The 143,464-nt window shown below is 50.0% G+C and overlaps 1 protein-coding gene across 2 annotated transcripts; it reads left to right on the top strand.

The window, feature by feature from the left end:
- Positions 1–22,646: 22,646 nt before the first annotated feature.
- On the top strand, positions 22,647–100,836 carry phf8 (PHD finger protein 8). Of its 2 annotated transcripts, XM_072246211.1 has the most exons (21): positions 22,649–22,815; positions 30,476–30,561; positions 33,913–34,030; positions 49,658–49,818; positions 51,036–51,177; positions 51,930–52,116; positions 52,498–52,660; positions 57,734–57,821; positions 59,478–59,584; positions 60,409–60,500; positions 62,162–62,251; positions 67,458–67,655; positions 70,516–70,637; positions 72,515–72,693; positions 80,329–80,414; positions 82,933–83,087; positions 83,586–83,872; positions 97,551–97,646; positions 97,743–97,852; positions 99,419–99,677; positions 100,075–100,836. In XM_072246211.1, the coding sequence occupies exons 1-21, from the start codon at positions 22,718–22,720 to the stop codon at positions 100,161–100,163; spliced, it is 2,913 nt and encodes a 970-aa protein (XP_072102312.1). In that variant the 5' UTR covers positions 22,649–22,717; the 3' UTR covers positions 100,164–100,836. The 2 variants fall into 2 exon arrangements, with proteins under 2 accessions (XP_072102311.1, XP_072102312.1); XM_072246210.1 differs by lacking the exon at positions 97,551–97,646 and having other exon boundaries at positions 22,647–22,815.
- Positions 100,837–143,464: the final 42,628 nt, after the last annotated feature.

Here is a 143,464-nt window from a genome sequence, read left to right as displayed (position 1 = left end):
CACTCACACACACTCTCACACACACACACACACACACACACACACACACTCACACTCTGACAGAGTCTACAATTGGAAGCACGCATTTTTATTTTTAATTTTTTTTTCTCCCTGAAGAAAGAACTTATCGAATGGCCTTGTTAAGGGGCATGAATGTTGTGAAGAAGTAGCAGATTAATTTATTTTTGGTCTGCCTGAGACTGAGGACTTTTTTTGTGCACTGGTAGTGTACCTACAGCTATAAGTGAGATTTTATAAAGGGGGGGTGCCAGGTGACACATTCCCTTTGTATCAAACTTCCTCAAGATCAACACCTTTTCTTTTCCCATTTGGCCAAACCTTGGGAGCTCAGTCGGCTGGGAATGGGAGAGCGAGGAACGACGAGACTCCTGTTCCTGACGGCATTCCAGCTCTCAGGAATCTGCTGTTGCTGTTTCCTACCTACCAGGCCCTCTGGAATCAGCCGTTGTTGCCCATCTGGGTCTCAGTTCTCAGGAATCTGCCGTTATTCCCAACTGGATCTCTGGAACCTGCTGCCGTTTCCCAGTCTGGATCTAGGGAACTGGCTGCCATTTTTTTCCCCAACCAGGCCCTGAATCTTGGGAATCTCCCACCATTCCTGTATTGGGTCTCGGACCTCAGGACTCTGCTGCCGTTCCCAGTTTGGATCGAGAGAACTGCATGCTGGTTTTCCGGACCTTGGAAGTTGGCCACCATTCCTGACTGGACCTTGGGAATCTGCCGCCGTTCCCCTAACTGGGTTTTGGGAACTGTGAACCTGAGCTGGTCACTGTATCACAATGGAGTCAGCTCCCGACACCCGGATAATGCTGAGTCAAAGGAGGGGGAAGGGAGGGGGGCTTAAAGTTTTTAAATTGGGCACCATTGCGTGTGCCCATGGAGGACCTGACTCCCTGCAGGCTGATAGAATTCCCTCTGGGTGTGAAGTAGTCAGCTGTCAGGAGCCCTGCTTGCCCCTGCGCTCCACCTTCCTGCCCACTGTAATCAGCACCGCCCTCACAGATCTGACCAGTGAAACAAAAGCTAGCAGCCAGTCCCTGGGAAATGCACGAGGAAAGCAATGGAGAAACTCAGCGGACCAGGCAACACCTGTGAAGGGAACTGTGATGGTCGACCATTTCTGTTCCAGTTTCTCCAGCACTCTGTGCGTTGCTCCAGGTCCCAGCGTCTGTAGTCCCCTTGTGTTCCTTGCACTCTCCTACCCACCAGGCTGGGTGGGTGCGACTTGGCCCTTGTTTTAACAGAAAATGCAATATGGATTTTTTATTCTCTTGTTGCCACGGTTCGATCCCTGTGCTTCAGATTTGAGTGTTTTATTTTCCTTCTGAAAAGTTTAAAAAAAACACGACACACACAAAATGTTGGAGGAACTCAGCAAGCCACAGATAAGTGATCCACTCTCCCCTCCTCCGGGCCCGGAGGTGGTGGGGGGAAGGGGGGGTAGGCAAGAGAACCCCTGAAATATTGACTGTGCTCCCCACTTCACAGTACTCTGTGAAACTTGGGACAGATCTCTTGTCAGGCAAGGGGAAGCAGGGTTGGACTTTTCCGTCTAGTCCCACACCTGTTTAAAGTACCCTGGGATGTTTGGGGACTTGTTTTTTAAAAAATGCAGTTTTCATTCTCTGGTTACCACAGGTCCCTGCGTAACAAGTGCAAAATGCTGGAGGAACTCAGCAGGTCAGGCAGAGTCTACAGAGCAATAAACTGAGACTGTTCATCAGGACTGGACGGGATGGTCCTTTCTTCCCATGTCCTTTCCAGACCTGATAGATGGTCTCAGCCAAAATGTTGGCTCCATGGATGGTCTCCGACCTGCCGAGTTCTTGCAGCATTGGCTTCCAGCATCAAAGCATCTCTGCCAGGCCTTGGTTAAGACCCAGAACTGCGTGTTACAATCTCAACCAGACCCAATGACGACAGGAAGATTGATTTAATATCATCCCTAATGAAGAGGCATTACTGAGTTGCCACCTCAATGTGGGCAGGTAATTGCTTGCAACCACTCCCTTCCCTCCCCTCCAAAACACACCATTGGCCATCCTTCGCCCTCTCCTCTGAGGTGGTGCAGAAACAGAAGAGGTGGAAGAGCCCTGTTCTTTCTACCAGCCCTGTTCTCCACTCCGTCTCCTCACTCCCAGCAAGGCAGGAGCAGACTGCTTCACCTACCTTGTTGAGGCTGAGAATGATCATTTCCTTCCACAAGTCTTAGACGATACTGGAAGGTTGAGGAGTGGCAGAGATCTGCAACACCTCTTCTCTTCTCTCCCCCCCCCCCCACCACTTTAAAAATGAACCAAAAGTTCCATTTGTCACTCGTCTTATGACCCATCTTCCAATGTCCACAGGAGTGTGGAAGGGGATTGGGATTAGAGATAACTATTAGCTGTGATTTAATTATTGAGTCTGAATCCATTGTTGCTTTGCTCTGCCTCCACTATCTGGGACTTCTGGGGGAAGGGAGGGGGGGGCAGCAGTCAAACAGATTTGTTATAGTTTTAAATTGCAACCTCCAGCCCCATTCTGTGGGGAGAGGGGGGTGCCTGAGGCATCACCTCCTCTTATCTCCCCCCCCCCCATGGAAAGCACACCTTGGAATGGCATCCGGCATTGCCCAGAACCATCCCTGCTTGATGGCGCCAACTGGCAGTCTTATCCTGTGATTCCACACAGCAAACTCCCCCCTTCTCTTCACAATTAGTCTCGACCCTTGAGCAGAGGGGGATCCCATCACCTCTACTCTCCGACAGTGACAGACCAGTGCTCTGTGCAATGAACAGGACCTGTTGTCATATCAGGCAGATCTGTACCCAGCAACTTCCCTTGCATTATACAGTGACAAACGAGTCCCTTCCTCGCCAGTACCTCCTCCCAAGCTCCACGTGTGATACCACGGCCACCTTGCAGAGGGTGACAGAACTCTGCCCAGTGACCCTGTACCCTAGTGTTATACAGTGATCCCTGTCCCCCCACGTGTACAATGACAAACCTATCAATCCACTGACTCTGGTTGTATATTACCAAGACCCATACTCTACAGTCATAGACAGAATCCCACCAGAACTGTACCACGCATCAGTGACAAATTTGGGCAAGACTACATCCAATAAGGGGAAGGAGAGAGACAGAGAATGCCAAGACGTACTCCTTGACGAATTTTTACCAATTAATCGTCCTAAATGAGAGGGTCTCTGAGGTCCCCAACTGTTCTCTGCTTTCCCCACTGCATCATCTTTCCCCCTCACCCTCACCCTCACCCTCACCCTCACCCTCACCCTCACCTTCACCCTCCATTAGCTCACAGTCTGTTCCAAATAACTGAAACAGTTTAATTAACTTTCTGTGCAAATGAGCAAAATGAACCTGAATTGTATCGGGTCAGAAATGAGACAAGACCGAATGAAACAACAATTTCCTTTTCCGACATGTACTCGCGATCAGAGCACACTAATCATTTGTCTGGTTCCCTCCATGTCACTAATATATGCATGCTAGCACCCACTCTGCAGTGTGTGCTTGTGAGTGTGTGCGTGTGTTCATGTGTGCATCCAGTCTCTGAGCTTCTCATTTTTTTTCCATTGAAACGGGGAGCAAATCCTCAGCCCCGCCAGACAATCCGGCAGCTCCCTCCTTCAAGGGTGCAGGGCTTCCAACCACAGAACTTCCCTTCTGAACTTGCAAAGCCCTTGGGGGAAATGCCTTCGCAGCACTGGGGGTGGAGACAGCAGCTTCCTGTTGTAGAGGTCGGACATGTCCACATCTTGCATGAGCAAGCCCCTTTTCTGTCCTTTGACCCCCCCCCCACACACACACATACACAAAAAATCCGGCGATAATTCTTGTGCTTCTACATCAGAGCGAGTCTGGAACCCTGAATTTCCTTCCTGCTGGATTTATTTTAATATAAATTTTATTAACTAACAGCAGTGGAGTTCATGAGACATCGAATCACTTTCAGTAGCAATCGACTGAAATACACACTTGGATATTGACTATTAATTTACACAAGATACTAAAAACTTGAAGTCAGCGTAGATTTTTTTTCTAAAAATAAAATTTTAATGATATGTATGCTTAAAAACCGGCAAAAAACAAAATCGTTAATCCCTCTTGTATATCCTTTATGATTCTGTTTGTTCTTGTTAACCTTTAGTAATCAATTTGATATTGTCCTGTTCTCCACAGTGCATTGTCAACACAAGGTTTATAATTTTTTTTTGCTGTAATGAAAACATTAACTTGCGCCAATAAACCCTTCTCGTAAGCCACCCCTTCCATCCCAATCCGACGAGCAAACAGTGTTTTAGGTTTTCGGATTTACCCCCCTCTCCTCCCTGTCTTACCCTTCAACTAATTCCTAATTTGTTTTTTAATCTCCCACCCCCATGAAATTTGTACGCTTTCAAATAGTTGACGTAAGCAAAGACAAATGCTGTTCAATATCGAGCCCCTCCCCATTCACTCTTGTGTTTTATTTCTATCTGTGTACGCATTATACGCATTTTGTGAGGTGAAGTTGCCCCCATGGTTAATTAAGGATGATTTATTTTCTCCCAACCGCCCCCCCCCTCCAATGTTTGCTTCCCCAGATTATTGCCTCCTCTCCCTGCTCTTTATCATGTCATAGTGAATAATGTCCAGTGCAATCCTTTCTCCCACCCCACCCCCCAATCCACTGGCAAAATAAATCCCCCTTATCTCCCATTGCTACTTAGTAATTGTATCGATGTTATGTTGAGAATAAGTGATTTTTTTTTCTCTCTCTCTCTGAAGGGAAAACTATTGAGGGGAACTGAGTAGTTGTTGATGGTTCAAGCTGTGCTGTTTTAAGGGTGGAAGATACAGTGCTTAATTAATAAAAAGTCTATTCTTTTAGTATAAACCACTGTAGTGTGTTCCTTTTCGCCTCCTGGTGTCAAGACAGCCCTTCTCCCAAAAATTGGAATCACCCACCCTTCCTGAGGTAATCTTTTGGGATAGTCAAACCGGTGAAGGATGTACTATCAATGGTATGACATTGGGGAGTGCGTAAGACAGAGGAGCTATATTGGGCCACTCTTTGATCATGGCTGATTTATTATCCCTCTCAACGCTTTTCCCCTGCCTTCTCCCCATGTTTGATCCCTATCAACTTCTGCTTTAAACTCACACATTGACTTGACCTCCACTTCATCTGTGGCAATAAATTCCACAGATTCACCATCCTCTGGCTAAAGAAATACCTCCATCTCTTTTCTGAAGAGATGTCCTATTACGAGGCTGTGTCTTCTGATTCTGTACTCTCCCATGATTGAAAACCTCCTCTCCACATCTTAGTTTTTCAATATTTGATAGGTTTCAGTGAGATTCCCCACCCCCAATTATTCTTCTAAACTCCAGCGACCACAGGCCCAGAGCCATCAAACACGAGCTTTTCATTCCTGGGATCATTCTTGTAAACCTCTGGACCCTATTCAATAGGGCCCAAAACTGTTCACAGTATAAGTGCAGTCTGACCAAAGCCTTGTAAAGCCTCAGCATTACACTCACCAACACACATCAAAGTTGCTGTGTCCTGACGAAGGGTCTTGGCCTGAAACATCGACTGTACCTCTTCCTAGAGATGCTGCCTGGCCTGCTGCGTTCACCAGCAACTTTGATGTGTGTTGCTTGAACTTCCAGCATCTGCAGAATTCCTGTTGTCTCAGCATTACACTCTTACTTTTATATTCTAGACCCCTCAAAATGAATGCTGATGTTGCATTCATCTTGCTCACTACCAATGGGTCCTAGGAGCACAAGTGCAGAGTTTGTTGAAAGCAGTGGGGAAGGTGGTGTTTGGCACGCTAGACTTCCATCTGTTGGCATTGAGTATACAAGGTGGGATTCAGTTATGCAAGTTGTTGGTGAGGCTGTACTTGAAGTAACACCGACAGATATTGTCACCGTTACAGGAAAGAAAAAGTTAAACTGGAAAGAGTTGAGAAAAGATGTCGGAGGACGTCACTGGGACTTGTAGGCAGAGGTTGTCCAGGCTAGGGCTTTATTCCTTGGACTGTAAGTGAGGAGCGACCTTACAGATGTGTTTCAACTGATGAGGGGTGTAGATAAGGTAAACTGCAACAGTCTTTTATGCTGACGTAGGGGAGCCCAAAACGGGGGTTGGGGGCATAGATTTAGGGTGAGACAAGAAAGGTTGAAAAGGGACTTGAGGGGAAGTATTTTCATGCAGAGGGTAGCAAGTATGTAGAAGGAGCTGCCAGGAGGAAACGGTGGAGGCAGGTACAATACTGTCAGTTAAGAAGTACTGGGACAGGTATATGGGCCAAAAGCAGGATATTGGGACTTAGCTGGGAGGTCAGTATGGACTAGATGGGCCAAAGAGGCCTGAATCCACAGCTCTCTGACTGTGTGCCAGGCTACTGTGCCCGGCAGAGCTGCGTGATGGAGTCTCCTGGAGTGTTGCCAGGGTGGTGGCACCCTGCTTAGATGGAGAAAGGCAGCCTTCTCCGTTGCAGAAGGTTGCAGTGAAACTCCTGGACAGCTACAACCGATTCAGCTGTAGAATTATTCTTACTTTGAGATAATTGGAAATACTACATGTATTTTCCCTGTGTCACCCAATTACACCCATGTAACCAATTAACTTACTAATTGAATAAAGTAGATCTGGGTGCAGACTTGGAGATCGGCAGGTCTGACATTGTGAGCATCACCGAGCCATGGCTGAAAGATCTTAGTTCGGAGCTTAACATCCAAGGATAGACATTTTATCAGAAGGACAGGCAGGTAGGCAGAAGTGGTTTGGTAAAATATGGAATCAAATCCTTAAAAAGAGGTGACATAGGATTGAACGACATATAATCCTTTTTAGAATTAAAGTACAAAAATAATGGGAGTTATATACAGGCCTCTGAACAGTAGCTAGGATGTGGGATACAAATTACAACAGGAGATAGAAAAGGCATGCAAACATTAAGGAACCCATAGGAGACTGTGATCATACTATGATAGAATTCACTCCGCAGTTTGAGAGGGAGAAGCTAAAGTCAGATATATTAGTATTGCAGCGGAATAAAGAGAATTACGGAGGCACGAGAGAAGTACCGGCCAAAGATGATTGGAAGTGGACACTAGCAGGGTTGACTGCAGAGCAGCAATGGCTGAAATTTCTGGGAGCAATTCAGAAGGCGTAGATAGATGTATTCTAAAGGCAGGATGGCGCAACTGTGGCTGACAAGGGAAGTCAAAGCCAACATAAAAGCAAAAGAGATGGCATATAATGAAGCAAAACTTAGTGGGATTGGGAAACTTAAATCAACAGAAGGCCACAAAAAAGCCGTAAGGAGTGAAAAGATTAATATAAAAGAAAGCTAGCCAATAAAATAAAATAAGAGGAAACTGAAGGTTTTTTCAGATATATAAAGATTAAAAGAGGCAAGAGTGGATATTATGACGCTGGGGTGGTAGTAAGAAGAAATGGTGGATGAATTTAAGTATTTTGTGTAGGTCTTCACTCTGGAAGACTAGCAATATGCCAAAATATCTTGGGTGTCGGCAGAAGTGAGTATAGTGCTATAACTGAGGAGAAGGTGCTTGGGAAGCTGAAAGATCTGAAGGTAGGTAAGTCACTTGGACCAGATGGTCTGTAGCTGAAGAGATTGTGGAGGTATGAGTAATGATCTTTCAAGAATCACGAAGGGAGGGAGACAGAAGAAAGGCAATTAAAAGGCCAGGTAGCCTGGTGTCAGTGTTTGGTAAGATGTTAGAGTCCATATTTAAGGATAAGGCTTTGAGGTACTTGGAGGCACATGATTAAATAGGCCGAAGTCAGCATGATTTCCTTAAGGGAACAAATTTTGGAATTATTTGAGAATATAACTGGCAGTTAGACAAAGGAGAGTCAATGGATGTTGTCTATTTAGATTTTCTGAAGGGCTTTGATAAGGTGCCTCACAAGGCTGTTTAACAAGATCAGAGCCCATGGTATTATCGAAAAGATACTAGCATGGATAGAAGATTGGCTGACTGCAGAAGGCGAGTGGGAATAAAGAGGACCTTTTCTGGTTGGCTGGCAGAGGTTGGTGTTGGGACAGCCTGTATTCACATTAAATCTCAATGATTTGGATGACGGAATTGATGGCTTTGTGGCCTAGTTTGTGGATGATACAAAAGCAGGTATTGTGATGAAGCAGGGTGTCTGCAGAAGGACTTGGACAGATTAGGAGAATGGGCAAAGAAGTGGTAGGTGGAATATACCACTTCCTGGTATACCAAGTGGTATGGTCAAGCAATTTGGCAGAAGGACTATTTTCTAATCTGGGAGAAAATTCAGAAGTCAGAGATGCAAGGGGACTTGGGAGTCCTTGTGCAGGATCCCCCAAAGGTCAATTTTTAAGTTGAGTTGGTGGTAAGGAAAGCAACTACAATATTGAGGGGACTAATACGTGTGCAAGGATGTGATGCTGAGGCTTTATAAGGCATTGGTCAGACTTCACTTTGAGGATTGTGAGCAGTTTTCAGCCCATTATAAGACCACAAGATGGGGGCGAATTGAGCCATGCAGGCCATCGAGTCTGCTCTGTCATTCTATCGTGGCTGATTCATCATCCCTCTCAAGCCCATTCTTCTGCCTTTTCTCCATGACCTTTGATGCCCTGACTAATCAAGAACCTAGCAACCTCTGCTTTAAATATATTCAATGACTTGGCCTCCGCAGCCACCTCTGGCAATGACTTACCATCCCCTGGTTAAAGAAATCCTCCTCATCTGTTTTCAATGGATGTCCCTCTAGTGTGAGGTTGTGTCCTCTAGTCCTAGTCTCCCCCACTATAGGATACATCCTCTCTACAGAGGTTCATTTTATCATGAAAATATATATGCAGAATCCATCTCTGAGATTCGTCTTCTCCAGAGAGCTCTTGTTACGTGAATGAAGTCACCAGACAAAATTACTAGTAGATACAAAGCAGCTTCTTTATTCGACAAAACAAGGTATGGAGATGCATTCCATCGAAAGGTCTGCTGGCCCAACGTAGGGCTCGATATTTTATGTGCCAAACAGCAAGGGACAACGCATTTACAATGTATGGACAATGCTTTCTTTGAAACTATATATAACTTTCACGCCTCCTGATTGGCATCCACACTACACGCACCCAAATGAATTTTACTCAGCATTGTCTGGACTGGGAATCGCAGCTTTTAGGAACCATTGTTCAGAGCTGCACTCCAATTTAAATCTGTAATACATTTTCAGTTGTGAAGACTGGTAGCAGTGGTAGTCAAGTTAATTGCTATATGCACATGGCCTAAACCCAAACAAATCACTCTATTATAGCCATGAATTACAGACAAAACAAAGTTATTGGAAGAAAAGACATCAAACACCACCTGTTCTCCCCCCAGCCCGGATAAAAAAAATTGGCTCCACTACATTACCTATCTGCCATAACCCCACATCCTCACTGGACAAAACTGCAACCTTATCTCACCCAGCCCCACATATACATCCACCAGCCCTACACCCAAGCCTAATCCTAAGGTCCAAGGGGGCACAAACTTGATGACTTGTGTAAGGAGGAGCAAGATCCAACAAAGGCAAGTGTTGGACCCGGTTAATGAAGGCGTGGGCCAGATCAAAGTGGCAGGGTTGCGTGACCACTGAATCTCAAGTGACGAGAGCAAGAGGGATGATTTGCCCACTGCCCGCATACTCGCAAAAAAACAAAAACTCGCAAACCCCCAACCCCTCCTGCACGCAAAAACTAACATCACCCGCCTAGAAAACAGCAGCTAGATCAAACCCCAACACCACCCCCCCCCCCAAGTTGCACACAAAAAAACTAACAGGTCTCTTCCCCCACCCCCGTGTGGAAACACACAGAGAAAAACACCAACAAGAACGTCAGCCCCCATATCCCCACTGCACCCTCGCACGAAAACTAACGTTGCCCAAAAGAGCAATCGGCAACGAGAAAGAAAACAAGGAGACCGATAGAAATGCTCTGCACTAATCACACAAATCTCAGTATTTTGAAAAGATACTTCAGCATCGAGGGGAGCAACCGTTATCCCGAGCTCATCCTCATTTGCCTCATTGCTTCATTTGACCGGTGAGAAATGGAGTCCACTCTATCCAGACTTCTCAACATTCGATAGGTTTCTATAAAATTGCGCCCCCTCCCCAACTCACACTATTCTTCTAAACTCCAGCAAGTACAAGGCTAGAACCATCAGACGCTCCTCACAGGTTAACCCATATATTGCCCCTCCAATTGTCTGTGTATCATAGAAACATAGAAAACCTACAGCAAGATACAGGCCCTTAGGCCCACAAAGCTGTGGCAAACGTGTCCTTACCTTAGAACTACCCAGGCTTACCTATAACTCTCTATTTTTCTAAGCTCTATGTATCCATTCAGGAGTCTTCTTAAAAGACCCTACCGTTGCCACCTCCACCACAGCCAGCCCATTCCACACACTCACCACTCTGCGTAAAAAAAACTTACCCCTGACATCTCCTCTGTACCTACTTCCAAGCACCTTAAAACTGAGCCCTCTCGTGCTAGCCATTTCAGCCTTGGGAAGAAGCCTCTGACTATCCACACGATCAATGCCTCTCATTATCTTGGACACCTCTATCAGGACACGGCTCATCCTCCGTCACTCCAAGGAGAAAAGGCTACGTTCACTCAACCTATTCTGATAGGGCATGCTCCCCAATCCAGGCAGCATCCTTGCAAATCTCCTCTGCACCCTTTCTGTGGTTTCCACATCCTTCCTGTAGTGAGGTGACCAGAATTGAGCACAGTGCTCCAAGTGGGGTCTGACCAGGGTCCTATATAGCTGCAGCATTACCTCTCGGTTCTTAAACTCGATCCCACGATTGATGACGGCCAATGCATCATATGCTTTCTCAACCACAGAGTCAACCTGCACAGCAGCTTTGAGTGTCTGTGAACTCGGTCACAAAACCATCGATTCTGTTATCCAAATCATCCACATAGAACACAAAGAGAAGCAGTTCCAACTCAGACTGCTGCAGAACACCACTAGTTACTGGCAACCAATGAGAAAAGGCCCCCTTTATTTCCACACTTTGCCAGTCAGCCAATCTTCTATCCATGTTAGTTTGTTTCCTGTACTACCATGGGCTCTTATCTTGAGAAGCAGCTTCATGTGTGGTATCTTGTCAAAAGCCTTCTGAAAATCCAATAAACAGCATTCACTGACTCTCCTTTATCTATCCTGCCTGTTATCTCCTCAAGGAACTCCCAACAGACCTCTCAGGCAAGATTTCCCCTCAAGGAAACCATGCTGACTTTGGCCTATTTTATCATGTGCCTCCAAGTACTCTCAAAACCTCGTAGAAAAACATAGAAAATAGGTGCAGTAGTAGGCCATTCGGCCCTTCGAGCCTGCACCGCCATTCAGTATGATCATGGCTGATCATCCAACTCAGAACCCTGTACCTGCCTTCTCTCCATACCCCCTGATCCCTTTAGCCACAAGGGCCATATCTAACTCCCTCTTCAATATAGCCAGTGAACTGGCCTCAACTGTTTCCTGTGGCAGAGAATTCCACAGATTCACCACTCTCTGTGTGAAGAAGTTTTTCCTCATCTCAGTCCTAAAAGGCTTCCCCTCTATCCTCAAACTGTGACCCCCCCCCCCCCGTTCTGGACATCCCCAACATCAGGAACAATCTTCCTGCATCTAGCCTGTCCAATCCCTTTAGAATTTTATACATTTCAATAAGATCCCCCCTCAATCTTCTAAATTCCAGCAAGTATAAGCCTAATCAATCCAGTCTTTCATCATATGAAAGTCCTGCCATCCCAGGAATCAATCTGGTGAACCTTCTTTGTACTCCCTCTATGGCAAGGATGTCTTTCCTCAGATTAGGGGACCAAAACTGCACACAATACTCCAGGTGTGGTCTCACCAAGGCCTTGTACAACTGCAGTAGTACCTCCCTGCTCCTGTACTCCAATCCTCTCGCTATGAATGCCAGCATACCATTTGCCTTTTTCACCGCCTGCTGTACCTGCATGCCCACTTTCAATGACTGGTGTACAATGACACCCAGGTCGTGTTGCACCTCCCCTTTTCCTAATCGGCCACCATTCAGGTAATAATCTATTTTCCTGTTCTTGCCACCAAAGTGGATAACCTCACGTTTATCCACATTAAATTGCATCTGCCAATTCCATCTCTCATTCTTAATAATAGGTTCCATAATCTTGCCAACCACTAAATTCAGGCTGACAGGCCTATGATTTTCTTTCTCTGCCTCTCTTCCTCTTAAAGAGCGGAGTGACATTTGCAATTTTCTGTGTCTCTGGAACCATTCCAGGATCTAGTGATTCTTGAAAGATCATTACTAAAGCACACACAATCTCTTCATCTACCTCTTTCAGAACCCTCAAGTGTTGTCCATTTACCTTCAGACCTTTCGGCTTCCCGAGCACCTTCTTAGTAATAACGGCAACAGTCACTTCTGCTTCTAACACTCTCGAGTTTCTGTGATAGTGCTGTTACCAGTTTTCACTGCAGAAGGCACAAAATACCTCTGCTTTTTCTCTGTACTCCATTTCTACCTCTCCAGTGTACTTTGTCAGCATTCCAATATCCACTCTCTCCTCTCTTTTATTCTGCAGGAGAATGAGGATGTTATAGTTAAGAACTACAGGGAGGTAGTCTCCCCGAAGTTGCAGGAGGCAGGTACCCGGGTGACTGTCAGGAGGGGGAAGAGAAGGCAGTTAATGAATTTTATAATTTATTTAGATCTTGCATCCATCCCACAATGCGAGGGAGTAAAAATCTTTGCATTATGACTCTGTTGCAATGTACAGATGTGTGAATTTAAGAGTCTAGTAGCTTGTAGAAAGAAGCTGTTCCGTAGCCTGTTGGTCCTGGGTCTAATGCCACAGCAGCTTTTCCCAGATGGAAGCAGCTGAAACAGTTTACGGTTGGGGCGCGGAGTATTGTGGCCGTCGCCCTCGAGTGGTGGATACGGTTGAGTGGGGTGGGGTGGGAACCTACCTGGAAGAATGCACAGCGAGCAGGTCTCTGGCAGGGTCTGGCTCTGTGGCTCAGAAGGGAAGAAGAGGACTGCAGTCGTTATAGGGGATTCCACAGGAGACAGGATGTTACCAGATCTGCCAAATTCCTCTAGTGACGACTGGAGAGTCAGTGACAGCCGGAGAGACGGCAACCAGGGCAGAACGGGCTGGCAGCACAATCTGTGTCCTCCGAGAGTAGGACCCCCACAAAAGCCACAAAGAATCTAAGGAAAAGATAGCCCCAGGGGTGCCCGAGAGGGAGGGAGGAAGAGCACCCCAGTCGGATGGACATAATGGCATTCGACCCAGGCAATCAACAAACGACGATGAGGAAGCAGTGCGTATGTGGCAAAATCTGCAAGAACGATCGCGGCTTGAAGATCCACCAAGCGAGGATGAAGTGTTTGGCGGGAGCAGGAGCAGCACAATGCGCAGGTGTCCAACCTGGTGAGACGAAGGAGGGGCCAGACCCGGAGTCACCCCATAGTGCCCAGAACCCCCAGGTGTTGCAAACTAATCCCTCTAACATGAAGTCTAACAGGAGACGGATCAAGTGGCCTGCAGCTAACATGAATTCACTGTGGAAGCAGTTTGATGAAGCTGTTAACTAAATTCTGGAGGCAACGGCGAAGGGAGGGGTTGATAGGAAGCGCAAGCCATGACAACAATTATTGTCAGTATCGCAGCTGAACGGTTCGGAGAAGAGGAGAAGGGAGGCTCCAAAACATCTCACTCAGCAACTGTCAGCAGGCTGGATGGAGAGCGAGGTGTCTCCCAGTGGAGGTTGGTTGTAGGGGATTCATAGCCCGTTCTTTAGTTAGAGCCTTCAGCATTTTGGGCATCGAGGGAGAGAGGAAGAGGAGAGCCATCCGCAGTACCACCGATGCAGCAGAGAGGGCCTCAAGATGGCTGTGGCTCCAAAGAGGGGAGCCATGGAGTCATAAGTAGCTAGCCATCTGGGCACAAGCTGGGGTCTGATCAGCCCCGGCTGGGTCACCTGGAGGAGGTTGTATGATGCTGAAAGACCCGAAACACCCGATGATTCCAGGAACGTCACTGAAGGTGTGGCCAGAAGCATCAGTAGATGTATGTACACAGCATTGTGTGTGTGTGTGTGTTGCTCAAGATTTCCAGTATCTGCAAAAATCTCTAGCGCTTATGATTTCCCTTCAACCATTCGCTTCTTGAACCAGCCATTACGCCCTGCAGTTCAGCAACACTTTGACCTCTTGGCACCAAAATTGACTTTTTCTTTAGTTCTAATTGTGTCTTCTTGCAAAGACGTTGTGCGTGCTTTTTCTTGCCAGTGCCGCGCCTCTGATGCTGTGGCAAGGAAGTTTTTCATTGCAACACACACACACACACACACACACACACAAAAAACGCTGGAGGAACTCAGCAGGCCAGGCAGCATCCGTGGAGGGGATGATCCTTCATCGGGACTGGAAGGGAAGGGGGCAGAATGCAGGCCTGTTTTTACCTCCCACGGGAGGGAGGAGGATCCCGGGGAGCTGGCATGACAGCCCATTGCCACCTCCGGCGTGAGTCGGAGGACGTTCTGCCCCTGGCTCGCCTGCCACGATGATGTGAACGTGACTTTGCTCTCCAGTGTAACACCGCTTTGGGTTATTCACGTAGATGTGGCGTTCTGCACCCTTTGGGCTAAAATGAATGAGAAGGCCACTCGGCCCTTCGAGCCAGTGAGTTCTGGAACCTGTAAACCCGCCACCCCCACCACACAGTATTGATCTGCCATTCCATTCCATCCCATCCCATCCCACTGCTGCAAGAGTCATAGATCAACTGGACAGCCAGAGACTTTTTCCAGAATGGAGACGGCTAATACTGGGGGGGGGGGGGGGGTGCATCATTTTAAGGTGATTGGGGGAAAGTATAAGGGTGGGGTGGGGGGGATGTCAGAGGTATGTGTTTTTACACAGAGAGTGGTGGGTGTGTGGAACCCACACACAGAGGTAGATACACCCAGGGCATTTAAGAAACTCTTGCTGATTGGGTGATAATTGGGAAAATGGAGGGTTATGTGGGAGGGAAGGGTTAAAATTGATTTTGGAGTAGGTTAAAGAGCGGGCACAACATTGTGGGCCGAAGGGCCTGTATGTTCTACGAGTCTTTGATGAAGATCGTTGATTCCCCCTCCCAGAATCTTCGTCCTAAGTGCCCAACAGCTTGTCCACTCTCTACCTTTTCACGTGAGGCTGGGCCCCCAGACTCGGGGGGACCAAACCGGCACCTCATTCTGCCCCCCACCCCACTGGCTATCCCTGCGAAGTGAAGCGGCCACAATGTAGCTCGCTCAAGGCGAGGTCCCAGCAGGTCGGGTACGAATGGGAGCGAAGAGGGATCCATGTTGTGCGATGTCGTTTCCAGAACACGAGTGTAACAGAGAACAAAATAATCGTTACTCCAGATCCGATGCAGCACAAAACACAGTAAGATAAAGAGCACAATAATACAGAAAAAGACAATAAATATAAATATATTGCTTATACACAGACTGATTGTATGTCCATAAAGTGTTGCTAGGCACAGGAGTGTCTGTACATTAGCTGACTGACAGGAAATGATAAAGTAGTGGTGGTTGGGGTGTGGAGGGGTGGAGGTGTTGATCAGCCTCACTGCTTGGGGACAGTCGCCGTTTTTGAGTCTGGTGGTCCTGGCGTGCATGCTGCATAGCCTCCTCCCTGATGGGAGTGGGACAAACGGTCCATGAGCAGGGTGGGTGGGACCCTTTTCTGATGACTCTGCCATAGTTGGATGTATCAGCAAGGGAGATGAGGCTGAGTACAGGGCTACGGTAGGAAACTTTGTCACATGGTGTGAGCAGAATTATCTGCAGCTTAACGTTAAAAAGACTAAGGAGCTGGTGGTAGGCCTGAGGAGAGCTAAGGTACTGGTCACCCCTGTTTCCATCCAGGGGGTCAGGGTGGACATGGTGGAGGATTACAAATACCTGGGGATACGAATCAACAATAAACTGGACTGGTCAAAGAACACTGAGGCTGTCTACAAGAAGGGTCAGAGCCGTCTCTATTTCCTGAGGAGACTGAGGTCCTTTAACATCTGCCGGATGATGCTGAGGATGTTCTACGAGTCTGTGGTGGCCAGTGCAATCATGTTTGCTGTTGTGTGCTGGGGCAGCAGGCTGAGGGTAGCAGACACCAACAGAATCAACAAACTCATTCGTAAGGCCAGTGATGTTGTGGGGATGGAACTGGACTCTCTGACGGTGGTGTCTGAAAAGAGGATGCTGTCCAAGTTGCATGCCATCTTGGACAATGTCTCCCATCCACTACATAATGTACTGGTTGGGCACAGGAGTACATTCAGCCAGAGACTCATTCCACCGAGATGCAACACAGAGCGTCATAGGAAGTCATTCCTGCCTGTGGCCATCAAACTTTACAACTCCTCCCTTGGAGGGTCAGACACCCTGAGCCAATAGGCTGGTCCTGGACTTATTTCATGGCATAATTTACATATTATTATTTAATTATTTATGGTTTTATATTGCTATATTTATACTCTATTCTTGGTTGGTGCAACTGTAACGAAACTCAATTTCCCTCGGGATCAATAAAGTATGACTATGACTATGACTTCATGATGTTACTGGTCCTTTTCCAGAAACACTCTGCATATACAGTGCCGATGAAAAGTTCCCCCCACCCCCGGAAGTCTTCATGTTTTATTGTTGTACAACATTGAATCACAGTGGATTTAACTTGGCTTTTTTGACACTGATCAACAGAGAAGACTCTTTCACGTCGAAGTGAAAACAGATCTTGACAAAGTGATCTGTATAAGGTGAGTGTGTGTGTATGCATTCACATCTTTTGCTATCCAGCCCACAAAGGGATTTAAACTGCGCACAAAAGGTTGTCACCCTCTACCTTGCTGGCATGTTAAGTATATTTCACAATCGTACACAATCACATTTCCTTTTCCGGTTTCTGATGTGGACGGTGTTGGCAACGTGGAGTTTGCGATGATTTGTCTGCAGAGTTTAGAACTGGCTTATTTATACTGTTTTTATTGAAGACATAATTGATTCACTGTGTCGAATTCCAAAGAAGCAAAGGGCATGAAGCGCAAAAGAACTGTAGTTCACTTAAAGCAGAATGGCTTAATGAAACAGTGGAAACTGCTACACCGAAAGCTCATGAGGTCAGGAACATACAGCTACGAGAAATATTTGTGTACAATACAGAAACTGGTATTATCTGCGTGTGTCGTCGCGATGCAAAAGCTGCTGGAGAACTTACAAGTGGGAAGAAGTGGGGTGATATTTGGCAACGTAACTTTTTAAAACAACACATACAAAAAATGCTGGTGGAACGCAGCAGGCCAGGCAGCATCTATAGGAAGAGGTACAGTCGACGTTTCGGGCCGAGACCCTTCATCAGGACTAACTGAAAGAAGAGCTAGTAAGAGATTTGAAAGTGGGAGGGGGAGGGGGAGATCAGAAATGATAGGAGAAGACAGGAGGGGAGGGATGGAGCCAAGAGCTGGACAGGTGATTGGCAAAAGGGATAGAAGGCTGGAGAAGGGGGAGTATCATGGGACGGGAGGCCTAGGGAGAAAGAAAGAAGGGTGGAGGGGAGCCCAGAGGATGGACAAGGAGTATACTGAGAGGGATAGAGGGAGAAAAAGAGAAAAAAAAGGGGAAAAGAAAAATAAATAAATAAATAATCCATGGGGTACGGGGGGAGGTGGGGCATTAGCTGAAGTTTGAGAAGTCAATGTTCATGCCATCAGGTTGGAGGCTACCCAGATGGAATATAAGGTGTTGTTTCTCCAACCTGAGTGTGGCTTCATCTTTACAGTAGAGGAGGCCGTGGATAGACATATCAGAATGGGAATGGGACATGGAATTAAAATGTGTGGCCACTGGGGGATCCTGCTTTCTCTGGCGGGCAGAGCGTAGGTGTTCAGCGAAACGATCTCCCCGTCTGCGTTGGGTCTCACCAATATATAGAAGGCCACATCGGGAGCGCTGGATGCAGTACAGCACCCCAGCCGACTCACAGGGCAAGTGTCACCTCACCTGGAAGGACTGTCTGGGGCCCTGAATTTTCGCAAGCAAATCGCATATGGACAGGGTGCAGAAGCTGTGGTGGGAAAATCCTTCGTTACCCGACACAGGCCTGCTAGGAATGTTTTGTGAGAGTGCAGATGAACGAGAGTGAAAATAGTCAAACCCAGAGGAGATTGAAGTTCTGCTAGCCGTTAAAATGAATACCTCTCTGTATAAAATTCAGTGCGCACATGTCGTTGTCACTGGGCAAAAAAATGATTTTTGTGCACACTGGTCATTACAAGTTAGAGGGAAGTTCGGTTTTGGGCACTGTATGTTGGCGCCAAAATGTGTGGGGACATTCGCGGGTTATTTCCCCCGCCCCAAAGCCCCAGCTCATGCCCCAGGGATGTTTTGAAATTTTATTTATTTGTTTAGAGATTCAGCACAGAACAGGTCCTTCCGACCCGTCGAGCCTTGCCGCCCAGCGACCCACTGATCGAACCACTAACCGGTGCGTCTTTACCACTTCACTCTGGCAACCGCTGTGACAACGCTGGTCGTTAGCGCAAACGAAGCATTCCACTGGGTGTTTGGTCAATAAATCCAATTCCGAAAGGCGAAATGTCTGCGGGGGTGCCTCTTCGCTCAGAGGGCGGGACGAGCCGGCGGCAGATGTGGCGGACGCGGGTTGGATTTCAGCAGTTTGGATGAGCACAAGGACAGGATGGTGTTAGGTTCAGCATGAGCTTGATGGGCCGAAGAGCCTGCCTCTGTCCTGTAGCATTCCATGACCCTCAAAGTACACCTTAATCTGTTTGTTCGGGAAGGCGGGTCTCGTCAGCCTTGGATGGCAGCCCGCCTGGGAGAAAGAAAACTCTGATTTTAAACCTCCGCTGCCTCGCAGTCATACCCACCCATAGGAAAGGCTTCGGGAGTAAACCCCGAGGAAAAGATCTGGAGCCAGGGTCCCTAAGGCGGTTTGATGTTGTTTACAACTTCACCCTGGCGACCTCTGCGACGACACTGGTGCCAAGCTGTATCAGCGCTTGCCCTTCCCCTGGACCACATCAGTGACGTGGAGAGGGGGAACCCACTGCATGGGCAACTGCCGGTTCTTCAAATCCTCCCGCCCTGGAGAGGACACAGTCCACCAGAGACACAAAGCCACGATCCCCTGGGATCGACAGCTGCCTATTACTAGCCTGTTTGAAACTCTGTGCTCGTACGGGTGCTCTTCTCTAATAAGGCAGATAATATGCAGTGGGTGTTTTGACTATGGGACCAGGAACACTGGAGATAAGTGGCTGGTTTTTCCTCCAGGCCAGAGGGAGGCCAAGATGACACAAACTGCTCCAAGTCTCAGATTCGCTCTCCTTATCACTGACTTACCTGATATGAGATGTGCTTTGTGGCTGCTGTGCAGTGCAAAGACATTAAAAAAAAGCATTGCAAATTAATGCGTAGTGCTGAAGCAAGAGAAATAATGAGCTACAGAAAGGCAAGAGATTCTGCAGACACAGGAAACCTTGAGCATCACACACACACACACACAGCTGGAGGAAGTCGGCCGGTCAGGCAGCATCTGTGGAGGGGAATAAACAGTCGGCGTTTTGGGCCGAGACCTGTCATGGGTTTATAAACCTGATGGCAGTTGGGAGGAGGGAGTTCCTGAATCGATACATCCTCAGGCTCCTGTCCCTCCTTCCCGGAGGTAGTAACGAGTAGAGGGTGGTGAGGGGATGCTGCCTTTCCTGTTAAATTTGTCCTCGGTGGAGGAGAGGGTTGTGGCTCATGACTCTCCGCGGATATGGAGGTTCTGCATGACATCTCAAACCTTGACAAGCCTCGACAGTATAAACGGGCAGTGGAGAGTTTTCTGGTGAACGTTCACCAGCAACTTTGATGTGTGTTGCTTGAATTTCCAGCATCTGCAGAATTCCTGTTGTTTGTGGAGAGTTTTCTGATTAGTTGCGTCTCAGCAAGCTCCCAGCACGGAAAGCCCTCACAGGAAGTAGTGGATACGGCCCAGTCAGTCACCGTTCAGCACCTCCGAGTGGCGGGGTGCAAATGTGTCTCCCCCAAAGGCGGTGTAAGGCGCTCCTTCCCTCCGCTGGCCTGCAGGTCACCCTAGGGCAAGGTGCAGCACCTGAAGCCACAGGAGCAGGTGATGGATGGTCGTATGAGCTGCCGGTGCATATAACAACTCCTGGTTGTGTGACCACCGACGCCAGGCAGACAATCTCTGAAGCGTATTGATAATGGCTGGGGGGGGGCATCACCTGTCTCGTAAAGACACTGTCCAGAAGGCGGCAATGGCAAACCACTTTGCCAAGAACAATCATGGTTGTGGAAAGACCAAGATCCCCCAAATCAAATGAGGCAGCACATAAAGAAAGGAAAGAGAAGACAGCAGCAGCAACCAACAGCAAGAACGCCCACCACCCAGGCCATGCTCTCTTCTCGCTGCTGCCATCGGGAGGGAGGTACAGGAGCCTCAGGTCCCTCACCACCAGGTTCAGGAACAGTTATTACCCCTCGACCATCAGGCACCTGAACCAACGCGGATAATTTCACTCGCCTCAGCACTGAACTGAATCCACATGTTGACAGCATTATTTATTTATTATTATTCAATTTTTCTTCTATTTGCACAGTTTCTCTTCTCTTGCACATTGGTTGTTTGTGTGTAGTTTTTCACTGACTGTACTGAATTACCTTGTTCTACTGTGATGACAAGCTGGTAAAGCTGGCAGCAGCAAAGGATGCTGGGAATGGCGACCCTCTCCCTGTCCCCTTCCCACTCGCAGTCCACAATAGAGACCCACATCAGAATCAGGCTTATCATCACCCACGTGCGTCATGAAATTTCATTTTCATTCAAGCAGTAGTACAGTGCAATACTTAAAATTACTGCAGTACTGTGCAGAAGTCTTTGATATATATGTAAACACAGAGTGGGTCCTTCCAGCCACGGCACCCAGCACAACCTTCAGTTTAACCCTAACCTAATCACGGGACCATTTACAATGGCCAATTAACCTACCAGGCAGTGCATCTTTGGACTGTGGGAGAAAACTGGTGCACCCAGTGGAAACCCACGCGGTCACGGGGAGAACGTACACACTCCTTACAAACAGTGGTGGGAGCTGAACTCGGGTCGCCTGTACTCTGAAGTGTTGTACTCACCACTGGAGAAACTCAGCAGGTCAGGCAGCATCTGAAGACCGAAGTAGACCGTCAACATTATGGGTCGAGACACTTTTGTCTGGACTTGGGTTTGAAAAAAGAGGAGAGATGGTCACTCTCACGGGGTGGAGCCAAAGTTCCTGTATTGTTTTGGCTAGTTGGAAGATAGGTTTCTTTTACCCAATTTATTAGCGAAAATGCAAGTGTATATTGCGGGGGGGGGGAAGGTTTAAAATTAATTTCAACATCAGTATTTCGTGGAATTTATCTTTATTGGAAACGAGAACATCTGCAGCTTGTGTGTGTGTGGCGTATGTTTACCGGAGTGGCGTCGAGGGAAAGACTGCGTTGTGAATGGGACATCAAAGTTGTGTGGGAGGCGGCCAATTAAGAGTCGAAGTTATATTACTGAGGATTGAGAGAAGAAAAGTTTCTTTTATTTCAGGAGGAGTTAAAGCGTTATCGGAATTAGGAAAAGAACTAGAAGAGATGAGTGAGAAAAGTGCGAGAAGCTAGTCCGCCTGTAGCTTTGAAACACTAGAACTTTATTCTAATTTTAAAATTTACTGATGGACACCAAAGCGAATATTGTCAGCAGAGGTTCCGACCCTGTGTGGAAAGTGCGGCCGCGTATCCAACAAGGAACAGTCAATGTGCAAATGATTCATGGTTTGCTTTAAAACACCCAAATTAACCGATATAAATATTAAAGATATTTTACTAAAATTGCAGTGGGGTTCGTAGTTCCTGTAACGGAGGGGTTTGGGGTTCGGAGGGTGGCTGGAATGTACGGCTAGGAGAGGAGGGATAGCCGCGCCGTGACGAATATACAGTTGTGAATGAAATGATTTTAAGTTCGGTGTGGAATATTTTCCAGTTAATGGTTTTAATATTTGTTTTGCTATTTTATGAGTGCAAGGGAGTGAGTTGTTCGTCTAATCACGAGGGGAAAAGGTGCGGAGTTTGTTTGCGAAAAACACAGCTGGGAGAGGAGAGATAGCTGCACAGTGACGAATGTGCAGATAGGAATAAAATGATTTTTAGTTTCTTGCGTGAATATTTAACAGATTTTGGCTTTGATATTAGTAATAAGTTATTCTGAGTGTAGAGGACTGAGCTGCTCTTGTAAACAAGAGGCGCAAGGGGGCGGAGGTTGTGTATGGAAAGTACGGCCAGAAGAGGAGTGACAGCCGCACCTTGACGAATGTGCGGACGGGAATAAAACAATTTATAATTCGATGGGGAATATTTAAAAGTTGTCGAGTTTAATATTAGTTTCGATGTTTTCTGAGTGCGGAGGGACGAGATGTTGATGTTGGTTGAGGGGTGAGAGGAGCGGTGGCTGTGTGTGGAAAGTGCGGTCCCGGGGAAGGAGGAGCAGCAGCGGGGGGAGGCGGCGCTCGGCGCTGTCAGCGGCCCCGCGGCGATGGCGTCGGTGCCGGTTTACTGCCTGTGCCGCCTCCCGTACGACGTGACCCGCTTCATGATCGAGTGCGACGTGTGTCAGGACTGGTTTCATGGCAGGTGAGTGCTTCGGGCCGGGACGGGAGGGTCGGCGACGGGGGACATCGAGACTAGGCCGCTGCCCGAAGCCTCGGCGCCGTCCCGGCTGCTCCCCGGGGCCCGGGAGACCCGAGGAGAAAGAAGGGAGCCCGGCGGCGGGGCGAAGGGGCGGATAGTCCTGCGGAGAGAGGACCGGGAGTCCCGGGGAGGGGTGAGAAGCGGGCCGGACGGACCGACGAGGAAGGGAGATGTCGGTGGGGAGGGAGCCTGGCAGGACCGGGGTGAAGGGGCCGACAGTCACGGCAAGAGGGGTCTAGCAGCCCCGAGCGAGGGGAGTTGGGGACGATGTTTGCCGAGGTAGGAGAATGTCTGGTCAGAATCAGGGTTAACATATCGTGAAATTTGTTGTTTTTGTGGTACCAGTATAATGCAATGTCTAGTAATGTTATAAATTGCAATAAGTATATGTAAACGTTAAATAAGTAATGCAAAAAGAGAGAGGAAAATGCTGAGGTAGTGTTCATGGGTTCACTGTCTATTCAGAAATCTGATGGTAGAGGGGCAGAAGCTGTTCCTGAATCACTGAGTGTGTGTCTTCAGGCTCCTGTACCTCCTCCCTGTGGTAACAGTGAGAAAAGGGTGATGGGAGTCCTTAATGAAGGATGCTACCTTTTTGAGGCACTGCCTTTTGAGAAGATGCCCTGGACGCTGGGGAGGCAGGTGCCCGTGATGGAGCTGGCTGAGTTTACAACTTTCTGCAGCTCTTTCCGATCTTGTGCAGTGGCTCCTCCGTACCAAACTGCGATGCAGCCAGTTTGAATGCTCTCCACGGTACATTTGTAGAGATTTGCAAGTGTCTTTGGTGACAAACCAAATCTCCTCAAACTTCGAACTCTTTCAAACTTGAAATATAGCTGCTGTCATGCCTCCCTTGCAACTGCATTGGTGTGTTGGGTACAGGATAGGTCCTCAGAGATTTTGACACCCTGGAATTAGAAATTGCTCACTCTTTCCACTTCCGATCCCTCGATGAGGACTGGTGTGTGTTCCCTTGACTTCCCCTTTAATTAACAATTAACACTTTGCTCTTACTGACGTTGAATGCAAGGTTACTAACTGCAACACCGCTCAACCAGGCGCTGTATCGCGCTGCTGAGTCCCTGCGAGCAAAGGAGTGACAAGAGCAGCAGTGGTGGTGGTGAGGGTGCAGCTCATGGGAGCGGGGAGGAAGGTGTGGGAATTTGGATCTGTGAAGTGGGACAGAGCGCGTCCCCTGGAGAAGGAAGGGGAAAGGTGAGGTGTAGAGGGGATTGGAAGGCGAGGTGCGGGCCGTTGAGAAAAGGGAGACAAGGGAGATGTAGGTGAGGGGAGGAAGATGATAAAGTGGGACCGCAGCCTGTGGGAGAGAGGAGAACAAAATTTGGTTTCATGGAGAGGGATAGAGTGTCTCAGTAAGGAGAGGGGGAAGCAGGAGGTCTGGAGAAGAAGTGATGGAGGGTCTGTGAAGGAGTGCCAAGGTGGTCCAGCAGGGCAATGACAGTTTTGGGGAAGAGAGAGAACGAGTTACCCTCCATTTGCTGGGACCAGAATTTCCCACAGGGGATTCTGCAGGTGCTGGAAATCTTGAGTAACAGAAAGAACTCAGCAGGTCAGGCAGCATCTGTGCAGAGGAAAGAACACAGTCATTTATAGACAGAGTTCTGATGAGATGTTTCAGTTCAGAATGGATCTGTTGATTCCTCTCTGTGGATGCTGTCTAACCTGCTCAGTTTGCCCCACCCTACACCCCCAATTTGTGTGCTCTTGCTCAGGAGTTTGCAAAGGCCAGCACTGTCTGCATTGGGTCAACAGGAACACTTAGTGTTTACGTGATGTTTCCGCAAGTTTGTGTTGTGTGTCCCCTCTGACACCCTTGTATAACACATAATATATAAAACCCTGGTTAGACCACACTTCAAGCATTGTGTTCAGCTGTGGTCGCCTCAGTATAGGAAGTTCTGGAGAGGGTGCAGAGGAGATTTATCAGATGCTGCCTGGATTGGAGAGCATGACTTATGGGGACAAGCTGAGCGAGCTGGGCCTTTTCTCTTTGGAGCGGAGGTGGACGAGAAGTGACTTGCCACAGATGTACAAGGTAAGGGGCAGAGATCAAGTGGACAGCTGGAGGCTTCTTCCCCAGGGTGGGAATGGTTAATACGAGGGGGCAAAACTTTAAGGTGATTGGAGGAAAGTGTAGGGGGATGTCAGAGGTAGTTTTTTTTACACAGAGAGAGATGGGGAATGCATTGCCAGTGGTGATGCTAGAGGCAGATAATTAAAGCTTCTCGAAGCAAAGTGTGAGAGACTTTTTCCTAGGGAAATCGCTAATATAAGAGACCGTAACTTTAATGTTCGAAGAAAAGTATAGTGTGGTGGGAGAGTTTTTATTTTTTTACACAGAGCGTGGCGGGTGTGTAGAACACCCTGCCGGGGGGCGGTAGAGACACAGACATTTAGGAGACTGTTAGGCACCTGAATGACAGAAAAATGGAGGGCTGTGTGGGAGGGAAGGGTTGGATTGATCTTAGAGTTGGTTAGAAGGTTGGCGCAATTGTGGGCCGAAGGGACTGTACTGTTCTAATTTTGAGCTGTCGTTGGGGTTGGTGGGCCTCTGTGTTGAGCTGTTCAGGGTCAGTGTTGGTGTCATTCACCAGCTACCTGAAACCCTCACATGTTGAATAGGTCATCGTTGGCGACTTCCACCGGCTACAGTGACTTTCCATCACTATCACTCCTTCACTTCCCTTCTCAGCATTGCCAGGGGGGCTGTCACCTCCAGAACCGCCCGCCCCCCCCCACTTCGATCTGCTCTTCCACACGGCCAACTACGCCCTATGACCCAACTGCTCTCTCCAGGCATAAGACAAAGGAGCAGGCCATTCCACGCATCGAGTCTGCTCCGCCATTCCATAATGGCTGGTTTATTATCCCTCTCATCCCCATTCTCCTGCCTTGTCCCCATAACCTTTCACACCCTTCCCATTCATCAAGAACCTATCAACCTCCACATTGAATGTCCCCAATGATTTGGCATCCACAGCCATCTTGGCAAAGAATTCCACAGATTCAGTGCCCTCTGGCTCATCTCTGTTCTAAATGGACATCCCTCTATTCTGAGGTTTCAGTGAGGTCCCTCTTCATTCTTCTAAAGTCCAGCAAGTGCAGGTCCAGAGCCATCAAACGTTCCTCACGGCATTAACGCTCAGCTTGAAGTGCCTTATTGTTAAAGGCTAACTTACAGGTTGAGTCGGTGGTGAGGAAGGCAAATGCAATGTTAGCATTCATTTCGGGGGGACTGCAAGGATGTGATGCCGAGTTTGTTAAGGCACTGGTAGAGCCGTTTTGGGCCCATTATCTGAGAAGGGCGTGCTGACAATGGAGATGGCCGAGAGGAGGTTCCTGTGAATGAAAGGGATAACACATGAGGAGCACTTGAAGGCCCTGGGCCTGTACTCACCAGAGTTTAGGAGAATGGGGAGCATTTCATTGAAACATATCAAATATTGAAAAGCTTTAATAGAGTGGACGTGGAGAGGATGTTTTCTATTGTGGGGGAGTCTAGAACCAGTAGGTACAGCCTGAGAATAGAGGGACGTCCCTTTAGAACAGAGATGAGGAGGAATTTCTTGAGCCAGAGGGTGGTGAATCTGTGCAATTGACAGTGGAGTCCAAGTCATTTTTCCAAAGTTCAAAGTAAATTTATTAATTAAGTACATATATGTTACTATGTACAACCTTGAGATTCATTTTCTTGCAGGCATACTCAATAAATCTATAGAATAATAACCATAACGGTATTGATGGAACACTACACCGCCTTGGGCGTTCAACCACTGAGCAGACACGAAAAGAGAGAAATAATAGTAATTAATAAATAAGTAATAAACATCAAGAACATGAGATGAAGAGTCCTTGACAGTGAGTCCACAAGTTGTGGGGACATTTCAGCGATGGGGAAAGTGAAGTTAAATGAAGTTTTCTGCTTTGGTTCAGGAGCCTGATGGTTGAGGGATAATAACTGTTCCTGAACCTGGTGGTGTGGGACCAGAGGCTCCTGTACCTCCTTCCTGATGGCAGCAGTGAGAAGAGAGCATGGTCTGGGTGATGGGGGTCCCTGATGACGGATGCAGCTTTCCTGTGGCAGTGCTTCATGTAGATGTGCTCAGTGGTGGGGAGGGATTTGTCTGTGATGGGCTGGGCTGTATCCACGACTTCCTGTAGGATTTTCACTTCCTGGGCATTGGTGTTTGCATACCAGGCTGTGATGCAGCCCGTCAGTGTACATCTGTAGAAGTTTGTCAGAGTGGTAGATGTCATTGCAAATCTTTGCAAACTCTTAAGGAAGCAGTGGTGCTGCCATGCTTTCTTCATAAATGCACTGGGCCCAGGACAGATCCTTCGAAGTAATAACGCTGAGAAGTTTAAAGTTTCTAACCTTTTCCACCTCCGATCCTCCAAGGATCTTTCTCCTGAAGTCAATAATCAGCTCCTTAGTCTTGTTAACATTGGGTCAGAGGTGGTTGTTGTGGCAGCTCTCAGCCAGATTTTCAATCTCCCTCCTATCTGCTGGTTCAGCCTATGACAGTGGTGTCATCGGCAAACTTGAATATGGCGTTGGAGCTGTGCGAGGCCTCACAGTCGGAAGTGTAAATCCTCGTGCCGATGGATCTTGTGGAGAAGATGTTGTGACCGATCTGAACCAACTGTGTGCGTTTAACGTGGAGGCTGATAGTCTCTTGATCAGTAAGGATGCCAAAGGTTACGGGGAGAAGACAGGAGAATGGGGTTGAGAGGAATAATAAATCGGCCACGATGGAACGGCGGAGCGGACTTAATGGGACAAATAGACGAATTCTGTGTCTTGTGGTTCTGGCCCATACCGCTTTGGAATATAGGAGGAAAGCAGACTCGACTCACATGGTCACAGCGAGAGAGTGCAGTAAAACTCCTCACAGACAGCAGGAATTGAACCCAGGTTGCTGGTCTTCTGGTCTTGGCCTCCGCAGCATTGCTGTACAGGGAGATGCTGGTGTCCAGGTCCATAGCTGGGGCACCATTATCCCATTGTGATAGGTGCACATCAACCTTAACCGGTGGGTGATTGGAGATAAGTTATTATTGTCACGTGTACCGAGATGCTGTGATAATCTTGTTTGAGGCAGAACAAGGTAAAACAATATCAAATGCAGAATCGAGTGTAACAGCTCCAGAGAAAGTGCAGTGAAGTTAAATGATAAAGTGCAAGGTCAGGACAAGGTAGATTGCGAGGTGAAGAGTCCGACTTACTGCACAGAAGGTCCGTTCAGGAGTCTAGTAACACTGGGGGTAGAAACCTTGAGCCTGGTGGTGCGTTCTTTCAGTTTTTGTATCTTTTGCCCAATGGGAGGGGGAGAAGAGAGTTTGTCCAGGGGGTGGAGGTGGTTCTTTGATTCTGTAGGTTGCCTTATTGAGACAGAAGTGCAGACAGAATTCACGGACGGGTGGGCTGGTTTCTGTGATGTGCTGAGCAGTGTCCACAGCTCTCAGCGGTTTCCTGCGGTCTCGGGCAGAGCAGATGCCGTACCCAGCCGCAGGGCATCCGGATAGGATGCATCGATAAAGGGTGTGATATGGAATCAGGTTTGCAGGTCTGGCAAGTGAGACAGGAAATACCCTGACTTCCAATAGGTATATTAATTACAAACAGTAAAAATTCATGTTCCCAAAGTTACAGACACTACAAAGCTGAATACTCAACGAACGTGTGCATTCAACGATCAGACCTAGCAGGGAATTCCTTCCCGGTCGTCTTGCCTTAGGCAAAGGAAGAAGGGCTCTAAGGAACTCGGACACAGCACAGCATTGGGACTGGTTGGTGTGAACCCCAAGGTCCTGAGGGAGTGTGCTGAGCAGCTGTGTGGAGTTCTCCAGCACATTTTCAATCTGAGTCTCGGCCTCAGAGACTCCCGACTGTGTGGAAGGCATCATGTGTGATCCCAGTACCCAAGAAGGGCCAACTGAAAGTCTTGAATGACTACAGTCCAGTGGCCCTGACCTCACACATCATGAAGACCCGAGAGAGGCTGACCCCGGTCAGATCAGCCCTGGAGCCCCTGCGGTTTACCTACCAGGAGCACACTGGAGTTGACGATGCTGTCATCTACCTGCTGAACAGAGCCTGCTGCCATTTGCACGAGCAAGGCAGCACTGTGAGGATCACATTTTTTGATTTCTCAAATGTCTTTAATACCATACAGCCCTCATTGCTGGGGGAACGCTCCATTCAATGCAGACTGGCACCTCCATTGTATCCTGGATAATGGACTACCTGACTGGCAGAGCACGGTCTGTGTGGTTTTAGACCTGTGTGTGAGATGTGGCTGTAAGCAGCATTGGGGCCCCACAGGGGAATGTATTGGCTCCCTTCCTGTATACCTCAGACTTTAGATAGGCAGGAACGGGGTACTGATTGTGGATGATCGGCCATGATCACAGTGAATGGCGGTGTTGGCTCGAAGGGCCGAACGGCCTACTCCTGCACCTGTTCTCTATTGTTGAACACTGAGTCATGTCATCTGCAGAAATTCTCTGATGACCCTGCAGTAGCTGGGTGTATAAAGGGAGGACAGGAGAGCGAGTACAAGGCCCTGGTGGAGGACTTTGTCAAATGGTGTAAACTGAATTATCTGAAGCTCAACATCAGGAAGACAAAGGAAATGGTGATGGACCATCTAAGTCTGTACTTCTCCCTGTTGTTATTGATGTTGAGGACCTACAGGTACCTGGGGGTGCACCTTGATGACAGACTTGAGTGGAGCACCAACACAGAGGCTGTGTACAAGAGGGGCTGGAATCGCCCCTGCTTCCTGAGGAGACTGAGGTCCTTTGGAGTATGCAGGCCTCTCCTTCACATGTTGCCAGTACAATCTTCTATACATGGTGTGCTGGAGCAATGGCATCAACACAGGTGATATCAACAGGCTCAATAAACCGATTAGAAAGGTTGGCTCTGTTATAGGAGTCAAACTGCACACACTGGAGGTTGTGATAGAACAAAGAACCCTAAGGAAAACTCTGGCAATTCTAGACAAGGTTTCACATGTTCTTCATGCTACCTTGGCTGGACAGAGGAGCACTTTCAGTAATAGACTAAGAGAACTGTGCTGCTGCAAAGAGCACTGTATGGGATCATCCTTACCCTCGGCCATTGCGCTCTATAATCAGTCAACCTACAGCCGAGGACGTGATGACCCCTCCTGTTAGTCTGTTTGAAGTAACTTATTTTTTATTCTGTCCAACTTCTCTAATATTTTTATGTCTGTGCACTTGTAAGGCTACTGTGTGACAGTGTAATTTCTCTTGGGATCAATAAGGTATCCACCTGTGGGAAGACGAGAGCAAGCCCCTTCTACGTGCTATTTTATATACCCAGGATATTTGAAACTGGACAGCAGGCAGTTATCCAATGGGAAAAGCAGCTGCAGCTTCTGAACTAACCAATTACAATGGAAGCGACTTTGCCAATCAAGATAAGGCATGCCCCCACAGGACAGAGGGTCGCTGAGGACGTGCCAAATTTCTTTAACCTGTGGGTACTGTAAGGGAGGGTGGGTGGGGCATGGGTCTGTGACCGTGTCTGTAACCTCCCCTTTGTTTTTCCCAGCTGCGTTGGAGTGGAGGAGGACAAGGCAACGGAGATTGACCAGTACCACTGCCCAGACTGTGAGAAGTTGCACGGGCCCTCTGTTAGTAAGTACCTTCCGCCTACAGTATGGAGGGTAGCCTGCCTACTCAGGGTTGCCTCTCGGCTTGCTGTGTAGTCAAGGTGCTTTCACGTCATTTCCAGTACACAAGTGTAAGCAGGATAATTGTTAGTTCAGGTCCAGTGTTGGAGGAACACAGCAGGTCAGGCAGCATCTGTGGAGGGGAATAAAAAGTCGACGTTTTGGGCTGAAACCCTTCAACAGGACTGGAGAGGAAGGTGCAGAAGCTGGAGAGATCCTGCATATTAATATGGGATTGGTGTTGATGGTCGGCACTGTTTTGGTGGGCCAAAGGGCCTGTTTCCGTTCCATAATTCCCTGTGGCTGGCAGGGTGGGGATGCGTCTCCTTCCCTCAGCTAGACTGCAGGTCACCCTTGGGCAAAGTGTGGCACCGGCTTAGCCCCCGATCAGGGTCGCGTGAAGTTATTGGGAGCACGAGGTGGATGGTCGTATGAGCAGCCGGTGCATATCACAGGTCCTGCTTATGCGACCACTGACGCCAGGCAGGCAATCTCTGAAGAGTATTGATAATGGCTGGGGTGACCCGTCTTGTAAAGACACTGCCCAGAAGGCGGCAATGGCAAACCACTTCTGTAGAACAATCATGATCACCCACGACATACGACACGGATGAACTCCCTGTGACTGGGGTCGTTGGTAACTAGTTCACGTGTACTGAGATACAGAGCAGAACTTTTGTTCCAAGTCAAGTTTATTGTCGTGCACAAGTACGCGTGTGCACAGATGCAGTGAAAAGCTTAACAAACGCAGAATCACAGGCACTTGGCATTATATAAGCGGCATTCGCAGTCAAACAACAAAATTGTGCGCAATTTTTACTCGAAAGAACAACAAAAATGTCCTTTTTAGTGTACAGTGTTCATAGCAGTCAATATTATAAACACGATAAAGTCTTAAGATGCTGGAAATCCAAAACAACACACACAAAATGCTGGAGGATCCTCCAGCTTAATATTCGAGATTCATTAATGTCATTTCCTGTTTGCAAATCAGAATCAGCTTTAATATAACCAGCGTATGTTGTGAAATTTGTTGACTTTGCAGCAGCTGTACAATGCAATAGATAATAATAGAGAAAAAACTGTGAATTACTGTGTGTGTGTGTAAAATAGTTAAGTAAGTAGCAAGAATAGAAATTTTAAAAAAAGCAGTGAGGTAGTGCTCATGGGTTCAAGGTCCATTCAGAAATCTGATGGCAGAGGGGAAGAAGCTGTTCCTGAATCACTGAGTGTGTGCCTTCAGACTCCTGTACCTTCTTCCTGATGGTGGCAATGAGAAGAGGGTCCTGGGTGATGGGGGTCCTTAATGATGGATGCCACCTTTTTGAGACATCGCCCCTTGGAGATGTCCTGGATGGTGGGAAGGTTAGTGCCCAAGATGGAGCTGACTGAGTTTACAACTTTCTGCAGCTTATTTCAATCCTGTGCTGTTCCCCCAAACCCCCCATACCAGATGGCAATGCAGTCAGTTAGTGTAAAGGAGAATGAAATAATTGTTATTCCAGATCTGATGCAGCACAAAAAACACATAAGATAAAGAATGCACTTATGATACTAAAGAAAGGGCTTTACCCGTGTGGGCCCGGTTCATCACGTGTAAAGCCCTCTCCACCGTTGAGCAGATCTGCATAAAACAGTGTCACAGGAAAGCAGCATCCACCATCATCAACCCCACCACCCAGGACATGCTCTCTTTTCAGTACTTCCATCAGGAAGGAGGTACAGGTGCCGCAGGATTCACACCACCGGGTTCAGGAATGGTTATTACCCCTCAACCAAAGCAGATAACTTCACTCAACTCCATTGAAATGTCCCCACAACTTGTGGACTCACTTTCAAAGGCTCTTCATCTCATGTTCTCAGTATTATTTATTATTATTATTTTTTTTTTTTTACCTGTAACAGTTTGTTGTTTTCTGCACTCTAGTTGAATGTCCAGGCTGGGTGTGTCGAGCAGCAGTGAAGGTCCTCCATCTCTGTACAGAAGGATTCTTCATTGCTGTTTTCATGACAGTTTAGTTTTAGCAGTCAGGGTTGTTAGCCCGAAGCTGAACCCCCGAACCTGGAGGACTGGCGGTCTGTCCTTTACCCTTTGACCTGTTTAGTATGGGTGACCCTACCAAGAGTCAAAGCACGAGGCCCTGACTTCAGTCAACATAGCTCTCCAGGTCATTGAGGCAAGCAGCCCTCTAAACCTCATGAGAGGGTTGTGGTGGTCGTGAAGGTTATTGAGTACGGCCACAAGGAAATGAACCTCTGGGTCGTATATGGTGACATGTATGTACTTTGATAATAAATTTACTTTGAACTTTGAAATACAGATGCATAAGATAGCTGATATACATTGACTGTATGTGCATAAAGTGATGCTAGGCTATACATAAGGTGACTGACGGGAAATAGGATATATATTTTATATAGACAGGAAATTTGTTTTGCAGCAGCAGTAAGTGCAAGACATAAAAGAATACTCTAGAACATAAAATACACACACAGTACAGATCCTTCACCCAAAATGCTGTGCTGACTTTTTAACCCACTCTGAGGTCAGTCAGAAGCTTCCTTCTCCACTCCCCTTGGCAGTGCGTTCAACACACTCCTATTCTTTGTCTGGAAAAAAAAAATCGTACCTCTGACATCTCCCCTATACTTTCCTCCAATCACTTTAAAATTATGTTCCCTCGTATTAGCAATTTCCACCCTGGGGAAAAGTCTCTGGCTGTCCATATCAGTGCCTCTTACAATATTGTACACCTCTATTAAGTCACTTCTCATCCTCCTTCACTCCAAAGAGAAAAACCCTAGCTTGCTCATCTGTCTCATGAGACATGCTCTTTAACCCAGACAGCCTCTCCACCCTCTTTAAATCTTCCAGTCTTTCCTATCATTACAATATTGTATTATTAATAAGTAGAATATAAAAGCTTTGTAAGTCATCGGTCAGACCTCACCAGGAGTATCGTGAGCAGTGTGGCCTGAAGGCACACACTCAACAATCCAAAAACAGCTTCTTTCCCTCTGCCATCAAATATCTGAATGGACATTGAACCCATGAACACTACCTCATACTTAATTTTTCTCTTTTTGCACTACTGACTTAATTAACTTTTTAAATATATATCCTTGCTGTAATTCATAATTATTATGAATTCCATTGTACTGCTGCTGCATAGTGACAAATTTCCCAACATATGCCAAAGATATTAAACCCGATTCTGATTCTGGGGTGCTGTGCGAATCCTGACAGTGACCCAAAACTAGCTGCAATGTAATAACTTTGTGTTTTTTTTTCCCCCCACACCCTCTCTCCTCCAAGTGAAACGGAGAAAATGTATTGCAAAGCAGGAGAGCTTTGGCAGCATGGACAAAAGCCACCCAGTGCAAACCGGCAGTCAGACCTTCATCCAGGAGCTCCGCAGCAGGACCTTCCCAAGGTAAGAGGCTCTCCATCTCCACGGGTGCAGGGGGAGGGCAGACATCTGTAACATGGTCCACATCCCGTGTCTGTCAGCTGGTCATATGTCATGTTGAAGTTTATCGATTATGCACTCAGTGGCCACTTTATTACGTACACTTGCCCTACGCCTTCAGATTTCTCAATGGTTCACGAACCCATGACCGCCACCTTACTAATTTGTTCTTATTTTGCACTACTTGTTTATTTTTCTGATTGTAAATTATCACATTTTTTTAAATGTATTACTACGTACTGCTGCCACAAAACAGTTTCACGACACGCTGACTGTCCACTTTATTAGGCATACCTGCTCGTTAATGCAAGTATCTAATCAGTCAATCATAGGGAAGCAACTCAGTGCATAAAAGCGTACAGTTGTTGTTCAGACCAAATGTCAGGATGGGGAAGAAGTGTGATCGCAGTGTATTACTGAGATACAGTGTGGAATAGTTCCTTCTGGCCTTTCGAGCCACATTGCCCAGCAACCCCCAATTCAATCCAAACCTGATCGTGGGACAATTTGCAATTAACCTACAAATGGGTACGCCTTTGGACTGTGGGAGGAAACCAGAGCACCCGGAGGAAACCCGCGCGGTCACGAGGAGAACGTACAAACTCCTTGGAGGCTGCGGCAGGAAGTGAACCCGGGTCGCTGGTACGATAAAATGTTCGTTGTGCTAGCCGCTACTCTACTGTCCAGTAATTGTTGGTGCCAGACGGGGTGTTTTGATCTCTTGGGATTTTCATGCACAACAGTCTCTAGAATTTGCAGAGAATGGCGCAGAAAACAATAGAAAAATTCAGAGTCGGGTTTAATATCACTGGCATACATTGCAATACATAATGAAATCTGTGAGTTGTAGTATATAGAGACACATGTGCACACCATACCGCACGCACCCAGCGAGCTGCAGTTCTGAGGGTGAGAACGCCTCGTTAATGAGAGAGGTCAGAGGAGAATGGCCAGACTGGATCAAGCAGATGGAAAGATGACAGTAACTCAAATAACCACACGTTACCTCAGTGGTGTGCAGAAGAGCATCTCTGAACGTACAATATGTCGAACTTTGAAGTGGAGAGGCTACAGCGGCGGGAGACCGTAACCACTTTATGCACTCAGTGGCCACTTTATTAGGTACAGGGGGTGTATAATAAAGTGGCTACTGTATATAGACAGGTGCAATGTAAACCTTGCTTTCAGCAGCATCCCAGGCACTTAACATCTTCCACATACAGAAACATAACTAACGCACAAATGTTACAAGAAAGAACACAACGTGAGCAATAAAGTCCATCATGGTAGTGCAAAGTGATTATAGATTTATCATCACTGATGTATGTCATTAAAGTTATTTTGGGGCTGCAGTACAGTGCAATACATAAAAGATTACTCGACATAAAATGTATAAGATTTGTCCTGTAGAAGGGTCTCGGCCCAAAACATCCACTGTTTATTCATTTCCATCAGTGCTGCATCTTGGGTGTGTTGCCAGAAGTTACTAATACGAGAGTTTCCGCAAGAGGTGCGGAAATCTCCAAGCGTTGCCCACAAAATGCTGGGGGGGAGCTCGGCAGGTCGGGCAGAATCCACGGAGAGGAATAAAGTCAGCATTTCAGGCCGAGACTGCTCATCAGGGCCTCCATGAAAATTCATTTAAAAAGTCAGGACCCTTCATTTAAAGAATGACTACATTACAATGAGAAATGCAAAGTGCAAAGAGGATTAGTGAGGTGGTGTAGGCTCATGGACTGTTGAGAAATCTGAAGGTGGTGTGGATGAGGCTGATCATAAAACACTGAATGTGCATCTTCGCCCTGAAGGTAGTAATGAGAAGGGGCATGTTCTGGATGCTGAAGGTCCTTCACCTTCTTCAGGCATGACATCTTGAAGATGTCATCGATGGTGGGGAGGTTTGTGCCCTTGATGGAGCTGTCTAAAACCCACTGTGACCTCTTCCAGTCCAGTGCATTGGAGCCTCAACATCTGCTGCGACCATACCAGGTTGCTATAATGAAGTAACCAGTTGTGTTTTGCTGGCTGGTTCAAGAACTGAGTGGTTGAAGGGAAGCAGCTGTTTTTAAACCTTGTATCTCCTGAGCAGCAAACACAAGATGCTGGAGGAACTCAGGCAGCATCTATAGAGGGGAGTAAACAGTTGATATTTTGGGATGAAACCCTTCATCAGGACAAAATCTGTCCCCCTTTGTTCAGTCCCTTGCTACCTAGGACCATTAAAAAAAAAGCATAAAATTTCTTGCGATTGTGTCAAGTCTCCTGCTGATTTGGTGTGGATAAACTTCTCAGTGTGCTGTTTTCTGTGAGCATCCCATGGAGAGGTGTTTGAGTTATGAGGCCAGGTCTGCCTCCTCGTGTTGTGATGAATAAGCCTGAAAGGCTTATTGCTAACCAAGGCTCTGTAGTACAGTAGAATAACCTTTCCAATTGCCCCGAGTTACTTGTGATCAAGTTGCACTTCGAACAGCATTCCTGGCTCAGCTTGTCTTCAGTTCTTAATGTAACTTGCAAGCAGTAATCACTCTGAAGTTAGACAGGCAGTGTTGCAGAGTGCAGGCTGCTTTCCCATAGCGGGGAGGTTTGCAAGGTGAAGTGACTGTGAGGCGTTCTGATCTGCATCAGCTAAGCAGAAGATTTTGTCACATAAACCGTGGTCACAGGAATAGTTGAACTATCTACAGTGGGGATATTTGTGTACTTGGAGAGTCAGCCCTCACAGCATTAAATATGAGTGTCTGGGATCTCCGTCTCCAGAAGTTTTTAGACCATCTGTGTGAATTACTTTGTCCCAGCGAAGGTATGTGGAAAACATCACCTTCAAATATTGTCATCTGGTGTAAAAACAGTGTAAACATTAGAAGAACATAGAATAATACAGCACAGTACAGGCCCTTCAGCCCACAATGTTGTGCCGACCCTCAAACCCTGCCTCCTATATAAGCCCCCACCTTAAATTCCTCCATATACCTGTCTAGTAGTCTCTTAAACTTCACTAGTGTATCTGCCTCCACCACTGACTCAGGCAGTGCATTCCACGCACCAACCACTCTCTGAGTAAAAAACCTTCCTCTAATATCCCCCTTGAACTTCCCATCCCTTACCTTAAAGCCATGTCCTCTTGTATTGAACAGTGGTGCCCTGGGGAAGAGGCGCTGGCTATCCACTCTATCTATTCCTCTTATTATCTTGTACACCTCTATCATGTCTCCTCTCATCCTCCTCCTCTCCAAAGAGTAAAGCCCTAGCTCCCTTAATCTCTGATCATAATGCATACTTTCTAAACCAGGCAGCATCCTGGTAAATCTCTATATCCTTTCCAATGCTTCCACATCCTTCCTATAGAGAGGCAACCAGAACTGGACACAGTACTCCAAGTGTGGCCTAACCAGAGTTTTATAAAGCTGCATCATTACCTTGCGACTCTTAAACTCTATCCCTCGACGTATGAAAGCTAACACCCCATAAGCTTTCTTAACTACCCTATCCACCTATGAGGCAACTTTCAGGGATCTGTGGACATGTACCCCGAGATCCCTCTGCTCCTCCACACTACCAAGTATCCTGCCATTTACTTTGTACTCTGCCTTGGAGTTTGTCCTTCCAAACTGTACCACCTCACATGCCAGGTTGAACTCCATCTGCCACTTCTCAGCCCACTTCTGCATCCTATTAATGTCTCTCTGCAATCTTTGACAATCCTCTACACTATCTACAACACCACTAACCTTTGTGTCGTCTGCAAACTTGCCAACCCACCCTTCTAACACACCTATCTAACTTCAGACTGATTACTGTTTGCAAGTTACATTAAGAACTGAAGACAAGCTGAGCCAGGAATGCTGTTCGAAGTGCAACTTGATCACAAGTATCTCGGGGCAATTGGAAAGGTTATTCTACTGTACTAGAGAGCCTTGGTTAGAAATAAGCAGCAACTTTTGTGTGTGTTGCTTGAATTTCCAGCATCTGCAGAATTCCTGTTGTTTGCTTCTACCCTCACATCCAGGTGGTTAATAAAAATCATGAAAAGTAGAGGTCCCAGAACAGATCCTTGTGGGACACCACTAGTCACAATCCTCCAATCTGAATGTAGTCCCTCCACCACGACCCTCTGCCTTCTGCAGGCAAGCCAGTTCTGAATCCACCTGGCCAAACTTCCCTGGATTCCATGCCTTCTGACTTTCTGAATAAGCCTACCGTGTGGAACCTTGTCAAATGCCTTACTAAGATCCATATAGATCACATCCACTGCACTACCCTCATCTATATGCCTGGTCACCTCCTCAAAGAACTCTATCAGGCTTGTTAGACACGATCTGCCCTTCACAAAGCCATGCTGACTGTCCCTGATCAGACCATGATTCTCTAAATGCCCAATAGACCCTATCTCTAAGAATCTTTTCCAACAGCTTTCCCACCACAGACGTAAGACTCACTGGTCTATAATTTACCCAGACTATCCCTACTACCTTTTTTGAACAAGGGGACAACATTCGCCTCCCTCCAATCCTCTGGTACCATTCCCGTGGACAACGAGGACATATAGATCCTAGCCAGAGGCTCAGCAACCTCTTCCCTTGCCTCGTGGAGCAGCCTGGGGAATATTCTGTCGGGCCCCTGGGACTTATCTGTCCTAATGTATTTTAACAACTCCAACACTTAGAAAGCATTGGGGATTGTTAGGAATGACAGGAAGAAGAACTGAATTCATACCTGATCCTTCAATGTCTGCAACAGGTGACTCGATCATCTGCAATCTGTTGATATGTTTTTTATTATGATTATGAGAACACTGAGTCCTCTTTTATTGTCATTTAGAAATGCATACATGCATTAACAAATGATACAATGTTTCTCCAGAGTGATATCACAGAAAACAGGACAAACCAAAGACTAACACAGAACCACATAATTATAACATATAGTTACAGCAGTGCAAAGCAATACCGTAATTTGATGAAGAACAGCCCATGGGCACGGTAAAAAAAGTCTCAAGAGTCCCCAAGTTGCTCGACTCCTGAGTCCCTGATAGCGGGTGGCAAAAGGGAGAAACTCCTTGCCATAACCTCCAGGCACCGTCAACTTGCCGATACCTTGGAAGCAGTCGACCACAGCCGACATTGAGTCCATCCGTCCGAAAACTTCGAGCTTCCGACCAGCCTCCTGAGCGCCGTCCTCTGCTGAACGCCTTCGACCTAGCCCCAGCCACTGAAACAAGCAAAGCCGAGGATTTTGGGGCCTTCAGCTTCGGAGATTCTGGTTATCACACAGTAGCAGCGGCAGCAAAGCAGGCATTTCAGAAGCTTTCCAGATGTTCCTTCGTGCTCTCACGTCTGTCTCCATCAAATCAGAATTGTGCATGGTCCCCTACTTGACAGATAACAGATATCATTCACTGGAGAGGCCGCGCACACTGCTGTCGTGCCGCCATCTTCTCCCCCCTCCCGGGAGGTTTCTTTTTAGTTTGTAAGAATTGTACCTGTGTTTGAAATCCTTTGTAGTTTAAAAATCTATTGTAAATCAGAAATCTTTTGTCAGTGAAATGTGTATTAAGAGCTATTTCTCTAAATATAAATGTGTATCATTAAAATAAACTGTGTTTAAACTACTTTGTTAGCTGGAAGGATCTCTTCCTTGGCTGGGGGTGGGGAAGTGGTGCCCCCCCCCCCCTCCAAAGCAGTGCATATCGGCAGCTGGACCTTGCTGTGGGCTAGACAGGGAAGTGAGCCAGTCTGTGAGGAGTAGGTGGATGCAGTACAACTTCCCAACAGTGAGGGTACCTGTAGATATCTATATCAAATGGGGCTTAAAATCCCCTTTTGAGTTTGGGGCTTTGTGGACAGTGAACCAACTACCATCATAGGGTTGGTGGTTCAGCTATGGAGGATGACCAGTCATTTCTTCCTTCACAGTCCAGAGGAGGTTCCGGGGAATGATTCCAGCAATGAAAGGGTTAACGTATGAGTAGCGTTTGATGGCTTTGGGGACTCCAGTGTACTCACTGGAGTTTAGAAGAATAAGGGGAGGATCTATTGAATATCGACAGGTCTTGAGAAAGTGGATGGGGAGAAGGTATTTCCAATAGTGGGGGCATCTAGGACCGGAGGGCATAGCCTTGGAATAAAGATGAGGAGGTATTTCTGTAGCTAGAAGGTGGTGAATCAGTGGAATTCATCGCCACACTTGCCTGTGGAGGTTAAGTCAGTGAGTATATTTAATAGATTCTTGATTAGTCAGGCTGTCAAAAGTTGCGGGGAGAAGGCAGGATAATAAATCAGCAATAATGCAATGGGGGAGCAGACTTGATGGGCCGAGTGGCCTAATTCTGCCCCTGTACCTTGCACCGTAATAGTCCGTGTGTTTCTGTCCACCGGGCAGTGGGTACAGACGTCTGAAGTCCCACACTACCACATTCAAGGATGCTTCCTATCAGGTTCTGGAACCAACCTGCACAATCTGAACTCTACCTCAGCCATAGAACTGAAATTAGTTTATCATTGTGACAGACATCAAAATACAGTGAAAAGCTTGTCTTGCACACTGTTCATACAGATCAGATCATTGGGGTAGAACAAGGTAAAGCAATAACAATGCAGAATAAAGTGTAACAGTGCGGTACAGGTAAACAATGAAGTGCAGGATCATAATGAGGTAGATCGTGAGGTCAAGAGTCTGACTCTGATAACAGCAGGACAGAAGCTGGGCTTGAGCTTGGTGGAACATGCTTTCAGGATTTTGTATCTTTTGCCCGATGGGACAAAGGAGAAGAGAGATTGTCTGGAGTGGGTGGGGCCTTTGAATATGCTGTCTGCTTTACTGAGGCAGTGAGAAGAGTAGACAGTCTATGGAGGGCAGGCTTATTTCCATGATATGCTGAGCACGTCCCCAACACTCTGCAGTTCCTTGCGCTCATTGACAGAGCCGTTGTCTTGACAGAATACTGTGGACCTCCTCTCACACCACCATGGACTTGTATCTCATTATGGTTCAGTTTAATATCAGAGAGTGTCCTCGGTATATAAGCTGAAATCCTTACTCTTTGCAGACATCCATGAAACAGAAGAAAAACCCCGAAGAGTGAGTGGCAGAAAACATCAGAATCTCAAACCACTTCCTTTCCCCACCCATGCGTAAGGAGCAGCAAAAGCACTGACCCTCTCTCTCCACCAGCTCCATGCAATGCATGAACCCCCATCACCCACCATGCAAGCACTAACAAAGCCCCCGAGAGACCATGACTTTGAGTCCATTAGAAACTACTGTCCATCCCAACACAGGTGCACTCTCTCTCTCTTCCACTAGCGAGGGAGCGAAATAGATATCACTCCAGAGGAGAGGGAGTTTGCTGTTTTAGTGTTATAATCTACAGCATTGTTTACTCGAGGGCTAGGAGACACTCATTCACCATCGAGAGAGAGAGAGAGATCGCTTGAGTGCAGGGGCCTTTTCTCGACAGCAGTGTACGCCGCCTGCCTGCTGTCCTGATGTTTCAATCTCCTGCAACACTTCGGAGACACCAGAAGGCGCACACCTTCCAGGCTGCACCTTGAGATATCAGAAGCACTGGGCTGCTGTAGATCACAGACTTTGACAGGACCCCAGCCACCTTGAAAAGGAAAGAAGAGACATTAAAAGAGAAGAAATTAAACTGTGTTGTGGACAAACGGGAAGAAGTCACCCGGGTTCGTAACACCCTCCGGCGCCATCTTTAGATTATGGGTTTTTGTTTTGCAATAGTGTTTTGTGTTCCTTCTTTCTTCGAAGTCTTGTGTGATTTATGCTTCATGCGTTGTCTGCACTTGTGTATGTACCTTTGATGTAGCTGCCGTATTTTCGTTGTATTCACCTACACCTCAGGTGGAGGTTGGAGATGCATCTCTACCAAAGACTATAAGGTGCTCCTTCCCTCTGCTAACCTGCAGGTCACCCTTGGGCAAGGTGTAGCACCTGCTTAGCCCCCGATCAGGGTCACGTGAAGCCATGGGAGCAGGTGGTGGATGGTCATATGAGCAGCTGATGCATATCACAAGTCCTGGTTATTACTGACACCTGGCAGACGATCTCTGAAGAGTATTGATAATGGCTAGGGCCACCCATCTTACCCAGAAGGCAGCAATGGCAAACCAATTCTGTCGAAAATTTTGCCAACAACTATCATGGACATGGAAAGACCATGATCATCCATGTAATACAACATAGCACATCATGATGACGATGACTTCTCCGTCCCTATGCACATGAAGATGATGACCTCACTGTACCCGTGCATATGACAATAAATGGAAAATGATTGGACTGCTCACTCAGTATTCGACATGCACTAATTTTAAAATTAAAAGCTACCTCAAATTTGAGCTTATCATTGTATGCACACCTGCAGTGAAAGAATCATAGGCAGGTTGCATCACGTAAACAACATTGTTGAATTCTGATGTTCTTAATCAAAGTTCTTTCAAAAGTCAGGCACAAAACCGGTTAAAGACTGCACGAACACTCAAGTTGATGTGATCTTTCATTGATTACTGTTATAGTTATTATTCAATTTTGAATTTATTGAGTATGCCTAGTTGTATAAGGTGACATAGATGTACTTTGATAATAAATTTATTTTAAACTTTGAAGAAATCAGTCCTGTAAGTACCTTAAAGCCAGTCATTTTGGGGCAGATGGGGTTCATCAGCCATTGTTGGCCCTTCATCTAGAAGGAAAACTCTGATTTCAAACCTCTGCTGCCTTGCAGCTATACCCACTCATGGGGAAGGTCTTATGAGTAAACCCCAAGGAAGAGTCTGAAGCTGGAGACCTTTAAGGCAGTTCCTGCGACACCACTGGTGCCAAACTGTATCGTTTTCTACCGTTCCTTCGGATTCTTCAGCTGCTTGGAGAGGGGGGAGCAAGGGAGCCTTTTGCATGGGGAAGAGCTTTTTCTGCAGATCGTACTGTACTGGCTCACTTATCACGTAAGCATCCAGTATGCAACATTCATGGTTGACCCTGACCAATGGAGGGCCTCAGTACAATAGCAGAGGCGAGTAAGTGAAGGGAAAGAGAAGCAAACAGAAGGCAGAGCCTTATGCTTGATCCTTCATATCATCATCATTGTCAGATGCCGTGCCCAGTTTGAACTTTGACTGCTGTGGCCCACACACTCCTGTTTTGGGTCAAGTGGATCAATTCATTGGTATTCATTTCCAGTTCTCTGGCTGCTGTCTCCATCACCACTTGTCTTTGTCGTCCTCTTGCTTTCTTCCCCTCAACCTTTCCCATAATTACCGTGCATTCTAACTCCTCTTTCCTAATCACATGTCCAATGAAGTTACATTGCCTTTTCATGATCTCATACATTATTTCTCTTTTTGTGTTTGCTCTGTTCATGACATCCTCGTTAGATATTCGTTTTATCTATGATATTCTTTGCATCCTTCTCTAAAACCACATCTCTGCTGTTACAATTTGTTTCCTCATGTTACTAAATATTGTCCAACATTCTGAGCCACATAACATAACTGGATAAAAGTAACATTTCAGTACTCTGAGGTGGGTTCTCACGCCTAGTTTAGTATTGGTCAGTATACTCTTCATTCTCGTAAAGGTGTCTTTTGTCATCCCTATTCTTTTGACATCAAGTCATTTGACCAAGTCGCACCTGTCATCTGATGTCACCCAGCTTCCCAAGTAGCAAAAGTTCTGTACTTGTTTCATGTCTTCCCCATTTATTCTCAGCCTGCAGATAGGATTCTTATTCTTTTTGGATATCACCATACATTCTGTCGTTTTGCAATTGATAGATAGATCCATTTTTGCCCTTTCTTCAACAATTATATCAATTAAGTTTTGTTGTTCTTCCTCCATACTTGCAATTAACAGTGTCATCTGCATATCTGAAATTATTGATGTTTTCACCGCCAACTTTGATTCCCAAGATGTCTCTTATTTTTTGTAATATTGTTTCATTGTACACATTAAATAAATCAGGGGAGAAAACTCACCCTTGTCTAATACCTCTCGTGATTTTCGTAAACTGACTCACTTCTCCATGTATTCTTACAGTGGCAGTTTGTTCCCAGATTTCTGATTAGGCGGAGGTCTTTCGAATCTAGATCTAGAGTTTTCTGTAATATTTCAAATAACTTACTGTGCTTCACTTTATCAAATGCTTTTGTGTAGTCGATAAAACAAACAAATCTTTTTGCACTTGAATAGCTCATTCTGATAGTATCCTTAACATCAATATTGCGTTTCTTGTACCTTTGTCTTTCACAAAACCACATTGTTCTTTGCCTGTTTCAGCTTGTATCTTACTTTGTATATGATCCTTCATATATAACATATATAAGAAACATTGCAGTCAAATTTGTAGATAAAAGTCAACCGGGAGCACATAGATAAGAAACATTCCATGCAAATTTGTAGGTAAGAGTCAACCACTTTCATATAGGTAAGAAAAATTCATAGATAAGAGTCAGCGAATACCACATAGATAATAAACCTTGCATTCAAATTTGTAGACAAGAGTCAACCAATCAGATAGTCCCTATTCAAATAATGCAATATCAAGAGAAACTTCCAGAATAGTACAAGTGTAACCACTAGGGAACACAATGAACAATTGCATATAGGCACTAGGAAACACACTAAGCAGTTATATGTATATAAGTAGTTATTAAAAAAATTACTGGTAATTAAGCTGCAAAGAAAATAAGAATTAAACATTATAATCCAACAACACACATGCAAAAACAAATGATGCACAATTTTCAGAAGAAAGAACACAGTTTTTTTCCCTTTTTCTATTTGCACAGTTTGTTGTATTTTATACACTAGTTGTCCATACTGTTGGGTATGGTCTTCCATTGATTCTATCATAGTTAGAATATAGAAAACCTACAGCACAATACAGGTCCTTCGGCCCACAAAGCTGTGCCGAACATGTTCTTACCTTAAAAATTACCTAGGGTTACCCATAGCCCTCTATTTTTCTAAGCTCCATGTACCTATCCAGGAGTCTGTTAAAAGACCCTATCATACCTGCCTCCACCACCATCGCTGTCTTGGATTTACCGAGTGTGCCTGCAAGCAAACAAATCTGGATATGGTGACCTATATGTACTTTGATAATAAATCTACTTTGAACCTTGAATTCAAGTTAAAAAGGTCCATTGTGCTAAGTAGTTAGTGTTGTAACTGAGGTAAAATTGGTACATTGATTTGAACTGGTGCAGTGTTTGGCATGCCCTCATCTCATGGCTACCATCAGTGGGGAGGATTAGGTGCCTGAAGGCACACACTCAACGATTCAGAAACAACTCTCTTCTCCCTACCATAAGATTTCTGAACAGTCCATGAATGCTATCTCATAATCCTTTTCAGATTTTTATTTTGGTGATTTGTAGAAATGTCTTTGCAGTATACCAGTGCTGCAAAGCAACAAATTTCACATCGTAAGAAAGTGAGAATGATTCTAATTCTGGTTCACAAGTGTGACAAAGGAAAAGAGCAACAATGTAGAATAAAGTGTTAGAGTTTGAGTCGCCTGGCTCCTCAACTGGTCTCACCTATACTCTGCCTGGTCTTGCCTGTACCCAGCCTTCCCACTTACCCGGTCTCCCCTGTACTCCGCCTTCCCCCTCACCCGGTCTCACCTGTACTCCGCCTTCCCCCTCACCCGGTCTCCCCTGTACTCTGCCTTCCCCCTCACCCGGTCTCCCCTGTACTCCGCCTTCCCCCTCACCCGGTCTCCCCTGTACTCCGCCTTCCCACTTACCCGGTCTCCCCTGTACTCCGCCTTCCCCCTCACCCGGTCTCACCTGTACTCCGCCTTCCCCCTCACCCGGTCTCCCCTGTACTCCGCCTTCCCCCTCACCCGGTCTCCCCTGTACTCCGCCTTCCCCCTCACCCGGTCTCCCCTGTACTCCGCCTTCCCCCCCACCCGGTCTCCCCTGTACTCCGCCTTCCCCCTCACCCGGTCTCACCTGTACTCCGCCTTCCCCCTCACCCGGTCTCCCCTGTACTCCGCCTTCCCCCTCACCCGGTCTACCCTGTACTCCGCCTTCCCCCTCACCCGGTCTCCCCTGTACTCCGCCTTCCCCCTCACCCGGTCTCCCCTGTACTCCGCCTTCCCCCTCACCCGGTCTCCCCTGTACTCCGCCTTCCCCCTCACCCGGTCTCACCTGTACTCCGCCTTCCCCCTCACCCGGTCTCCCCTGTACTCCGCCTTCCCCCTCACCCGGTCTCCCCTGTACTCCGCCTTCCCCCTCACCCGGTCTCACCTGTACTACACCTCCTTCACCCGGTCTCACCTGTACTACACCTTCCCCCTCACCCGGTCTTGCCTGTACTACACCTTCCCCTTCACCCGGTCTCGCCTGTACTACACCTTCCCCTTCACCCGGTCTCGCTTGTACTCTGCCTTCCCCCTCACCCGGTCTCCCCTGTACTCCGCCTTCCCCCTCACCCGGTCTCCCCTGTACTCCGCCTTCCCCCTCACCCGGTCTCACCTGTACTCTGCCTTCCCCCTCACCCGGTCTCCCCTGTACTACACCTCCTTCACCCGGTCTCACCTGTACGACACCTTCCCCCTCACCCGGTCTCACCTGTACTACACCTTCCCCCTCACCCGGTCTCCCCTGTACTCCGCCTTCCCCCTCACCCAGTCTCACCTGTACTCCGCCTTCCCCCTCACCCGGTCTCCCCTGTACTCCGCCTTCCCCCTCACCCGGTCTCCCCTGTACTCCGCCTTCCCCCTCACCCGGTCTCAGCTGTACTCTGCCTTCCCCCTCACCCGGTCTCACCTGTACTCTGCCTTCCCCCTCACCCGGTCTCCCCTGTACTACACCTTCTCCTTCACCCGGTCTCGCCTGTACTCTGCCTTCCCCCTCACCCGGTCTCCCCTGTACTCCGCCTTCCCCCTCACCCGGTCTCACCTGTACTCTGCCTTCCCCCCCACCCGGTCTCACCTGTACTCCGCCTTCCCCCTCACCCGGTCTCACCTGTACTCTGCCTTCCCCCCCCACCCGGTCTCCCCTGCACTCCGCCTTCCCCCTCACCCGGTCTCCCCTGTACTCCGCCTTCCCCCTCACCCGGTCTCCCCTGTACTCCGCCTTCCCCCTCACCCGGTCTCCCCTGTACTCCGCCTTCCCCCTCACCCGGTCTCCCCTGTACTCCGCCTTCCCCCTCACCCGGTCTCACCTGTACTACACCTTCCCCCTCACCCGGTCTCCCCTGTACTCTTCCCCCTCACCCGGTCTCCCCTGTACTACACCTTCCCCCTCACCTGGTCTCACCTGTACTGCACCTTCCCCTTCACCCGGTCTCGCCTGTATTACACCTTCCCCCTCACCTGTTCTCACCGGTACTCCGCCTTCCCCCTCACCCGGTCTCACCTGTACTGCACCTTCCCCTTCACCCGGTCTCGCCTGTATTACACCTTCCCCCTCACCCGGTCTCACCTGTACTCCGCCTTCCCCCTCACCCGGTCTCCCCTGTGCTACACCTTCTGCTTCACCCGGTCTCACCTGTACTCCGCCTTCCCCCTCACCCGGTCTCACCTGTACTACACCTTACCCCTCAACCGGTCGTGTCTGTACTCGGTCTTACCCCTTACCTGGTCTCGCTGGTCTCACCTGTACTGCACCTTCCTTCTCACCCGGTCTTGCCTGGTCTCACCTATCACCTGCCAGATTGTATTGCTTCCCTCTCTCCTACCTTATTCCGGCCTCTGCTCCCATTCTTTCCGGTGCGGTGCAGGCAGACAATAAGGTGCAAAGGCCACAGTGAGGTAGATTGTGAGGTCAAGAGTCTGTCTTGTTGTACAATGATAGGCATTCTAGGAATAGTCTGATAACAGCAGGGTAGAAGGTTTCCTGGTGATAGAGGTGATAATTCGGTTAGTATAAGTTAGTTCAAGTACTTGACCTTGTTCGTCCGGCGGCTGCTTTGCATTAGCTGTTGGCCTCTCTGTGTGAACCCAGTGGCTTGTATGTCTTCCCTGTGCTTGTCTCCTGCCTGCCGTTAGTAATCCACCTCTCCACTCTCTGTTAGCCTTCACCTAATTTAATCGGTGCATCATGGTTTGGTAGGGCAACTGTTCTGCCCCTGACCACAAGAAACCGCAGAGAGCTGTGGACACAGCTCAGCGTGTCATGGAAGCCCAGCCTACGATACTGTCTGTTATGCTTCTTGCTGCCTTGGTGAAGCAGTCAGCCTAATCAAAGGCTCCACCCACCTCAGACATCAGGCTGAAGATACTGAAGTCTGGAATCACATATCAGGCATAACAGCAGGGTAGAAGCTGCCCTTATCAGACACTTGATACGATAAGAGAGACTCTTAACCTCACAATCTACCTCATTATGATCTTGACCTTTATCATTTACCTACACTGTGTTTTCTCTGTAGCTGTTTCTGTAATGTAATTATTTTAACTTGTTCTACCTCAATTCACTGTTTAATAATCTGAGGCAGCACACACAAAGTGCTGGAGGAACTCAGCAGGCCAGGCAGCATCTATGGAAATGGATAAACAGTCGATGTTTTGGGCCGAGACCCTTCATCAGGACTGGAAAGAAAGGGGGAAGGAATCAGGCCAAGAAGGTGGATTGGGGTGGGGGGGGGGGGAGTACGAGGTGGCAGGTGATAGGTGAAACTGGGAGAGGGAGAGGGGGTGAAGTAAAGAGCTGGGAAGTTGGCTGGTGGAAGAGATAAAGGGCTGGAGAAGGGGGACTCTGATAGGAGAGGACTGAAGACCATGGAGGAAAGGAAAGGGTGAGGATGTACAGGTAAAGAGATGAGGTGAGGAAGGGTAACAGGAATGGTGAAGGAGATGAGAGGGAGCAATAGCCGGAAGTTCAAGAAATCGATGTTCACATCATCAGGTTGGAGGCTACCCAGAGGGAATATAAGGTGTTGCTCCTCCAGCCTGAGTGGCCTCATCGTGGCAGTGGAGGAGGTCATGGACTGACATGTTGGAGTGGGAAGCAGAATTGAAGCGGTGCCCACCAGCAAGTCCAGATTTTTGTGGTGGACGGAGCAAAAGTGCTCGACAAAACGGTCTCCCAATCTACGTTGAGTCTCGTTGATATGCATCGGACACATAGCTGACCCCAACAGTCTCGGAAGTGAAGTGGCCTCACCCGGAAGGACTGATTAGGGCCTTTAATGGTAGTGAGGGAAGAGTTACAGGGGCAGGTGTAGCACTTGTTTCACTTGTTTCATCAGGAGTATCAGTGGGGAGGGACGAAGGGACAAGGGAGTCGTGTAGGGAGTGATCCCTGCAGAAAGCAGAAAATGGAGTCGGGGAGGGGGGAGGAGGAGAGATGTGCTTGGTGGTGGGATCCCAGTGGAGATAGCAGAAATTACAGAGAGTTATGTGCTGGATGCAGTGGCTGTAGGGTGGTAGGTGAGGACAAGAGGGATCCTATCCCTGGCAGGAGGATGGGGTGAGGGCAGTTGTGCACAGAATGGAAGAGATATGGATGGGGGGCAGTATTGGTGGTGGAGGAACAAGGTGGTACATGTGACAGTAATAAACCAATGCCAATTCTTTTTGGTGATATTGATCATGCCTCTCCCTCTTTCACTCCCCCGCTGCAGTGCAGACGAGGTCATTCTGAGGCCGACGGGCTACCAGCTGACGGTAGAGTACCTGGAGGAGAACAGCTTCAGTGTGCCCATCCTGGTGGCCAAGAAAGACGGACTGGGGATGACGGTGCCCCCGACCAGCTTCACGGTGAACGATGTGGAGCGATACGTGGGTGAGTGTCTGCAGTCCAGAGCTCAGGTCTCGCAGTCTTGCCCCTCTCATTCCTCTCCCACCCTTCCTGACCCCCCCATTCACCGCTTCTGTCTTCACACCCACACCGTCTGCACCCCCTAGAGATGTAGATGAGGCTGAAAGATCTAATCTAGAAGGGGTAAAGCCTTGGTCTTGCAATGTGAGCAGTTTTAGATTCTGTGCCTAAGGAAGGATGTGCTGGCATTAGAAAAGGTTCAGAGGAGGTCCACAGGAATGAAAGGGTTAACATATGAGAAGCATTTGGTACTCAAATTCAGAAGGATGAGGGGAGGGGATCTCATTGAAACCTGCCAGATACTGAAAGGCCTAGATAAAGTGGACGTGGAGAGGATGTTTCCTATAATTTAGGAACAGAAGAATGTCCCTTTAGAACAGAGATGAGGACATCAAGATCCCTCTATTCCTCCCCATTGTGAAGAATCCTGTCATCATCCCTATACTCTGCCCTTACGTTCAGCTTTGCAAAGCGAACAAACTCACACACACTTTTTCTGCATTGCTCTGCATCTGCCACTTCTCAGCCCAGCTCTGCATCCAGGTTGGACGTTCACAAGGAATACACCAGTATAATCTGAACGCACGGTCTTCAAAAAGGAACACAATTAAGTTGGGCAACGCACACAAAATATTGGATGGTGTGTGAGTGGGAAAGGTGGTGGTGGTGGGGGGGAGAAGTGAAAAGCTGGGAAATGACAGGCAGACGAGATAAAGAGCTGAAGAAGGAGGAATCTGAAAGGAGGAGACAGTGGACCAAGGGAGAAAGGGAAGGAGAAGGGGTAGAGAGAAGTGTTGGGCAGCTAAGGAGAGGAGAAGGGACAAGAAGGGGGTTGGAATGGAAAAAGTGTTGGGGGGTGAGAAATTACTGCAAGTTCTAGAAATTGATGTTCATGCTGTCAGGTTGGAAGCTACCCAGACAAGATGTGAGGTGTTGCTCCTCTAACCTGAAAGCGACCTCATCGTGGCAGCAGGGGGGGCCATGGAATGATCTGTCGGAATGGGAATTGAAATTAAGATGGGTGTTCACTGGGAGATCCAACCTTTTGTGGGGGACGGAGCACAGATGCTTGATGAAGCAGTTTCCCCCACCCCAATCTGCACTCGGGTCACCAATTACATTGTGATCTTCCGTCTGCCGCCTCACCGAGTCTCCCCTTCTCCCCCTCGCTCCTACCCCAGGGTCAGAGAAGATCATCGACGTGATTGACGTGGCGAGGCAGGCCGACTGTAAGATGAAACTGGGCGACTTCGTCAAGTACTACAACAGCGGCGACCGGGAGAAGGTCCTCAACGTCATCAGCCTCGAGTTCTCCGACACCAGGTGAGTGGGGTGGAGGGAGGGGGAGAGGGAGAGAGAGAATGACTGAGTGGGCTCTCACCCACATCCTGCCCTGTTGATCCATCGTGGGTGTTTACAGCAGTGGGAGAGTCACCACGAAGTAAAAGGCCGGTCACTAAATCCTGAGATCTATAGGAGTCTCTTCCCACTTCCCGTTCCCTGTTCACTTCATCCCCAGGTCGGTAGGAATCTCTTCTCACTCAAGCCCCAGTGACAGTGTGTGTGTGTATGCAAGGTCCAGTGAGGGTGTGTGTGTGTGTGGGTGTCTGTGAGTGAGCCTGTGTATGAGGGTACAGTCTGTTCAGGGGTAGTAGGATGTTGATGGAAGATTGGGGTCTGTATAAGCTGGTAAATAATAGGTTAACCGGGGGGTGGCGGTGTGGGGGAGGTGCTGTGGAAGGATAGGAAAGGGGAAAGAGAATCACCAGCACTGTGGAGTGGAGAAGAGAAGAGCGGGTGGCTGGCCATGGGAGGGGCGGTGACGTGGGGAGGACAAATGGTGCTGGGCAGCAGGGAGGAGAGAGGATCAGGTAGTGGAGTGGAGAGAGGCACAGGGGAAGAGAGTACTGGGCAGCGGGGAGGAGGGAGGGGCAATGTGAGGGAGGAGTGCCGCGGGGAGAGGAGGGAATGCTGGGCGGCGGGTGAGCGAGCTGGCGAACGCCCCTGCTGCTGGTAGAGGGCGACCGGAGCCTGCAGCGGCCCCTCTCAGACGGTTTGCCCTCGGCACCCGGCAGGCTGTCGAACCTGGTGGAGACGCCAAGGCTGGTCAGGAAGCTGTCGTGGGTGGAGAACCTGTGGCCGGAGTCGTCGCTGTTTGAGCGGCCCAGTGTACAGAAGTACTGCCTGATGGGAGTGAAGGACAGCTACACCGATTTCCACATCGACTTCGGAGGCACCTCCGTCTGGTACCACGTACTCAAGGTAGGGGGGACCCCTCCTGAACTTCCCATCCTTCTTCCTTCCTCCCGCCCTCCGCTCTCTCCTCCCTCCTCCAGTCCACCCCTCCAGTGCTCTCCTCCCTCCTTTTCCAGTCCTCTCCTCCTTCCTCCCTCCTCCTGCCCCTCTTACATCCTTCTCCACGCCCACATCCCACTTCAACCCTCCCTCTGCCACATATCTCCCCTGTCCTGAAAAGCAGGTACGGTTTGGTGGGGTGTTGAGTGGGTGGCTGTGATAGGGGAGATTCTCGGCGCCCTGTTCAGAAAGGGCGTTGAGGGGGACTTGCCCGAATGAGCTGTCAGCTTGACCTTACGAGCGCCCGTGGTCTTGAGCGGGATGTCACCTAATGCCTTCCTCGGGCAGGGAGAGAAGATTTTCTACCTGATCCGGCCGACCAGCGCCAACCTGGCCCTGTTCGAATGTTGGAGCTCATCTAGCAACCAGAACGAGATGTTCTACGGGGACCAGGTGGACAAGTGCTACAAGTGTTCGGTGAAGCAGGGACAGACGCTCTTCATTCCCACAGGTGAGTGCCCTGACCACTACCCCCTCCTCTATCACTCCCCACCCCCTCATCTATCACTGACCATTATCCCCACTGCCCCATCTATCACTCCCATCGACCCCACCAACAAAGAATCACTGACCGTAGTCTCCACCCCCTCATCTATCACTGAACATTGTCCCCACCCCCAATGAATCACTGAACATCGTCCCCACCCCTCATCTATCACTGAACATTGTCCCCACCCCTCATCTATCACTGAACATCGTCCCCACCCCTCATCTATCACTGAACATTGTCCCCACCCCCAATGAATCACTGAACATCGTCCCCACCCCTCATCTATCACTGAACATCGTCCCCACTCCCTCACCTATCACTGAACATCGTCCCCACCCCCTCATCTATCACTGAACATCATCCCCACCCCTCATCTATCACTGACCATCGTCTCCTCCCCCATCTATCACTGACCATCGTCCTCACCCCATCATTTCTCACTCCCGTCGTCCTCACCCCCTCATCTCTCACTGACCATCATCCCCACCCCCTCATCTCTCAATCCCATCGTCTCTACCCCCTCATCTATCACTGAGCATTGTCTCCACCCCTCATCTATCACTGCCCATTGTCTCCACCCCCTCATCTATCACTGACCATTGTCCCCACCCCTCATCTATCACTGACCATCATCCCCACCCTCATCTATCACTGACCATCATCTCCACCCCCTCATCTATTACTGACAGTCGTCCCCACCCCTCATCTATCATTCCCACCATCCACTATCATCTATTCTCAGCCTTTGCCACCCCTCCCCCACTCTCCAACAAGCTGGGCTTTCCCCCTCGCCTCCTTTTTTTAATTCCAGTTCCCATTCCCATTCCGACATGCCCGTCCATGGTCTCCTCTACTGCCACGGTGATGAGGCCACTCTCAGGTTGGAGGAGCATCAACTCGTATTCCGTCTCAGTCGCCTCCAACCTGACGGCATGAACATCGATTTCTCTAAACTGCAATAAGTTCCTCCCCTCTTCTACTTCTCTCTTTTTCCATTCCCCGTTCTTGCTCCCCTCTCACCCCTTCTCAGCCCATGACCTCCCTGTGGTGCCCCTCCTCCTTCCCTTTCTCGCACCTCTCCTATCAGTTTCCATCTTCAACCCATTACCTCGCATACCTATTCCCTCCTAGTTGCTCACTTCATCCTCCCTCCCCACCTGGTCTCACCTATCACCTGCCAACTTCTTCCCCCTCCCCCCTTCCCCCATCTTCTTCCCCTCCCCCCCCATCATCTTATTCCGGCTTTTGCCCCCCTTCCTTTCCAGTCCTGTTGAGGGATCTCAGCCCGAAATGTTGACTGTTTATTCCCCTCCGTAGGTGCTGCCTGGCCTACTGTGTTCCTCCAGCGTTTTGTGTGTGTCACTCAAGATTTCCAGCATCTGCAGACTTCCTTGTTTCTCATTTCTTGGAATTCATTTGGTTTCTTAATTTGTTGTTAGTGTTACGCGTACCGGCATACAGTGAAAAGCTTGTTTTGCAGACTGTTCATACAGATCAGATCGTTAGGTGCCATGTTGTATGACGTGGGCGATCATGATCTTTGCATGACCATGGTGGTTCTTGGCAAATTTTTCTACAGAGGTCACAAGACTGGTGACCCAGCCACTATCAATGCTTTTCAGAGATTGTCTGCCTGGCGTCAGTGGTCGCATTGTGATCGGCACCGGCTGCTCATACGACCACCCACCACCTCCTCCCATGTCTTCACGACCCTAATCGGGATGCTGAACAGGTGCTGCACCTTGCCCGAGGGTGACCTGCAGGATAGGGGAGGGCGGGAGCGCCTGACGCCTCCTTTGGCAGGGACGCATCCCCACCCCGCCACCCACAGGGAACTACAGAATGGAGACAGGCCCTTTGCCCACCAAAACAGTGCCGACCACCAACCACACGCTACACTAATTCCATATTAATATGCAGGATTTTTCTAGCTTCTGCACCTTCCTTTCGAGTCCCGATGAAGAGGCTCGGCCCGAAAGGCCGACTGTTCATTCCCCTCCACAGGTGCTGCCTGGCCTGCTGAGTTCCTCCAGCACCAGATCTGCTGATGTATCTCCACTCCACCATCCTAAACAGATCATAACAGAGTGCATGAGTTAGAACAAGGTAAAACAATAATGATGCAGAATAAAATGTAACAGCTACAGAGAAAGTACAGTGCAGGCCGACGGTGTGGTTTAAGATCATTAGGTAGACTGTGAGGTCAAGAGACCCACCTTTTACCATACTTGGGGACCACTGAAGAGCTGACAACAGTGGGGATAGAAGCTGTCCTTGAGTCTGGTGGGACATTCTTTCAGGCTTCTGTATCTTCTCCCCAGTGGGAGAGGGGAGAAGAGGGAATGTCCGAGGTGGGTGAAGTCTTCAGAAACCATAGAAAAACTACAGCACAGAAACAGGCCTTTTGGCCCTTCTTGGCTGTGCCGAACCATCTTCTGCCTAGTCCCACTGACCTGCACACAGACCATATCCCTCCATACACCTCCCATCCATGTATCTGTCCAATTTATTCTTAAATGTTAAAAAAGAACCCGCATTTACCACCTTGTCTGGCAGCTCATTCCATACTCCCACCACTCTCTGTGTGAAGGAGCGCCCCCTAATGTTCCCTTTAAACTTTCCCCCCCTCACCCTTAACCCATGTCCTCTAGTTTTTTTCTCCCCTTGCCTCAGTGGAAAAAGCCTGCTTGCATTCACTCTATCTATACCCATCATAATTTTATATACCTCTATCAAATCTCCCCTCATTCTTCTACGCTGCAGGGAATAAAGTCCTAACCTATTCAACCTTTCTCTGTAACTGAGTTTCTCAAGTCCTGGCAACATCCTTGTAAACCTTCTCTGCACTCTTTCAACCTTATTTATATCCCTCCTGTAATTTGGTGACCAAAACTGAACACAATACTCCAGATTCGGCCTCACCAATGCCTTATACAACCTCATCATAACATTCCAGCTCTTATACTCAATACTTTGATTAATAAAGGCCAATGTACCAAAAGCTCTCTTTACGACCCTATCTACCTGTGACGCCACTGTTAGAGAATTTTGTATCTGTATTCCCAGATCCCTCTGTTCTACTGCACTCCTCAGTGCCTTACCATTAACCCTTGATTACGCTGACTACTTTACTGAGGCAGCTAGAAGTGTAAACAGAGTCCAAGGGGCAGGGGGTGTGGGTGGGGGGAGGCTGGTTACTGTGATGTTTTGAGCTGCTGTGTGTGTGTGTGTGTGTGTGTGTGTGTGTGTGTGTGTGTGAGGGGTAGTCTGTGGTGGGGGGTGAGTTGTTGGAGAAAATAACGCGTGATCAGTGTAAGATTGGTGGTTGATGGTCAGATTTCAGATTTACTTATCACGTGTATATCGAAACACTTGGGTGGTGGGGTGAAGATACACCTCTCCCAAAGGAGGTGTAAGGCGCTGCTTCTGTCTGCTAGCCTGCAGGTCACCCTTGGGCAAGGTGTAGCACCTGTTTAGCCCCTCCTCCCCCACCCCCCCGATCAGGGTCATGTGAAGCCATGGGAGCAGGTGGTAGATGGTCGTATGAGTAGCCGGTGCAGATCACAAGCACAAAATAATCTGCAGACGCTGCGATTAAAGCAACGCTTTCAGTACGCTGGATGAACTCAGCAGGTCGGGCAGCATCAGTTAGAAATGATGAGTCGACGTTTTAGGCCGGAACCCTTTGTCAGGACTGAAGAATGAAAGATGGGAAGGATTTGAAGAATGCTTCAAATCTTCAAATCCTTCCCCATCTTTCACCCTTAAGTCCTGAGGAAGAGTTCTGGCTCGAAACGTTGACTCATCGTTTCTAACTGATGCTGCCCGACCTGCTGAGTTCATCCAGCTTACTGAAAGTGTTGCAGATCACAAGTCCTGGTAATGCAGCCACTGACGCCAGGCAGACAATCTCTGAAGAGTATTGATAATGGCTGGGGTCACCTGTCTTGTAAAGACACTGCCCAGACGAAGGCAATGGCAAACCACTTCTGGGGAAAACGTTGCCAGAACTAGCACTGGTCATGGGTAGACCGTGATCGCCCACGTCATAAGACACGGCACATGATGAACAAATGTATGAATTGACGTAGTACAAGGGAAAGGCAATCACCGAATGCAGAATAAAGGGTTACAGTTACAGAATGAGTGCAGTGCAGGCGGGGGACATGTTAGTGTAGCAGTTACCGAGACCCTTTACAGCAGTCAGCTGTACAATCGGGGTCCGATTTTCGCCGCTACCTGTAAGCAGTTTGTACGTTGTCCCGGTGACCACATGGGTTTCCTCTGAGTGCTCCAGTTCCTCCCACATTCCAGAGATGTATAGGTCACGGTCAGTAAGTTGTGGGTATACTTTGTAACGGCACAATCTTCACTGATTTGATGTACATTTCCCTGTATGCAGTACACGACGAATAGAGCCGATCTTTCTACCTCAATAAAGTCTGCCTCAGGCCATAACGAGGTAGATCGTGAGTCCCTGTCTGGTTTCCATGTTGTATGGCCCGGTAACACACGTCTGCTTTGTGCTACCTCTGAAATAGGACATTGTGAGCCTGCTTCTTCCACTTACCCTCCCCGAACCAGCGCAGGGGTGGTGGGGGGCATGACGAGGAGAGAGTGCCATGGCGATGGAGGGAGCAGTCACGCGGCGGGAGCGGTGACGAAGAGGAGGGAGCACCCTGGTGTGGGAGGGGTGGCGAAGAGGGAGCTTACCATGCTGTGCAGTGGGGGGGGGGGAGGGTGCGGTTGCGGGAGGAGCGGCGAGGAGAGAGCACCGTGCTGCAGAGAGGGAGTGAGGGAGCGCGAAGACAAAGGGCGAGTGCCATGATGCGGGACGGCCAGCGTCATGGTGAGGGGGAGCCCTGTGCAACAGGAGGGGCAGAAAGCACAGAGGAACAACGCGGAAAGGAGGGGCTGCTCGCCGGAGGAGCAGCAAGGTGGGAGCTCCTGCAGAGAGGGAGTGCCACACTCCAGTGCAGTCTTTCCTGTTGTCCTAGCCCCTGTTAAGCCCCATCCTCCCTCTCTCTCTCATAGGTTGGATCCACGCTGTGCTCACCCCCCTGGACTGTATCGCATTCGGCGGAAACTTCCTGCACAGTCTTAACATCGAAATGCAATTGAAGTAAGTCCTGAGGCGGCGTTTCATTGTCAAGTCCCTTTCTCAGCCACCTCCACGGATGCTGCTCGACCCTCTCAGTTCCTCCGACAGATGGCCTGTCCCAGTTAGCTCAGGCCTCTACCCAGTTTTTATCTTGTCTCCTGTGAAGCACGCCTTGTCTGAGTTTGCAGCAGGCGGAATTGTGCGGATCTTGGCACCAAGAAGCAGCCACTCAGCCCCTTGGTTCCGGCTGAAGTCCGTGGAGGCTCTGCCTTGTCTGTCTGGAGCTCGCACGTCCTCATGGTGACCCAGGTGTTCCCGTTTCCTCCCATTCCTGAGCAATGTGTAGTGTCAGCGGGTTAATTGTTCCCCAGTATCAGGATGAAACGTTTCCACTGACTCTTGTTAGTAACAGTACACAGTGGGCAACTTATAGTGCGCAAGCGACGAACCAGGCCCGCCAAGATAAAACGTATACACACGCAAAAGCTTGGGCGAAAAGGGAGCGCCCTCCAGGTGTAGGAGGCCCAGTCGATTCACTGCACGACCAACCGACTGCATGCGCACTCACCACGTTCTCACAGTTGAGCTGGTATGGTTCACCCCGCGGTGAAATCAGATTCGAAGATAGCAAGCAGAAGATGGAAAGTGCCAATGAGTGGTTGAGGGTCAGCATGGGTTCGGTGGGCCAAATGGCCCATATTGGTGTTCTGTCTCTATTCTCAAGCTCCCCTGGGAGGGTTCAGCTTACGAGCTGAGGTTTTGGAAAAGGTAATGTGGCAGTGGAGCGCGTGGACTAACTCCACCCAGACAAGTAAGGCAGTGGTCCCCAACCTCTGGGCCGTGGACCGATATGTTGACGCAAAGCATGCAGGGGTGCAGCGGTGGTCGGAACACACCCAGCACATCTTTAAGAAAAAAAACGAAATATACAAGCTAATTAATTAGGTGCTGCCCGGCATGTAAATGTTGGCCCAGACCAGAGGCGATTGCCGATTGCGTTGCCTCTGATCTGGGCCGACATCTTCATGCCAGGCGGCACCTTAATTAATTGGCTTGTTTATTTTGGATTTTTCTTAAAGATGTGCTGGGTGCGTCCCGGCTACCGCTGCACCCCTGCATGCTTCACGGCCCGGAGGTTGGGAACCACTGAAGCAGGGAGTATTCCATCACACTCCTGACTTGTAGCTGGGGAAAGCTAATGTGGCGGATGTGGATAGGACACTCCTGACTTGTAGACAGGGAGAGAGGTAATGTGGCAGATGTGGTGTACGTGGACTAACCCCACAGAGGCATGGGGAGGTCGTAGATTGCATCTCCTATCTGATTATACACCAGCCCCTCCAGGTGGCACTATTTAGAGACAGGTCCTGTCAAGTGTCTGGGTAACGCAGGTGTGTGGGGTAGTGGGGGGAAGGAGGCCTGGTAACAGTGATACACTTACCCCAGAGCAAGCCACCCCTGGCCTCAGGACCAACCATGTACGTGGTAGGGTTCCATCTTGAGGGTTCTTCCTCTACAGCGAACTGAGGGGCACAGCTCGTTATCACAGAGCTGGCACCCACACCAGAAGACAAGGGTGGGATAGGGTAGGGTGGAGAAATGCTTTGATCTGAAAATGCGCAATCTATTCACCCTCTGTTCCGAAACTCTTCGCCTGTGTATCTGTCCCTTTCCCAGGGCCTACGAGATAGAGAAGAGGCTGAACACGGCAGATCTCTTTAAGTTCCCGAACTTCGAGACCATCTGCTGGTACGTCGGGAAGCATCTCCTGGACACGTTCAGAGGTACAGAAATCAGGGTTTTCCAGCCAATCACAGAGAATGGCTCTGATTTGTGAGTTAATCTATGTCCCACACTATGGTCTGCGCAACATTCCCTGTCACTCACTCTGATCTGTGTGATATTCTCTGTCACTCACTCTGGTCTGTGTGATATTCTCTGTCACTCACACCGATCTGTGTGTTATTCCCTGTCACTCACTCCAATCTGTGTGTTATACCCTGTCACTCACTCTGATCTGTGTGTTATACCCTGTCACTCACTCTGATCTGTGTGATATTCTCTGTCACTCACTCTGATCTGTGTGTTAGTCTCTGTCACTCACTCTGATCTGTGTGTTATTCTCCGTCACTCACTCTGATCTGTGTGTTATTCTCCGTCACTCACTCTGATCTGTGTGATATTCTCCGTCACTCACTCTGATCTGTGTGTTATTCCCCGTCACTCACTCTGATCTGTGTGTTAGTCTCTGTCACTCACTCTGATCTGTGTGTTAGTCTCTGTCACTCACTCTGACCTGTGTGTTATTCTCTGTCACTCACTCTGATCTGTGTGTTAGTCTGTTACTCCCATTTGCACAGCATTTCCCGTGTCACTTACTACTGTCCCTGTGATATTCCGTGTGATATTCACCGTGGTTTGTGTGTTGCCCTGTATTACTCACTCTGGTCTGTGATGCTCTGGCGTTATTTGCTCTGATCTGCCACCATTCCCTGAGTCATTCACACCGGCCCACAGGTGCCGAGCCGGTGGTCGGTGCTCTTGAGGGGGAAGGTCGGGAGTGGTCTGTTTTCCCAGTGGCTGTACCGTTCTCGGTTCTTGCCCTCAGGTCTGCGAGAGAACGGCAGGCACCCAGCTCACTACCTCGTGCACGGCGCCAAGTCGCTCAACATGGCCTTCAGGTCCTGGATGAAGAAAGAGGTAACGCCCAATCTATTTCTTCCCACTCCCCCGTTAAGTCTTTGAGGATGGGAGGGTAGGGGGCCGGGTGGGAATGACGAGGAAAAGGGGAGGAGGGCCAGGGTTTGGGTATGAGGGGGACAATAGATCAGAGGTCCATAAGACCATCACAGCCCCTTGGGGGTACAGTGGTAGAGCAGGTAGAGCCCCAGCCTCGGTACCAGAGACCAGGGTTTGATGCCAAATCTGACATCACAAGGGGATTGTACTCTCTTCCCAGGACTTTGGTGGGTCAGTGGGTTAATTAGCTGCTGTAAATGGCCCCCGGTCAGTGAGAGCATAGGAAATAGCACGTTTGTAGATGACACTGAAACCGCTGGTGTCGTGGACAGTGAAACATCAACTATTGTGGCAGTGTCTTCTGGAGTTGGTTTATTGTTGTCACGTGTGCTGAGATGAAGTCTTGCATAATGTTCACACAGTGAGGTAGAACAAGGTAAGGGCAGTAACAATGTATGTGGCAGCAGCCTGATGCACGAAAGCATGCAGGCATGGTCAAGAGGTTCAGTGTTTCTGCAGAAGAAATGTGATCTAAGTGACTTTGACTGCAGAATGATTGTTGGTACCAGACAGGGTGGTTTGAGTATCTCAGAAACTGCTGATCTCCTACGATTTTCCTACATGACAGTGTCTAGAGTTTACAGAGAATGGTGTGAAAAACAAAAACAAAAAAAATCCAGTGAGCAGCAGTTCTGTGGGTGAACACCTTTTTAATGAGAGGTCAGAGGAGAATGGCCTGACTGGTTCAAGCTGACAGGAGGGCGACAGTAACTCAAATAACCACACGTTACAACAGTGGTGGGCAGAAGAGCATCTCTGAACGCATAACATGTCAAACCTTGAAGTGGATGTGCTACAGCAGCAGCAGACCATGAACATCCGCTCAGTGGCCATTTTATTAAGTATAGGAAGTGGTTACAGAGTGTACATCTTTTTCTGTGCTGTACACTCTCGTTGAGTGAGAGGTTGTTGTTGTGGCACTATTCAATCATATTTCCAGTCTCCCTCCAATATGCTGATTCGTCACCACCCTGGATTTGACCAACAATCACAGTATCGTTATTACACTTAAATATGGCACTGGAGCTGTAGTTTTACAGTCGTAAGAGTAATGTGAATAGGGCAGAGGGGCTGATGGAGATTGTGGAGGAGATGTTACCAATCCGAACTGACTGGGGTCTGCCAAGTAAGGAAATTGAGGATCCAGTTGCACAGGGAAGTATCGAGCCCTAGGTCTTGGAGATTATGATTAGTTTCGAGGGGTTGATACTGTTGAATGCAGGGCTGTAGTCAATGAAGTGTGCATCTCCACAGTTCAGATGTTCCAGAACTGAGTGGAAGAGACTCCACTCGAATTCCCCAAAATTCTGGGGTGATGGATTTAGGACGGAGATGAGGAAGAACTGCTTTTCCCTGGGAGTAGTAAATCTGTGGAATTCTCTGCCCAGGGAAGAAGTAAAGGCTACCTCACTAAATCAATTTAAGACCCAGATAAATTATTGAGTAATATGGGTGGGGCTGAGTCTACAGGCAGCTCAGCCGTGATCTTACTGAGTGGCAGTGAAAGGGGAAGAGGCTGAAGCATTTTGCTAGTGTTTAATCAGCTACTTTCTGTCCACAAGGCCCTTCCTGAGCACGAAGATGAAATTCCCGAGACGATCCGGACCGCTCAGCTCATCAAAGACCTGGCCAAGGAAATCCGCCTGGTGGACGTGAGTGTTGACCATTACCTCCTTCCCCATCCCTCCTGAGTGCTCTAGCGCATGCAAACCCTTTTCCTCACCTGGGCGACCATCTCCACATCCCTCAGCAAAGGGATTAGCTCAGTTGTAGTACCTACTGCCCAACACTAGGTGGCCACCTCTTAAAGTGGCACTACACTTTCAGAGTCAGAATCAGGTTTAATAATGTGAAATCTGTTTTGCAGCAGTGATACATAATAAAAATTATAAATTACATTAAAATATATAAAAGAATTTAAATAATTTAAATTAAATTGGTAGTGCAAAAAGGGAAAATATACTGAGATAGTGTACAGGGGTTCATCATCCATTCAGAAATCGGAGGGAAAGAAGCTATTTCTGAACTGCTGAGTGTGTGCCTTCAGGCTCCTGTACCACCTGCCTGATGGTAGCAATTTGAAGAGGGCATGCCCTGGGAGATGGGGGCCCGTAATGAAGGATGCCACCTTTCTGAGATGTCCTGGATGCTGGGGAGGGCGAGTGCCATGATGGAGCTGGCTGAATTTACAACTTTCTTCCGCTTTTTCTGATCCTGTGCAGTGACCCACCCTCTGTCCCAGACGGTGATACAGCCAGTTAGTATGCTCTCCACACTGTATCTGTAGAAATTTGCGATCATCTTTTGTGACCTACTAATTCTCCTCAAACTCTTAGTGAAATGCAGACACTGTCATACCTTCTATGTAATTGCATCAATATGTAGGGGCCAGGATAAAAGCTCAGAGTTGACACCCAGGAACCTGAAACTGCTCAGCCTTCCCACTTCTGTTCCCTCGATGAGGCTCAGTATGTATTACCTCGACTCCCCCTTCCTGAAGTCCGCAGTCTTACTGACATTGAGTGAATGGTTGTTGTTGCAACACCACTCAACCAGCTGATCGATCTCGCTCCTGTACGTCCGCTTGTCACCATCTGAAATTCTGCCAATAGTGTCGTCGGTAAATTTATAGACGACCTAGCCACATAATCGTGGATGTAGAGAGAGTAGAGCAGTGGGCTAAGCACGCACCCTTGAGGTGCGCCAGTGTTGATTGTCAGCGAGGAGGAGATATTGTTCGTGGACTGTGGTCTTACGGCGAGGAAGCTAAGAATCCAGTGGCAGAGGCAGGTACAGAGGCTCAGGTTTTGGAGCTTGTTGATTAGAACTGCGACAAAGATTGTCAATAAACAGCGGCCTGTCCAGGTAATCTATACTCTGTCTCAACAAATCACAGTGGGGGCTTTGGAGATTCAGTTCTGGCCTCTTTAATTTGGTAATGTATAGCTATTTTACGTCTTTGCACAGTACTACTGCTGCAGCACCACATCATCTGCGATACAGTCTCAGACCGGCCTTCTCCCTGAAGTCCGTAATGTACAGGTTGAGCCAGTGGTGAGGAAGGCAAATGCAGTGTTAGCACTTATTTCGAGAGGACTAGAATATAAAAACAAGGATGCAATGCTGATGCTTTATAAGGCGTTTGCCAGTCTGCACTTGGAGCGTTGCGAGCTGTTTTGGGCCTCTTATTTAAAAAATGATGTGCTGGCAATGGAGAGGGCACACATGACATTTACAGGAATTATCCCTGGAATGAAAGGGTTAACATTTGAGGAGCGTTTGATGGCTCTGGACCTGTACTCGCTGGGATTATGGGATGGGGATGCTATTGGAACCTGTTGATTATTGAAAAGCCTAGATAGAGTGGACGTGGGGAGTCTAGCACCAGAGGGCACGGCCTCAGAATACAGAAGTAGGCGTGGAGACAGCTCAAAATATAACAGTGTTCTTTCAGAAAAAAAGTCTGTGGTGAATTTCTTTAACCAGAAAGTGGTGAATCTGTGGAATTCATTGCCACAGATGGCTGTGGAGGTCAAATCATTTGGTATATTTAAAGTAGAGGTTGATTGGTTCTTGATTAAGGTTACAGGGAGAAGGCAGAAGAAAGGGGTTGAGAGAGATAATAAGTCAGCCATGATGGAATGTGTAGCAGACTTGATGGGCCGAGTGGCCTAATTCTGCTTTTTGTGCATTATAGTCTTACTTACCTCCACCACCAACCCTGGCAGTGTACTCCAGCCACACACTCTCTGCTTAACAAAAACTATGGCCCCAAATATCTCCTTGGAACCTACCCCTTTTCACATTAAATGTACACAGTCTAGAATTAGAGATTTGAATTCTGTCTAGCTCTCTCAGTGCTTCTCAGTTTTATAAAGCTCCATCAGGTTCCTCAGCCTCTGCCACTCCAAAGAAGACAACTCAGGCTTGTCCAAGCTCTCCCTGTAGCTCTGAAGCACTTGCTGTCTAGTGCAGGCAGCATCCTGGTGCCCCCTCTCCACATCCTCCCTGTAACAGGGCAACCAGAACTGAATGCAATACACCAGAAGCGCCCTGACCCTGACCAGAGTTTTGTGGAGCTGCGACCTGACGTCCTGACTCTTGAACACAATCGTTTTATTGATTGATTGATTGATTGGGGTGCGTCAGGGAACAGGACCTTCCAGCCCTGCGAGCCACCCCACCCAGCAACCCCCGATTTAACGGGGCCTAATCACAGGGCAGTTTGCAATGACCAGTCAACCTACCAACTGGTGCGTCTTTGGAATGTGGGAGGAAACCGGAGCATCCGGAGGAAACCCACGCGGAATGAACCTCAGATCGAACCTGGGTCACTGGCATTTTAATAGCGTTACCGCAGGGGTTCCCAGCCCGGGGTCCACAGACCCCTTGCTTAATGGCATTGGTCCACGGTTGGGAACCCCTGCGTTACACTAACTGCTGCACCACCATGTCATAGAAGGCGTTGGTGAGGCCACATTTGGAACATTGTGTTCAGTTTTGGTCGCCCTGCTGCAGGAAAAATGCCATTAAGCCAGAAAGAATGCCAAGGGGATTGCCAGACTTGAGGGGCTGAGTTATGCAGAAAGGTTGAACAGGATAGGACTTTGTTTAAAGGAGAATGAAGGGTGATCTTACAGAGCACAGGTAGGGTGAATGAGCGGTCTTTTTCCCAGGCTTGGGGAATCAAGTGTTGGGTCTTGATAGTGCTGTGATTCAAAAGCTTCTTTGGAAGTCAAGAAAAAGGCGCAAGACCTGTTGCTTACGGTCATTTTCATTAACCATTACAAGAGTGGAAAACGAACGAGAGGAGCCGAGAGAACAAAGAAAAGAGCAGTCATGGTACCTCACACCCAGACTAGAGATAACTGCATTTCAGTGATCACAATTAATAGGCAGATTCACTTGGCCACTGAAAACGCAGAAGCTTCTTGAAAAATACAGAAACAATTATACCATTGTAGTGGTTACTTAAAAATCGCTCAGAGACTAAGCATGGGTGGGGGGGGGGCCGGGGGCAGAGGGGAGGGTGGCAGTTAGAACAATGTTTTACAGTACAGGCGACCCAGGTTCAATTCCTGCCGCCGCCTATAAGGAGTTTGTTTGTTCTCCATGTGACCGCGCAGATTTCCTCCAGGTGCTCCGGTTTCCTCCCACAGTCCGCAGATGAACCGGTTGGTAGGTGAATCGGACATTGTAAATTGTCCCGTGATTAGGCTGGAGTTAACTCAGGAGTTGCTGGGCGACGCGGTCGAAAGGCCAGAGGGCTTATTCTGTACGGTCCACAATAACAAAGTTCGAAGTCGAAGAAAGTACTTATGATCCTTTATTGAGAAGCCAACAAAGACTAATGAACTTGTAACTGTAAAAAAAAAACTAATGGAACTAAAACTAGAGATATAATGAAATAACCAAGCGTTGGCAATCTCAACGTATTTAAGTATACTTAAGCGGTCAACAAAAAAATATCAACTGGAGGCATACCACCGGTTCTAAGTTGACTAAGCTAGCCCAACACGAAGTGTGAATACATAACTCTACTCTTCGCCTCTACCGTGCCCCAACCCACGTGACAAATTACTCATAATAAACCCACAACATAAAATACAATACAGTGTGAAGGCCTTAGTCAGTCAGAGTCCTAGCTGTCTAGATACGCAAGCCAGGGCAGTACGATACGAAGAGCAAGCTGTTGCCCATGTAGCAAGCTCCCCCTGTCCACGCAGCTGATGAACCCAAAGGAACGGCAGAGTTTGGCACCAGCATTGTCGCAGGAGTTGCCAGTCAGCACTGAACTCAACGTAGGACTGCCTCAGGGACTCCAGCTCCAGTTTCTTCCTGTCAGGGTTTACTCCTGAAGTCTTCCTCATAAGTGGGTACAGCCGCAAGGCAGCTGACGTTTGAGATCAGACTTTTGCTTGTCCTAGATGAGCTGTTGACCATGGCTGATGAGCCCCGTTTGCCCGAAGTGCCCCCAGTAACCAGCCTTTGCTCCTTCTCCTGTCAGTAGGAACGGTTCCGCTGGCCTTAGTAGCTAAGCCACACGTGAAGGCCAGGAGCTGGACTTAGTTGTCCATAAGATATAGGAGCAGAATTAGACCATTCAGCCCATGGAGTCTGCTTCGCCATTCCATTGTGGCTGATCCCGGATCCCACTCAACCCCGTACACCTGCCTTCTCGCCTTGTCAAAGGTCAATTGAGATGCACGCCATAAAGGTAGTGGGAGCTTATCCCCATTATATCCCCAGGTTATGACAATCTTAAGGAACCAAAATGCAATACAGTCAGATAGAAAATAGATTTGTGACTCCTACAACCATATTTACTGGAAAATTCTCATTTATCGGAGATTATATAAAAATACAATCAAGCATAGGAGAGTTCAACGACAAGAAAAGTAATAATTCTATACCCTAATCCAACACAAAAGTGAGAGGGGATAGGTTTTAGGTGAGAAGAGCGATGATAGGAACCTGGGTGGCGGGGGGTACATTTTTACACCAAGGGGGATCAGGAAATGGGATGAGGTGCCAGAGGAAGTGGTTGAGGCAGGTACTTATAATAATATTTAAAAGGCACTTAGAGGCATAAGGAAGGGCCAAACACGGGTGAATGGGACGAGCTCAGATGGGGATTGTGGTCAGAGTGGGCCAGCTGGGTAGAAGGGTCTGCTGCTTGACTCTGACACTACCCACTGTGCAAGCCTAGCTCTGGTTTCTAGAAAAGAAATCCCAGGTGAAGGGCTTACTGCCAGGCGAGCGGCAGCCCAGCAAGAGGGAGGCAATTAGAAGTGTCCTGGGAGAGGGTTGCACTGGGAGGGGTCTTCTCCCCTTTCTCAACAGCCTGCTTGCTGTCAGTCCTTAGGGAAGGTGATGGGGCCCTTCGCCCTCCAGAGGAACCCGCAGGCCGTCAGCGTCGTCGACAGGCCGCCTGGCAGGAAGAAGGGCAGGAAGGGGAGGGAGGCGCTGGGGGGGCTGCGGTCTCCCGACCTTGAGCTCCTGGAGATGCACACCAAGCAGACGCTGAAGAAGCTGGAGTCGCCCAAGAAGGAGAAGGTACGGTCCGACCCCACCCACCCCACTCCTCCACCCTGGCGTGCAAAGCCACGGTACCCTCCGATGACCTGCCCCTCGTCGCGCCCCACTCCTGCCTCGTCTTCTCCTTGACAACCACCACCCCACCCCCTCCCCTTCTACCGAGGCAGCGAGGTGAAGAAAGAGTCCCTGCAGGAGGGGCCGCTGTCCACATTGTGCTGAACTGTGTCCACAGCTCTGCAACCTCTTGCAGCCTTGGACAGAGCAGTTGACACATTTCTCCTGGTCTACTGCTGTCACTTGTACCAAGATAACAGTGAAAGGTTTCTCTTGCTTGCTGTTCATACGGAGCATTGAGGTGGTGCAAGGTAAAACAATAATAGAGTGCAGAATAAAGTGTAATGGCTGCAGGGAAAATGCCAGATAGGCAGACAATAAGGTGCAAGATCATAAAGAGGTAGATTGTAACAAGAAGAGTCCGTCTTATCATACAGGAGGGTAACTGGGGACGTGCCGACCTTGTATTTTATTCCCTCCGACCTTCCCCTCTCTGAGGCAGAACATTCTGTCCTCACCTTTGTCCCACTACACCTGCGCCCACCGCGACGCTGAGCTCTTCCACCGCCTCTGAATCGTGTCTACTTCGTTGGCAAGGACTCTCTAGCCCACACTGATGACTCCCTTCTCCTGTCTTCAACCCTTCTCCTCTTCCTGGACACCTCGCTCTGGTCCTCTACCTGCTCTGGGTCTTTCCATTGTTAACTGCCGACGGAACACCTACCATCTCGACTTTGACACTCCTCTCCCCAGTTCTAACCTCACTCCCTCCCAATGCACGACTCTCCACATTCTCTGCCCTAATCCCATCCTCGCCATCAAACCCTCAGGTAACGGGAGTGCAGACTGACCTGTACCTTGCTGAGGCCCAGTGACAATGTCTGATACATCTTCTTACTTACCCCTCAAACAGGATCCCACTAAGGAACACCAGGCCATTGTCTCCCACACCATCACCACCTTATTGACTCTGCGGATCTCCCATTGGATACTATAGGGTCTTTTAAGAGACTCTTAGATAGGTACATGGAGCTTAGAAAAATAGAGGGCTATGCAGCAGGGTAATTCTAGGCAGTTTCTAGAGTAGGTTACGTGGTCGGCACAACATTGTGGGCCGAAGGGCCTGTAATGTGCTGTAGATTTTCTATTTTCTATGTTCTATGTTCTATTCAGTGGCACCAACCTCATAGTTCCCTCACGCAACATCTCCCATTTCTGCCTCCTTCCCATAACCCTGCTTGTCTAGGTAGACCCATTGTTTCTGCCCACTGAACTGGTATCTGCATACCTCGACTCTGTTTTATCCCTCCCTGGTTCAGTCCCTTCCTACCTACATCTGTAATACTTCACATGCTCTTGATCTTTTCAACGATTTCAAGTTCTCTGGCCCTGGTCATCTCACTTTCACTATGGGTGCCCAGTCCCTATACACCTCCATCCCCATCAGGAAGGCCTTAAAGCTATCTATTTCTTTCTGGATAATAGACCCAACCAGACTCTACCACCACTCTCCTCCGTCTGGCAGAACTAGTCCTCACTCCCAATAATTTCTCCTTCGGCTCCTCACGCTTCCTTAAAACCAAAGGTGTAGCCATGGGCAGCCACATTGGTCCCAGCTATGCCTGCCTTTTTGTCAGCTATGTGGAACAGTCTGTGTTCCAAGCCTGCACCGGTATCACTCCCCAACTTTTCCTACACTACATCGACGACTGCATTGGTGGTGCTTCCTGCATCCATGCTGAACTCGTCAACTTCATCAACTTTACCTCCAACTTCCATCCTGCCCTTAAATTTACTTGGTCCATTTCCGACACCTCCCTCCCCTTTCTACAACTCTCTGTCTCTATCTCTGGAGACAGTTATCTCTGATATCTCTTATAAACTCACTGATTCTCATGGCTACCTGGACTATACCTCTCCCCATCCTGTCACTTGTATAAATGCTATTCCTTTCTTTCAGTTCCCTTGTCTCCACCACCCCTACTCTCAGGACCAAGCTTTTCATTCCAGAACTAATGAGATGTCCTCCTCATTCAAAGAAAGGGGCTTTCCCTTCTGCACCGTCAACACTGCCCTCACCTGCATCTCTTCTGTTTCGCACATGTCTGCCCTCGCCCCATCCTCCCGCCGCCACACCAGGGATGGGGTTCCTCTTGTCCTCATCTTCCACTCTACCAGCACATAATTCTTTGTGACTTCTGCCATCTCCAATGAGGTCCCACCATCGAGCACGTCTTTCTGCAGGGATCACTCCCTACATGACTCCCTTGTCCACTCGTCCCTACTCACTGATCTCCCTCCTCGCACTTATCCTTGTAAGCGGAAAAAGTGCTACACATGCCTCTATACCTCCTCCCTCAATACCATTCAGGGTCACAAACAGTTCTTCCAGGTGAGGTGACACTTCACCTGCGAGTCTGTTGGATTGATGTGCATTTGTTTAGTTTCAATATCCAGGTACGATTAGTTCTATTTTTCTCATTACTACTTCACTTTGCTTATGAGATGATCTACCTTGAAAGCAAGCCAACTTTATTGCTTATTTATTTGTCATTATTATTATTTTGTTTGTGTTTTTTGTTTCTTTTTATCTGTTGAGGATGCTCACAAGAAAGTGAATCTCAGGGTTGTATATGGTGGCATGTGTGTACTTAGATAATAATTTTACTTTGAACTTCTTGAGCTAAGCTTTTCACTGTATCTCAGAACGTGTGACAGTCCTAAAGCAGTTCCCTTGCTCCGTCCCCATTCTGCTGTGTGTTTTGCCCTGTCCGTGCCACCGCCTCTCCCTCCCTCACCTCCATCTCGTCCTGCCTCCCAACAGTATGACCTGTCCAGTGCCTCGCTGCCGATGGGGACCCTGGAGGGCGAGCTGGCGATGGATGCTTCCGTCAATCTGGATGACAGCAAGCTGCGGTTCGTGCTCTCCAACGGAAAGATAATGAGGTAAGTCCCTGGGCTCTGCTCCCATCTTTAACAGATAAACTTCACCAGCTACTTGGACCTTTTGCCAGGGTTGAAAGTTAGTTTAAAAAAATTTGCTCCACAGTACCACAGAGTAGCTGGCACTTGTAATTGCAACATGACTGTTGACATGGTAAAATATAATGGGACCTAACTCCCATTATATTTTACTATGTCAACAGGCACACCAATTATATTTTACTATGTCAACGGTCACACCGGTTATATTTTACTATGTCAACAGTCACACCGGTTATATTTTACTATGTTAGCAGTCACTCTGCACAGTTACAGATGGTGGCCATTATGTGGTGCCTTGGAGCTGAATTTACGAAATTGGGAATTGCAGGCCGACCTGTCCCCCACCAGACGTGCTTGACGGAAGGTCGTCAAAAGGATGCAACAGGTGTGGGCAGAGGAGTGGCAGATGGAGTTTAATTCGGGCAAGTGTTGGGTGGTGCACTTTGGGAGGTCAAATGCAGTGTGTGATAAACTTCTGAACCCTTCGGAGCGTTGGTGTACAACGGGGAAGAAAGTGGATGGCGCAGATGCCATCATCGGTCGCGGTGTTAAAGTATAAAAGTCTGGAAGTCATGTTCCAGCTCTGTAAAACTAACATTCAGGGTATTGTGTGTAGTTCTGGTCACTGCCACAGGAATGATGCGGAGGGTTTAGAGAGGGGGCAGAAGAGGCTCACGGATGCTTGGGAGTCCTCGTGCAGGATTCCCTAAAAATTAACGTAGGTTGAGCCGCTGGTAAGGATTCATTTGCAGAAGCCTAGAAAATAAATGCAAGGATGTAAAGCTGAGGCTTTATAAGGCATTGGTCAGACTGTATTTGGAGTGTTGTGAGCAGTTTTGGGCCCCTTATCTAAGAAATAATATGCTGGCATTGGAGAGGGTTCAGAGGAGGTTAGTGAGAATTATTCTGGGAAGGAAAGGGGGGATTACGAGGAGCATTTGACAGCTCGGAGCCTGTACTTGCTGGAGTTTAGAAAACTAAGTTGGGGGGGATGGATTTAAGTAAAACCTATCAAATAGAGGTAGAGTAGGTGTGGAGGGGATGTTTCCTGTAGTGGGGGAGTCCAGGGCCAGAAGGCATAGCCTCAGACTAGAGGGACATCCCTTTAGAACAAAGATAAGGAGGAATTTCTTTAGGCAGAGGATGGTAAATCTGTGGGATTTCTTGTCATAGATGTCTACAGATGCCAAACGTTATTGGGTATATTGAAGGTACAGGTTGATAGGTTCCTGATTAATAAAGGCATCAGAGGTTATGGGGTGAAGGCAGGAGGGGTGGTTTGAGAGGGATAATATGTTGGCCATGTTGGAATTGTGGAGCAGGCTCGACGAGTGGAATGGCCTAATTCTGCTCCTGTGTCTCCTATTGTTTAATTTGGGATTGTGTTCAGCACGAACATCATGGATGTGCCACGGAATTAGACAGTTTCCCCTTCAGGAAGAGGCTAGATGGTCTTGGGTTGATTTCTCCAGAGCATCGGAAGCTGAGGGGGAGACCTGAGAGAAGAACTTAAAAATTAAGTAAGGCATAGATGCAGCTGATATCTCTTCTCCCTACTAGGGGACATAGGACATAGGTTTGAGGTGGGAGGTGGGAGGAATTTGAAGGAGATCATCAGGGAAATTTACACCTCATTACCTGTAGGGAAGGGAATTCAGACCATGTGTCATTAATTCAGATTGGCATCAAGGGTCAGCACAGACATGGTGGGCTGATGGGTCTGCTCCTGTGCTGTGGGATGTTCTGTGCTCAAGGGGGAGCTCCCCTCAGTGCCATGTCAGGGAGGGTGGGGGAGTTGTCTGCCCTCTGCCCACGCTGACTGATCTCCCCTCCTGCAGTAACAAGGGGCTGAAGCTGCAGCCGGGCTCGGGCAAGTTCGAGCCACTCTTCGGCATGCTGAAGGGGATGAAGCACTGCGTCAAGGACAACTACGACTACGACTCCGAGGATGACCTGCAGATCGATGAAACCCCACGCAAGGAACGGCGGCTCGTCAGCGCCAGCAAAAAGCTGCTCAGTAAGTTCCTGCGCCTTGCCAAACCCCCAGCCACCCCAGAAATACTGAGGTGCCGCAGAACAGAGGCAGGATTTGATTGGGTTTGGGATTTCTTTTCTTTTTAAATCTTTTTATTAATTATTATTGAAAATCAACAACAGAGAAAAATACATCAAAATAATCAAGATAACATATCCCAATGTAGAATAAGAGTTAAACTATCAACCAGGCTGAACAGTATATCAATAATAATCAAAAAACAAAGTATTAAAGCTTTTTTTTATGGAAAAAAGGAAAGAAAGAAAAAAAAGAACCCCTACTAACTAAAACAGAGAAAACCCCTAATAACTAAAAAAAAGCTGGGGGGAGAACCCATTTGGAGCACAAACCCGGAGCTATGCGCCATACAAGCTTCCATAAAAAAAAGACATCAAACCGCCAACCAAATTCATATAACCAAGCATCAGAAAAGGACCATCTGTATTAACTCAAGTCAAGTGATAATAACGGGCAAAAGAACCCACCTTTTCTCGAAGTCAAATTTAGGATCAAAAGTTCGACTTCTAATTTTTTCCAAACTAAGACATAACATCACCTGAGAGAACCATTGTATCAAAGTGGGAGCAGAGGCATCTCTCCATTTTAATAAAATAGCCCTTCTAGCTAATAATGTGACAAATGCAATTACGCATTGGTCAGATATAGAAGTACCGTGAATATGTTGAGGAATTATACCAAACAAAACTGTCAATTTTTTAGGTTGTAAATTGATTTTTAAAGCTTTAGAGATTGTAGAAAAAATAGATTTCCAAAATTGTTTCAATACAGAACACGACCAAAACATATGTATCAATATAGCTATCTCAGTTTTGCATCTATCACCCTGACTATGTACATTAGGAAATATTTTAGGCAATCTCTCCTTTGTCAAATAATAACCATGTACAATTTTAAATTGAATTAGAGATTGACTGGCACAAATCGAAGAAGAGTTAACCGGCTTCAAAATTCACAACCAATCTTCTGTTATCAAGGTCATATTAAGCTCTCTTTCCAAATCTTGCTTAATCTTAAGTAAAGGATAATTATCCTGTTGTAATAGTAAATTATAAATTTTCCCAATAAAACCTTTCACTAAAGGGTTCATTTTTAAAATAATGTCGAACAGGTCAGAGTCTTGTATATATGGAAAATTACTTAAGTATTCTTGTAAGAAATGTCTGACCTGAAGATATTGCAAAAAATGTGAATATGAGAGAGAGTATTTAGTTACTAATTTCTCAAAGGACATCAATCGACCTTCTTGAAACAGATCCATAAAGGAAAAAATTCCCTTATTCCTCCAAAGAGAAAAGGTAGGATCACTAAGTGAAGGTTTAAATAAATAGTTTCGATAAATTAAACTAAAAAGGTTAAATTTTTTAAGATTAAAAAACTTACGAAATTGGTACCAAATTCGTAATGATTGATTAATCATAGGATTTATATTTAGAATAGAAATTTTGGCTAATTGTACAGGTAAAGGAGCTCCTAATAACGAAGCTAAATGAAATTGTTTCACAATTTTCAATTCCAAATCAACCCAAGATGGTCGTTCCTTTTTATTGGTCCAATATAACCAAGAACACGCATAACGTATATTAACCGCCCAATAATACATTCTTAAATTAGGCAAAGTAAGACCTCCATCCTTTTTTAATTTTTGTAAATGACATTTTCCAATTCTTGGTCTTTTATTATTCCAAACAAAAGATGAAATAATAGAGTCAACCTGATCAAAAAACTTCTTAGTTTAAAAAATAGGAATGTTTTGAAATACATATAAAAATTTTGGTAAAATCATCATTTTAACTGCTTTAATTCGACCTACTAACGAAAGTGTAAGTGGATTCCATCTAGAAAAAAATTGCTTCATAAATTCTACTAAGGGAACTAAATTAGCTCTATAAAGGTCTCCATAATTTTTCGTGATGATAATAGCTAAATATTTAAAAGAATCCATAACTTTTAGAGGAATGTTATATATAGAAGCGGAATCATTTAAAGGAAATAATTCACTTTTATGCAGGTTTAATTTATATCCTGAAAACAATCCAAATTCATTTTAATAATTTCAATAAGCTAGGAATAGATTCTTCGGGATTTGAAACATAAACCAAAAGATCATCCGCATAAAGGGAGATTTTATGAATAGTCCCATTTATAGAAATTCCTTGAATATTTTTAGCTTCACGAAGTGTAATAACCAAGGGTTCCAACATCAAATAACAGAGGACTTAATAGACATCCTTGTCTCGTACCCTGGGAAAGTTGGAAAAAGGGGAATCTACAGTTATTAGTGATAACAGTGGCAGTAGGGCTTTTATATATCAATCTAATCTATTTATTAAAATTAGTACCAAAGCTAAATTTCTCTAAAACTTTAAATAGATATTTCCATTCAACTCTATCAAATGCCTTTTCAGCATCTAGAGAAACAACACATTGGGGAGTCTTAGAGAGGGATGAGTATATAATATTTAACAATCTCCGAGTATTAGAAAAAGAATAGCGGCCTTCTCTAAAACCCGTTTGGTCCTGAGAAATAATTTTAGCTCGTATATTCTCCATCCAATTAGCCATTATTTTTGAAAGAATTTTGGCATCCACATTTAATAATGAAATAGGTCTATATGAAGCACAATCAGTAGGATCTTTATCTTTGTTAAGAATTAAAGAAATAGAAGCTTCATAAAATGTGGAAGGTAACTCTCCTAACAGAAAAGAATCTTTAAGCATTTCCAACATATAAGGAGTAAGCAAATGTTCAAATTTTTTATAAAATCCTACAGTAAAACCATCCAATCCAGGAGCTTTACCAGATTGCATTGAAAGAATAGCTTTCTGAATTTCTTTTTCAGTAAAAGGAGCATCAAGAATTTGTTGATCTTCAACAGATATTCTAGGAAAATCAATCTTTTGTAAAAAGGCATACATATTAGGTCAGCTGGAAACTGAGATTTATAGAGTTCACTGTAATAGTCGAAAAATTTTATTAATATCTTCAGATTACAAGCTAAACTACCATCTCCCTTACGAATCTTTAAAATTTGTCTTTTAGCTCTAACTGCTTTAAGTTGAGATGCTAATAGCTTGTTAACTTTTTATCTCCAAACATATAAAATTGACTTTTTAATTTAAGCAAATTTCTTTCAATAGGATAAGTTAATAGTAAATTATATTGTGATTGAAGTTCAACCCTTTGTTTAAATAAATCAACATTAGGAGAAACTGCATAAGTATTATCCAGATCTTTAATTAGTTTGGAAATTCTATCTAACTCTTGTTTTTGTCTGTTTCTTGAGTTTAGCCAAATAAGATATTATCTGACCTTGCAAATATGCTTTGAGTGTATCCCATATAATCAATTTCAAAACATCTCCCGTATTATTAAAAAGAAAGAAATCTTTTATCTGAACCTCTATAAATTTAACAAAGTCCGAACTTTGTAATAAATTTTCTGGAAAGTGCCAAGGCAACTTTACATTAATAACATCATTTAACTCAAAAGTTAAACTTAAAGGCGCATGATCCGAGACTGCAATAGCATCATATTCACATTTCTGGACTTTGGACAAAAATCGGAAATCAGCTATAAAATAATCAATTCTCGAATATTTATTATGAACATGTGAATAAAAAGAATAATCTCTGTCATCAGGATGTAAAGTTCTCCAGATTTCTATCAAACCATAATCAGTTAAAAAGGAATTAACAAGTGTTGCCGAACGACTCGGAAGCTGCTGATTGGTTGAACTTTTGTCAATCAAAGGGTTTAAACAACAGTTGAAGTCACCTCCCATCAGCAGCATATATTCATTGAAGTCTGGTAATAAACCAAATACATTTTTTTTAAAAAAAGGATCATCTACATTAGGTCCGTATAGATTAACCAGGACAATTTTTCTATTACAAATTGTTCCTTTAATAGTTAAAAATCTACCATTATTATCTGAAACAATGTCTTCTTGAATAAATAAAATATTAGATTTAATAAAAATAGATACTCTCTTTGTTTTATTTTGACAAATAGCATGGTATTGAAGACCCTTCCATGTTTTAAAAAATCTATTTTGATTGCCCGTTCTGATATGTGTTTCTTGAGCAAAAATTATATTGGGCTGGAATCGATTAATAACTTTAAATATCTTCCTTCGCTTAATAGGGTGATTCCAGCCACGTACATTCCAACTAATAATGTTTATCTGTTTAAGTACCATTGGATGTTATTCTTAAAAACACGACAATACACGCATACCATCACGGGCTAATCCAAGATGGCGGTGATGAATATAACCAAATAGAAAACACGCATTCTCCGGAACTCCATAATGGGGAAAAATACAGAAAGTGTGTGTGAAAAAAAAATCCCACGATAAACCCCAAAATACAAAAATACCCCCAAACCTCCCACCATCCCCAAAGAAGGAAATCCAGCAAAAGAGAGAAGAAGCCAGAACGCATCCCCAAGAAAAGAGCGGAATTCCGCGTGCCGCTCAATTTAAATAATGATTAAAAGTTTCTCCTCCCAATTCCCCCCTCCCCCTTACAAAGAAAATATGTAACCTTAAGATAAAAAAGCCCAGCAAAGAAAAAAATGTTTATACTTAATCATTGAAAATAAGCTAAAGAAATGCGAAGACAGTCTCCAAAGATGCCAAAACAATACTATTAACCCAAACAGTTTAATCTCTAAAGAGAGAAAAGCAGCACCATTATTCTTTAACTTACTACCTTATTTAACAAAAGAATTAAAGCTAATTATCTATTACTAAACACTCCATAATATAAGAAAAAAATCTATATAAACTGCAAGCAAACTATCACTTAATTAATAAAGAAAAAGAAAAATAGAAACAGATAATCAAACCAGTTCACAATCTGTCCGCTGTATTAATTCACTCCGTATACTAAACAAAAGTCATTCTTTAGTCAAACCAAGAAGACCACCTCTTCTTTAAGTAGTCCATCGATTAAAAGATATCTTCAGCATACCGAAATCTTCAAAACCTGTTTTCTTTCAGAAAATTTATTCAGAGACTGTAATATCCTTCATGCATCAGCCGATTCCACAATAGAATTGACAAATCCAATGCCACTTGGGGATCTAAGAAAACACGAGGGGTAGAATCTTTAGGAAATAGCCTTAGTTTCGCTGGAGATCTCAAGGATGGAGAAAGAGTTTTTTCGTAAGCGATCTTCATGACCGGAATGAATTTGATCCGTTGTTCCATAACTTCCCATGGATAATCTTCATAAAAACGGATCTCGGAACCATTAAATTTAAAAATTTTCTGTTTTCTTGCACATTTTATGATTTGGTCTTTAACTTTAAAGCGAAGAAAGTTGACTAAAATTGGTCGAGCTTTACCTGACGCAGTGAAAATTCTGTGAGCTCTTTCAATATCGGGAGGCTGAGATAGGATATCCGGGAACAGAGATTGAAACAGATTGGCAAATTAGTCCAATAAATTCCCAGTTTCGGAGCCTTCCTGAAGACCCAGAATACGAATGTTATTTCTACAAGACTTTGCTTCTAAATCGACAATTTTGCATTGAGCCTGTTCCAATTGGGTTGAAATATCCACAATCTGACGTTTCGATTCTTTAAACTCAGTATTCAAGGAAAGAATATTTTCCTCAATGGTCTGTAAACTCTGTCGGAACGACTTCAACTCAGAAGTGTTATTATCCATTTTGTTATCGAGACCCATCAACGTACGTTCCAAATGCTCAGCCCAGACAGGCATATCTTCTGATTTTTCTTTCGAAGTTTTTCCCTTTCCATTGCTGGGTTCAAAAGGCTGTTTTCCACTTCTTAAGGGATACGACATAATGACCACTATTTCCCTCTAAGATCCAGAAAATAAACGTTGAATAATTCAATGTTTAGACTGGGGAAAAGGAGGAATTAAAGGCAGCCACAGAATTTATGTGTTACTCCATTGAGCTACAGGCGGAACTCCCGGGTTTGGGATTTGATTGGGTTTGGATTTCATTGCTTTGGGGATTTGGTATTTGGTTGAGATTTGGGATTTAGGATTTGATTGGTTTGGGATTTGATTGGATTTGAGATTTGGGATTTGTTTGGATTTAGTATTTGATTGGGTTTGGGATTTAATTGTGTCTAGGATTTGTTTGGGATTTGATTGGATTTGAAATTTGGGATTTGATTGGGTTTGGAATTGGATTGGATTTCAGATTTGGAATTTGCTTGGGTTTAAAGTGTGCTTGGATCTGGGATTGTTTGGGATTGGGATTTGATTGGGTCTGGGATTGTTTGGGATTGGGATTTAATTGCACGTGGGGTTTGAATGGATTTAGGATTTGATTGGGATTTATTCAGACAGCAGCATGGGTGGGGGTTTTGTCAGGTGGAAGGCAGGATGGAGTGAATGATGATCAGCTCGTGGACAGAGTTAGTTTTTGTGAGCGTGCCACACGTGTGATTTAAAATGTAGGGAGTTAACAACATCAGGTCTACAAATTGGTTCCGGTTCAGACACTTGGAGAGAAATAGAGTCAGTGTTTGAGACTGAGGCAGTGATGGGGGACTAGACGCGAAAACAACTAAGTGATTTGTCACACAAAAGTCAAAACATACAGTGAAATGCATTGTTTGCATTAACAACCAACACACCCAGGGATGTGCTTGGGGCAGCCTGCAAGGGTCAGCACACATTCCATTCCAACACCAAAGATTTAAAGGTGCACTGAGGGGCACCACAGGTACAATGACAATAGACGGAATTAAACAATGACGCAAATAGGATAGAGTTAGCGGTAGGGCACTGAGGAGTGTGCTAGAACTAAGGGATCTGGGGATGCAGGTCCGTAATTCATTGAAAGTGGTGTCATAGGTAGACAGGGCTGTAAAGAAAGCTTTTGGCACATTGGCCTTCATAAGTCAAAGTATTGAGTACAGGAGATGGGATGTTATGTTGAAGTTGTATAAAACATTGGTGAGGCCTAATTTGGAGTATTGTGTCCAGTTTTGATCACCTACCTCCAGGAAATATGTAAATAAGATTGAAAGAGTGCAGAGAAAATTTACAAGGATGTTGCCAGGACTAGAGGACTAGAGTTATAAGGAAAGATCGAGTAGGTTAGAATGTTACTCCTTGGAAAGAAGAAGATTGGGGGGAGATTTGATAGAGGTATACAAAATTATGAGGGGTATAGATAGGGTAAATGCAAGCAGGCTTTTTCTACTGAGGTTGGGTGGGTCTGCTACCAGAGGTCATGAGGTAAGGGTGAAAGGTAAAAAGTTTAAAGAGAACATGAGGGGGAAACTTCTTCACTCAGAGGGTGGTGAGAGTGGAAGGGGTGCTCGATTTCAATGTTTTAGAGAAGTTTGGATAGGTACATGGATGGTAGGGATATGGGGGGCTATGGTTCCAGCGCAGTTCAATGGGAGTAGGCAACTTAAATGGTTCGGCATGGACTAGATGGGCCAAAGGGCCTGTTTCTGTGCTGTACTTTTATATAGCTCTGTGGGATCTGGGCCAAATGCAGACAAATGGGGCTGTTTCCACTTGGATTGGAAGCATAGGGCCATGAGGCTGTGTGACTGTCTCAGGCCGCGAGCGATTCACGTCTGACACTTCTCCCCTCCAGAGCTGCCCCGTCGATTACCCCGCGCCAGACCCTGCAAAGATCCCACCCGCAAGCGGGAGCCCGGCGAAGTGGACTTCGACATTGTGGTAAGGAACCTCGATTTAAACTCTCTGGGTCAGCCTTGTCCTGGGCGCCCCTCTCAGGCTGGTGCTGAAGATGGAGATTATTTGCAGAGTGGGCATTTATCACCCACCCACTCAACACCAAACTGCCGGCCTTGTAAGACTGGAAGACTGTGACATAAGAGGATTTGGCCCATTCCCTTTCGATAATTTTCCCTCTCAATCCCATTCTCCTGCCTTCTCTCCATTAACCTTTCACACCCTGACTAATCAAGAACCTATCAAGCTCCACTTTAAGTGTACTCAATGACTTGGCCTCCACCACTGCCTGTTTCAAAGGATTTCACAGATGCACCACCCATTGGGTGAAGAAATTGCTCCTCATCTCTGTTCTAAATGAACGTCCCTCTATTCTGAGGCTGTGCCTTCTAGTCATAGACTCCCCCACTATAGGAAGCATCCTCACCTCATCCACTCTATCAGGCCTTTTCAATAGATTTCAATAAGATCCCTCATACAGGCCCAGAGCCATCACCACTTGCTATATGTTAACTGTTTAATTCCCAGGATCATTGTCCTAAACCTTCTGTGGGCCCTCTCCAATTCCAGCACATCCTTTCTTAGTACTGCTCACAGTACTTAAAGTGCAGTCCGACCAATGCCTTATAAAGGCTCAGCATTACATTACATCCTTGCTTTTATACTCTAGTGCTCTTGAAATGAATGCCAACATTGCATTTGCTTGCCTTCCTTACCATCGACTCAACCTGCGAACTAACCTGTGGTGAATCCTGCAGGAGGACTCCCGAGTCCCCATGTACCTCGGCTTTCTGAATTTGGTCCCCAATGAGGAAAGAGACAGTGCCTTTATTCCTGCAGCTACGGTACATGACCATAGACTTCCCTGCACTGTATTCCATCTGCCAGGGAGGCTGTTTTCATGATGCCGTTCATCAGCACGTTCCTGGGCTGAGGAGCAGCGGCCAAAAGAGGACGGTAGCTGTTACATTGCGGCTGGACAAAAGTTTGGTTAGACGGCACTGGGAATATTCTGTACAGCTCTGGCTGCTGCTCTCCAGGAAGGAAGTGGTGCAATATTTCGATCATTCGTTATGTGCCCTTAATATATTTGTATGACATCATTATGGGCTAAGTCATATGACATCACCATTATGTGCCATGTCATATGATGTGGGCGGTCACAGTCTTTCTGTGACCATGATTGTTCTCAGCAAATTTTTCTGCAGAAGTGGTTTGCCATTGCTGCCTTCTGGGCAGTGTCTTTACAAGACAGGTGACCCCAGCCATTGTCAGTACTCTTCAGAGATTGTCTGCCTGGCGTCAGTGATCGCATAACCAGGACTTGTGATCTGCACCAGCTGCTCGTACGACCATCGCCACCTGCTGCCCTGGCTTCACGTGATCCTGATCAGGGGACTCAGCAGGTGCTACACCTTGCCCAAGGGTAACCTGCAGACTAAGGGAGGGAAGGAGTGCCTCACACGTCTCTTGGGAGAAACGTGCCATGAGGGAGTACAAAAGAGACTCTTCAGCCTTGCCCGGAATGGAAGGTCATGGTTATAAGGAGAGATTGGATAGGCTGGATTTGTTCCCACTAGAATGCAGGAGATACAGAACAATTAGCGTTGGAGAAGTGCTTGATGCCTCTGGGCCTGAACTCACTGGCATTTAAAAGAATGAGGGAGCTCTTGTTGAAACTGATTGATTATTAAAAGGCCTAGATGGAGGTATGGGTGGTGGGGTGGAGATATGTCTCTACCAAAGGAGGTGTAAGTCATTCCTTCCCTCTGCTTGCCTCCAGGTCACCCTTGCACAAGTTGTAGCACCCACTTAGCCCCCCTATCGGGGTCATGTGAAGCCATGGGACCAGATGGTGGATGGTCGTATGAGCAGCTGGTGCAGATCACAAGTCCTGGTTATGCAATCACTGACACCAGGCAGGCAATCTCCAAGGAGTATCGACAATGGCTGGTAAAGACACTGCCCAGAAGAAGGCAATGGTAAACCACTTCTGTAGAAAAGTTTGTTAAGAATAATCATTGTCACAGGTAGACCATGATCGCCCACATGATGCTTAAATGATGAGATAGAGCGGACGCAGAGATGATGTTCCAATAGTGGGGGAGTTTGGGACCAGAAGGCATGCCCTCAGAATACAAGGATGTCCCTTTAGAAAGAGATGAGCAGGAATTTCTTTAGCCAGAGAGTGATGAATTCATTCCTATAGACAGCTGTGGAGGCCAAATCATCAGATTGATTTAAAGCAAAGGTTGATAGGTTTTTGATTAGTCAGGACATCAATGATTACAGGCGAGAGAAGGGTTGAGAGGAGTAATAAATCAGCCATGGTGGAATAGCAGAGCAGACGATGGGCTGAATGGACTAATTCTGCTCGTATGGAAAGAGGCCCTTCAGCCTGATTCGTCCTGCCAGCCATGGTGCTGATCTCAGCCTCCCACGAGTCTGCGTTCCTTTTGAATGACTCCGCGTATCCTAACCTCCGCACCCGCTTCCCCCGCAGGAAGACGATTCGTCGGACGAAGACTCGGCCATCGACATCGACATTGACCAGGGGGAGGTGTCAGCCGAGGGTGCGGGGGCTAGCAGTTCTGCTGGCATCCTCGACCTGCTCAAGGCCAGCAAGGAGGTCGGAGCGCTCGAGTACGCCACGCAGAGGTAAAAACTGAGCCGTGCGCCCACGACTGTGTCGTTCTGCGGTTCCGTCACCTCACCGTGCGCTGGTGATGGATCGCTGCCGGAGGGAAAAGGTCCCAGGCGGTGCGAGGGGTGGGAGTGGGGTGTGCGGATACCATTCCAGGGATCTTACTGTGTTAGGATGATGTTAGCATCCGCCACTGACTGTTCTCACTTACCTCTCCCCCCTCTCCCTGTCCTTCCCTTCTCCTCCTCTCACCGTTTCTTCCTTCTCTCACCCTCTCCCCCTCCATTCTCACCCCGATCTCTGACCCACACCGCCCTCTCACCCCCTGCCCTCTACCCTGCTGTCTCCTCCCCGCTCTTCCCTCTCTACCCCTTTTCTAACCCCTCTCTCCCCCTCTCTCCTGCTTTCTCGCCCCCTTCTCTCCTCTCTCCCCCCACCTCTCCCCTCTCCCCCCACCTCTCCCCACCCATACTCACTCTCTCCCCCCCTCATTCCCCCACCTCTCCCCGCAGCCAGCCACCAGCCTCCCCGAGTACTCAGGAGGCCATCCAGGGCATGCTGTGCATGGCCAACCTGCAGTCATCGCCTGGCTCCAGCCTGCAGGCCTGGTGGAGCAGCAGCCAGGAGAGGAATGGCTGCCCATCCTCCGCCGTCCAGGCTAGCGGCAAGAAGGCCAGGGGCCGAGGAGAGCAGCGGCCTGACGCCAGGGGAAGCCCGTCACCCGACAGTCTCGCCAGCGACGATGACAGCTACGATGACCAAGAGAGCCTGGGCGCCTGCTTCAAGGACTCCGATTATGGTGAGGGGGCATTGCCGGGATAGGGCTCTTCGGGAGGGGACACGTAGTGAAGCTCCCTCCTCACTGTTCCATAACACACACCCAGATACTGAGTGAAGTTCCCTCTACACCATCCTATCTCTCTCTCACTCCCGAGGTCAGGCACAGAATGAAGCTCTCTCCACATAGTCCCATCACACGTTCCTAGGGTCAGACAAAGTCAAACACCCTCCACACCACCACTTTGCACACTCCCACGGTCAGACACGGAGCGAAGCTCCCTCTACATCGTCCCATCACGCACTCCTGGGCTCAGACACAGAGCGAAGCTCCCTCCACATTGTCCCATCACACACTCCCGGGGTCAGACACAGAGAGGAGCTGTGCTGACTGAGCTGGGAGAAATCGAGGCAAAACTACTGGATAAAGTTCGTGGAATACTTTGGAGGTGGCTCTAAAAGTCTCTTGAACAACCGAGTGAGTGACGGCGCTGGTGAAGAAACTCGGTGTGCAGTTTTACTGCCGGTTTGGGCTGGGTTTGTTGGCGGCTGCTAACTGCATAGCTCCCAGCTGCGGCCGCTGGCAACTCGCCAGGAAGCCGGTTCGCTCCAAAACCGGAGGCAAACGCCGTCGTTCCCCCCATTGACAGCGGGGTAACGTTCCTCCTCCATTGTTTTTCCTGATTTTCGTCCGGTGTTGGTGCCGAAGCATCTGGAAGGACGTTTCGGCCTCTCCCGGCCTGGGTCTCTGCAAGTCCGACGGAGCTTTTCCTGGCGTCGAGCCAGCGAGGAACTGTCGACTGCAAACTTTCCCGGCCAGTTATTCGACTCGTTCCAGGACTTCTAACCGGCACCGCTGTAGGATTCTCGGACTGGAAAGAGCGCCAGCATGCCGGACCGGTCTCCAGGGAGTCGCGGGCCTTCGGGGAGTTACGCAAGGGCGGCTGCCTCCCCGGCCTCGGACAACGCCCTTTTTCGGTCGGTGAAGGTGGAACGTGGGGTGCAATGTATTTTGCGCCCTGGAATGACACTAGAAAAGTGTACGGAGGCAATGGAGGACCTTGTTGGGAAAGGTGGTATTCTGGCCACCGAGAAGGAGTTTGGAAAGGCGGTGTTTTATCTGGTGAATGAAGAGCTAGTGCACCGGGCCCTAAGCAGGGGAGTCACGGTAGACAACATCTTTTTACCTATGGAGCTGGTGACGGCCCCCACGCAACGTATCGTGCTTGGGCATGTTAAGCCTTTCATTCCAAATGAGGACTTGCTACCCCCACTGGCCCGTTTAGGGCAAGTAAGGTCGGAGATCACTGCCATCCGACACAAATTTAAGAGACGCACCCTCCGCACCGTAATCTCTTTCCGGCGTCAGGTATTCATGCAGCTGGAAAGGGAGGACGATGTTGAGGGCCGGTTTACTGTCCGGCATGAGGGAGTGGATTATCAGGTGTACTGGAGCTCCGAGCGCCCGCGGTGCCATGCGTGCAGGGGGGTGGGGCACTTTCGGAGGGACTGTCCTGCCGGCCGGAACCCGAGGGAGCCCATTTCGGGCACCAGTGCCCCAGCTACCTCTGCCCCTGATCCTACTCCTGCACGTGCATCTGCGCCTGCATCTGACCCTGCCCCCGCCCGTAATCCTGCCCCAGCCCCTCACCCTGCCCCTGCCCCTACCCCTACCTCTACTCCTACGGTTGGGTCGGTCCCTGCTCCTCTCCCTGTGGTTCGGGTGGGGGACGGGGTGGAGTCTGTGCGGAGTAAGAAGGCAAAGGGGAAATCCAAACACAGTAAGAAGCGGGCCTTTGAGGCTGCAGAGCTCACGCCCATTTCGCCTGAAGTGGAGCGTGGGGCTCGGGGAGGTGCGCTAGCAGACGGGGCGATGGAAACAGAGAGCGCCGCCCCATCGGTGAAGCCTGCACCTGTGTGCTCCTCCGGTGTGAAGAGGAGAAGGGAACGTTCCCGCAAGAGGGCAGGGGATGTAGATGTGGAGGAGTCCCAGGAAGGGGTGGGAATCCGGGTAGGGGTTGGTTCTAAACCTGAGTCCCCAGATGTAGCCACCAGTCCTGGGGAAGATGGTGTGGTTGTGCAAATAGCTTGTGATAGCCCTGTTTGCACCAATGAGGCAGCCCTGGAGGCCTCCACCCAGGACCTACAAGTCAGCGCCTCTCTGGAGGCCAGTGTACCGAATAATGTAAGAGGAGACGAGACAAAGCGCTCTCATTCTCAGCACCAGGCTGCTTGTGAATCCCTTGGACCAAAGGTGCCGGGTTCCCCTCTATGCCTGCCCCCTGGGGAGGGCGTTTTTCTGTGCACGTCGACCCCAGCAATTAATGACTTGCAGGGAGTCCCTGGGGATTGTCCCTCCACTGTCGCAAATGTGGATGAGGCTGATGCGACGGTGGAGCGGGCAGGTAAGAGCGAGGTGCCCGCTGCGCGGTATGGGTCACAAGCGCAGCCATCTTTTGGAACATGCGGGGAGGCCGATGGGGATTCTGTCTGCAGTGACGGGTTGGAGGGGGACTCTTTCGATAGTGAAATAATGGACATCCTCACCCCTCCTGAGAAGTCCCCATTGATACCTGTAGAGGAAATTAAGCATTTTATTCTTACCTCTGAGGGTGCCAAGCACCGGCCTCAACTAGCCTCGCTACGCTGGCCCAGCATGCCGAGGCTGGTGAGGTCCCTGCGAGTCATCCTCGGACGAAAGGGAAAGGGAAAGAGGAATGCGGTGGCGGGGAACGACAGACGGCAACTAAAATCCTTCCTAGATGACCTAGTAAGGGACATTAGAGGGAGAAGCAGCCTCGCTCCTACGGGGGATGGTGGGTCACAGGGTGTCGCTGGTACCGCTCGAGCCCGGAAGGCAAAAAGTAACCTTGCTTTCTTTCCGGACAGTGTGGTGGAGGGCGCCTCTGCTCTCACCGAAATGGGCACAGCTGCTGAGACCTAGTGTGCTCCCGCCATGAAGCTTACCATAGCTAGTCTCAACGTAAACGGCAGCAGGGGTCCTCTTCGCAGGCATAACAATCTCTCAGCCCTCAGAGATGGGCGGTATACGGTGAGTTTCCTGCAGGAAACCCATACCATCCCTGGGGACGAGTCTGCTTGGCTCCTGGAGTGGCGGGGCGGGGTCTACATGAGTCACCTCAGCTCCATTTCTAGCGGGGTGGCGATCCTGTTGGCCCCGACCTTCCAGCCAGTAATTGAAAGAGTCCAGGACGTTGTGCCCGGCCGTCTGCTCCACCTGGTTGTGCGCCTGGATGGCGTACCATTGCATTTTATCAATGTGTATGCTCCCAGGCGCGGTGTGATGCAGACGCGCCTATTCTGCCAGCTGTCCACCCTGCTGAGCTCCATCGATCCTGGGGATTGCGTCATCCTCGGGGGAGATTTCAATTGTACCCTCGAGGCGGAGGACCGTTCGGGCCTCCAACGCGACCCAGCATCGGCAAAAAAGTTAAAGGAGCTAGTCGGCTCCTTTGACTTGGTGGACAGCTGGCGGAATCTTCACCCCAACTCTAGCGCCTTCTCGAGAAGGTCTAGAGAAGGAGGTTCCAGGATAGACCGCATTTACATCTCTCGGGCCTACGTCTCCCGCGTGTCGGCGTCCTCCATGCAGCCGGTGTCGTGCTCGGATCATCACCTTGTGTGGATGGAATTTATTCCACTACACCCTCGGGTGGGATCCGGGTACTGGCATTTTAACAACCGGCTGCTGGAGGACAGCCGATTCCGGGATTCGTTCCGAGCTTTCTGGGTCTCCTGGAAGGAGAGGCGAAGAGATTTCTGCTCCCTACGGCTATGGTGGGATGTGGGCAAAGCCCACATCCGGTTTTTATGTCGGGAGTACACTAGGGGGTCGACAAAGAGGTGGGGCTCTGAGGTTGAGCGGCTTGAGAGAGCGTTGCTTGACCTGGAGTCCCGCCTCGGTCCGACCGCTGGAGACCAACAGCTGTGGCAGGAATACCAGGAGAAGAAGGACGCACTAAGGAACCTGCAGCTTCAGCAGTCCCGAGGTGCGTACGTGAGGTCACGGATCCAAATGCTGCAGGATTTGGACCGTGGCTCACCCTTCTTCTACTCGTTGGAAAGGTGGCGGGGAGTTCAAAAGCAGCTAGTGGAGCTGCTGGCTGCCGATGGCTCCTCCATCACGGACCCTGATGGAATTAACAACGAGGTCCGTTCATTCTATCGGTCCTTATTCTCGCCTGATCCGTCAAATGCGGAGGCGTGTAATGAGGTCTGGGAGGATTTGCCGAAGGTCAGCCCAGAGGACGCAGTGCGTCTGGATGCCCCCCTGACTCGGGAGGAGCTGTCCACTGCCCTTCGGCAACTCCGGAGGGGCAAGTCCCCTGGTTTGGATGGACTGAGTGTTGAGTTTTATCAGGCTTTTTGGGATGTCCTGGGGGATGATTACAGCCTTGTCCTAGGGGAGAGCCTAGCCACTGGAGAAATGCCCCTCTCATGGCGGAGAGCTGTTGTGGTCCTACTGCCCAAGAAGGGAGACCTCCGCCTGCTAAAGAACTGGCGGCCGGTCTCCCTCTTGTGCGTGGACTACAAGATCTTCGCCCGGGCAATGGCCAACCGTCTGGGTTCGGTAATTGGACAGGTGGTCCATCCTGACCAATCTTATACAGTCCCGGGCCGCTCCATCCAGGACAATGTCCACCTAGTACGGGACCTGATCCACCTACTCCAGGAGACTGGGACCCCGGCAGCGTTTCTTTCTCTTGACCAGGAGAAGGCTTTTGACCGGGTGGACCACAGTTTCCTGGTGGGCACCCTGCAGGCTTTTGGGCTCGGACCACACTTTGTGGCCCGAGTTCGGCTCCTGTACTCTGCCGCAGAGTGCCTAGTTAAAATTAATGGATCATTGACAGGACCTATCCACTTCCGAAGAGGAGTGCGTCAAGGGTGCCCCATGTCCGGTCAACTGTATGCGATCTGTGTCGAGCCATTCCTCGGCCTTCTTCGGCGAAGGCTGACAGGTCTGGTTCTGCGCGAACCGGACATGGGGGTCGTCCTCTCGGCCTACGCCGATGACGTACTCCTCATGATGACAGACCCCTGTGACCTGCGGAGGATGCGCGAGTGCCAAGATGTTTTCTCGGCGGCATCCTCCGCCAGGATCAACTGGGCGAAATGTTCCGGACTCTTAGTAGGCCAGTGGCAGGTGGACTCCCTGCCGGAGGAGATGAGAGCTTTTGAGTGGAGCACCAGACGTCTTCTCTATCTGGGAGTCTACCTGAGTCCTTCTGGGGAGACCTGGCTGGCGAACTGGCAGGACCTGGAGACAAAGGTCATGGCCCGGCTAGGGCGCTGGTCAGGCCTTCTCAGGGTGCTTTCCTATCGAGGCAGGGTGGTGGTCATAAACCAGCTGGTGGCCTCCATGTTGTGGTACCGGATGGTCACCTTGGCCCCCCCTGCCCCTTTTGTCGCAAGAATGCAGAGGAAGCTAGTGGACTTCTTCTGGGGAAACAGGAAGCACTGGGTCTCTGCAGCGGTTCTGAGTCTCCCAGAAGGAGAGGGCGGACAGTCGCTGGTGTGTGTACGCACACGACTGGCGGCTCTCCGCCTCAGGACGCTGCAGAGATTCCTGTACGCCGAGCACCCTCCCAGGTGGCACGTGTTGGCGACTTTCTTCCTCCGGAGGGGCTGCTGTCTTGCCGAAGATATGCAGCTACCACCGGCGGGCGTCAGCCGTGCTGCTTTGCAGAGGCTGCCCGGCTTCTATCAGGACCTACTAGAGTCTGGAACATGGTTGCCTCAGGCCGGGAATCCCCTCCTCTGGCAGAGGGCGGGGTCCTGGCCGACCCTTGCCCTGTCTCAACGGATGTCAGTGCGGCTCAGGTGTGTGGAACGACTCGGGCTGAGCTGCTCGTCGGGCCCAGGCCCCGCAGCCTTACCCGAGAGACGAATCCACACAACTTGAGCCGTCTTTCATCAACACCCACAATCCCATTTAGGGATGCAGGCAGGAGGTACCTTTATGGGCTGCTGCTCCACACCCTCCACTTCCTAGCATTTGTCCACCGTCCCGACACGCCATGGCGGTCGGTCTTTCCACCTGGAGGTGAGGGGGGTCCCCAGTGGAAGTCCCTCTACAAGGGAGTCCTTCCCATGCACCTTGGGGATCTCGGCTGGAGGGTGCTGCATAAAGCGGTGCCCTGCAATAAGTTCTTTAGTTTGTACACGGATCTCCCAGCCGCGTGTCACTTCTGCGGGCTGGAGGAGACCGTGTACCATATGTACGTGGAGTGTGTGAGGCTGCAGCCCCTTTTCGCGTATTTGCGTGGGCTGCTTCTCGCCTTCTGGTTGCATTTCAGTCCCACCCTATTCATATATGGTCATCCAGTAAGGAGGGGGGCACAGAGGGATGAGGATGTCCTTGTCAACTTGCTCCTGGGGCTGGCGAAAATTGCCATCCGTGGCTCCTGGAAAAGGGTGGCAGGAGGTTCTCCCCGGGCGGACTGCCTGGCTATGTTTAGGGGGTATGTTCGAGCCCGGGTGAACATTGAAAAGGAATACGCACAGTCCACGGCGACCGTCGAGATGTTCCGGGACCGTTGGGCTCCGCGGGGTGTAAATGCCATCATTGACGAGGATGGCAATATATTGGTTTAACATGTATTGTCTGTTTGTAGTGTAGTAAATGTGTTATTCACTGGGTTTGTAAATATTGTATGGCACCGACATTTGTAATAAAGAATTTTGAAAAAAAAGGGTCAGACACAGAGAAGAGCTGTGCTGACTGAGCTGGGAGAAATCGAGGCAAAACTACTGGATAAAGTTCGTGGAATACTTTGGAGGTGGCTCTAAAAGTCTCTTGGACAACCGAGTGAGTGACGGCGCTGGTGTGGAAACTCGGTGTGGAGTTTTATTGCCGGTTTGGGCTGGGTTTGTTGGCGGCTGCTAACTGCGTAGCTCCCAGCTGCGGCTGCTGGCAACTCGCCAGGAAGCCGGTTCGCTCCAAAACCGGAGGCAAACGCCGTCGTTCCCCCCCCATTGACATCGGGGCAATGTTCCTCCTCCATTGTTTTCCTGATTTTTGTCCGGTGTTGGTGCCGGAGCATCTGGAAGGACGTTTCGGCCTTTCCCGGCCTGGGTCTCTGCAAGTCCGACGGAGCCTTTCCTGGCGTCAAGCCAGCGAGGAACTGTCGACTGCAAACTTTCCCGGCCAGTTATTCGACTCGTTCCAGGACTTCTAACCGGCACCGCTGTAGGATTCTCGGACTGGAAAGAGCGCCAGCATGCCGGACCGGTCTCCAGGGAGTCGCGGGCATTCGGGGAGTTACGCAAGGGCGGCTGCCTCCCCGGCCTCGGACAACGCCCTGTTTCGGTCGGTGAAGGTGGAACGTGGGGTGCAATGTATTTTGCGCCCTGGAATGACACTAGAAAAGTGTACGGAGGCAATGGAGGACCTTGTTGGGAAAGGTGGTATTCTGGCCACCGAGAAGGGGTTCGGAATGGCGGTGTTTTATCTGGCGAATGAAGAGCTAGTGCACCGGGCCCTAAGCAGGGGAGTCACGGTAGACAACATCTTTTTACCTATGGAGCTGGTGACGGCCCCCACGCAACGTATCGTGCTTGGGCATGTTAAGCCTTTCATTCCGAATGAGGACTTGCTTCCCCCACTGGCCCGTTTAGGGCAAGTAAGGTCGGAGATCACTGCCATCCGACACAAATTTAAGAGACGCACCCTCCGCACCGTAATCTCTTTCCGGTGTCAGGTTTTCATGCAGCTGGAAAGGGAGGACGATGTTGAGGGCCGGTTTACTGTCCGGCACGAGGGAGTGGATTATCAGGTGTACTGGAGCTCTGAGCGCCCGCGGTGCCATACGTGCAGGGGGGTGGGGCACTTTCGGAGGGACTGTCCTGCCGCCCGGAACCCGAGGGAGCCCATTTCGGGCACCAGTGCCCCAGCTACCTCTGCCCCTGATCCTACTCCTGCGCGTGCATCTGCGCCTGCATCTGACCCTGCCCCCGCCCATGATCCTGCCCCAGCCCCTCACCCTGCCCCTACCCCTACCCCTGTCCCTATTCCTACTGTTGGGTCGGTCCCTGCTCCTCTCCCTGTGGTTCAGGTGGGGGACGGGGTGGAGTCTGTGCGGAGTAAGAAGGCAAAGGGGAAATCCAAACACAGTAAGAAGCGGGCCTTTGAGGCTGCAGAGCTCACGCCCATTTCACCTGAAGTGGAGCGTGGGGCTTGGGGAGGTGCGCAAGCAGACGGGGCGATGGAAACAGAAAGCGCCGCCCCATCGGTGAAGCCTGCACCTGTGTGCTCTTCCAGTGTGAAGAGGAGAAGGGAACGTTCCCGCAAGAGGGCAGGGGATGTAGATGCGGGGGAGTCCCAGGAAGGGGTGGGAATCCGGGTAGGGGTTGGTTCTAAACCTGAGTCCCCAGATGTAGCCACCAGTCCTGGGGTAGATGGTGTGGTTGTGCAAAAAGCTTATGATAGCCCTGTTTGCACAAATGAGGCAGCCCTGGAGGCCTCCACCCAGGACCTACAAATCAGCACCTCTCTGGAGGCCAGTGTACCGAATAATGTAAGAGGAGACGAGACAAAGCTCTCTCATTCTCAGCACCAGGCTGCTTGTGAATCCCTTGGACCAAAGGTGCCGGGTTCCCCTCTATGCCTGCCCCCTGGGGAGGGTGTTTTTCTGTGCACGTCGAGCCCAGCAATTAATGACTTGCAGGGAATCCCTGGGGATTGTCCCTCCACTGTCGCAAATGTGGATGAGGCTGATGCGACGGTGGAGCGGGCAGGTAAGAGCGAGGTGCCCGCTGCGCGGTATGGGTCACAAGCGCAGCCATCTATTGGAACATGCGGGGAGGCCGATGGGGATTCTGTCTGCAGTGACGGGTTGGAGGGGGACTCTTTCGATAGTGAAATAATGGACATCCTCACCCCTCCTGAGAAGTCACCATTGATACCTGTAGAGGAAATTAAGCATTTTATTCTCACCTCTGAGGGTGCCAAGCACCGGCCTCAACTAGCCTCGCTACGCTGGCCCAGCATGCTGAGGCTGGTGAGGTCCCTGCAAGTCATCCTCGGACGAAAGGGAAAGGGAAAGAGGTATGCGGTGGCGGGGAACGACAGACGGCAACTAAAATCTTTCCTAGATGACCTAGTAAGGGACATTAGAGGGAGAAGCAGCCTCGCTCCTACGGGGGATGGTGGGTCACAGGGTGTCGCTGGTACCACTCGAGCCCGGAAGGCAAAAAGTAACCTTGCTTTCTTTCTGGACAGTGTGGTGGAGGGCGCCTCCGCTCTCACCGAAATGGGCACAGCTGCTGAGCCCTAGTGTGCTCCCGCCATGAAGCTTACCATAGCTAGTCTCAATGTAAACGGCAGCAGGGGTCCTCTTCGCAGGCATAACAATCTCTCAGCCCTCAGGGATGGGCGGTATACGGTGAGTTTCCTGCAGGAAACCCATACCATCCCTGGGGACGAGTCTGCTTGGCTCCTGGAGTGGCGGGGCGGGGTCTACATGAGCCACCTCAGCTCCATTTCTAGCGGGGTGGCGATCCTGTTGGCCCCGACCTTCCAGCCAGTAATTGAAAGAGTCCAGGACGTTGTGCCCGGCCGTCTGCTCCACCTGGTTGTGCGCCTGGATGGCGTACCATTGCATTTTATCAATGTGTATGCTCCCAGGCGCGGTGTGATGCAGACGCGCCTATTCTGTCAGCTGTCCACCCTGCTAAGCTCCATCGATCCTGGGGATTGCGTCATCCTTGGGGGAGATTTCAATTGTACCCTCGAGGCGGAGGACCGTTCGGGCCTCCAACGCAACCCAGCATTGGCAAAAAAGTTAAAGGAGCTAGTCGGCTTCTTTGACTTGGTGGACAGCTGGCGGAATCTTCACCCCAACTCTAGCGCCTTCTCGAGAAGGTCTAGAGAAGGAGGTTCCAGGATAGACCGCATTTACATCTCTCGGGCCTGCGTCTCCCGCGTGTCAGCGTCCTCCATGCAGCCGGTGTCGTGCTCGGATCATCACCTTGTGTGGATGGAATTTATTCCACTACACCCTCGGGTGGGATCCGGGTATTGGCATTTTAACAACCGGCTGCTGGAGGACAGCCGATTCCGGGATTCGTTCCGAGCTTTCTGGGTCTCCTGGAAGGAGAGGCGGCGAGAGTTCTGCTCCCTACGGCTATGGTGGGATGTGGGCAAAGCCCACATCCAGTTTTTATGTCGGGAGTACACTAGGGGGTCGACAAAGAGGCGGAGCTCTGAGGTTGAGCGGCTTGAGAGAGCGTTGCTTGACCTGGAGTCCCGCCTCGGTCCGACCGCTGGAGACCAGCAGCTGTGGCAGGAATACCAGGAGAAGAAGGACGCACTAAGGAACTTGCAGCTCCAGCAGTCCCGAGGTGCGTACGTGAGGTCACGGATCCAAATGCTGCAGGATTTGGACCGTGGCTCACCCTTCTTCTACTCGTTGGAAAGGTGGCGGGGAGTTCAAAAGCAGCTAGTGGAGCTGCTGGCTGCCGATGGCTCCTCCATCACGGACCCTGATGGAATCAACAACGAGGTCCGTTCATTCTATCGGTCCTTATTCTCGCCTGATCCGTCAAATGCGGAGGCGTGTAATGAGGTCTGGAAGGATTTGCCGAAGGTCAGCCCAGAGGATGCAGTGCGTCTGGATGCCCCCCTGACTCAGGAGGAGCTGTCCACTGCCCTTCGGCAACTCCGGAGGGGCAAGTCCCCTGGTTTGGATGGACTGAGTGTTGAGTTTTATCAGGCTTTTTGGGATGTCCTGGGGGATGATTACAGCCTTGTCCTAGGGGAGAGCCTAGCCACCGGAGAAATGCCCCTCTCATGGCGAAGAGCTGTTGTGGTCCTACTGCCCAAGAAGGGAGACCTCCGCCTGCTAAAGAACTGGCGGCCGGTCTCCCTCTTGTGCGTGGACTACAAGATCTTTGCCCGGGCAATGGCCAACCGTCTGGGTTCGGTAATTGGACAGGTGGTCCATCCTGACCAATCTTACACAGTCCCGGGCCACTCCATCCAGGACAATGTCCACCTAGTACGGGACCTGATCCACCTACTCCAGGAGACTGGGACCCTGGCAGCGTTTCTTTCTCTTGACCAGGAGAAGGCTTTTGACCGGGTGGACCACAGTTTCCTGGTGGGCACCCTGCAGGCTTTTGGGCTCGGACCACACTTTGTGGCCCGAGTTCGGCTCCTGTACTCTGCCGCAGAGTGCCTAGTTAAGATTAACGGATCATTGACAGGACCTATCCACTTCTGAAGAGGAGTGCGTCAAGGGTGCCCCATGTCCGGTCAACTGTATGCGATCTGTGTCGAGCCATTCCTCGGCCTTCTTCGGCGAAGGCTGACAGGTCTGGTTCTGCACGAACCGGACATGGGGGTCGTCCTCTCGGCCTACGCCGATGACGTACTCCTCATGATGACAGACCCCTGTGACCTGCAGAGGATGCGCGAGTGCCAAGATGTTTTCTCGGCGGCATCCTCCGCCAGGATCAACTGGGCGAAATGTTCTGGACTCTTAGTAGGCCAGTGGCAGGTGGACTCCCTGCCGGAGGAGATGAGAGCTTTTGAGTGGAGCACCAGACGTCTTCTCTATCTGGGAGTCTACCTGAGTCCTTCTGGGGAGACCTGGCTGGCGAACTGGCAGGACCTGGAGACAAAGGTCATGGCCCGGCTAGGGCGCTGGTCAGGCCTTCTCAGGGTGCTTTCCTATCGAGGCAGGGTGGTGGTCATAAACCAGCTGGTGGCCTCCATGTTGTGGTACCGGATGGTCACCTTGGCCCCCCCTGCCCCTTTTGTTGCAAGAATGCAGAGGAAGCTAGTGGACTTCTTCTGGGGAAACAGGAAGCACTGGGTCTCTGCAGCGGTTCTGAGTCTCCCAGAAGGAGAGGGCGGACAGTCGCTGGTGTGTGTACGCACACGACTGGTGGCTCTCCGCCTCAGGACTCTGCAGAGATTCCTGTACGCCGAGCACCCTCCCAGGTGGCACGTGTTGGCGACTTTCTTCCTCCGGAGGGGCTGCTGTCTTGCCGAAGATATGCAGCTACCGCCGGCGGGCGTCAGCCGTGCTGCTTTGCAGAGGCTGCCCGGCTTCTATCAGGACCTACTGAGAGTCTGGAACATGGTTGCCTCAGGCCGGGAATCCCCTCCTCCTCTGGCAGAGGGCGGGGTCCTGGCCGACCCTTGCCCTGTCTCAACGGATGTCAGTGCGGCTCAGGTGTGTGGAACGACTCGGGCTGAGCTGCTTGTTGGGCCCAGGCCCCGCAGCCTTACCCAAAAGACGAATCCACACAACTTGAGCCGTCTTTCATCGACACCCACAATCCCATTCAGGGATGCAGGCGGGAGGTACCTTTATGGGCTGCTGCTCCACACCCTCCACTTCCTAGCATTTGTCCACCGTCCCGACACGCCATGGCGGTCGGTCTTTCCACCTGGAGGTGAGGGGGGTCCGCAGTGGAAGTCCCTCTACAAGGGAGTCCTTCCCATGCACCTTGGGGATCTCGGCTGGAGGGTGCTGCATAAAGCGGTGCCCTGCAATAAGTTCTTTAGTTTGTACACGGATCTCCCAGCCGCGTGTCACTTCTGCGGGCTGGAGGAGACCGTGTACCATATGTACGTGGAGTGTGTGAGGCTGCAGCCCCTTTTCGCGTATTTGCGTGGGCTGCTTCTCGCCTTCTGGTTGCATTTCAGTCCCACCCTATTCATATATGGTCATCCAGTAAGGAGGGGGGCACAGAGGGATGAGGATGTCCTTGTCAACTTGCTCCTGGGGCTGGCGAAAATTGCCATCCGTGGCTCCTGGAAAAGGGTGGCAGGAGGTTCTCCCCGGGCGGAGTGCCTGGCTATGTTTAGGGGGTATGTTCGAGCCCGGGTGAATATTGAAAAGGAATACGCACAGTCCACGGCGACCGTCGAGATGTTCCGGGACCGTTGGGCTCCGCGAGGTATAAATGCCATCATTGATGAGGATGGCAATATATTGGTTTAACATGTATTGTCTGTTTGTAGTGTAGTAAATGTGTTAGTCACTGGTTTTGTAAATATTGTATAGCACCGACATTTGTAATAAAGAATTTTGTATATAAAAAAAAAGGGTCAGACAAAGAGTGAACCTCCCTCCACATTGTCCCATCACACACTCCCGGGGTCAGACACAGAGTGAAGCTCCCTCCACACCGTCCCATCACACACCCCCGGGGTCAGGCACAGAGTGAATCTCCCTCCACATTGTCCCATCACACACTCCCGGGGTCAGACACAGAGTGAAACTCCCTCCACACCATCCCATCACACACTCCCGGGGTCAGACACAGAGTGAAACTCCCTCCACACCATCCCATCACACATTCCCGGGGTCAGGCACAGAGTGAATCTCCTTCCACACCGTCCCATCACACACTCCCGGGGTCAGACACAGAGCGAAGCTCCCTCCGCACCTTCCCATCACACACTCCCGGGGTTAGACACAGAGCGAAGCTCCCTCTACAGCGTCCCATCACACACTCCCGGGGTCAGACACAGAGTGAAGCTCGCTCCACACCATCACTTTGCACACTGCAGGTCAGGGCTGCACTGTTAGTAAGAAGACACAAGGATTCTACCAGCACCACCCGGGGAATACACAAACAGGACCATTTGCGCTCCCAGGTAACTTGACGTAATCCCTATGGCTTCCCTCCCCCCTCCCCCCCCCCCCCACCCGCTCCTGCAGTGTACCCATCTCTTGAATCAGATGAAGATGATCCCTCCTCGAGGACACGGAACCGAAAGAGGCGGAACAGCGATGATGCTCCCTGGAACCCCAAAGGTAGGTGCCAAACAATGGACTGTTCCTGGCCACACGCTGCCGAGACCCACCACTAATGCTTTACTTTCTATTCTTTTATCGCCCCCCCCTCCACAGCTCGCGTGGCACCAACCCTTCCTCGGCATGAGCGACCTGTCCGGGAGGGGACGCGCGTGGCTTCCATCGAGACGGGGCTGGCAGCGGCAGCGGCAAAGCTCGCACAGCAGGTAAACCCACCCCTCCCACCAAATCCCCAGGTGAGGAGGGGCATAGGGAGGCGGGGTGTTGTGGCCAGAGGGGTCCTCCGAGGTGGAGAGAGGTGTAGTGACAGGAAGGAGTTACAGAGATGGGAAGGGATGTAGGTGCCAGTGGGGGGGGGGGGGGTGGTGTCAGATAGACAGGGAGGAGTGTGGGGGAGGGAGCTGGTCACAGATGGGGAACGGTGTAGGTTCCAGGGTAGGGGGGTGTTACTAAGTTGGGGAGGGATGTAGGGGGCAGGGGGGGTTACAGAGACAGGGAAGGGTGTCAGGACCAGAGGGGGTTACAGAAACAGGGAGGGGTGTAGGGGCTGGAGGGGGTTACAGAGACAGGGAGGGGTGTCAGGTCGAGTGGGGGTTACAGAGGCAGGGGTGCGGGGCCAGAGGGGGTTACAGAGACAGGGAGGGGTGTCAGGGCCAGAGGGGGTTACAGACACAGGGAGGGGTTCAGGGCCAGAGGGGGTTATGTAGATGGGGAGGGGTGTTGGGGCCGGAGGGAGTTAACAGAGACGGAGAGGGTGTTGGTTGGAGGGGTTTATGGAGACATTGACGGGTGTCAGGGCCGGAGGGGGCAACAGAGATGGGAAGGGGTCACAGATGGGTAGAGGTATAAGTTCCAAGAGAGAGGAGTTGGGGAAGGTGTAGGGGGCTGGAGGGGGTTAAAGTGATGTGGAGAGTACAGGTAAAGGGTGTCACAGATGGTGGGGGTGTTGGTGCCAGAGGGGTGTCACAGAGATGTGGGGGAGGGAGGGGTTCACAGAGATGGGGAGGGGGGGTCACAGATGGGGGTGTTGGTGCCAGAGGGGTGTCACAGAGATGTGGGGGAGGGAGGGGTTCACAGAGATGGGAAGGGGGTCACAGATGGGGGTGTCGGTGCCAGAGGGGTGTCACAGAGATGTAGGGGAGGGAGGGGTTCACAGAGATGGGGAGGGGGGGGTCACAGATGGGGGTGTCGGTGCCAGAGGGGTGTCACAGAGATGTAGGGGAGGGAGGGGTTCACAGAGATGGGGAGGGGGGTCACAGATGGGGGTGTCGGTGCCAGAGGGGTGTCACAGAGATGGGGAGGAGGGTCACAGATGGAGGGGCATAGAGTAGGGTGGGTGGGCTGACAGAGATAGGGAGGGATGCAAGTTCTGGAGGGGTTTACTGAGTTGGGGAGGAGTATAGGGGCTGGAGGGTGTGAAAGTGTGGTGGGGTTTACAGGTAGGAGGGTCACAGAGATAGGGAGGGGTATAGGAACCAGCAGGGGTCATCGAGATCTGGACAGGAGACAGACGTTCAGTGTTAATGGTCAGCAAGTGTGTGGTGAGTGAGTCGGGAGTCAGGATGTGAAGAATCACAGAGCTTTGAATGAGCACACAAGGCAAAGAGTAATTTACAGTGGCTGTTTACCCCCTCACCCCCACTAATCCCGTGCATCATTGGGACGGTGGGGGGGGGGGGGGGGGTCCACTCCACACAAAGAACGCTGGAGGCCGGGACTGAACTGGGGACAGCTGGGCCCTGGAGCTGAACACTCTCCCTCTCTCTCTGCAGGAACATCAGAAGATCCAGAAGAGGAAGACAGTCAAGAAGAAGCCGGTGCCTGAGGAGCCCAGCACCAAGCTGCAGCCCGGCAGCCCAGTGCCCGAGTCCAGGCCTGAGGTCCTGTCTGGGAGCCTGGTAGACCACGAGTACACAGCGGGCCCCAGCACCTTCGGCCTGCCACAGGCCGGCCGCGGCTCCACGCCCATGGCCCCCGGCGTCTTCCTCACGCAGCGCAGAGCTTCCACGTCGTCTCAAGGCAGCCAATCAGGCAAGGGAGGCAGGACCCTCCTCTTCTTCCCTCACTATACACCACCCCACTTCTACCTCGTACCGCTCCCTTCCCCGCGTCTTTATTTTAAAGTTTTATGGTTACTTAGAGACACGGTGCAGAACAGGCCTTTCTGGTCCTTCGAGCTGTGCTGCCCGATTTAACCTCAGCTTGCAATGACCAATTAAACTACTGACCTGTAGGTCTTCGAAATGTGGGAGGGAACCAGAGAGGACCCACACAGACACGGGGAGAACAAACAAACTCCTTCCAGACAGTGGCAAGAGATTGCATTACACTGACCACCACACCACCATTGCAAACTTTTATTTTTAATGAAGGCATCGGGAGAGTTTAATGTGTCTTTTTCCCCACCACCCCCCCCAACCCTCTGCAGGCAAACGGCCGAAGAAAGGTCTGGCAACAGCGAAGCAGCGTCTGGGGAAGATCCTCAAGATTCATCGGAACGGAAAACTATTGCTTTAAATATTTTTCTATTTTGTACAATGTTGGAACTGAACGTGTTTGTATATCTCTGTACAGTTGATCTTCCTCCGACACTAAATATTGACCCTCTTCCCTCACCCTGCTGCCCCTCCCCAGTTGTTTTCAAGGGAGGACTTATTGAGACTAGTGGGAGAGGAAACAGGAGGGGAAGAAAGGTGTGTTTGGGGCGGGTTCCGATCCCAAGACAAACTGCTCCGCGGGTCTCCTTCCTCTGCTCTTGGGACGGCTCAAACGTGTGAGGACGCCAGAGGATTATCCCGGTCGCGTGATCGTTTGCGCCCTCCATGTTATTTTCCGAGCGGATCCCGTTTCACTGCCTACCTTGACTCCCTTACCTGCTTTCCACTGGGCCGGTCCCCCGACTGTCCTCTTAACCGCAATCTCGACCTCCAGATCCGCCTGTCTTTCACCCTAGTCACAGAAAGAGGCACACAAGCTCACCAGCCCCGGGTTCAAGTTGGAGCCAGCGGGCACCAGCGCCACTGCACCGTCTTGGCGCACCTCCACGTCAGCACCTTCCATTTAGGAATCGCATTTTTTCAAACCTCTGCAGCCGTTTTTTTTTTGCTCTGCCCTCTTCCGTCCCTGCCCACCCAACCCAGGTTACCTTTTGTAAAAAAAATAACTACATAAAGCCATTAGTTTATAACAATTTTTTGTAGTGCCGCGAATTTTTACAATGTCTGATGGTATTGCTACTCTGAAAAAGAAATTGTGCTTTTTAAAACCAAAATCGAGGTTTTTATTAATATTCCTTCCTGAATTAGCCACGCAGGAGTTGAGAAAAAGACCGAAGGTTGCTGTTGAGTGTCTAGTATATTAAATCTTCCATCTGAGCAGTTGTACTATCATCTTTCCCCCTCATGAGTACCTGTGCTGGTACTTCATAATGACGGTTTCTCATGTCAACATTTTGGCTGTAATGAGCACCTCCAGCCATTGGGGTGGAAGGCAGGGCTGGAGAGAGGAATCAGCTCCATTTGGTTTTCAACTTTGCTGTTGTTAGCTCCACCTCACCCTCTCCCCCTCTCTCTTCTCCCCGTCTCTTCTTCCCTGTCTTTCCCCCATCGTCTCCCCATCCCTTCTCCCCCATCTCTTCTGCTCTATCTCTTCCTGCCTCTTTCCCCATCTGTTCTCCCCCTTCTTCCCTATCTCTTCCACTCTGGCTGAGACAGTTCAAAGAAATTTTAAAATCAAAGTTCGAGCAGGTGACCGTGTTCTACCCTGAGACTCATTTTCTTGCAGGCATTCACAGTCAAACAAAGAAATACAATAGAATCAATGAAAAAATGCGTAATCAAAGACTGGCAAACAACTGATGTGCAAAATATGTTTTTTAAAACAAATAATAATAGTAATGAATAAATAATTTGCCCCTCAGGTCCCTTTTAAATCTGTTCCTTCTCATCATAAGCCTGTGTCCTCTAGTTTTAGACCCCCCCCCACTCTGCTATACTGTTAAAAATCTATGGTTTTATAAACCTTTAGAAGTATATCCCTTGGTCTCCAGTGTAAAACAGCCCCAAGCTAACTAGTCTCTCCTCAGAACTCAACCCCTATAAGTGTTAAACTTGATAATTCCCCTTGGATCAAATTTATATTTGGAATATTGTGAGCAGTTTTGTCCCCACTTCCAAGGAAGGGTGTGCTGTCCCTGGAGAGCGTCCGGAGGAGGGTCACGGCAACAATCCCAGGAATGAAAGGGTTAACGAGAAGGTGTATGATACTGGATCTGCTGTTAGGGAATGAGACAGCGCAGGTGACAGAAATTTGTGTAGGGGAACACTTTGCATACAGTGACCGCAATGCCATTAGTTTCGAAGTAAATATGCAAAAAGGTAGGCCAGGTCTGCAGATTGAGGTTCTAAACTGGAGAAAGGCCAGTTTTGATGGTATCAGAAATGATCTGGCAAGTGCGGATTGGGACAGGCTGTGAAGAGGTACTTGGTAAGTGGGAGGCCTTCAAAAGCAAAAGCTTGTGTGTGCCTGTCAGAATAAAAGGTAAAATTGGTAAAGTTAACAAGCGCAGGGAACCTTGGTTTTCAAGAGATATTGAGGCCCTGGGACCAGACGGACAGCCTCAAAATAGAGGGGCGTCCCATTTAGAACAGACGTGGAGGAATTTCTTCAGCTAGAGTGTGGTGAATCTGTAGAACTGCTTACCATGTGTATTTAAGGCAGGTATTGATGGGTTCTTGATCAGTGGGGGAGTGGGGGTTATTAGGCAAATGGGGTTAAAATCAGCCATGATTGAATGACACAAAAATTGCTGGAAGAATTCAGGAGGCGAAAAAGTCAACGTTTTGGGCTGAGAGCTTCACCACTGTACAGGGGGCCCAAGCAGCCCTTCCAGGTGAGCCAGACTTCACTCGCGAGTCTGTTGGGCTAATGTATTCTATCTGAAACTCCAGGTACGAGTCCCTCTACGTAGAATGGCTGGACAGGTTGAATGAGCCAAATGGCCTAATTCTCTAATTCTCCTCCTCTTATGGCCCTCTGGAAAAGTAAATTCCGTACTCCTATAAACCCTCCCCCCCAGCCGAATCTGCTTTCTGTTGCTCCTCCATCCGGAGTATTCCCTCCTCCCCTCCCAAAGCGTGTGTGTGGGTAGAGGGTGGGATCAGTCTTGTCTTCGCATCCTTCCCTTCGCCCAGGAGATCTGCCCTGTGAACCTGGAGTGGGTATGGTTGACTCATCCACATGTGGTGAAGACTCCTCCACCCCCACTTTGTCTCCTTCTCTTCCCCTCACCCTTCCCACTTCCTCAGCCCTTTCCTCTCCCTCACCCTGCCCGTGCCTTCCCCTCACCTCCCTTACCCCCTCACTTCCCCTTCACCCTCCCTCCTCCAACGTCCATTCTCTGTTCCGTCTCTTTCTGGGGAGTGGGGGGTGTCTTGGTGGGCGGTGCAGGGGAACAAGTTTCACATCCTCGCCAGTCCCCAGGGTTGGGGATCTTCATGTTCGTGTGCCATGTGAAGGGGAGATTTGCAAGTGGCAGTGTTACAGCACCCTGCTGGCTTCTGGCACCAGACTCCTTGGGGAGGCTTTGAGCCTTCCCTCCCGTCTCTGCCGATCCTCTTAAACTCTCCCTGGTCCTAAAACCTTTTCCCATCCACATTTCCCTTCCGGGGACCAGCAACCTTTGCTATGCCTCCAAACAGCAGCTTTAAACCAGTTTAATGTGATGTCTCAGATTCAGGTTCATGTATCAGACGCATGTCAAAGCATACAGTGAGATGTGTCATCTGCATGAACATGCAGCCCGCAAATGTCGCCACACATTCCAACGCCAACATCACAAGGCCACCGTGCCCGGCAGAACAATGCAGAACACAACTGAGGTGTGTGCTGTAGAAGAGAGAGATCTGGAAACACAATTCATCACGGGTAGATGGGATGGTAAAGAACTTTTGGCACGTTGGCTCTTATAAATAAGAGTATTTCGGTACTGGAGTTGAGACGTTATGCTGGAGTTGTGCAATACATTGGTGTGCAGTTCTGGTCACCGATCTACAGGAAAGACGTTGATAATTTTAACAGAGTGCAGAGAAAATTTAAAGGATGTTGCCAATGTCTGAGGACCTGGGTTATAAAGAACCGTTTCCCGGAGCGTAGAAGAATGGGGGGGAGATTTGATTGAGATGTACAAGATGATGAAGGGTACAGATTGGATAAATGCAAGCAGGCTTCTTCCACTGAGGTTAGGTGAGACTAGAATTAGAGGTCATGGGTTAAGGGTGAAAGCTGAAACATTTAGGGGGGATCTGAGGGGTAATTTCTTCACTCCGAGAGTGGAGGGAATGTGGAACAAGTATGGAACACAACACAGAAGTACTCTCTGACTAACCCATTGTGGCCATAGATGGGCTGGTGAGATTGTTGCTGTACTGTAGTTCTCACGACTAACCATTGACTCTATGCCACTCCCACCCAGTCCCCTCTCTTTATTTCTCTGTTGCCCATTCTCTCTCTCAACCCTATCTGTGAGTATGTTGACACTTGCGTGAATGTGCAGCCTCCCATTAACCTAACATCCTTGCCCCCACCGTGAGGATGTCTGCTTATCCCTCCCACCCCCTCAGACCTCCGTGCTTCTCCCGGTCTCCATCACTTGCATGGCAGCTCCAGAATTCGCTCCTTGACCCTCTCCATCCATCTTGGCTATTCCAACCAAGGTTCCCTGTCCAAGTGAGTCCCATTTAGCTCAAAATCATCCATCTCTTTCCAACCCTCGAAAGTCGGCACATTGGCCTTCATAAATCACAGCACTGAGTACAGGAGAGGGGATGTAATGTTGAAGTCGTATAAGACATTGGTGAGGCCTGATTTGGAGTATTGTGTGCTGTTTTGGTCACCCATCTACAGGACCACAGGATTGAAAGAGTGCAGGGATATTTGACCAGGATGTTGCCAGGATTTGGGGACCTGGATTATTGAATAGGTCAGGATTTTATTCCCAGGAGCATAGGAAAATGAGGGGAGATTTGATAGGGGTATACAAAATTATGAGGGGTATATTCAAGCAGGCTTTTTCCACTGAGGTTGGGTGAGACTAGAACAAGAGGTCATCTCTTAAGGGGGAAAGGTGAAATATTTAAGGGAAACACACACTAAATGTTGGAGGAACTCAGCAGGCCTGGCTGCATCTGTAGAAAAGAGTAAACAGTCAATGTTTCGGGCTGAGACCCTTCATCAGAACTGGAAGAGAAAAGCTGAGAAGTCAGAGTAAGAAGGTGGGGAAGAGGAGAGGAAGAAACACAAGGTAGTAGGCTATTGGTGAAACCAGGACGGGGAGAGGGGTGGAGTAAAGAATTGGGAAGTTGATTGATGAAAGAAATAAAGGGCTGGAGAAGGGGGAATCTGATAGGAGAGGACAGAAGGCCATGGAAGAAAAGGAAGGGGAAGGAGGGAAATGGGAATGGTGAGGGAATGAAGCCCATTACCAGAAGTTCGAGAAATTGATGTCCAAGCCATCAAGTTGGAGGCTACCCAGACGGAATACAAGGTGGTGTTCCTCCAACCTGAGTGGGGCCTCATTGTGTCAATTGAGGAGGCCATGGACTGACGTGTCAGAATGAGAATAAGTGGAATTAAAATGGGTGGCCACTGGGAGATGCCACTTTCTTTTGGCGGACAGAGCATAGGTGCTCGGCAAAGCGGTCTCCATATCTACATCGGGTCTCACCTATATATAGGAGGCCACACTGGGAGCCATGGATACAATAGATGACCCTAACAGACTCACGTGGAAGGACTGTTTAGGGCCATGAATGGTAGTGAGGGAGGAGCTGTACAGGCAGGTGTAGCACTGGTTCTGCTTACAGGGATAAGTGCCAGGAGGGAGGGATGAATGGACAAGGGAGTCATGTAGGGAGCGATCCCTGCGGAAGGTGGGGAGGGGGTGGGGGAAAGATGTACTTGGTGGTGGGATCCCATTGGAGATAGCATAAGTTATGCGCTGGACGCGGAGGCTGGTGGGGTGGTAGGTGAGGACAAGAGGAACCCTATCCCTGGTGGGGTGGCAGGAGGATGGGATGAGGGCAGACAGACATGAAATGGAAGAGATGCGGTTGAAAGCAGCATTGATGCCAGAGGAAGGGAAGCCCCTTTCTTTGAAGAAGGAGGGCATCCCCTTCATTCTGGGATGAAAAGCCTTGGCCTGAGAGCAGGTGTGGCAGAGACAGAGGAATTGAGTGAAGGGGTTGGCATTTTTACAAGTAACAGGGTGGGAAGAGGTATAGTCCGGGTTGCTGTGAGAGTCCACGGATGTATAATAGATATCAGTAGATAAGCTGTCTCCAGGGGTAGAGACAGAGAGATCGAGAGGGAGGGAGGTGCCAGAAACGGACCAGGTAAATTTGAGGGCAGGATAGAAAGTGGAGGTAAAGTTGATGTAGTTGAGAAGTTCAGCATGGGTACAGGAAGCAGCACCAATGCAGTCGTCGATGTAGTGTAGGAAAAGTTGGGGAGCTACACTGGTGTAGGCTTGGAACATAGACTGTCCACGTAGAACAAAAAGGCAGGCACGGTTGAGACCAATGTGACTGCCCATGGCCACACCTTGGTTTGAAGGAGGTGGGAGAGGCCAAAGGAGAAATTATTGAGAGTGAGGAACAGTTCCGCCAGAGGGAGGAGAGTGGTGGTGGAGGGGAACAGGTCGAGCCTGGCATCCAGAAAGAAATAGAGAACTCTGCAGCCTTTCTGATGGGGTATGGAGTATAGGAACTGGACAACCATAGTGAAAATAAGATGATCAGGGCCACAGAACTTGAAATCATTGAAAAGATCCAGAGCGTGTGTAAATGTCTCCCGGTGTGGCCTCCTGTATATTGGTGAGACTGGACGTAGATTTGGAGACTACTTCACCGAGCACTTCCGCTCCATCTGCCAGAAAATGCGTACCCATTTTAATCGCACTTCTCATTCCCATTCCCAAATGTCAGTCCATGGCCTCCTCCACTGCCTCTACATTCAGGCTGGAGGAGCGACACCTGAAATTCCCTCTGGGTAGCCTCCAACCTGATGGCATGAACATCGATTTCTCTGAGTTCCTGTAATGGTTCCCCCCTCTTCGTCACAATCCCCATTCTAATTTTCATTTCTCACCTCATCTCCTTACCTGCCTATCACCTCCCTCTAGTGCTCCTCCCCTCTTCTTCCATGGCCTTCTGTCTCACAAGTGAGAGAGTGGGAATCTTGGCTGGCTGGGGGTAGGCTGGAGATTGGTTGGAGATGGCAGAGGGACTGGTGGAGGGAGGGGTTTCGGGCTGGACGCTCGGTTTTAGCATGGGATGGTGAATGGAAAACTGTTGGTTGTGGTGAAGATGGGAATTGGGAATGGAAAAGGGTGTGGTTTGGCCCAATGGAGGATTTTGAAAGGTACATGTTTGGGGTGGTTTGGTGAGGACTGGGATGGGGTGCCGGGTGGGTGTTAGATCTTTGTGTGGTTTGGACAGGGCACTGAGTGGGTGCTGGAGTTGGGTGGTTTGGGGCTATGATGGGGCACCAGGTGGGTACTAGATTTTTGGGTGCTGGGTGGGTACTGATGGTCTCTGGGTGGGCAAAGGTGGCAGATGGGGTGGGCTTGTAGAAGATTGATTGGGTGCGAGTCTGGGGATTGGTCGGTGAGGGAGCTGGGGGTTTGGCTGGAAATCCTGGACTGTAGGGATGTCTTGTTGACAGTGAGTGTTAGAATGGGGCTGTGTCTTGGTAACATGGCTCGAACTGGTTGATGGGAATCAGAGTGTATTTGTTTGCAAATTGGTGGTTGCTCGGCAGTGGCTTCGAGATCGGGTCCGAAATTGGGAGTGCAGGCATGGGATTGGTTAACAGTGTCTGGGCAGAGTAATCCCGATTGTGATTGGCTGACGATGGAGGATGGTGATTGGTTGACAATGGAGGGGCTGTCTTGGGGATTGGGTGGGGGACGGGGGAGGTTGAGGTAGCGGGGACCCGGGATTGGACGAATGTTGGGAGGGGAAGAGAGAACCAGGCGTGGTGATTGGCCAAAAAGCGCGGGGGCTGCCATCTGCCCGCCGGCCGACATGGAGTTCGAGGACATGAGGGAGACAACGGGCGTTTTATTGATCGGCTCCGGATGCTGACAGTCCGTGGGCGGGTTTCATCTTGGCCTTCCTCCTCCTGGGCTTGGGGCTCCGCGCCTCGGGCTTCAGGATCCAGCTGGCACACTGTTGCCGGTAGGTGCGGGTCTTCTCCAGCAGGCTGGGCCGGACGAGTGGGCCTCCCCTGGCCGCCGCAGACGACGGCGTCCTCTCACGGGGTGGTCGGCCGGACACTCGAGACGATGGCGTCCTCTCATGGCGGGGTCGGCCGGCCTCCGGGCTCCGGGGCTGCTCCACAGCGGTCGGCGGCGCGCCGGAGCGCCTGCGGACGCGGCCAGCCATCGGCGGTCTCCTCCCTCGGCCCGCGCCCCGGCCTCTGCCTCCTTCGATACTCTGGGGCCTCCTGGCCTGCCCCTCCTCGCCAGGCGGGCCTCTCTTGCGAGGTGGAGCCATAGCTTCCTGTCCCACCGGCCTCAGCTTCAGAGGTGCTACTTCCTCCCCGCCCCTCTTGATCCCCTTGGGAGACTTCTTGGGAGGGGCAGCGGCCTGCCGCGCCCAGGCCTCCGCCGCAGCGTCGCGACGTGGCAGCCTGTCCTTGACCTCCCCGTACTTTCGGCAGTAGTAATCGACCAGGATGCGGTGGCTCTCCGGGTGGACGCACCCCTCCTCTTCCAGGTGCTCCAGGCGGGCCTGCAGCACGCCGAAGGCCATCACCTCCGGGGGCAGGGGGAGGCCGCAGGTCGCAGGAAGCTCGGCTTTCAGGAAGCGGCCAAAGGTGGCCGTGTCGCTCATGATGCGCAGGAAGTCTCCCAGCCCCACCTTTCTGCCCGAGTTGACCCTGTCGAACTTCTCCTCGTCTGGGATGAAAGGGTTGCTGATCCTTATGGACAGGCGGTGCATCATCTCCAGCACGCCCTCCGGCTCGATGCTCCCATCACTGCCCTTCTTGAAGAGCTGGAACACCTCGGTCAAGGCAGCAACCTGGCCCGGTGTCAGGGCACCTTCTTTGTAGTTCTCGTCAGGTTCCAGGAGGTCCAGGTACTGGATCAGGCTGTAGATTGAGATGCCCATGAAGGTCCTGTCTTTGAGATCTTCATCCTTTGCCCACTTGGTCCTCAGCCTGGCACCTTTCTTCTTCCTGTAGTAGTACTCGAGGAGGGTGACTGTGGCGTTCTCGGAGAGTGCCTGAGCCTTCAGCAGCGTGGCTAGGATCTTGAAGAAGATCCGGTCATCCAGGAGCCCCTTCTGGGGGCTGGAGTCGTCGCAGGAGTCCGGCAGGGCGCCGATGAACCATGAGAACAGCTGATTGTTGGTCATTGTGCTCAAGAAATCCTCGGCACTCAGCACGCCGTCTTGATCCACATCCAGGCTGGCAAAGGCTCGTTGGAGGACTGGCTCCGGTGTTTCATACTGCAACCTAACCAGGAGGTCTCTGAACTGGCTGAAATCGATAGGCCCCATAACCATGTCTGACAGGATGTTGTAAACCTGCAGCAAGGCTTCAATTTCGTTGGTCGTTGACCCTCTTCTCACAGCTGGTGGTTGTACAGCTAATGTCAAAGATGATGCTGGTTTACTTGCAAGCTCTTTCTCTGCCTCTCTAGGCACCCCCTCTCCCATCACTTCTGCTGTTACCCCCGGGTATTTCTTCTCTGCTGGCACCTCTTCCCCTGGCATCTCTGTGGCTGGCATCTCGGGCTTTGGTGCTTCCTCCCTGCCTGGTACCTCTGTCACTGCTGCTGCTTCCCCTGGCATCTCTGTCACTGCTGCTGCTTCCCCTGGCATCTCTGTCACTGGTGCCTCCTCCCCTGGCATCTCCGTCACTGGTGCCTCCTCCCCTGGCATCTCCGTCACTGGTGCCTCCTCCCCTGGCATCTCCATCACTGGTGCCTCCTCCCCTGGGATCTCTGACACTGCTGCTTCCTCCACTGCCGTCTCTAACACTGGTGCATCTTCCACTGGTGCCTCCTCCCCTGGCATCTCTGTCACTGGCACTTCCTCCACTGTTGCCTCCTCACCACCTGTCATCTCCTCCCCTGGCCTCTCCGTCACTGGCGCCTCCTCCCCTGGCCTCTCTGTCACTGGCGCCTCCTCCCCTGGCCTCTCCGTCACTGGCGCCTCCTCCCCTGGCATCTCCATCACTGGCACTTCCACTGGTGCCTCCTCACCACCTGGCGCCTCCTCTCCTGGCATCTCTGTCGCTGGCGCCTCCTCTCCTGGCTTCTCCGTCGCTGGCGCCTCCTCTCCTGGGATCTCTGACACTGGCACTTCCTCCACTGGTGCCTCCTCACCACCTGGCGTCTCCTCCCCTGGCATCTCTGACACAGGCCCCTCCTCTCCAGGCATCTTTGGCTCTGGTGACTCCTCTGCTCGCTTCTCCTCTTTCAGCAGCTCTGTTCCAGGCATCTCATCAGCTGGTGCCTCCTGCTCTCCTGGGAGCTCCTCCATTGGGGCTTCATCCACTGATGTTTCTGTTAGCACCTTCTCGCCCAGTAGTGCCTCATCTCCCAGCACCTCCTCTAATGGGAGCTCCTCTGCTGGCATCTTCTCTCCCAGCATTTCCTCTGTTAGCACTAATGCTCCTGGCATCACCTCCTCCACTGGCGCCTCGGCTCCAGGCATCACCTCCTCCACTGGCGCCTCGGCTCCAGGCATCGCCTCCTCCACTGGCGCCTCGGCTCCAGGCATCGCCTCCTCCACTGGCGCCTCGGCTCCAGGCATCGCCTCTTCCACTGGCGCCTCGGCTCCAGGCAACACCTCCTCCACTGGCACCTCCACTCCCAGCACCCCCTCTTCTACTGGCACCTCCGCTCCAGGTATAGCCTCCTCCACTGGTATCTCCACTCCTGGCATCACCTCTTCCACTAGCACCTCAGCTCCAGGCAACCCCTCCTCCACTGGCACCTCTGCTTCCTGCAACACCTCCCCCACTGGCACCTCAGCTCCAGGCATCACCTCCTCCACTGGCGCCTCAGCTCCAGGCATCACCTCTTCCACTGGCGCCTCCGCTCCAGGCAACACCTCTTCCACTGGCGCCTCCGCTCCTTGCATCACCTCTTCCACTGGTGCCTCCACTCCAGGCAACCCCTCCTCCACTGGCGCCTCTGCTTCCTGCATCGCCTCCTCCACTAGCACCTCCACCCCAGGCAATTCCTTCGCTGGTGCCTCCTCTGCTGGTACCTCTTCTTCCGGTAGCACCTCCATTGCTGGTGCCTCTTCCCCTGACACTGGCTGCACAAGCAATTCATCTTCTAGTTTCTCTGCCTGTGTTTCTTCCTTCACTGGTTCCACCTCTTCTCCCACTGGAACCCCCTCTCCTGGCATCTCCTGCTCTGGCACCACCTCTCCTCGAGTCTCCTCTGCTGGCACCTCCTCCACCAGCAGTTCTTCCCCTGGCATCACCTCTGGAGTAGTCTCCAAAGCTGGCTGTTCCATTATTTTTGATGCCTCTTCCTCCTTTGAGGCCACTTCTGTCTCTTTTCCCTCTCTAGCTGCCCTCCTCTGCCCCCATCTGGTTCTGTCTCCTTTCATCATCCGTCCCAGTATGTCTACAACATCTCCCAGGGCTTGATCCATCTGAATCATCAACTTCTCATCTTCCACCATCTTCCCAATCACGTTGTCCATCACCTCTTCTACTACCTTCTCCACTGCCTCCAGTATGATCATCACCACCATCTCCACTTCCTCCGCCGATGCCTCCTCCAGCTCCTTGCCCCCTAGTGTGAGGCTGGGAGCGGCTGTGCCCCGAATCTCTTGCTTTGAGATGGACGCCCTCCTTTGCTCCTTGTCCTCCTTGAGCTCCTTCCTGTGCTGCTGCTTCAGTTTCTGTCTCTTCTCCCTTTCTATCTCCCCCACTTGCCGGGCCAAAAGGTCCAGGGCATGGTCCATCTTCTCCATGTCCTCCATGATCTTTGTCACTGTCCCCATCGTGCTCTCCAGGACGTTCGGTGCCGTCCCGTCACCATTCTGCTTCCTCCTCAGCAGGTGTTCGATCATCTGCTGTACCCCTGCCACCCTCCTCGCCTGCTCCACCTTCATTGCGTTCCTTCCCCCTTGTCCGGTGGCGGGTGCCTCCATCTTGCTCTGCACCCCCCCAGTCAGCTTCCACGGTTTAAGCACTGCGCTCTGATTCACCTCTCATGGGCTGCGTTGGAATTTCATCTCCCGTTGTTGTGCAGATTTTATTTTCCTGAGCTGACTGTCCCTGTGCCTGATCCTCCACTCCCCACACACCCCAGCCCTGTCCTGCTGATGTCATTCAACAATTGTCCTTCATTATCGACCCAATGACTCAGCTACTGGCCGGTCAGCCAGTCACAGCAAGCAGGGGAAGGCGTGAATACCCACTGTATCTATCCAGCTGGTAACTGTAATGAAACTCAACTTGTCTCTCCTCATTGACTAGTTCTTCAGGCATTAGAACTAAGACTTTAGAGGAAAATAGTATGAAGAAGAAAGGGAGCATGGAACAGAAGCAAAGATATTAGATTCAATGCTGGGTAACATGGCAAAGCAACGATGTTCAAGGGGCTGGACAGAATTGGCGAATGGGGATCTGAAGGTTCTAGGGACTGGCAAGGTGATGTTGGGCCACAAGGGGTTTACAAAGGGAGGAGGGAGAGTTTCAAAGGTGAGACGCTTCCTGATAAGGAGCCAGTCTAGATTGGTGAGTAATTTGGACTTGGCCCTCATTAGGACACAGGGATTCTATTAAAGGGCAAGATGCCACGAACAGTTGGCACCAAGGTTGCCCAGGCCCTATTAGGAATGGGGTTTAGTCCTATTCTTTCAAACGAGGCCACAATTTAATCAAAACACAAAAGAACGTGTGTTTTTAAAACAAACTGGTTAAGTTTGCAGATGATACCAAGAATGGTGGAGCTGTGGACAGTGTAGAAAACTGGCAAAAGATAAAGATCAGTTGCAGATATGGGCAGAGAAATAGCAGATGGAGTTTAACCCAGATAAACGTGAGGTATTGCACCTCAGTAGGGAAAATGCAAGGAGACAGTACTCCGTTAAGAGCAAGGTCCTTAACAGTTTTGCTGGGCAGAGAGGGTTCCTGGGGTCCAAGTTCATAATGCCTTGAAAGTGGCCACACAGGTTTATAAGATGGTTAATGAGGCTTATGGGACGCTTTCTTTTATTAGTTAAGGCATTGACTTCAAAAGTCAAGAGGTTATGTTGCAAATTTTATAAAACTCTGGTTTGGCCACGTCTGGAGTATTACGTACAATTCTGGTCGCCCCACTATAGGAAGGATGTTGAGAGGGTGCAGAAGAGGTTCAGCAGGATGCTGATTCAGAGAATGTATGCTATCATGAGAGGCTGGACAAAGTTGGGTGGTTTTCTCTGGGGCACTGGGGGCTGAGGGGTGATCTGATTTATAAGATTATGAGAGAGGCATAGACAGGGAGTAACTGTTTCGCAGGTAATACCAAATGTCTAATACACACACACACACACACACACACACACACACATCATGATGGATATAAATCCATCATGAGATGATGGATTTGCGCCTTGGAAGGTTTCCAGGGCTCAGGCCTGGGCAAGGATGTATGGAAGACCGGCGGTTGCCCATGCTGCAAGTCTCCCCTCTCCACACCACCGATGTTGTCCAAGGGAAGATACAGCTTGGCACCGGTGTCGTCGCAGAGCAATGTATGGTTTAGTGCCTTGCTCAAGGACACAACATGCTGCCTCAGCCAAGGCTCGAACTAGCGACCCTCCGATCACTAGACCGACGCCTTAACCACTTGGCCACGCGCCATCACCAAAGAACATGCATTGAAGGTGAGAGGGGTAGATTCAAAGGGGTAAGGGAGAGTGGTGGATGCCTGGAATGCGCTGCCTGGTATGGAGGTAAAGGCAAATGCATTAGAGGCTTTTAAGAGATGTTTGGATAGGCACATTTATGTAAAGAAGATTGAGGGATAGGGACATGGTGTATATAGGAGGGACTAGTGTTTGGGTGTTTTTGATTTGCTCTTTAGCTGGTTTGGCACCACACTGTGGCCTGTCCTGTGTTGCAGTGTTCTATGTTCTGTGTACGGAGTACCATTGGTTAGACTGTTTTGTAACAGTTTTGACCATTGTATGGCTTTACTTGATGGTTCTGGTCTTGGTGTTTGCTGGGAACACTGTACCCAGGCTGAATTATCACAAACAAGAGAAAATCTGCAGATCCCTTCTGGAAACCCTGAAACACCAGGAGTTCTTTCCTTTTGAAATGAGGGCAACTTGACACAACAACAAGGCTTCAATCAGGTTGACGTGGCAAAGGCGCTTCCTCTCCAGCACCCGGAGACTGGACAGGAAGTGGCTGACAAGATGGTCGCAAGGTTAAGCTGACTGAACAACAAACTTCCCCAAGTCAGCAGTCAGAGCGTAGAACCTGCTCTGGTTAGAAGCTGAGAAAGCACCATGGGGAGATGAGTCGGGCAGAGAGGAGGAGCCCAAGTATTTTCCTCTGTACGTAATGTAACATAGCTTAAAGTTCATTAACCAGTTCAGGACCCTGATTGTATAACAATCTCCTGGAAACCCATATGCGTAGTAAAAATGTCTGGTGCATCCTTGCAAGCTTATGAGGCCTGTGAGTCTTCTGCCAAACGGCAAGGTGTTGCAGCATGTAGTGCCACTGGCTTTGCTCCTGACCTCTGCTGCTGTCCACGTTTCACGGCAAGTACCTCCTCTGTGCTTCTTCAGCCAATTTCGGGATTCGCCCGTCAATTAAAGATGTCCTAGTGTTAGGGATTAATTGGCTGTTGTAAGTTGCTCCTCGGTGCAGGCCAGTGGCAAAGGGAATCAGAAGATTTGATAGGCGTGTGAGGAACAGGAGAATGGATGCCACTAGTTGTGAAAGAATTTTGGGACCCTTCCATTAGTGTGGCATATCTGTTTATTTGCTCTGTCACACTCTCACCAAACATAAAATGAAATTTACCGAAGGAGACTGAACGGCCTGCCATTAGCTCTTGTCTTCTTCGAAGATTTATTCAGTCGGGGCTCTTGCCTTGCTCCTGGGACCCTTACTGAAAAAGCTGGTGCCCGGCAGACTGTCTGAGCCTCTTGGTGTCCATCCAGCCTCCAGGATTTGCTGTCCGCACTGGCTGACAACCTGTGGGTCCCCATGGCTGTGGGGGATCCCCCACCGGTACCTGAAATCAGGGCTCCTCACCTTTTGCCTTGCTGCAAGGGGTAGTGATGTGCAGAACTGCTCCTGGAAGGAGCCGGCGACCGTTGCTCTGCTCTGCGCCTGGAGTGGGGGTGTCTGCACAAGCTTTCAGGAGGAGCTGGAATGGAAGGACCTCTGGGGACCTTGTGGATTTGCACCCCACACACTGGGGACCGAGAAAGCTGGCGACCGTGCCGAGGTCCGTCACGGTGGACAGGAACGCCGGAAAATCCATCTCCCTGAAGTTTACAGCTTCAAATCGTCAGGAATCGGAGGATTTCTCAGCGGGATCCCCATCTGGTATATCAGAGGCAAAGATGTAGCCTGCGTGGTCTCCCACAAGCAACTGAAATGCCTCGTAGAACCCCAACGACTGCTTGGTGGTCAGGTGCCCGTTCTCCCCAGGCCACTCTGCTCCCCCTGATTCTGGGGGAGCTTCGGAGAAGTGTCGCCGGTCCTGACGCAGAGGCTCACTGCCGCTTTCGCCTGCAGTTTCTGCATCCTCTGGCAGTAATACTGTCAAGTAGAGTGCCATGCACAATTCTGATTTGATGGAGACAGACGTGAGAGAACGGAGGAACATCTGGAGAAACTTCTGAAATGCCTTTTTTGCTGCCACTGCTACTGTGCGATTGAGAATCTCCGGAGGAGAAGGCCCCGAGTCCTCAGCTTTGCTTGTTGCTCAGTGGCCAGAATGGAGTCGAAGCGCTCGGCAGAGATGGTGCTTGGTGCTTGGTGTCGGAGGCTCGAAGTTTTCAGACGGACGCAGCGTTGGCTGTGGTCAGGTGCTTCCAAGGCATCGACAGTTGTCAGTGCCTGGAGGTTTATGGCAGGGAGAGTTTCTCCCTTCTGCCTGCTATCGGGGACCATCGGGAGTCAATCGGAACTTTGAGACTTTTTGTTTAACCGTTCCCATGGTCTGCTCTTTATCAAATTATGGTATTGTTTTGCACTGCTATAACTATACGTTACAATTATGTGGTCTTGTCAGTGTTAGTCTTTGGTTTGTCCTTTTTTTTGTGGTACTGTATCACTCTGGAGGAACATTGTATCATTTTTTAATGCATGCATGCATTTCTCAATGACAATAAGCGAGGACTGAGTGTCCTCATAATCTAATCTAATAGTCAACGATGCTCCTGATCGACAGCTCCGAAAGCACCCCCTCGGTCAGCAGCTTGGACAGGATTTCGAAGAGCGCTCCACTGCTCACGTAGCCTTTCTGAAACTGGCAGGTGGGGCAGCTGCTGGGCAGCTCTGCCAGGAACTTGAGGAAGAGCCGGGTGTTGGACATGACTTGGCAGAAGTGCTCGAAGCCCACTTTGCCGTCCACGTTGTGGTCCAGTTGCCTGAAAGCTCTCCGGGCTTCTGTCTCACTGGCTTTAAAGCCCTCTGCTTTCAGCAGGGATTGGAACCTCCAGTAATCAATCGGGTCCCCCGCACCCTCTGAAAGGCGGTCAAAGACTTGATGGAATGCTTGATGCAGTCCTTGTGTTGATGGTGGTAGCGTGGACCTCTGGGGGGCCCTCACCTCCTCCAGATGCCCAACGTGCATTGCTGCAGCTCCACCTGATCTCCCGCTGTTGTTCCTCTCCTCCTCCCCCCAGTCCAGCCCAGCAGCCTGGCCTGCATCCTCATGAAGTCCTCCCAGACCTGCTCCAGCCTGTCCAGCACCTTCCTTTCCTCCATCTTCTCCACTGCCTCAAGCACTACCTTCACCACCCTCTCCACCTTGGGCGCCTGATGTCTTTTGCCTCCTGCCCCTCTACCCTTTGAAGGCTTCCCAGCCTCGCCTCACCTGCTGTTTGCAGGGCCTCCATTTCCCTCTCCTTCCAACCATCATTCTCCTCCCCCGTGTCATCTCCAAGCTTGCCTCCCCAATCGCGGCTTCTCGATTGACCCTCTTCGTGGGACTGCACCCCTCCTTGGCTGTCCCCTGTCTGCAGGGCCGAGGCAGATCTTCCATCGGCCCAGTCTTGCATTTGGATCGTAACTGGCTAGTCGCTGAGCTAACGGCCTCGGTGCGCTCCACCCTTCTCGTGTGAGGGGACAGGACCTGAGTGGTTTGACTGTGTGGCAACAGAGGGCACACGTCTCCTCCTGGCCTCGAGCCTGCTGATGTCACACAAGCATTGTCCCTCATTTCTGACTCTGCGCCCAGCAATACGACTGAAGCTGAGCTTTCAAGGCCTCTTGGCCTCACCAGATGTGGTCAAGAGACAGTCCTGACCTCAAACAGCCTGCCCACAACCTGGAGGAGGGGAACCAGGGTCAGTTAAAGTGAGCATACTAGGATCTCTAGGAAGAGGTACAGTCGACGTTTCGGGCCGAGACCGTTCATCAGGACTAACTGAAGGAAGAGCTAGTAAGAGATATGAGAGGGGGAGGGGGAGATCCGAAATGACAGGAGGGGGAGGGATGGAGCCAAGAGCTGGACAGTTGATTGGCAAAAGGGATATGAGAGGAGCATGGGACGGGAGACCTAGGGAGAAAGAAAGGGGGAGGGGGAAGCCCAGAGGATGGGCAAGGGGTATAGTGAGAGGGACAGAGAGAGAAAAAGATGTGTGTGTGTGTGTGTATATATATATAAATAACAGATAGGGTATGAGGGGGAGGTGGACGATTAATGGAAGTTAGTGAAGTCAGTGTTCATGCCATCAGGTTGGAGGCTACCCAGCCGGGTATTGGTATATATATATATAAATATTCTTTTTCTCTCTCTCCTTTTTCTCCCTCTGTCCCTCTCGCTATACCCCTTGCCCATCCTCTGGGGCTTCCCCCCTCCCCCTTTCTTTCTCCCTAGGCCTCCCATCCCATGATCCTCTCATATCCCTTTTGCCAATCAACTGTCCATCCCACCCCCTCCTATCTTCTCCTATCATTTCGGATCTCCCCCCCGCCCCCACTTTCAGATCTCTTACTAGCTCTTCTTTCAGTTAGTCCTGACGAAGAGTCTCGGCCTGAAACCTCTTCCTAGAGATGCTGCCTGGCCTGCTGTGTTCACCAGCAACTTCTATGTGTGTTGCTTGAAATTCCAGCATCTGCAGATTTCTTCGTGTTTGCATACTTAAATCTGCTGGCTTTCTCTGTGAGATCCCCTTCTCATTCTAAATGCCAAGGACAAGCCGGTTAACATTCCTTCTAACGGTGGGGGTAGCCACCCTGGGGTCCATAAAACCCTTGACTGATGGTAGGGGTCCATGGCATAAAGAAGACTGGGGACCTCTGTAATCTAGAAGGAAGTGTCCATTCAAGGGGCCTGGATGCTACCGTTGACGCTCGTGTTTATTGGCTGCAACTGTATCTCAATGACACGTCTGTCAGGTTGGCAAGGTGAGCATTGGACGTTCTGGAGTTAAGTGCAGGCCAGACCAGGTAAGAATATCAGATTCCCTCTCCTGGGGGAGGGGAATGGGGGGGTGCAAAGTGATTTGTGTGGGGTTTGTGGTTACTATTATAAAATGTCATGGAGCTTTACAGAACTGAAGCAGGTCTTCAGCCCACACCTTTGTTGGCCAGCTCCCTCTGTTAGATCAGTAACATCTTTATTGCCAGGCCCCCTGACCATACAACAGGACTGTCAAACATCAGAATGGGGAGGAAATGTGACCTAACTGACTTTGACCTTGGAGTGCTTGTTAAGGCCATCAGACAGTAGGAGCAGATTTTGGCCATTCAGCCCATCGAGTCTGCACCGTTGTGTGCCAGATGGGGTGGTTTGAGTATCTCAGAAACAGCTGATCTCCTGGGATTTTCACGCACGGCAGTCTCGAGAGTTCACAAAGATTGGTGCAAGAAGCAATCTTTAAAAAATCCAGTGAGCAAAAGTTCTGTGGGTGGAAACACCTTGTTACTGAGAGAGGTCAGAGGAGAATGGCCAGACTGGTTCAAGCTGACAGGAAGGTAACAGTAACTCAGATAACCACGTGTTAACAGTAGTGATGTGCTGAACACGCAACATGTTGACCGTTGAAGTGGATGGACTGCAGCAGCAGAAGACCATGAACATAAACTCAGTGGCCACTTTATTAGATGCAGGATGTACAGTGCCCGTAAAAAGCATTCACCCCCCCCCCCCGCAAGTTTTCATGTTTTGTTGTTTCACAGCATTGAATCATAGAGGATTTAATTTGTTTTTTTTAATCAACAGAAAAAGACTCTTTAGTGTCAAAGTGAAAACAGATCTCTGCAAAGTGATCCCAATGAATTACAAATATAAAAGACAAAATAATTGATTGCACTGTGATTCAATGTTGTAAAACAATAAAACATGAAAATTTCCAAGAGGGTGAATACTTTTTGTAGACACTGTATGTGATATATAGTCCCTCAGCTGAAATGTTGACCCGGTTTTTCTGTCTCCACAGGAACTGCCTGACATGTCAAACATTTCCAGAATCATCTTGTGTATATGTTCTGCACCCATCCGTAACGGAGTGCCTGGCAAGCAAAGCTCAAATGGGCGTGTTGTTGAGTCGTTCCTTCGTTTAACAGCAGTACCTATCAATTTACACTGCATCCTCAAGCTGGCAAAAAGATATCCTGGCGGAATGCATGTGAACAGAATTGATCGAAATCTACTGCTGAGACAACACAGAGAAAACAGGCTTGGCGACCAAAAACCAAGTGAAGGAGGTCAGTTTAGGGGAGTCTCATTGAAACCTGTTGAATACGGTTTCTCATTGAATTGAATTGTATTGGAGCCTATCGAATACAGAAGCTCATTCAAACCTATTGAATGGACATGGGTCGGCTGCTTCCTATAGTCATGAGTCTAGGACCAGAGGGCACAGCGTCAGAATACAAGGATGTCCCTTTGGAACAGAGATGAGGAATTTCTTTAGCCAGACTGTAGTGAATTTGTGGAATTCATTGCCACAGACAACTGTAGAGGCTAAGTCATTGGGTGTATTTAAAGCAGAGGTTGATGGGTTCTTCATTAGTCAAAGGTTAATGGGAGAAGGCGGGAGAATGGGGTTGAGAAGGGAAATAAATCATGCACAATGGAGTGGGGTAGCAGACTCAGTGGGCCGAATGGTCCCGTGCTTGATGGACTGGAGTTGAGAGAAGTTTAGGGTGCAGGGCTGGAGGATGATACAGCGATGGGGAGAGGATGGGACACAGAAAATAGAAGAGAAATGGAAAGTTTTAGTTTTGCTCTGAGATCCACATCCCTGTTGTAACATCGTCTGTTCTTTTACTGTGTAACATGTTGCTTTCTAAAATATTCAGTAAATGCTTTTGATTTCCTTCCAAATGTGTCTCTCCGTCTGAGGTAATGTAAGCTTTTACCACCTTCAGCTTACGACACTGGGAGGGGCAGCGAGGAGAAAGCGCCGTGATGTGGGAGGGGCGGTGTGTGGGGAGTGTCAGGCTCTGGAAGTGGGGGTGCCGAGGGAATGACGCACTGCGGGAGGGGCAGTGACCAGGAAAGCGTCATACTGTGGTTGGGGAATGAGGAGACAGTGTGGTGCTGTGGGACAGGCAGTGAGGAGAGTAATATGCGAGAGGCAGTGCCTAACCTGGGTCTTTGAGAGCTTATTCCCCTGTTTGAGAGGAAGAGGCAACATTAGTGGAGAAACCCAGCTGAGTGGGTGTCCCACTGTCAAAGGGACAAGCTGAGAGAATCCCACATCAACAGTAAGGATTTGCTGAGGAATGGGGGGGTGCGGAGGACCTCACTGAAACTGACCGAGTATCGAAAGGTCTGGATAGAGTGGATGTGGGGAGGATGTTTCCTATAATGGGAGATTGTAAGACGAGCTTCAGAATAGAAGGATGTCCCTTTAGAACAAAGCTGAGGAGGAATTTCTTTAGCCAGACGCAGAGAGAGACGCACGCACAGAGACACAGACACAGCCTTGCGACAGAGTGGTTACATTGAATGCAGGAGTGGGGTGAAGCCAGGGCAACACCTAGAACTCCGGAGACCTGCTTTCAACCCTGAACTCCGGCGCCCGTCTCTCTGTGTGTGGAGTTAGCACAGAGACATAGACCATAGAGACCATATGGGGTCTCCCCTCGGGCCCCAACAACGTGCGGTTCGGTAGTTAATTGCCTCCAGTAAATTGGCCCCTCGTGCACGGGAGAGGGGTAGAATCGGGGGAAAAATGGGGGTATACAGTGGGATCACTGTAAGGGGTGTGTGGGGTCAGCACTGACTGGATGGACCAAAGGGCCTTTTACTAGGTTTGGTGAACAACCAAATCAGCTCAACACACACAAAGTGCTGGAGGAACTCAGCAGGCCGGGCTGCGTCTAGGAAAAGGGTAAATAGGCAGCATTTCGGGCCGAAACCCTTTGGCAGGACTCAAAATATCGACTGTGCTCTCTTCCATAGATGCTGCCTGGACTGCTGAGATTTCCAGCATCAGCAGATCTTCTCTTGTTGGTAAAACAGCCCTGGTGTTTGAACGGGCACGGTGGATTAGTGATAATTATTGTAAATGTGGAGTTTGTACTGTACCCTACAATATTTAATTTATGCACCTTCCACTGTTTATCTGTGCGTAATTCATCTGAAGATATAATTCTTACTTCCCAAGTTATCGTGTGTATATGTGTGTTACATGTTCTGTGTTTTACATCGTTTCATTTGATGGTATACATGTATAGAATTACAATGACAATAAACTTGACTTTTGCACAACTGTTTTCATTTTTAATATATATTTTGTATTCTAATTTTTAGTGTTTTTTACGTATTGCGCTGCAGTGCTGCCACAAAACAACAAATTTCACAATATATCGGAGAAATTAAACCTGATTCTAAAGTTTCCTCCATTCACCTTGTGGTCGTCCTCGGGTCCTCTGGTGTTGGCCATTGCTGCCCCAGGAAAAAGTCTCTGGCTTTGCCTCTTATCATCCTGTGCTCCTATATTGAGTCGCCCCTCATCATCCATCACTCCAAAGAGAAAAGCCTGAGCTTGCTCAACCTATTCTCATAAGACATACTCTCTAATGTACTTGCTGGAGTTGAGAAGGATGGTTGGGGCAGGGGGGCTGGTGGAGATGATTTCACTAAAACCTATCAAATATTGAAAGGCCTAGACAGAGTGGATGTGGAGAGGATGCTTCCAGCTGTGGGGGAGTCTAGCATCAGAGGGCATAGGCTCAGAATAGAAGGACATCTTCTTCAGAAGCAAAATGAGAAGGAATATCTACAAATTTCTGTGGAACTCATTGCCACAGATGGCTGTGGAGGTCAAGACATTGGGTACACTTAAAGCGGAGGTCGACAGGTTCTTGATTAGTCAGGGTGTCAAAGGTTACGGGGAGAAGGCAGGAGAATGGGATTGAGGGAAAAATAAATCGGGCATGGGCAAAATGGCAGTGCAGGTTCGATGGGTTGAATGGCCTCGTTCTGCTCTCTTGTCTTACGGCCTTAATCCAGGCAGCAAGGTGAAAGGGGAAAGTTTAATGATGTAAGGGGTAGGTTTTTGTCCAGAGAAGGTGGTGGGCACTTGGAGCGTGGGAGGTGGTGTCGTTGAAGAGGGAGGGATTTGAACCATGTGCAGCTTAAATTGGCATGGTGGTCAGGACAGGTGCCAGTGATGGGCTGAATGGCCCAATCCTGTACTGGTCAATATTATTGCCTGCCTGAGCCTCACTGTCTCTGTAACCGTAACACTTTATTCTGCATTCTGATATTCTTTCCCCTTGTAATGAAATAGGTAGCAGACAAAGCAATGCTTTTCCACTGTAAAAATGAGTGACTGGAGAGGGCGTTGGCCATCGAGCCCATCAAGCCAGCTCTGCCATTCAATAAGATTATGGGTGACATGGCCACAGACTCATCTCCAGAACCCTTAATTATCCTGCTATGCTTATCTAGTATCTAATTCCATTTATCTAACTATACCCTAAGTATATTTATTGAGGTAGCTTCTACTGCTTCCTGGTCTGAGAATTCCATGGATCCACTATTCTCTGTGAAGAAGCAGTTTCTCCCCGTCTCCATCCTAAAACTACTAAATCTGCTCCCTCAATCTTGAGGCTATGTCCTCTAGTTCTGGTCTCACCTCCCAGTGGAACCAATTTTCCCGCCCCTGCCTTTATCTACTCCTTTCATAATCGTCTCTTTGTTTGCAGCTTTCTCTTGTTGGCTTCAAAGCCCTCTCCCTTCAATAATTTTTAATACTTCTGTAAGATCCCCTCTCGTTCTGCTGAATTCCAGTGAGTATAGTCCCAGGCGACTCAATCTCTCCTCTTAAACTAACCCCCTCCAACCCAGAATCAACCTGGTGAACTTCCTCTGCACCACCTCCAGAGCCAGTGTGACCTTTCTCAAGTAAGGAGACCAGAACTGCACACGGTACTCCAGATGCCACCTCACTAATACCCTGTACAGTCGTAGCATAGCTTCCCTGCTCTTAATCTCTCTAGCAATGAAGGCCAACATCCCATTTGCCTTCTTGATAGGCTGCTGCACCTGCAAAGTTCAAAGTAAATTGAACCACATACAGCCCAGAGATTAATTTTCCTGCAGACATACTATAAAATAGTAACTATAACAGGATCAGTGAAAGATTAGCCAGAGTGCAGAAGACAACAAATTGTGCAAATGCAAATATAAAAAGGCAATAAATAACGAGAACATGAGATAATGAGATAAAGAGTCCTTAAAGTGAGATCACTGATTGTGGGAACATCTCAGTGATGGGGCAAGTGAGTGTAGTTATCACCTTTTGTTCAAGAGCCTGATAGTTGAGGGGTGATGGTGCGAGTCCTGAGGCTCCTGTACTGTCTACCTGATGGCAGCAGTGAGACGAGAGCATGTCCCGGGTGATGGGTATCTCTAATGATGGATGCTGCTTTCCAACCTTTTGCCACCCATGCACCAGCACTCCCAAGTCCCTCTGCACAACAGCATGACATCTTTCACCACCTGAATAACAACTTGATCTTCGTATTTCCCGTTCTGCAGAGGCTGGCCAACATCGCTGTCCATCCGCCAGAGCCTCACCCACCCACGTAACCCAGGTTAATTTCTCCGCATCCCCTGCGCAATTTGTTTTTTATCCTCCACTTATTGTTGTGTCATCGGCAAAGTTAGATACAACATTGGTCCCCTCTTCCTAATCATTAATGTTGTATGAACAGTTGCGAGCCCGTCACCGACTCCTGCGGTACACTGCTCACCACAGCTGCCGACCAGAGAAATGCCCCTTTATCCTAAGTCTCTGTCTTCCATTGGCTGACCAATTCTGTGTCCACACTGAAACGTTTCCCCCAACTTCACGCATCTTTATCTTTTATGTGGCATCTTATCGACCGCCTTCTGGCAATCCAAGTATACAACATCCACCTATTCCCCTTTAACCACTCCTATCATTATATCCTCAAAGAGCTCCAGTACATTTGTCAAACCGGACCTTCCTTTCCGGAATCCATGCTGTCCCTGTCTGATGGAATGATGTCTCGCTGTTTCTTACTCAATGATAGCTTTCAAGCATTTTCCTGACTACACATTTTGACTGCACCCACTTTTTAAAGTATAGTGTGACATTCGCTGTCTTTCAATCCACCATGACCTGCCCAGAGTTCAGAGAATTTTTGTAAAAAAAAAAAACCTCTGTTATAACTTACACTATTTCTTTAGGTACAATTGTGTTGAGGTCTTCATTTCTTATTGCATCCATCACCAATCTCTTTGGTACACTAGACGTGTCCTCCACTATGCAGACTAACACAAAATAGTCATTCAAAGCCTCAGCTATTTCCACATTAATTGCCCCTTCTCATCCTCCAGGGTTCCATTTTAACCATCCTTTTCCACTCTATATAATTATGAAAACTCATATTGTGTTTTTATATTCTGTAATCTATCTTCTCTTTACTTACAGCTTGTTTAGTGGCTCTTTATTACTTTTTAAAGTTTACCAAATTGGAATTAGTTCATCTGGGATCCAACCTAATAGCATGAATAACAATTTCTCCTTCCGGTAAAGAACAAGTACCCTCACCCCTTCCCTCTTCTTCTATCTCCCATTCTGGCCTCTTACCTGCCTATCACCTCCCCTGGTTCCCCTCCTCCTTCCCTTTCTCCTGTGGTTCACTCTCCTCTGTTGTCCTTCATCTCCAGCCCTTTACCTTTCCTACCCACCTGGCTTCACCTATCACCCTCTAGCTATCCTCCTTCCTTTCCCCCTACCTTTTTATTCTGACATCTTCCCCCTTTCTGAGATGAAGGGTCTTGGCCCGAGACATCAGCTGTTTACTCCTGTCCATAGATGCTGCCTGACCTACCGAGTTCCTCTAGCGTTTTGTGTGGGTTGCTCTGGATTTCCAGTGACTGCAGAATTTTTCGTGTTTTTCATTTATACTGTCGCGTTCCCCTGCGCAGAGAGCATGCAGGGCTCTAGAACAGGCTGCAGGGGGGAAGCATTGGTTCATTAGTATTCTGTGTATTGAGATATGGTGAAGAGCTTGTCTTTCATACTGTTCAATCGTTACACAGAACTGAACAAGGTAAAGCAATAACAATGCAGAATAAAGTGTAACAGCTACGAAGAAACTGCAATGCAGGTAGACAATAAGGTGCAAGATCATAACAAGGTAGATCGTGAGGCCAAGATTCTACTTTATCCTACTAGGGAACCATAACAGTGGAGAGAAGCTGTCCTTGAGCCTGGTGGGCCGTGCTTTCAGGGTTTTGTATCTTCTGCCTGATGGGAGAGAGGCAGAGCGAGAATGTCCAGGCTGGGTGGGTCTTTATGTTGGCTGCTTTAGAGGGGTAGAGAGAGTCCATACTGGTGGCTGGTGTCTGTGATCTGCCGAGCTGTGTCCAGGCTTCCAGCTTCCCTGCTACTCTTGGCCTCAATGTGCGTGTGAGCTGTTAGCTTGGTGCCACCAATAATTTCCAAGGCTGGCTCTCTCCACCCTCGCTCTCCGTCCTTTGAACGGGGACACGCACTGTGAAATAAAACCTCATTGAAGCTCTTCCACTGTTCTTCAGCTGTCCTACTACGTCGACCATCTTCCACATTGCATGGACCATTCCCTCCCTCGTCCCCGTTGTAGTCTGCCCTGTGAAAGGCACAGCACATTGCTTTTAGATAGCACAGGTCCAGACACACCCAACTCTGAGACACCAGGCAAGGTTGTCTGATTCCAAACAATTGGTTTATTGATCATTACAGAATGTCTCTCTGGTGCTTCCCACTCCCTCCCCTCTCCCTTCCTCTTTTCCCAACCATGATTCCCCCATTCCGACACTCAGTCCACAATAGAGACCCACATCAGAATCAGGTTTATCATCTCTCACGGATGTCATGGAAGTTTTTTTTGCAGCAGTACAGTGCAATACATAAAATTACTACAGGACTGTGCAAAAGTCTTAGGCTCCCTTAGTCTCAGACAATCATGTGGCAGCAACTTTATGTATAAAAACATGCAGACATGGTCAAGAGGTTCAGTTGTTGTTCAGACCAAACGTCAGAATGGGGGAAGAAATGTGATTCAAGTAGCTGTGACTGGTGCCAGACAGGGTGGTTTGAGTATCTCAGAAACTGCTGATCTCCTGGGATTTTCATGCACAGCAGTCTCTAGAGTTTACAGAGAATGGTGCAAAGAACAAAAAAATCATCCAGTGAGCGGCAGTTCTGTAGGAGAAAATGTCTTGTTAATGAGAGAGGTCAGAGGAGAATGGCCAGACTGGTTCAAACTGACAGGAAGGTGACAGTAACTCAAATAACCACATGTTATAACAGAGGCGTATAGAAGAACATCTCTGAACACACAACACGTCGCACCTTGAAGTGGATGGGCTACAGCAGCAGAAGACCTCACTAGGTCCCTCTCCCATACCTAATAAACATCCACTGAGTGTATATCCCCAGCCTATGCTAACCAACCCATCCCTCATCCCCGTTGTGGTCTCCCATTAAGGTTTTAGATTGAAAACACAGAAAACCTACCGCACAATACAGGCCCTGCGGCCCACAATGCTGTGCCGAACATGTCCTTACCTTAGAAATTACCTAGGGTTATCCGTAGCCCTCTATTTTTTCTAAGCTCCATGTACCTATCCAGGAGTCTCTTAAAAGACCCTATCGTTTCCGCCTCCACCACCGCTGCTGGCAGCCCATTCCACGCACTGACCACTCTCTGTGTAAAAAACTTACCCCTGACATCTCCTCTGTACCTACTTCCAAGCAAATTAAAACCGTGCCCTCTCCTGCTAGCCATTTCAGCCCTGGGAAAAGGCCTCTGACTATCCACACGATCAATGCCTTTCATTATCTTATACACCTCTATAACACATTGAACTGCTGTAACTCTTCATTTGAACCGGTGAAGAGCTGTGTGTTTGTGTGCGTGCGTGTGCACCACCGTCCCATCCCCACGCCGCCCCTTCCCAAACCCTCCTCCCTCTCCTCGGAAGTGAAAAGATGCCGCAGTTGGCTGTAGCGAGGTCTGTTTTTATTACTCCACGTTAAGCTCACAAATCCATTTTTTAACGCTAACGAATTAAGGTGTCCATCTATCCATGCATCCATCACCCTCGTCTCCGCTGGCAAGATTCTCCGTCTTCTCTCCCTTTCGCCCATCTGCATCCAACAGTGTGCCCGCCACCAAGGTCACCCCATCCTCTCTTTCCTGCCCTTCTCCTCCCTCTTCCTCTTGGAGACGGGCGTCCGGCTCCGATCCAGCGAGGGCGCCCTCCACGTCCACGTGTACTCCCGGAAAGCATTTTGGAAGGCCGGGTTCCTCATCACCGCCCTGAATTTCTTCTCGTAGTACTGCCGGTTGGCTAACACATTGCGGGAGTACTCCTCCGTCTTCTCCCGGGCCTGCTGCCTCAGCACCTGGCTTCCTGTGGTGGCCGGCCGCGCCGCCTTGGCGGGTGAGCTGGATCTCTTGGGCTTGGGCGACTTGGCGGCTGGCTTGAGGGTCCGGGAGAGGGACAGGGTAGGTCGGGGAGCCAGGGAAGGGGTGGCCTGCCTAGGTTGAGATGGGGCCGGGGCGCTGATGGGTCTGTTGGTGGGCCTGCCCTTGGGTGGTTTTTTGGGCTGGAAGCCCTCCAGCTTGGCTTGGTAGTAGGAAGCCAAGGCAGCCTGGCTCTCGTCACCCAGCTGCCCCTTCTCCACCGTCCGCAGCAGGACGACGAACGGGAGGGCCTCGGGCGACAGGGCCTGAGCCGTCCCGGCCTCCGGAGGGTCCAAGTAGCGGCCGAAGGCAGCCGTGTCCGACATGATGACCAGGAAGTCCCTGAAGTCAAGCGGCCGGCCGCTGTTGACCCGGGAGAACCTGAGCTTGCTGGGCACCCAGGGGTTGTGCAACCGAATCTGCAGCTCGCCCATCAGGCTGGAGAGGCAGGCAGCGTCGAGCCGTTCCTCGGTGTCAGTGGGGAAGAGCTGGAAGACCTCGCGGAATGCTGTGACCTGTTCGGGTTTCAGCGGCGCTTCCCGGTAGGGCTCGTCCGGACCCAGGATGTCCAGGTACTGCGGCAGGCTGTAGATTGAGACCCCAAGGAAGGTCCCTTCCATCACAGTGCCGCAAGCCCCCCTTCCCTCCCTCCTGCTGCTCTTCAGCTTGGCTCCCCTCTTCTTCTTGTAGAAGTACTCAATGATCTTCCCGGTGGAGTCCTCCGAGACGAGCCTTGCGGCCAGCAGTTTAGACACCACCTCAAAGTAGACAGTGTCATCCAGCAACCCTTTCTGTGGCCTGGGACCCACGCTGGAGTCGGGCAGCTCCGAGAAGAAGCTCTCAAGGAGCTGGGCGTCTGCGGCGGCCCCCGCAAAGTCCTGGAAGCCCAGCACCCCATCGCTGTCGGCATCCAATCGCCTGAAGCCCTCCCGAACCTCGGCCTCGCCTGCCTGCAGCAGCTTCTCCCGGGCGAGGAGCTCACTGTAGGTGGCCAGGTCGAGTGGCCCCCCACCTGCCTCTGCCACCAACTGCTCATAGACTGTTCGTAGCCCCTCTTCCAGTTCTGGTGGCACCGTGGCCTTCTCCTTGACTGGTATCTCTCTTTCTGGCTCCTGCTGCTTGGCCTTGGACTGTGCTGCCTTCTTCCCTTTGGACCCCACCACCTTATTCCCCTTGACCACCTCTGTGCCCTCTTCCCTGGGCGACCTCAGCCTCAGGGCCTTGACCGCCTCTGTGCCCTCTTCCCTGGGCGACCTCAGCCTCAGGGACTCATCCCCCTCTTTCCTGGCTGATTTTTCTTTAGCTCCCTTCCTCACAGCCTCCTCTCTTGCCTTGCCTTTGCCCGGCGTCTTCTTCTTCACCGCTCCCTCCTCCCTCGCCTCCTCCTTTGCCTTCTGCCGCCTGATCTTGTCCACCTCCTCCCTGGCTTCCTTCAGCCGTCTTTCGCAGCTCTCGGGCGAGGCCACCACCTCCTCCTCCTCCACCAACCATCCCATCCTTTCCACCATCTTCTCGAACAGCTTCTGGCCCTCTTCTACCACCAGGTCCACCATTCTTTCAACCTTGGTGTCCGGCCGGTCTTCCATCTTGGCCAAGTCTTCCATGATCATCTCCACCTTCTCCACCACCTTCTCCACCACTTTCTCCACCACTTTTGCCATGTTCTCCCTTTCTCCCATCCCGGCTTTGCCAAGCGCCGCCATCTTTTCGATTGCCTTCTCCATGACTCTGTCGACCACCCCCTCCACCACCTTCACCACCATCTTCACAACGCCATCCATCTTCTTCTTATCCTCCCCTTCTGCACCCTTCAGTTTCTCAGCCCGGTCCACCAGCATCTTTTCTGCCATTTCAACCTTCTCAGCTTTGCTCACCGCCATTTTTGGTTCCTTTTCCGGGATCCCGGGCTTCTCTGCTTCAAAAGGCTTCTCTGCCTCTGCCAGTTTCACATCTTCTGCCACCTTCTCTTCCTCTTCAATTTCCCCCTCCTCGGCCAGCTTCTCTTGTACTTCAGTTTTCTCTGCTGGCTTCTCTATTTCTCCTTCTACCTCAGGTTCCGTCGTTTCTTTCCCAGGAGATGGTATCTCGCATATTTCTGCGGTGGACGATGCTGTTGATATCGTCGCTGCATCAAATATTTGATGGTCCTCTTCCTCCACTTCAGGCAACTCACAAACAGCTTCTTCAGGTCTCAGGTCTGAAGGCGCTGCCTGAATTTCCCCAACTGGCTTCTCAGCAGTGATTACCACATCTCCCTCAGTCGTCTTCTCTTCCTCTGCTTCCTTCTCTACCTTTCCAACATCCTCGGCTGCCCTCTCCAACTCTCCAGCTACCTCTGGTGGCATTACTTCCTCAACTTCCTCAGATGGTTTCACTTCTTCTCCAACTTCCTCAGCCGGCTTCTCACCCTCTGCAACTTCCTCTGCCAGCTTCTCTCCCTCCGCAACTTCCTCAGCCGGCTTCTCTCCCTCTGCAACTTCCTCGGCCGGCTTCTCTTCCTCGGCAACTTCCTCAGCTGGCTTCTCTTCCTCCGCAACTTCCTCGGCTGGCTTCTCTTCCTTGGCAACTTCCTCAGCCGGCTTCTCTTCCTCGGCAACTTCCTCTGCCAGCTTCTCTCCCTCCGCAACTTCCTCAGCCGGCTTCTCTCCCTCTGCAACTTCCTCGGCCAGCTTCTCTTCCTCGGCAACTTCCTCAGCTGGCTTCTCTTCCTCGGCAACTTCGTCAGCTGGCTTCTCTCCCTCCGCAACTTCCTCAGCTGGCTTCTCTTCCTCGGCCGGCTTCTCTCCCTCTGCAACTTCCTCAGCTGGCTTCTCTCCCTCCGCAACTTCCTCAGCTGGCTTCTCTTCCTCGGCAACTTCCTCGGCCGGCTTCTCTTCTTCGGCAACTTCCTCAGCCGGCTTCTCTCCCTCGGCAACTTCCTCAGCTGGCTTCTCTTCCTCGGTAACTTCCTCAGCCGGCTTCTCTCCCTCTGCAACTTCCTCAGCCGGCTTCTCTCCCTCGGCAACTTCCTCAGCCGGCTTTTCTTCCTCTGTAACTTCCTCTGCCACCCCCTCTTCCTCTCCCACCTTCTCCTCCTGTGCAGCCTGTTCTGACTCTGCAATCCTCTCTTCTTCTGAGGGTTTCTCTTCTTCCTCCACTCTCTCTGCCTCCTCAGCCCCCTTCTCCTCCTGTGCAGGCTCTTCCATTCTTTCTGCCCCAGTTTCTATTTTCTCATGTTTCTTGGCTGCCTCTTTCTCTTTGCCTTCATCTATCTTCCTCTCCTCCAATGGCTGCTCACATACATCGTCATTTGATGATGATGCGGCCGTTACTATCCCTGATTGTGACTCGTCACTCTCCTCACCCAGGTCACCCTGCCTCTCACACACAGCTTCTGGTGATTCTGCTTTTTCTTTCTGCTCAGCCGCCTTCTTCAGTCCATCTTCCTCTCCAACTTTCTCTTCCTCAGCCGGCTTCTCTTTGTCCCCAACTTCCTCTGCCGGCTTCTCTTCCTCAGCAACTTCCTCTGCTGGTTTCATTCCCTCTGCAACTTCCTCAGCCGGCTTCTCTTCCTCAGCAACTTCCTCTGCTGGTTTCATTCCCTCTGCAACTTCCTCAGCCGGCTTCTCTTCCACAACAACTTCCTCTGCCGGCTTCACTTTGTCCCTAACTTCCTCTGCCAGCTTCTCTTCCTCTGCTGGCTTCTCTCCCTCCGCAACTTCCTCTGCTGGCTTCTCTCTCTCCGCAACTTCCTCTGCTGGCTTCTCTCCCTCCGCAATTTCCTCTACCTGCTTCTCTTCCTCAGCAACTTCCTCTGCCGGCTTCTCTCCCTCCGCAACTTCCTCTGCTGGCTTCTCTCCCTCCGCAACTTCCTCTGCTGGCTTCTCTCTCTCCGCAACTTCCTCTGCTGGCTTCTCTCCCTCCGCAATTTCCTCTACCTGCTTCTCTTCCTCAGCAACTTCCTCTGCCGGCTTCTCTCCCTCCGCAACTTCCTCTGCCGGCATCTCTCCCTCCGCAACTTCCTCAACCGGCTTCTCTCCCTCCGAAACTTCCTCTGCCAGCTTCTCTTCCACAGCAACTTCCTCAGCTGGCTTCCCTTCCTCCACAACTTCCTCAGCCGGCTTCTCTCCCTCCGCAACTTCCTCAGCCGGCTTCTCTCCCTCCGCAACTTCCTCAGCCGGCTTCTCTCCCTCCGCAACTTCCTCAGCCGGCTTCTCTTCCTCAGCAACTTCCTCTGCCGGTTTCATTTCCTCAGCAACTTCCTCAGCCGGCTTCTCTTCCTTGGCAACTTCCTCTGCCGGTTTCTCTCCCTCAGCAACTTCCTCTGCTGGCTTCTCTTCCTCAGCCAGCTTCTCTTCCTCAGCAACTTCCTCTGCCGGTTTCATTTCCTCAGCAACTTCCTCTGCCGGCTTCTCTCCCTCAGCAACTTCCTCTGCCAGTTTCATTTCCTCAGTAACTTCCACTGCCGGCTTCTCTCCCTCAGCAACTTCCTCTGCCAGTTTCATTTCCTCAGTAACTTCCACTGCCGGCACCTCTCCCTCGGCAACTTCCTCTGCTGGCTTCTCTCCCTCTGTAACTTCCTCAGCCGGCTTCTCTCCCTCTGCAACTTCCTCTGCTGGCTTCTCTCCCTCTGTAACTTCTTCGGCCGGCTTCACTCCCTCAGCAACTTGCTGTGCCAGCTTCTCTTCCACAGCAACTTCCTCTGCCGGCTTCTCTCCCTCTGCAACTTCCTCTGCGGGCTTTTCTTCCTCGGCAACTTCCTCAGCCGATTTCCCATCCTCTCCCACTTCCTCAGTCGGTTTCTCTTCCTCTTCCAGTTTCTCTTCCTCTGCCGGCTTCTCTCCCTCTGCAACTTCCTCTGCGGGCTTTTCTTCCTCTGCAACTTCCTCCACGGGCTTTTCTTCCTCTCCCACTTCCTCAGCAGGCTTCTCTTCCTCCGTAACATCCTCTGCCGACTTCTCTCCCTCTACAACTTCCTCGGACAGCTTCTCTCCCTCTGCCACTTCCTCGGCCGGCTTCTCTCCCTCCGCAACTTCTTCAACCGGCTTCTCTCCCTCAGCAACTTCCTCGGCCGGCTTCTCTTCTTCGGCAACTTCCTCTGCCAGCTTCTTTCCCTCTACAGCTTCCTCAACCGGCTTCTCTCCCTCGGAAACTTCCTCAACCGGCTTCTCTCCCTCGGAAACTTCCTCAGCCGGCTTCTCTTCCTTGGCAACTTCCTCAGCCGGCTTCTCTCCCTCCGCAACTTCCTCGGCCAGCTTCTCTCCCTCTGCCACCTCCTCACCCGGCTTCTTTTCCTCAGCAACTTCCTCGGCCGGCCTCTCACCCTCCACAACTTCCTCGGCGGGCTTCTCTCCCTCAGCAACTTCCTCAGTCGGCTTCTCTCCCTCCATAACTTCTTCTGTTGGCTTCTTTTCCTCTGCAACTTCCTCTGCAAATTCTTCCACCGGCTTCACTTCCTCAGCAACTTCCTGAGCCGGTTTCTCTCCCTCTGCAACTTCCTCAGCTGGCTTCACTTCCTCTGCTAGCTTCTCTTCCTCTACAACTTCCTCGGCTTGCCTCCCTTCTTCACTGACTTCCTCTGATAGTTTATGTACCTCTGCTACTTCCTGTGCCAGCTTTTCTCCCTCTGTAATTTCTTCAGCTTGCTTCTCTTCCTCTGCAACTTCCTCAGTGGTCTTCTCACCCTCCGCAACTTCCTCGGCCGGCCTCTCTCCCTCCACAACTACCTCTGCTGGCTTCTCTCCCTCAGTAACTTCCTTGACCGGCTTCTCTCCCTCCGCAACTTCCTCGGCCGGCTTCTCTCCCTCGGCAACTGATTCGGCCAATTTCTCTCCCTCGGCAACTACTTCGGCCGGCTTCTCTCCCTCTGTAACTTCCTCGGCCGGCTTCTCTCCCTTTGTGACTTCCTCTGCCGGCCTCTCTCCCTCCACAACTTCCTCGGCCGGCCTCTCTCCCTCCGCAACTTCCTCGGCCGGCTTCTCTCCCTCGGCAACTGATTCGGCCGATTTCTCTCCCTTGGCAGCTACTTCGGCCGGCTTCTCTCCCTCCGCAACTTCCTCAGCCGGCCTCTCTCCCTCCGCAACTTCCTCGGTCGGCTTCTCTCCCTCTGCAACTTCCTCGGCCGGCTTCTCTCCCTCGGCAACTGATTCGGCCGATTTCTCTCCCTCGGCAGCTACTTCGGCCGGCTTCTCTCCCTCTGCAACTTCCTCGGCCGGCCTCTCTCCCTCCGCAACTTCCTCGGCCGGCTTCTCTCCCTTTGTAACTTCCTCGGCCGGCTTCTCTCCCTCAGCAACTGCCTTGGCCGGCTTCTCCCCCTCAGTAACTGCTTCGGCCGATTTCTCTCCCTCGGCAACTGCTTCGGCCAGCTTCTCTCCCTTGGCAACTTCCTCGGCTGGCCTCTCTCCCTCCGCAACTTCCTCGGCCGGTTTCTCTCCCTCCGCAACTTCCTCGGCCGGCTTCTCTCCCTTTGTGACTTCCTCGGCCGGCTTCTCTCCCTCTGCAACTTCCTCAGCTGGCTTCTCTTCCTCGGCAACTTCGTCAGCTGGCTTCTCTCCCTCCGCAACTTCCTCGGCCAACCTCTCTCCGTCCGCAACTTCCTCGGCCGGCCTCTCTCCCTCAGCAACTTCCCCGGCCAACCTCTCTCCGTCCGCAACTTCCTCGGCCGGCCTCTCTCCCTCAGCAACTTCCTCGGCCGGCATCTCTCCCTCAGCAACTTCCTCGGCCAACCTCTCTCCGTCCGCAACTTCCTCGGCCGGCCTCTCTCCCTCGGCAACATCCTCGGCTGGCTTCTCTCCCTCGGCAACTGCTTCGGCCAGCTTCTCTCCCTCCGCAACTTCCTCGGCTGGCATCTCTCCCTCGGCAACTTCCTCAGCCAACCTCTCTCCATCCGCAACTTCCTCGGCTGGCCTCTCTCCCTCTGCAACTTCCTCGGCCGGCTTCTCTCCCTCGGCAACTTCCTTGGCAGGCCTCTCTCCCTCCGCAACTTCCTCGGCCGGCTTCTCTCCCTCGGCAACTTCCTCGGCCGGCTTCTCTCCCTCTGCAACTTCCTCAGCCGGCATCTCTCCCTCGGCAACTTCCTCGGCCGGCATCTCTCCCTTGGCAACTTCCTCGGCCAACCTCTCTCCGTCCGCAACTTCCTCGGCCGGCTTCTCTCCCTCCGCAACTTCCTCGCCCGGCTTCTCTCCCTCGGCAACATCCTCGGCCGGCTTCTCTCCCTCCGCAACTTCCTCGGCCGGCTTCTCTTCCTCGGCAACTTCCTCAGCCGGCTTCTCTCCCTCCGCAACTTCCTCGGCCGGTTTCTCTCCCTCGGCAACTTCCTTGGCCGGCCTCTCTCCCTCCGCAACTTCCTCAGCCGGCTTGTCTCCCTCAGCAAGTTCCTCGGCCGGCTTCTCTCCCTCTGTTACTTCCTCGGCCGGCCTCTCTCCATCGGCAACTTCCTCGGCCGGTTTCTCTCCCTCCGCAACTTCCTCAGCCGGCTTGTCTCCCTCAGCAAGTTCCTCGGCCGGCTTCTCTCCCTCTGTTACTTCCTCGGCCGGCTTCTCTCCCTCTGTTACTTCCTCGGCCGGCTTCTCTCCCTCTGTTACTTCCTCGGCCGGCTTCTCTCCCTCTGCAACTTCCTCGGCCGGCTTCTCTTCCTCGGCAACTTCCTCAGCTGGCTTCTCTTCCTTCGCAACTTCCTCGGCCGGCTTCTCTCCCTCGGCAACTTCCTCGGCCAGTTTCTCTCCTTCCGCAACTTCCTCGGCCGGTTTCTCTCCCTCCGCAACTTCCTCTGCCGGCTTCTCTCCCTCTGCAACTTCCTCGGCCGGCTTCTCTTCCTTTGTAACTGCCTCGGCCGGCTTCTCTCCCTCAGCAACTTCCTCGGCCGGTTTCTCTCCCTCGGCAACTTCCTCGGCCGGCTTCTCTCCCTCCGCAACTTCCTCGGCCGGCTTCTCTCCCTCTGTTACTTCCTTGGCCGGCTTCTCTCCCTCAGCAACTTCCTCGGCCGGCTGCTGTTCCTCTGTAACTTCCTCGGCCGGCTGCTGTTCCTCTGTAACTTCCTCGGCCGGTTTCTCTCCTTCCGCAACTTCCTCTGCCGGCTTCTCTCCCTCTGCAACTTCCTTGGCCAGCTTCTCTGCCTCGGCAACTTCCTCTGCCGGCTTCTCTCCATCGGCAACTTCCTCGGCCGGCTTCTCTTCCTCGGCAACTTCCTCGGCCGGTTTCTCTCCTTCCGCAACTTCCTTGGCCGGTTTCTCTCCCTCCGCAACTTCCTCTGCCGGCTTCTCTCCCTCTGCAACTTCCTCGGCCGGCTTCTCTTCCTTTGTAACTGCCTCGGCCGGCTTCTCTCCCTCAGCAACTTCCTCGGCCGGTTTCTCTCCCTCGGCAACTTCCTCAGCCGGCTTCTCTCCCTCCGCAACTTCCTCGGCCGGCTTCTCTCCCTCTGTTACTTCCTCGGCCGGCTTCTCTCCCTCAGCAACTTCCTCGGCCGGCTGCTGTTCCTCTGTAACTTCCTCGGCCGGCTGCTGTTCCTCTGTAACTTCCTCGGCTGGTTTCTCTCCCTCCGCAACTTCCTCTGCCGGCTTCTCTCCCTCTGTAACTTCCTTGGCCGGCTTCTCTCCCTCAGCAACTTCCTCGGCCGGCTTCTCTCCCTCGGCAACTTCCTCGGCCGGCTTCTCTCCCTTGGCAACTTCCTCGGCCGGTTTCTCTCCTTCCGCAACTTCCTCTGCCGGCTTCTCTCCCTCAGCAACTTCCTCGGCCAGCTTCTCTGCCTCGGCAACTTCCTCTGCCGGCTTCTCTCCCTCGGCAACTTTCTTGGCTGGCCTCTCTCCCTCCGCAACTTCCTCGGCCGGCTTCTCTCCCTCTGTAAGTTCCTCGCCTGGCTTCTCTCCCTCAGCAACTTCCTCGGCCGGTTTCTCTCCCTCCACAACTTCCTCGGCCGGCTTCTCTGCCTCGGCAACTTCCTCGGCCGGCTTCTCTGCCTCGGCAACTTCCTCGGCCGGTTTCTCTCCCTCCGCAACTTCCTCGGCCGGCCTCTCTCCCTCGGCAACTTCCTCGGCCGGCCTCTCTCCATCGGCAACTTCCTCGGCCGGCTTCTCTCCCTCGGCAACTTCCTCGGCCGGCTTCTCTCCCTCGGCAACTTCCTCGGCCGGTTTCTTTCCCTCGGCAACTTCCTCGGCCGGCTTCTCTCCCTCTGCAACTTCCTCGGCCGGCTTCTGTTCCTCTGTAACTTCCTCGGCCGGCTTCTCTCCCTCTGCAACTTCCTCGACCGGCTTCTCTCCCTCCGCAACTTCCTCGGCCGGCTTCTCTCCCTCCACAACTTCCTCGGCCGGCTTCTCTCCCTCGGCAACTTCCTTGGCCGGCTTCTCTCCCTCAGCAACTTCCTCGGCCGGCTTCTCTCCCTCGGCAACTTCCTCGGCCGGCCTCTCTCCCTCTGTAACTTTCTCGGCCAGCCTCTCTCCCTTTGTAACTTCCTCGGCCGGCTTCTCTCCCTCAGCAACTTCCTCGGCCGGTTTCTCTCCCTCCACAACTTCCTCGGCTGGCTTCTCTGCCTCGGCAACTTCCTCGGCCGGCTTCTCTCCCTCGGCAACTTCCTTGGCCGGCCTCTCTCCCTCTATAACTTCTTCGGCCGGCTTCTCTCCCTCGGCAACTTCCTCGGCCGGCTTCTCTCCATCGGCCACTTCCTCGCTCGGCTTCTCTCCCTCGGCCACTTCCTCGCCTGGCTTCTCTCGCTCTGTAACTTCCTCGCCCGGCTTCCCTCCCTCAGCAACTTCCTCGGCCGGCTTCTCTCCCTCGGCAACTTCCTCGGCCGGCTTCTGTCCCTCGGCAACTTCCTCAGCCGGCTTCTCTTCATCTTGTTGCCCCTCCTGTGTTTCCTGATCTTCCGCTTCCCTCCCTCCTTGTTCCGGCTGCTCTTCCTCCGGCTTTACTTCCTCTCCCTCTTTCTGCTCTTCCACGTTCTCCTCCCCTTCCACCTTATCTTCCTCCATCCCTCTCTCCTCTGGCGCTGTCTTCTCCTCCTCTGGCACTTCGTCTCTGTCCGGCGTTGCCTCTTCTTCTCCGCCCACCATCCCTCTCTCTGCCTCTTCCCCTTCCTCCTGCCCGCCTTCCTCCCTGGATAGCTGCCCCTTTCCTTCGTTAGCGTTCTCTGTTTCCTTGCCGCCTTTCGCCTCGGGCTGTGACGTCTCGCCTTTGGCCTCCGCCCACTGCCCCTGCGGCGCCTCCATCTCTTCTGTTCTTTCCGTGTTGGCTTCGTAACTTGTCTTCTAAATTCTTCTTCACCCAGGCAGTGCTCCTCACTTCAGGGATCCTCTGACCAGGAGTGTTACTGATGAAGTTTGTGTTGAGGTGAGGGGCTGTTCTTTGAGGATGGAGGTTGTTGTTCTGTGGGGGGGAGGGAGGTGGGAGCCGTCCTGCCGGTTCTCCAATGGAGATTGATGCTGGAATGTTCCCTGCTTGTGACGTCATCACTGTCCTAGTGTCAGCGGGTGACGTCACAAGGGTACGACGTGTTCAGATAGTCCCCGCCCCCGGCCACTCCACGCGAGTTTCGGATCCCCGCGCCGGGCTCCGGGAGCCCGAGGGCCGCCGGAGGAGCGCGGCAGGTCAGGCGGCGTCTGCGGACCGGGACCGGGAGGTGGGGGGCGGGGGAAGGTGGGAGGGGATTGGAGGGAGAGGTGAGGGCTGAAGGGGAAGGAATCTGACAGGACAGGAGAGTGGACCGTGGCTGCAGGGCATTAGTGAACTCGATTATTTCCTTCAGTAGATCCTCAACTGCACCCTTCATTGAATTTATCTGCAATATAGTTGACAGAATAACTGTTTAATCCCTCTAATCCCTCTGACTAAACAACCTTGCAACAACAATTTCCTTCGGGATAAATGAAGTTTAATCTTAATCCCTCAACTCTTCCTATCCGTGCACCGGTCTAAATGTCTTTTAGACTCTGACTTTGTACCTGCATCTAGTTCAATGTGCCCACTACCCTCAGAGTGGAAAATATTTCTCCCCAAATCCCTTACCCCCTTTCACCGTAGACCTGTTCCCACCAGACTCCTCCACTCAGAGGGTGGTGAGAGCTGCCAGCAGAAGTGGAGGGTGCAGATTCGATTTCTGTGTTTAAGGTTGGAACATGGATGGGAGGGGTGTGGAGAGACGAGACAGAGTAACAGTTCAGTATGGACTCTCCTTCCTGGGGAAAAGGCTGTGAGCATCATATCATGCATGGCTTTATTAACTGCTGAGCGGTCACCCCATCAGCTTCCTTCACTCCAGAGAAAACAGCTCCGGAGTCTCTCCAGTCGCTCCTCCTAACTCAAGCCCCCCATCTGGCATCATGGTCAGCCCAGACATTGTGAGCTGAAGGGCCTATTCCAGTGTTGTACTGTCCCACGCTACACCATAAGACACCTCCCCTCATCCCCATTTTAACAGGCGTCCTCCAAGTCTCAGCTTGTGCCCTCTGGTCCGAGACTCCCCCACTATAGGAAATACCCTCTCAGGAATGAGCAATGCCGTCAGTTTAGAGGCAGCTGGAGCGTGTTAGATTGTAAGAAATTGGAACCATGGTTTAGCTAACACACAGTTCCGTTGAAGGAACCCACCCGCCATCCACGTTCAAAGTTCAACATGAATTTTTATTATCAAAGCACATATAGGTCACCACATTGAGACTCATTTTCTTGCAGGCATACTCAATAAATCCACAATAGAGTCAATGAAAGACTGTGCCACCTTGGGCGTTCAGCCAATGTGCCAAAGCCAACAAACTGCAAATACAAAAAGAAAGAAATAATAAATAAATAAGCAATAAGTATCAAGAATATGAGATAGAGAGTCCTTCAAAGTAAGTCCATTGGTTGTGGGAACATTTCAGTGATGCGGCAAATGAAATTATCCCCTCTGGTTCAAGATCCTGATAGTTGGGAGGTAATAACTGTTCCTGAACCTGGTGATGTGAGTCCTGAGGTTCCTGTATCTTCTTCCTGATGGCAGCAGCGAGAGGAGAACATTTTCTGAGTGGGGTGGGGGTCCATCTGTATTCTTTATTCACAAACGAGAGGGATATTGTTGCTGGAAAATTCTGAGATGAGATTGGTGAAATTCTGGAACATACCGTCAACATCATCATTACGTGCTGTGTCGCATGACATCATCATTCTGTGACATGGCATGTGACATCATCATTATGGGCCATGACCGTGATTGTTCTTGGCAAATTTTTCTACATTAGTGGTTTGCTATTGTCTTCTTCTGGGCAGTGTCTTTACAAGATCGGGTGACCCCAGTACTCTTCAGACATTGCCTGGCATCAGTGGTTGCATGACCAGGACTTGCGATATGTACCAGCTGCTCATACGACCATCCACCGCCCATGGTTTAACTCCACCCCAGAACTCCTAACAAGAAAATGCCAGAGGAACTCAGTCAGCATCTCTGGAGGGGAAAAATCGGTCCATGTGTCGGGCCCGAGGTGAGTTTCTTAACAAAGGGAGTTTGGATGTTTGAGCGGGTACCTGACAGCCCATTCAGGTGTAGCGTGGACTGCCTCGGGAGAAAGGGAGGTCCCTGATTGTTGTGTCCTGATGGAGGTTGTTAAATCTGCAGTGGCCACAGTTGAGGTACCAGGTGACTGGAGGATGACAAATGTTCCTCCTTTGTTCAAGAAGGAAGCAATGTAATTGCAGCCGGACTTTGACCAATTGGAAGAATGGGCAAAAAAGTGGCAGATGGAATACAGTGCTGGGAGATGTATGAATATGCATTTTGGTAAAAGCAACAATAGTGCGGACTAATATCTAAATGGGGAGAAGGTTCAATTATCAGAGGTACAGAGGGACTTAGGAGTCCTTGTGCAAGACTCCCAGATGGTTAATATATAGGTTGAGTCTGTCGTAAGGATGGCAAATGCAATGTTGGCATTTAGTTCAAGGGGAATAAAATATAAAAGCAAGGAGATAATGCTGAGCCTTTATAAGACACTAGTCAGGCCACACTTGGAGTATTGTCAAAAGTTTTGGGCCCCATATTTCAGAAAGGATGTGTTGTCATTGGAGAGAGTCCAGAGGAGGTTCACAAGAATGATTCTGGGAATGAAGGGGTTAACCTATGAGGTGTGTTTGGCAGCTTTGGGCCTGTACTCACTGGAATTTAGAAGAATGCAGGGGGATCTCATTGAAACCTACTGAATGTTGAAAGGACTACACAGGGCGGATGTGGAGAGGATGTTTATTCTGGTGGGGGTGTCCTGAACTAGAGGGTACAGCCTCAGAATTGAGGGGTGACCTTTTTAGAACAGAGGTAAAAAGGAGCTTTTTTTAACCAGAGAATAGTGAGTTTGTGGAATGCTCTGCCACAGACTGTGGAGGAGGCCAAGTCTGTGGGTATATTTAAGGCAGAAGTTGATAGTTCCCTGATTGGTCAAGGCATCAAAGGATATGGCGAGAAGGCAGGTGAATAGGGTTGAGTGGGATCTGGGATCAGCCTTGATGGAACGGTGGAGTAGAGTAGTTGGGCTGAATGGCCTAATTCTGCTCCTATGTCTTAAGTGTAAAGGGCAGCGGGGGAAAGCCTGCTTGTCACAGGGGTATTGTAAAAGAATTCTGAGGGGCAGAACCTATCTGTACTTGGAAAGAATTAATCAAAGACAGTTGGTGTGGCCTTTTTAATGGGGAGATCTTGCCTGACCGAAGTACATGATCTTTTCTGGAGGCAACGGTTGTTTTGACAAGGGCAGTGCAGCTGTTGCAGTCTATGTGCTCTTCAGTAAGGGCCCTGACAGGGTCCCGCGGGGGACAGCACCAGTCCAGAAGCTTGGAGCCCCTGGATCCAGGGCAACAGAGTTCAAACTTGGCTTGGTGCACGAGGCAGAGGGTGCTGCCTTTGTGACCAGTGCTGTAGAGAAGGGATTGGTGCTGAGAATGTTGCTGTTTGTCTTATCAGAATCAGGCTTATTGTCACTGACATAGGTCATGAAATTGGTTACTCTGCAGCAGCGGGACAGTCTTCTGGTTAAGTCCATTACCCCTCCTAGGGTATAGGCCACTAACAGCAGCTCGCCAGAGGACTGGGCCAGCCTTTCAAGGTGTTAGCCCACCGAAAATCCTTCCTCTCCCAGGAATAAGGTCTTTGGAATTTCTGTTGCTGTTTCTGTAGCGCTGGGTTTTTACGGGATGGGCTTGCTGGCCTCATGCTCGACCCTCTTCCTTTGACAGCCGGCCTTGGGGCCGTCCATGGCAGAGTTCAGCAGTACTGAATCAGATGTAGGAAAGTCACTATCAGTCACAATAAAGCATAAATCATGTAAAAAGCTGGTGGTTTCTTTGGGTTTACGGACTGCTCAGAAATCTGAGGGTGACGAGAAGAAGCTGTTCCGAACATGCTGAGTGTCCTGTACCTCCTCCCCGACACCAGGTACACAAAGAGGGTGGTGTGGCTCCTTGATGATTACTAAAACATAGAACAGCATTTTGTGCTGACCTACAGAAACCTCCTCCATGATCAATCTAACCCTTCCCTCCCACGTAGCTCTCCGTCCATGTGCCTACCTAAGAGTCTCTTCGATGTCCTGTTTGAGTGCTGTTGGGGGGGACGGCCTACCTGGGGGAAGCAACAGTGATCGCTCCTCTGGCACAGAGTCTGGCCCTGTGGCTCAGAAGGGTAGGGAAAGGAAGAGGATGGCAGCAGTGTAAGGGTTCTCTATAGGTAGGGGGTCAGACAGGCGATTCTGTGGACGCAGGAAAGAAACGTGGATGGTAGTTTGCCTCCCAGGTGCCAGGGTCCGGGATGTTTCTGATCATGTCCATGATATCCTGAAGTGAGAAGGAGACGAGCCAGAGCTCGTGGTACATATTGTACAACGACATGGGTAGGAAAAGGGAGGAGGTCCTGAAAGCAGACTACAGGGAGTTAGGAAGGAAGTTGAGAAGCAGGACCTCAAAGGTAGTAATCTCGGGATTCCTGCCTGTGCCATGTGACAGTGAGTATAAGAATAGAATGAGGTGGAGGATAAATGCGTGGCTGAGGGATTGGAGCAGGGGGCAGGAATTCAGATTTCTGGATCATTGGGACCTCTTCTGGAGCAGGTGTGACCTGTACAAAAAGGACGGGTTGCACTTGAATACGAGGGGGGCCAATATCCTGGCGGGGCGGTTTGCTAAGGCTATCAGGGAGAGTTTAAACTAGGATTGCTGGGGGTTGGCAACCAAACTGAAGAGACTGAGGAAGAGGCAGTTGGCTCACAGATAGAGAAAGCTTGGAGACAGTGTGAGAGGGAGGATAGGCAGATGATAGAGAAGTGATGCACTCAGACCGATGGTTTGAGATGTATCTGTTTTAATGCAAGGAGTATCATGAATTTAGAGCGTGGATCAGCACTTGGAGCTATGATGTTGTGGCCGTTACAGAGACTTGGTGCAGGGGCAGGAATGGCTACTTCAAGTGCCAATAGACAATAGGTGCAGGAGTAGGCCATTTGGCCTTTCGAGCCAGCACCACCATTCACTGTGATCATAGTTGATCATGCACAATCAGTATCCAGTTCCTGTCTTATCCCCATAACCTTTGATTCCACTGTCTTTAAGAGCTCTATCTATCTCTTTTCTTGAAAGCATCCAGAGACTTGGCCTCCACAGCCTTCTGGGGCAGAACATTCCATATATCCACCACTCTCCGGGTGAAAAAGTTTTTCCTCAACTCCGTTCTAAATGGC

This window comes from Mobula birostris, chromosome 29 (assembly GCF_030028105.1).
Source record: "Mobula birostris isolate sMobBir1 chromosome 29, sMobBir1.hap1, whole genome shotgun sequence".
Taxonomy (NCBI): Eukaryota; Metazoa; Chordata; class Chondrichthyes; order Myliobatiformes; family Myliobatidae; genus Mobula; species Mobula birostris.
Note: the sequence above shows the minus strand (reverse complement) of the source record. Positions and strands in the feature narration are given on the sequence as shown.

What these genes read in the sequence shown, in the direction of transcription:
- phf8 (XM_072246211.1), top strand. Translation starts at nt 22,718, where the DNA reads ATGGCGTCGGTGCCGGTTTACTGCCTGTGCCGCCTCCCGTACGACGTG. An exon ending in CGATGTGGAGCGATACGTGG is followed by an intron (nt 49,819 to 51,035) that starts GTGAGTGTCTGC and finishes CTCCTACCCCAG; the next exon opens with GGTCAGAGAAGATCATCGAC. An exon ending in TCCAACGGAAAGATAATGAG is followed by an intron (nt 70,638 to 72,514) that starts GTAAGTCCCTGG and finishes CCCCTCCTGCAG; the next exon opens with TAACAAGGGGCTGAAGCTGC.